Source organism: Quercus lobata, chromosome 5 (genome assembly GCF_001633185.2).
Source record: "Quercus lobata isolate SW786 chromosome 5, ValleyOak3.0 Primary Assembly, whole genome shotgun sequence".
Classification (NCBI taxonomy): Eukaryota; Viridiplantae; Streptophyta; class Magnoliopsida; order Fagales; family Fagaceae; genus Quercus; species Quercus lobata.
The window spans coordinates 40530423-40665150 of NC_044908.1; the positions used below are offsets into that span (position 1 = coordinate 40530423).

Below are 134728 nucleotides of genomic sequence, written 5' to 3' on the forward strand. Positions count from 1 at the left end.
TTCAACATCATTAGTAAGGATTGGGTGATTAGCCATCGCTTTACTCCAAAGATAAAAGGTGATATGGTCCAAACTCGATTGATGGCATTAGTCAATCTAGAAATTGGAAATTCCCCCATCGTTGTGGAAAGGCAACTACAAATGCTTTCAGCTACCATTGAATGACTTACCCAGTAGAATGAAGTCCTAATGCAATAGAATAAAGCACTGGAAGTACGAATCAAATAACTGCAAAAGCAACGACTTGACGCCAACAACCACCAAGAGTGCAACAAGCATCACCAGTCTAGGAATGATTGTCGTGAAGAAGACGAGGCTAAGAGCAACGCACCTAGTAGGCGGACTAGAAGAGGAAAGGCACCACCTTACAAACCAGAAGCTGGCAACATGCAATGGGAGGCTGAGATGAAAGCAATAAAGGATAGGACGAATCTTATGATGAATGCCATGAAAGGATGGATAGCGACGCTTGGCGACCTAGTACACTACACTGACTCTCCCTTCACATCACAAGTCACATCTTGCCTTCTACTGCCTAAGTTCCAAATGCCGTCCTTAGAGACTTATGATGGGACAAAAGACCCACTTAACCATCTTGAATCTTTCAAGACTCTCATGCACCTCCAAGGTGTCATTGACAAGATAATGTGTCGAGCCTTTCCTACCACCATGAAAGGGCTAGCGTGAGTTTGGCTCAACAAGATCAAACAAAAATCTTTTTCAACCTTCAAGGAGTTAAGGAATAGCTTCGTCACCCACTTCATTGGGGGGCAAAGGCACAAACGCTCAACACATGTGCCAATGCAAATTAAGCAACAAGAAGGTGAAAGCCTGAGATCATACGTGGCCTAATTCAACAAGAAATCCCAATTGATAAACGAAGCGAACGACATGGTCCTTATGACAACTTTCTCCAGTGGGCTTAAAGAAGTAGAATTCCTTTTCTCTGTGCTGAAGAATGAGCCAAAGACCATGGCTAATATGCTTTTTAAAGCTACCAAGTACATGAATGTGGAAGACACACTGATTGCTCACAAGGACGAAAAGGGTAAGAGGAAGAGAGAAAGCACAGAAGACATCCAACCTGACACTAGAGAGAAGACCTCTCGATACGATGGGAAGAGAGACGACAGGAAAGCGAGGCCTCCATCTAGGTGAATCATTAACTTCACCCCACTGAATACTCCACTAGATCAAGTATTGATGCAGATCAAGGACAACTCCACACTTGATTGGGTAGAAAAACTAAAAGGGGACCCGAACAAGCGATCCAAGGAAAAATATTGCCACTTCCATTGTGACAATGGACACAATACCTCCGAATGCTACGAACTAAAAAGTCAAATTGAAGCCCTTATTGGAAAAGGGAAGTTGCAACAATTTGTGAAAGTGGACCTAGGATACAACCTTACAAGGATTAGAGCAACTCAGCAAAGCGGAAGGGCAGGCCAGAGCACCCTTTGGAGGGATAAGAATGATCATAAAAGGCACTACAAGATTGATGGAAGTGAGACTTAGAGCACCCCTTGAGGATCGAAGATGTATGGTAGAACCAATGGAGGAATTGGAAGATGTCTCTTTGGACGACAACCACCCGACAAGAGACACTCGATGGGTAGAAGCTACCTCAACCTTGGAGCTCCAAACACTTTACTCCCAGTAGTTCACTCCCTGCAACCATGTTTGCATTTACTCTGCTTGCATCTTCTTTTCATACATTGCTTATAAGTGTCATGCTTTGATGCAACTTATAGTTTGATGTTATTTTCTTATTTAAGACTTAACTTATTCTCCTATGAACTTACCATTTGAATAAAAACATTTTCTCCACTTGTAATGCATTAAGTAGAAGGAACCAAACAACCATAGTCGCCTACAGGTGGACAGTCTAAACAAAAGTCGCCTACGGGTGGACGTACGACCAAAGTCACCTACAAATGGATGGTCTAAACCAAAGTCACCTACGGATGGACATATGACCAAAGTTACCCACAGGTGGATGGTTTAAACCAAAGTTGCCTATAGGTGGACAGTCTAAATACAAAGTCACCTACGAGTGGACAGACGACCAAAGTTGCCTACAGGTGGACGGTCCAAACACCATTGTTATTCTCTTGTAGATCTCAGACTCATTCACATCGGATTTTGCCTGGACGAACCTATCGACTAACGAATGTGGCTTCATCACCTTTCATATTCCAAAAGAGGAGAAAAATCACCCTTGTCCAAAAGAGGAGAAAGCCAGCTTCTTTCGTCAAGCCAGCATCGTCCATGTGATGAACGACTATAGCATACATTAAATGAGTTCCCCATAACTGACATGAGTAACGATTAACGCGCCAGACAGGAAAAAGCGTAACCAACGAACCAACAGGCAGAAGACCAGTGAAGTCTATAACACCTCTGTATTTAATATTGATGAATGTTAATTTATTAAGATCGTCCATCTCTCGACAGACAAATCAAATGATATTCAATGCAAGACGTAACGTACAGACATCAATGACAGACGAAGCCATAAAAGACATTCAATGCCCAAGATATAGCTAAGGAGTAATGTGCGGGCACCAACGAACAAATAGCCGTTGGTAGAAAATAATAGCCAGCCATTATTACCAATGGCTCCATATCCCATAAATGCAGATATTCATTCAGACAATGGAGACAAGGGCTATAGAACCCACATAAACCAAAGCACCAAAAGGTATATAATTTTCATCCCAAAAACTATTCCCAAGTTGAATTCTTTTGCAATATACTTCAATTGAGTCCCATTCTAACTTAATCATCGAAGAGTGTTTGGCAAACACCACACCTGTATATCTATATTTCTTTATTTCATGTCTCATTGCAGGTTCGTCTTTGGACGAAACCAACGCCTTCGTCCATCTGTATTGATAAGAAGAGAAGAACAATACCAGAAGCTATATAGCCAGAGAAGAACAGCACTAACAGGTTCGTCTTTGGAAGAAGCCAACGCCTTCGTCCATCTGTATCAACGAGGAGTTCATACTGACAATTTTTCACATCATCAATCACTATTGATGAAAATAATTCTATATCATGAACTATATCAAACATAACCAATAAACTCACAATCACATATTTAAGAATCAACTTTTCTCCTTTTAGACTTATTTAGCATGACCTTAGGCAAATACCCCCACACTTTGAGGTGTTCTCTTTTTAGATTTGGGTAACATCTTAGCCAACCACCCCCACAATTCGTGGTATACCAAGTTAGGCTTATGTCATTCTCAACTTCAATTTTTATATTTCATAAAAATTTCCAAAACCTCATCAACAAAGATTACATAAAATATAGAATGACCATCAATAAAGCTTACATAAAATCTCTTAGCACATCTAGTCATTGGGTATTTTATATCATCCAAATTACTATGTACCAATCTAAGGAGTTTGTTTCCTCTTGTCATGGATTTGCAAGGTCTTTTTATTTCAAATTCACAAAAACCTATCCACCATCTCAAAACAACACATATAGCTCACAAAAAAAAGTAGATATATTTCTTCAATATCACTCTTGCATTTGGTAGATAAAAGGAATATTTATTCCCACTAAATCTTATCCACAAGCCCAAAATACTAGTTGGATCTTTTTATTTATTTATTTATTTTTATATAAAGTAATTTTTAATTATTTTCCATAATTTCTCATTTCAAATATTTGTGTCAAGAGATGTAAAAATAATAGCATTTGTACATAGAGCCAAGAGCCTCTAGCTACTAGAAACCACTCTTAGGAACGTCCATAAATTTACAAGAATAAGACACTCAATATTTTTGTAAAACTTAACATTATTATACCACAGTTGTATAATACAAATATTTAATCATTCACAATTTCTTTTCCATACAACTATAATAATTACTTGAAAATTTTGACAAGGAAGATAATATTTAATTAAATTATGATATCATTGTATCTTCATCATACAATAGGAGTGTCAAGTTCATATGGCACCATTTTCCCACTTAACAATAGGAACGCCTTCACCATAAGTCTACACCATCTTTTTTCTCTTTTCAGAATTGTACCAAAAAATAAATTTTTGTCTCATTTCTCATAAAAATTATTGCTAACATTTTTTTTTCATGAATTCCAAAAAACATTTCTTAAAACACATACGTTTTTCTTCAATCTCGTGTTCCTCATAAATCAATAGACATAAAACAATTTCACAAAATATAATAAATGTATAGTATCACATAATTTATCACACAAATTGCAAATGCAATGAGTTAGTATCCACATTTCAAGACAACATTGCATAATATTATTTACGTATCAATGAATCAAAATCATGTTTGGATGGACATCATTATTTTTTCTTTTCAAATTCTTAGTCCACCAAGTTATTTAGATTAAATATATAGCAAAAGAAACTCCACAAAAGATATAAGTAATTATATCTACAAATATAACTACTAAGATTTTTTCTTTACAAACACAATATCATACCACAATATAAAATTTCATAATCAGTAACTTGTTTATCCATTTTAAAACACGAAGCTCAACCTTAAAGATTGTTGGAAATATTTTAGTAAATAAACAAGTTTGGTTACAAAATTAATATCCCAAATAATTAGCAAGAATATGAAATAAAAAATGAGTTTAGAACGATCTCATAGTGCTATAGAATCACGCAACAAAAGCGTTATCCTTAAACGTTGATTTGTGTCACTCGGAGTAAAACTCAGTGCGACTGGTTCTCTTTACTAAACAACCCTCCAGGATTAGACTATAGTGTCAACCTTCATAATGGACACACTTCCACTCATGAAGATTCAAGAACAATTCTCTATTGTTTTTCTTTAGAACAAATATAAATTGTAGAAAAATATGTGGGAGAGAAATATAATAGAATTTTGTATAAGGAATATATAGAGTATTAGAAAAGACTTATAGGGAAGGGTGTGATGATAGGTATTATATAGACTATTCATGACAATAATAACCTATAGTTATCGGCAACTAATAACTCATAAAAGCCTAACGGTTATATTAACCATTATTGCCCAACGGCTATTTTTCTCATAATTGCCAATCACTATTTTACTCATAAATTCCCAAAGGCTAGAAAATAAATAATAATAATAAAAGTGTTTGGAACACACACCCACTCCAACAAATAATGCCTCCTTGCAAACGGGGTTCTAATTTTCTACTCGTGTAATATTTGTCAAGATCTTTCAGTTAGATTCAAATAGAGCCAAGATTGACATTTGATATTGTACTACAAATCACTGACCTGCATTATCTGCTTAGCAAAATTTCCACAACCCCAAGAGAAATAAGACACCTCAATTATTGAACTCTTTTGTGTGGAGACAACTCAATTATTGAACTTATTTGGTTTGTGTACAATTTTTTCAAACTTTAGTTTCAATATTACTATTAAAATTTAGGTCAAAATGCAAAACTTACTTTTTAAGTTTCATAATTTTTCATTTCAGTCCTATAAGTTTGAGTTTTATCATTTCAGTTTTTTAAGTTTCATTCCTTTCTAATTAGGTCTCCCGTTAATATAGTTTCCAATTAGCTCAAATGGTAAAATCTCTATAGTTGAATAAGAGATCTACTTAGCAAAATTTCCGCAACCCTAAGAGAAATAAGACACCTCAATTATTGAACTTTTTTGTGCGGAGAGAACTCAATTATTGAACTTATTTGGTTTTATGTACAATTTTTTCAAACTTTAGTTTTGATATTACTATTAAAATTTAGGTCAAAATGCAAAACTCACCTTTTAAGTTTCACAATTTTTCATTTCAATCCTATAAATTTGAGTTTTGTCATTTCAGTTCTCTAAGTTTCATTCCTTTCTAATTAAGTCCCCTGTTAATATGGGTTCCAATTAGCTCAAATAATAAAATTTCTGATAGTTGAATAAAAGATCTGGAATTCAATTCTTGTCTATACCAAAAATCGATTGGTGTCTTGGCTTGATAATAAAGGGTTATCATCAAGAACAGATGTCATAAGTTGAAACTTTTTTTTTTTTTAAAGTCTTAATGTGCTCTTAGTTTCTGTCATTAACTAATCAAAACGGGGTCGTTTTGGACCTTAATTAATATTTATTTTTTATTTATTTCTTAAATTTATAAATAACTGTAATTATTATTTTCTTTATTTTTTATTTTTCAAATCCAATTAGAGGAACCCGTCGTCCAACCCACACCTGAATAACAATTCAAACCCATCTTTGAAACTCTCCAACGTCACATACCCATCAAGCATTGCATTCTAAGTAACTGTATTCCTCTCTAACATGATATCAAACAAATTTCTAGCATCACCTATCCTTTCCCCTTTGCAATACCCATCAACCATAGAGCTCCAAGAAACCACATCTCTTTCCATCATAGTATGTGTTTGGGAACTGAGTCAGCGTTTCTGCGTTTCACATTTTCCCCTTTTTTTTTCTTTTTTTTTTCCCCTGCATGTGAACAGTAACCTCACATGGGTTCACTGTGCAGGGGACAAAAATTATTGTTCATGCACTATTTATTACTGTTCACAGTACTGTTCACGTACTAAAAAATATTAAAAATGGGTCCTACGGTACTATTCACACATTTAAAAATTATTTTGCTATAGTATTTTCAGTTTTCAGTTTCAGTTTCAGCAACAATAAGTTCAATCCAAATGGACCCATACCCTTAAAAACTCGATCCACCATGATGCGAAGCTTGACTAGCGAGTTGAGTCCAACTTGACTAGTGCTGGGTCCATGCCTGTTGGCCTTCAACGTAGAGATCCGAAGCTAAATGCTTTGATGTGAATTTTGGGCACGGTGGGTTACGGTTTTATTTTTTATTTCTTTAAATAGACCACCTCGCAACGATGAAGGTTTGGTAAGGAATGGGTTATTTTTTATTTGAGTACCCATTCGTAGAAATTGAAGGAAAACTTTGTAATTTTTATTTGGTTTTATGTGTTTGTCGTTATTAGATTTTTGTGAGGTTCATTGCTTCAATATTGCAATCAGATGTTGTTATTCAGGTGTGGATCTGATTGGATTTCCTTTTTTTTTTTTTTTTTTAATTAACGTTTTTTCTAAAATTAAGAAATAAATAAAAAATAAAAAGTAAAATTTTTTTTTTGATGGAATAAAAAGTAAATATTAACTAAGGTCCAAAACTTCGCAAATTTGGTAAGTTAATGGCAAAAACTAACAGCACATTAGGAGAAGGGAATGGAAATGAATGAAAAGAATCATTTTAGAATATTTTTCATTTCCCTTGTTTAGGAGTTTTAATAGAGGGAATGGAAAGTCTATTCCATTATTTGGGAGTTTAAGTAGAAGGGAATGAAATGGGTAGGAGAGAATACTCATTCCTCTCTATTTCCTTAAAACTTCAAATTTTCATTCCCCCCGAAATTGGGAGGAATGGGAGGGAATGAAATTAGATTTAATGATTTTTTTATAAAACTCCCAAAATACGCCTGTATATTTAATTCTTTATTTTAAAATAGGGGTCTAATAGTAATATTGTCATAAAATGATTTCATTTCATTCCCTCCATGTTGCTCCTGAACAAGATTACTTACATTCAATTCATTTTCATTCCTTTCCATTCGTTTATTTTAAAACATCTAATCAAGGTTACTTAATTCCATTCCATTAAATTCCTTTCACTTACTTAAATATATTCAATTCCTTTCTATTCTCTTATGATTATTCCATTCCATTCCCTTCCCTTATGAACTCCCAAGCGGAGCCTAAGACAGGAGTTTTCGTTAAGTATCTTTCACTAAGGTGAACTGGTTTTTAAGGTACACGTGATTGAGTAGAGTGTAGTAGGTCCTTGACAAGTTGACGATAGCTTGCACATGCCTTCTTTCATATGTCGAACAACTGATTTAATTTATTTTCATTTTTATTTTTAAAAGAAGAATGACCGATTTAAGCTATTTGAGTTAGACGTGTCAATTAAGTTGCATGTAGTGTCTTTGTCATGGCTTTCATAGTTTCATCTCCAACTCCCTTGTCAGAATTTATCAACTGCATCCCAAACAGCTTCAACAATAGAACATAAAAATGCTCTCATCTGTACCTTCTAAAATGCATAATTGCTACCATCAAAATATGGTGGAGCATTTAAAGATTGAGATCAGTCCATCTCAATATGGGGTCAAGGATCACACAAAGTTAATAAACCAATATAAGTGTACTCGGTCTGATTCCAATTGAATTAGGCTCTATTTGGGAGGAGAGAATGGAATGGAATGAAAAGAATATTTTTAGGATATTCTTCCCTCCCTCTTGCTTAGGAGTTTTAACGAAGGGAATGGAAAGTTCATTCCCTTGTTTGCGAGTTTAGGTGAGAGGGAATGGAATGGTTAAAAGGGAATACTCATTCCCTCCTAAGCCCTAAAAATCTCAAATTTTTGTTCCCCCCAAATTAGGAGGAATAGGAGGGAATGGATTTAGGTTTAATGAAAATTTTATTGAAATTCCTAAATTACCTCTTGAATCTTAGCCCTCTGTATTCTCAACCAAACCAGCCATACCAATATTTTTGCTCTCTCTTTGCTGCTCCTTTCTCATGCTGCTGCTAATCACAACCAGCCATACCAATATTTTTGCTATCTCTTTGCCGCTCCTTTTTGACGCTGTTGTTAATCCCAATTGTGGGTTTTTCAATTGTTTTGATTTCATTGATTTATTTACTATTAAAAAGTTTTTCAATTGTTTTGCTTTCATTGTTTCAATTTTTTTTTCCCCTTTCATTCCCCTGTATTCGGTATGCTGGAATAGGGTACATATTCTGTAAGTTATGTGAAACAACCATGTGATATGACTAGATTGTTATCATCTTTGTGAAAGCTTCAAACTAATCTCTAAGCAAATGAGTGGGTGAAACTATATGTCCCTTACAAAAGATTTGGGGGGGGGGGGGTGCTTCAAAGTACCCACAATATGAAGCTTTGTTGTATTTCATTCTGGCTTTTGAATATAAAGATTTTCGCATGTTAATCTGTTAATTAGTCGAGCATGGCTTCTAGTTGTAGTGGGTGGCTTGCCGAACACCTGTTTGAACAGGTTTAAATTGCTTATTTGCTTATTGGCCTAAGAATTTAATCATACCAATTGTTTCTAAGCCCCTTTTTTGGTATTTTCATTGTTGGTCCCCAATGTGACCTTCAGGTATTTAAAGCCTAATAAAAAAAATAAAAGCAAAATCCAAAGTCTTGTCATCCCCTTTTTATCTTTTTATTTTGGTCTCTTGAGAAAGAAAGACATGTCTTGAACCAAAGGATTTAAGAGGCAGAATCCAAAGTGTTGAAATGGCTTGAATTTTAATGTCGGTGGATTGACATTACAAGCAAGCATCAAATGCTATCTTGCATGAATTGTGAAAGAAAATGGCAAGGAACAACACCGACTTGAACTATATTCATGCATAGCCGAAATGTATGACTCCATAGGCAATAAATGGAAGCATGCCTATGTTAGAAAGTATGGCTTGATCAACAAAGTCAAAGATATGCAATTCAACATGTAAGCTTGTGTGAAGAAACACAACACTCATGCATTAAATGTTGCATGGATTGCTTGGCCATTATTGTTGACTTCCTTAACAATAGAAGTCTCTCATATGCTGAAATTTCTGATATTTCGGCTGAACATCTAGCTAAAAATAGATGTGAGGAAGAGATAGTTCCTGCATGAGACAAAGAGATAGAAAAGAACTTCTTTTGTGTGTGCACAGAGTTAGGAAGTTAAAGTGTCTTGCAATTTGTCTAAATACAGTAGGGTGTTCTCTATTTTTTTGCGCCATTATGTGTGCTTTAATTCCTACCATTGTCTTTTGTGTTAATAAATGCTAATGTTTATAGTTTAACAGTTTCATTTTTAAATTAGTTGTAACACATACATAATTAGTTAGACTAGTAACGTAAATATTTTTTTAGAACATGTGCCCATAATTTTTTAAGTCGGACTGATAACATAACTATTTTTTTACATAGATGGATTTGAATGATGAGGTACTTAAGACCATAATTTTTTTGGACTTTATGCAAAAGCTAGCCTTGGTTCATGCTACATGCCATTATTTGTGTTACATTGTCCATTAAAGGCAACGACTAAAAAGAAGACGTGTTACCCACATTCCTACACAATCAACCATAGAAAGACAAAAAGTTCGTGATGAAATAATGTCTCGACTTAGGAATAGTGAAAAATGCTATGATGTAATACGCATGGGTCCACAAGCTTTTCAAGGTTTGTATGACATTTTGCGGAGAGATGGTGATCTTCAAGACATACAACGTGCCACGGTTGAAGAGTAAGTTGGCAGAATTCTTCACATGCTAGCACATAATCAAATGCATCATACAATGTCCTTCTTCTTTTTGTCGTTCCCGTGAGACCATTAGTCGGCATTTTCATAACGTGTTAAGATCAATAATTATGTTAGAGGATCAATTCCTTCGACAACCTGATGGAACCCAAGTGCCACTTGAAATACTACAAAGTAGTAGGTTCAACCCATATTTTAAGGTAAATATATCATGCATATAATTTATATTTGATAGTAGTTTAGTACAAATATATTTTAAGGTAAATGTTTTTGAGAGATAATGTTAATCTCAGGATTATATTGGGGAACTTGATGGAACACATGTTCGTGTCAAAGTGTCTAATGAAGATGCACCAAGATATCGGGGTAGGAAGGTTTACACAACACAAAATGTGTTGGTAGCACGCTCATTTGATTTAAAATTCACATATGTATTACCAAGTTGGGAATGAACTATTTCAGATTCAAGAATAATAAAAAATGCTTTAACTAGAAACGATAACTTGAAAATCCCACAAGGTAAATTTAATTCAAATACGTATTAGGGTTCTTTATAATTAAAAAATTTGTAGTATATAATTAATGGTTGTTATTGTTTATTAGGTAAATATTATCTTATTGATGTGGGATACATGAATAAAAGTCATCTGATTGCACCTTATAGGGGAGTGCGTTATCATTTAAAAGAGTACTCTATTCGTCCCCCTGAAAATGTTAAAGAATTGTTTAATTTGCGACATGCGTTATTGCGCAATGCTATTGAAAGAGCATTTGGTGTACTTAAAAAGAGATTTCCTATCATAGCAAGTACTACAGAGCCTAATTATTGTGTTGACACACAAAATGAAATCATTTTAGCATATTGCATACTTCATAATTATTTAATGGGTGTCAATCCTGATGAAAGTCTTATTGCTGAAGTTGATGAAGAGGTTTTGCATTCTCATCATGAACGTGTGGCCCCTACTTCAAGAGAAGATGATGAGGATGCTAGGCAAGGAGATATTATAAGAGATTCTATAGCATTAGCCATGTGGCAAACTATGTCCAAATGTGATAGCTTTTGGATTTATTGTTGTCATGTCATTTAAGACTATGCTATGTTTCAATTACTTAAACCTAAATGTTATGCAAATTTCTCTTTTCATTTTGATATTGCTCTCTATCTTTTGATAATTAATATTAATATTTACACAAAATTTTATATGTGTTTTTTGTCCTATTAATTATAGCATGGGTAAGATACCAAAGAAGAATGGTGGAGATCCAAGCAAAGAAGTACAATGGAGTAGTGTTATGGATGATGCTTTAGTGAATGCCTTTTTACATCAGGTGATTATAGGTGGTAGAGTTAATGGAACTTTTACCTCTAAGGCATATGATGACATAGTGAAAGAGTTGGTTGAAAAATTTCACATGGAGATTAACAAGGATAAGGTGAAAAATTGACAAAAGACACTGAAGAAGAATTTTCATGAATGCTATGACATATTTAAAGATGGATTGAGTGGTTTTGGATGGAATGATTCTTTAAATATGTGGACAGTTGAACCAGAAGTTTGGAAGCCACTCATAGCGGTAAATTACCATTTTTTGTGAGTTTAATTTTGTATTACATAATTGTATCTATTGTTCAACCATTTGTCTTAATTTGTAACAGTCTAAACATGTAGCCAAGAAGTGGATGACAACATCTATACCCAACTACTCTAAGATGGCACAATTTTGAGCTAAAGATAGAGCAAAAGGTGACCATGTTGAAACTGCAAAGGATAAACGTGCTAGGCATGCTGCATCAACCACTATTGATGAGATTGATAATTTGATATCTCAAAATGAAGTTTCTTTGGAGAACTTTGAAGTGGAGGATGATCAGAGGTCACCAGAAATTAATATTGCACGTTCTCAAATGTCATCACAAGATGCAATGTCTTCTAAAAGCAAGAAAAGACAACTGGCAGAAGATGATGAACTCGGGAATGTAATTTCCCAGTCATATGATAATGTATCAAACACAATTGATAGGGTGACTGAGGTTATGGCAAAATGCTTTTCAAAGTCATACGGAGCAGAAGTTCACTCAGCTTTAGGCATATTGGATTTAGATCCAATATCAAAGACTAAGGCCTACATATTTTTGATGGAAAATCCAACATATAAGGAGATATTCTTTGGTTGCCCAGATCATGAGCGCAAATTTGTCTTATTGACACGAATGTTTAGGCCTAAAAATTAAAAAAGTGTGGGATTTTTTGGCCAACCTTAGTTTTGGAATGGATTATGCTATTTTGTTTTGTTTTGGCAAAACTCATTACCGGAGGTTTTTTTTTTATTTTTTTTAAAAGATATTTGTTTGCATTTTTAGACAATATTTATTTTGTTGAGAATAAATATGTGATGCGTGAATTGCTTTACAACATAGAAATATACATAACTTATTTTTTAGCTACAATAAAATTTTCTTTTTTCCTTAAACTAGAATTATTTTAGTTTTATATCAGGAAATTGATATGTTAATAGTACTATCACCTCTAGTATTAGCGTGATACAATCTATTCACCTTGAAAAACTATATTATAATTCAATAATCTAACACAGACCCAATTGTGGCTAACTAGTTTCACATCATTCACTAAATACTAAACATTCCAAAGTAATTATAAGTTCTCATTGATTATTTTTTATGTTTTTTAAAATGAGGGGTATAATAGTAATGTTATTATAAAATGATTTCATTCCATTCCTTCCAATGTCACTTCCAAACGGTGTTACTTGCTTTCCATTCCATTCCATTCCTTTATTTTATAATATCCAAACACAATTTTTAAATTCCATTCCCTTTTACTTTCCATTCCATTCAATTTCATTCCATTCCTTTAATGATCATTCCATTCCTTTATAAACTCCCAAGCGGAGCCTAGAAAATTGAAATGACAAAACTCATGCTTATAAAATTGAAATAAAAAATGGTGAAACTTAAAGGGTAAGTTTTGCATTTTGACCTAAAATTTATTTAACTTAATTCATGTTTTTTTTTTTTTTTAAAAAAAAGGCAGAAACAAACATCAATCATTCATTAAAAAAAAAAAAAAAGGAGAATCCAAATACAAAGCCTCTAAGCTTATTTCATTTATGTACAACTTTTTTAAGCTTTTTTTATTATTAGTTATTTTGTAGTACAACTGGATTTTTTTACTTGTTTATTTTTAAAGTCATACAAATTAATTAATGAAAATAAACTATCCCAAATGAGGAGTTTATTTTCACACATTGGAATTCTAGTTCTCCTAATCATTATTATTCTCCGAATTAAACTTCATATATCTCAATCTTATTATTTTCCTAAGCTTTTTTTTTTTTTTAATTATGTTTACACTTGTTAAGTTTCCAATATGTTGGGTTAAGATAGCTTGACCCCAATTAATTAATTCAATTACCCAATTTAATTAATTAAGTTAAATTACATGCAAATCGTGAAGGCACTAATAAATCATCAATTAAACTAAATGCAGTAAAAATTAAATTGACATGGTGATTTATTGACAAATGAGGAAAACCTTTCGTAAGGCAAAAACCCTACCGGGTGATTTTAAGGTCACCACTCTCAAGAATCCACTAATCAATAATCAAGCGATTACAAGTATAAGAAATCTTACTACTACCTTGGCTTATCCCGAAATACCAACCTACAATTGAACTCTTACTTTAATACCAAATAAGACTTGATCTAGTAGTAGCCTTTTTTCTCTTGATGCACAAATCTCCAATATGTGACTAACCATTTTGCACGGATCCCAGCACGTAACAAACTCCAGCAACTTGAATAGATGTTGTTGGCTGCAAAGTTCTTCACTTCATCAATAATGAAGATCAAGAAACACTTGATTACAAAATCCTATGACATACAAACGCACTCACAAAGAAAATAAACTTATTGGTCTCTGTATCCGTGTGTGACGGCTTTTAAAAATAAGTCTTATATATGTTTAGGGTTGTGAGAAAAGAAACTCTAAACAAATACATCAACATGGGCGAAATCATATCTAGAAATTTTGAATTCGTAAAGCTCGATAGATTGAGTTGATGTCAAGCTTGCCCAGTAAATCTCCTTAGATGCCATCTGTCGAGCTTCAGTAAAGATGCTTTTCTTCGCTTGTTTCTTGGATCAATCTTCATGTCTTTAATACAACCATTTGTGTATCAAACCCAACTTAAATCTACCCAATTTACAAGTAAAGTGCATTTTGACAAAGGATTAACCAATTACATATAAAATATGACCTTAACACAATATAATTATGTAACTTACAAAATAGGTGAAACTGCACTGTTGGTTCCTGAAGGTTACCTACTAAGCAGATTTGGTCTCTCAAATTTCAAGTAAGCGTTATTAGTTTCTGAAGTTTAAAAACTGAGCGCTATTAGTCTCTCCAGTAACTTCTGTTAGTTTCATTGTCTATGTGTCTAATAAAACAATGATGTAGCATTTTTTTAATGACATGACAAATGCTACATTAGTTATTAAAAATCAAAATTGCCACACCATATTTATTTATATTAATTCATTTTAGTTTTAAAAACTACATAACAAATATAATTAAAAAGAAAAAGATTAAAACCTAAACAACAAATTCTCAAAAATCTCCATTCTCATCGCCCATAAGACTAAACACCGCCAACATTAATCTTGAATCTCATCGGTTCCCTTATACTTTTTCAAATTGTTTAGACGATATAGGCACCTAAAGGCATAAGGATGACAATGGGAAGAAACCAAGAAAATCAAGGATAGACATTGACAATTATTCAAGATTATAAAGTGCACCATCCATTTTGCTTTCTCATTAAGAAGTACTACTCACCTTCCTTTTGAGTAGACATAATATGCAAATAAAAACCAATGACGCCCCAAAATCGATTTTGATTCTAAGATCATAAATTATTGTTGTTTTGGTGACTACTATTCTTGACTATTGGGAAGTAGCTAAAGGAGATAATGAAGCACAATCCCTAATCTGGGTGCAGTTCAAGATTTGGTTCTGCGATTAGGAGGAAATATGGAAATGAACGGTGAGATTGGGAAATTTCAAAGATAGTTTTTTTATTTTATTTTAATCTGAGATCTTTTTTTTTCCTTTTTAGTTTTTAAATTACTAAAATGAATTAATATAAATAAATTTGATTTCACAATCTAGTTTTTAAAAACTAATGTGTCATCTCTAGTATTTGCCAACACATTAAAAAAATGTCACATTATTGTTCCTTTGGACACGTAGGCAATGAAACTAACATAAGTTAACCAAAAAACCAATAACGCCTATTTTTTAAACTTAAGGGACCAAAAACGTTCATTAGGTAAACTTAAGGGACCAACAATACAGTTTCGCCTATAAGATAAGTGCAAATCAAGCAAAAATCGGTTGAAGTGTCCTTGAAGTTCCACAAAGAGAGAAAATGTTTATCACAATTATAATAAGTTAGAATTAACCATATGTAGCTGGAATCTCCACTGTATATTGAGTGAAAAGTCTATCACGTGATTCAAAAATCTATAACAATTACTAAATCAATCAGTCCACAAAATTGAAAAGCACTCATTAGGTAAATTTCAAGAGCCAACAATACAGTTTTGCCTACAAAATAAGTGCAAATCAAGCAAAAGTCGGTTGAAGTGTCCTTGAATTGGTCTATAGAGAGAGAAAACGTTTATCAATTTAGTTTTTAAAAACTAATGTGTCATCTCTAGTATTTGCCAACACATTAAAAAAATGTCACATTATTGTTCCTTTGGACACGTAGGCAATGAAACTAACAGAAGTTAACCAAAAGACCAATAACGCCTATTTTTTAAACTTTAGGGACCAATAGAATTCATTTGAAACTTAAGGAACCAAAAACGTTCATTAGATAAACTTAAGGGACCAACAATACGGTTTCGCCTATAAGATAAGTGCAAATCAAGCAAAAATCAGTTGAAGTGTCCTTGAAGTGGTCCACAAAGAGAGAAAACGTTTATCACAATTATAATAAGTTAGAATTAACCATATGTAGCTGGAATCTCCACTGTAAATTGAGTGAAAAGTCTATCACATGATTCAAAAATCTATAACAATTACTAAATCAATCAGTCCACAAAATTGAAAGGCACTCATTAGGTAAATTTCAAGAGCCAACAACACAGTTTTGCCTACAAAATAAGTGCAAATCAAGCAAAAGTCGGTTGAAGTGGCCCATAGAGAGAGAAAACGTTTATCACAATTATAATAAGTTAGAATTAACCATATGCAGCTGGAATCTCCACTATATATCGAGCGAAAAGTCTATCACATGATTCAAAAGTCTATAAACGATTACTAAATCAATCAGTGCCACACAATTGAAACCTTATCTTTCTATAAAATCATAGCGGTCTAGAAATTCATCAGCATTGGGAAAATCACCTTTTTCTTTTAGCATCACTGTATTAATTAAGAGAGGGTGATATACATATAGTTATAGCAATGGCGATGACTAAGAAAATCTTTGGTGCATTCTCTATGGAAGAGTTTAATGCAAATCCCTTTTCTAGAGCTCTTCACCTAAGTCGGTATGTTCAGCAAACAAAGTTTCCAACTACTCGTAAGAAAATACTGCAACTGAGGAAGGGCGTGAGAGCACCTGCCGTGGCTCTCAATGTAAACGAGCCAGTGAAAGCTGCTGCTGAGAAACTTGTGGCACTGAACGTCACAGCTTTAGTGACTTTGAGGAACGATGAGATGGGAAAAGCTGAGCAAATAATACCTCTATTGTTTGATGCTTTCAAACCTACCAAGAGGTTTACTGTTCTTCAGCTTGTTAGCACTAAAATTGATCCAAGTAAGAATTCTTTCAGCTTAGCTCTATTTTGTTGGGTCTTCATTGGTAAGGTTATAACGAGAGAATGTTTAAGATAAATACTAAAATTACTATAAAAATATAAACTTGACATGATAATAAAAATGATGGATGCCACTTGACAAACATAATAAATAAATTTGTAAATTACTTTTTTTTTTTTTCAATAATTCAAATAATTGTTACAATATGTGAGGATTAGAGATTCAAAAGTTCAAACATTTGTTCTCCTTATAAAAGAGATTAAATAAGGCCTATGAAGTATGAATTACAAGAATCTTAATACTTTTAATGATTGACAACGTATATTTTCTCAAATTTATGTAGTATGAGAGAAGCTGAACATCAAGAGTTTGATTGATAAATAAAACTGTAACATGGGGCAAGGTTGAGTATTTTTCTTTTTACCCTGTTTTACAATAAATTTTACACAACATAATAATTTGCTTTTCACATAAATAATAAAATCTATATATAATATATATATATATATATATATATATATATCACCTAATGATTAATCGGTATCCTGTACTCACTGTTATTAAACCCATTATCGGAAGACCATAGTATGTACAAAGGTGGGGCTTTGTGCCCTTTTATGACTAAAGTCCGTCTCTTCGTAAAACAAATTAATTAGCATCAAGTCCTAAGAGCATTTCTATCCGGAAATTTTATTCTATTATATTTTATCATCTTAAAAAGTTATTTTAACAATTATACCATACCATTTTACAATACATTCAACATCCCAATTTTTATTTTACAATACAGCATATTAAAATAATATTTCTACACAATAAAATAATATATTTCAAAATATAAATAAAAGCCAGAAATGAAACAAAGAGAGAGAGACAGAGATTGAGACGTGAGATAGAGAGTGGGAGGAGAAAGGAATGAATAAAAGAAATATTATTTCCTTTTACAATTGTATTACGGTACCCTCACAAATTTGTGATGGCACTGCAGTAACGCAATTTTAAATATTTTAGGATGCCAGACTAATACAAGGCCAAATGCTAGGGCCTTTTAGTACTTTAATGTTAAAATTTGCTTACATATGCCATTTGCAATATCAATTGTGAATGTCCTAACAAATGGTATCAAAGCAAAGTTGCAGGTTCAAATCCCCTAAATGTTGGCTTTATTGGGAATCAACGATCAACCTATGAGGTGTTGACCTTATGGGGGTGTCAGCACCCTATATTAACTGTCACGTGCAAGTGTGGCATCGGTGCTTGACACCTGTCGACGCAGCCCACTGCAAAGCCCCTCATGCCCGCCCATAGTTAGGGGTGTGCATGGGTCGGGTTGGGTCGGGTTGAGGGGAGTTTTTGACCCAACCCACCATGGTGGGTCAAAAAAAACCCAACCCAACCCAACCCATCACATAAGTCCAACCCAACCCAACCCAACTCACATGGGTCGGGTTGGGTCGGGTTGAACCCATGGGTTTGAAATTTTTTTTTATTATTATTAAATTGAGTAGAAAAAAAAATATTAAAATATTAAAAAAACCTAAAGATTAGTATCAATGTAACTCCTTAAAGGCAAACAACATTAATGAGTAAACAACAATAGTAATTTATTAGGATTTGTGTGAACTAATTGGCTTTTATATAGGATAGGAAGAACTGGCTATTTAAAAAAATTTATTAATTATATAATATATTTTATATATATATATATATATATATATATATATTAAATTAGTATTAGTAGGAGAAACTAAGGAAATGCTGCTCTACAACTGTTTTTTTTTTTTAATTATTAAATATATAATATATATTTAAATATATATATATATATAAGTGTCCTACAATTGATTTAAAAAAAATTATTAAATATAAAAATATATTTTAAATATATATTAAATATGGGTGGGTCGGGTTGGGTTTGGCGGGTTTGTAATTTTATGACCCAAACCCAACCCAACCCGTCATAAAAAATTTTTTTGTAACCCAACCCAACCCACCAAGCCTTAAAAACCGACCCAACCCGGTGGGTCGGGTTTGGCGGATCGATGGGTTTTCTGCACACCCCTACCCATAGCACATACAAATGCAGGGTTTTATGCCCTTTAATGACTAAAGTGTCATCTTCCTAATAGCAATTGGTTTTCAAGAGCCGTGGTTAGCATCATTGTCCTAACATATGAGAATAAGAAGATTTACATTAATAATAAAAAAATAAAAAATAAAAAATAAAAATTCTTCTTGGAGCAAAAAACTACAAAATGAACTCCAAATAAAAATTCTTTTATCACTTTGAAATTTTACAAGTATGAAAAATATACAAAGATAATGTAATCTAATGGTGAATTTGTCAAAATTCACATTTAATTAAAAAATATTAAATGGTATAACATTACTTAGAATTACACTAGGTGTAACTTGAACTCAACCCTATATATATATATATATATATATATAAACTTTTTATGAGGAAAAAAAAAGTAATTGATTTTTTGATAACTTTTTATATTTTCCATAAAAATAGTACCTACATTTTCTTAAAATAGTCCATTAATAAATTTTCTAAGGGAACCCATTATTCAGACCCTTCTAATATATATATATGTGTGTGTGTGTGTATGTATGTATGTATAAATTTCAAAAGAAATTAAAACTTCTTCTATTTATGCACACCATTAGAATCTTACCACAATATAGTTTTTTTTTTTTTTAAATGGTAAAATGGATATTTTTATATATAAAGACAATCATAATATATATCTATTAATAAGTAATAGGATGAAATTTCATTTTTAGAAAAGAAAATAGAGGATATCATATTTATTAAATTGTTTTTGCATATTAGGAGGTTACTGACTAGTAATAAAAAAATAAAAAATTAAAAAATAAAAAATAAAAAGCCTTGTGGGGTCCAATAATTTAAGGACCAAGCCCAATTGCTCCTGGAAAATCCGAAGGCCCAATCCGAGGAGAGCTGTGGCCCAAGCTCTACAGTACAGAGCACAAAACAATTTTGGAAGGCAGCCGAGGACAGTTTGGTCCTCGGCAGATCCTGAATCCCACCGAAATGAAGGGATAAAACTGGTACAGGGACGAATTTGTAAGGAGATCCAAAATATCTTGGGAAAGTTATCCTTACTACCCTTCCGGATAAGACCCAACACGTGACAGAGCCGTACTCTACAGCCTTATCAACCATACCCAACAATTCTGGGATTAGACTGATGGGACAAATATCAGTCTTGTAAAGATTGACCCTACACGTGGACGAAGGACAATGAACACAGACGAGTATAAAAGAAGAAAGTAAATAAATCTAGAGAAAGATCCCATCCCACCACAGAAAAAGAAAGATGACAGGGGGGAGAACATCTCAACAACACCGGACTTCACTGAAGAAGTCCGTCGTTGGATAACCGGGATAAGACCTCAATGGTCCTCGGATCAACTCCGAGGAGTCCCATCCCATAGGGTGCGACGTCTTAGGGCTTAAATGTTCAGGCCCAACTCCTTTTTCTACCTGAATTCCTATAAAGCCAGGATCAGCATCGCCCCGTGACCAGCGGCTAGCTTTTCAAGCCCACTCTCTACAAATTATATTGTGAGGGATCTTCCGTGCGCGAGCCCAACATCCTTATTGGGCCGCCAGAGAATTGTGTCCTTACAAGCCTAATCACATATAACCTTCTCCTAAACCGAACAAAGTTTCTCTCCAAACTTGGAAATAAACTTTTCAAACATTTCATGTATCTTTATATTAAGTGTAAATTTTGAAAATCTAACTTTTTAGATTGAAGGTTATTATATCATTTATGCTTGCAAAATTTCAAGAAGATTAAAAATTAATTGTTATGTCATCAAACAAATGTTAAAATTTTAAGTTTTTATAATCTAATTTTGTGTATAAAATAATTAAAATTAATAATTTTTTTATAAAATTTGGCTACTGGTCTTATGAAAAATTAATAATTTGTACATAAAATTTGGCTACTAGTCTCCCTTTTTTTTTATATAAATGAAATTAGAAAAAAGATTGTATTTAAGTAAATGACTAATGCATTCTTTTTTTCTTTTTTTTTTCTATTATCTATATATATTCTATATAAAACCGAAGTTTTTGACATTTTGTTGACCAATTAAAATTTTGACACATAAGCTTTTCAAGCCTCACAAATTTACACCTCATTATAATTTTTTTTAATTATTAAAATTTGACCATGTCCTATAAGGACTCAATATCCTTGCCAACTTAGAATTCCATTGTGTGTACACCACGACAATGGTTAATATTTAATACAAAGAAATTTTTTACATTTGCTTTGGCCGCTGCATCTAGAATTAGACACACACTAAAATTGGCGTGGCTGTTCCTAACATACTCAAAAGCTCTAGCAGGATCATCCAGTACAAGATAAAATAAATGGGCTGCCCAATAGACCTAACACATATATACACTAACAAAAGTAATGTCACCAAGCGAGGCATGCACTATGATTTATCATGAACATATAACTAAAATTACTCTTATACCCTCCAAAAGACTTTTCTTTTTCTTTTTTTCTAATTTTATTTCAGGTTCTGTTCCCAAATCATATATAGCCACTATGATATCATTATTTACTCCATTCTTATATGAAGGTCATCATAAATAGAAATGAACTTAATTATGAGCAAGCCTAGAGATATAAGCATGCATGCCAGACATATCATACATATTTCACACCGCACGGCGGGTTGTGAAATTTTGGTGAATGAAGAAAAGGCAAGCAATTGTTTTTCTTACTATTCTCATTATTATATGAAGGGACAATGGAGCCAAAGATGAGCAAGGAAGCTACATTAGACTGGTCCAAGAAGAAGCCAACAATTGGTGCTGAGAGGAACACTTACAAAGTTGAATTTATAGTGGATTCAGATTTTGGAGTCCCAGGAGCCATTACAGTGAGTAACAAATATCGAAGGGAGTTCTTCTTGGAAAGCATCACTATTGAGGGGGTTGTTCAATTTGTATGCAACTCTTGGATACAGGCTGAGATGGTCAATGCAAAGAAAAGAATATTCTTCTCAAATAAGGTAATCTATTCCACTAGTTTACTGGATAACAGCAACATATTTTCTATATATTTTATATATAATATGACTTATGTTTGAGATGTTATTTTCAATTCTATTACGTATTATTAAAAAGGAAAAAAAACATTTAATTTTTTAATTAGCATTATAATATAATAATTTAAGTGATATATTAAGAATGTTATTTGAGTGAATTCAAGATAACTTTACTACTTGAATCGTTCTTGAAGTTAATTAAAATTAATTAAGTTACTCCAAGTATAAGCCAGCTAGTTTAAACCTGTTTCCATTGGATCGGGTTAGATTGTTAGGGCTTTTATACTGTTTTGAAAATAGAATTGTTCTGTATGATTTTACTGGATTAACCATGAAGAACAAAACTTTTACCATAATATAAGAATCGAGTGAACTGTGTTTGAAAGGGTCGGTTCTTCAGAAATGATTGTGGATCAGGGTGTGGTTCATTATTTGTCTTGCATGCTATTCAATATGTTATACATATGCTTCTAGATATTCTTAATGTTTAAATTAAATTAGAAAGGATTTTTTTTTTTTTTGGAAATGATTAAATATATTTAGAAATTAACGTGGTACATATCAATAAAATAAAATAAAAATTATTATAACTAATATATTCATAGATTATCATCATGTCTTTTTTATTATAATTAGCCATCTCTTAAAAGAAAATATTTTTTTTTTCTGGAGAAAGAATTATAATTAAAATCATAAATACAATCATTATGGTTTTATGTACTTAAAATAATTGAATGTATAATTTTCAGGATTAATTGTTTGTTTGATTACGTAATCATGTTTTATAGTTGAAAGATTTTTATTTTTTGAGGGGGAGTTGAAAGATTAATTATAATTTTAATGTTGTTTTTTTGGTTCTAACGCTATATTATTTTCTAATTAACATTTTTAAATAAGTAGTGTAAAATATTCTTGAAAGTTATTTAATTTCCCTAGATTTATTTTTAATTTAAGCTTGCTTATATTTTAAATAGTTTTTTTCCATTTATTTGGATTTTATTTAATTATTAAATTAATTATGATATCAATATGATTTAACCTCCAATAAAAGCACAATCTAACCTTAAAATCCATGGTTAGCTTCACCTTTAAACATTAAGGCAAATTGCCTAAGGTCCACAAATCGGGGGTGGTGTGGGGAGGGGAGGACAGACCCTAATTTTGATCTTATAATATAATTTTATAACAATTTAAAATAAGGTATATCCAATATAAATTAAAAAAAAATTATTCGAAAAAATAGGAATATGTAACTTAAAATAGAAGAAACTAATATTCCTTTTTTTTTGTTTTTTCTCTCTATTAAAGTATCCCTAAACAACTAGTCACTATCAAATCCACCCTGTTTCACTTTTGCCCATAGATTTATTTTCAATAGTAACATTCATGGAAAATAATATATATTATCATTTATATACAATTGATGAGAAAAAATGTTTGTATTAATTTGATTTTGAAGTAAATTTGTCCTTGCTTTAAACATGGTGTATTTTGTTAATTCTCTTGTTAAGTGAAACTGTAATATGCCTTTGATAGATTATGCATAATTGAAGAACTAAATTATATATATATATATATATATATATATATATTGTAGATTATTTTTCCCATGTTTGTATCACTTACAGAAATATACTTACAAACTTGTTAAAGTTGCTTCTAAAAATAGAATTTACTTAAAATTTAAACTACCCAAGATCGACTATGTCATACACAAGAAAGAGTAAGGAATTTTCCATGTTATCAAATTTGAAAATGATTTGTTATCAAAAAACTTGAATAAAAAAACTTCATTATTAGTTTTTTTTAAATTATATTTTTAAATAAAAAATTAAATATATAGTCTTTAAGTTATAATTGATTATATAAAAATAACCATATAACTTACTTAAAGTTATCATTTAGGCCCTTAAATTACATCGAAATGGTTCACTTTTTAAAAACCATTTTACATATCAAAATGATGAGACTACAAGAAATTATTGAAGATTAAAATGCTAAAAAAGCAAAGACAATATGAAAATGCAATGTGCCTCTTGTGATTGAGGTGCCAAGGGTGACATACTTAGCTGGATTCAATTTCAAGAAACTAGTATTTCCCTCAAATTTTCTAAAAGTATGGTGCATGCATGATCTCAAATATAACCTTTCATGTAATTAATAAATTTATAAAAATCAACCACTTGTATGACTCAAACCTTGGCATGTGATTTGAACTTAGCAGGCATATCTACCCTGTGAAACCCCAATAGGACTCAAGGAGCTAAGAGATGAAGAATTAAGGGAACTCAGAGGTGATGGAAAAGGACATAGGATACCATCTGATAGAATATACGACTATGATGTGTACAATGACTTAGGAGACCCAGAAAATGGAATTGAATACGCGAGGCCAACACTTGGAGGTGAAGGGAACCCTCATCCAAGACGTTGTCGAACTGGGCGCCCTCCTTCTAGTATAGGTGAGTCTATTTTTACAAGGCTTTATTGTTTACTACCTATTATTTTTGAATATTATAAACTTCTTGGAAAACCTATCATCGGTATAATTTGAAATAGTGGATGCCTAGAAATGAAGCCAAAGAAATAGGGTTCTTCGAATACACATGCGAGAGAAAGAAAGGAAGAAACAAACACTTGAAATTCTTAAAAACAGGAAGGGTGGAAGGAGGGCCAAGCTTGAGGGAGCCAAAGTGCTAACCTCGTATCGAATATTATTTTATTTTCTCTTCATGGGAAAAAAGATTTGGAAGAGGGCCAAGCTTGAGGGAGTCAAAGTGCTAAACTCATATCAAATATTATTTTATTGGAAAAACTAGAAAATATCACTGAGTTATAATGCTCTTTGCATAATTTTTGAAATATCAAATAATGTGTTCATGTTTTTTATAATTGGAATAGATATGGACGTGGAGTCACGGTCGCATTCCTTCATGCCAATATATGTGCCAAGAGATGAAGCACTAGAGAAGGGCAAAAGTGATGCTTTCAATCTAGGGAAGTTAAAGGGAATACTCCGTAATATAATCCCTTCCTTAACTGTTACAGATTCTAATGTTTTTAAAGGTTTTTCTGACCTTGATAGCCTCTACAATGAGAGAACTCTTCTCGGAATGAAGTCTCCAGATGGGATTCATATGAAGTATTCATTACCTAAGATGATACACAAGGTGCAGGAGTCTGTAGAAGAAATCTTCAAGTTTGACCCTCCAAAGATAATCTCTAGTAAGCATCATTTTAACTATATTCTTTCTGGCATAACATAGTAATATGAGGTCAATAAGACTTTTCTAATGAGAGAGATTTTACGCATAAAATTTGTGGGACAACAATTTTTTTGGGAAATGGTCCTTCTAGAAAACGGTACTCTAAGCCTCCTATTGACGGGACAAATTATTTTTTACATTTTTTCCCCGACAAATTATCCAATTAGTATGAAATTATTTGCTACTAGTTACTAGATAACTTTTACATTGACATATATAGTCACCAAATACCTTCCTTCTCCTAAGAAGCACGAACAGTCGGACATAACATAACATCATTGTGACAATTCTTGAAAAACTAAAGCATAACATCATTGAAACATGGAAACTAATTATACTTATTTTCAAATATATCAAATAAATTTGGGTAAAATTTAAGTTCATTTATCACCAAAATATATATATATATATATATATATTGAAATTAAAGGTAATTAAAAAGTAATAATAAATAATAAAGGAGTACAATGGTACCCTCAGTACAAACAGACATTTGAATACACTATAATCAACATCCAAAAAGTCGTTAAATGATATATATATATATATATATGTATGTATAATAAACTGATCTAATAAAACTTTATAACTAAATATATATAATTAGAATTTAATTAGATTTAAACTCTTCGGTTTTTATACCCAATAATTTACTTGCCATAAAAACTAAAAACTTAGATGGACACATGGCGAAAAATTGTACACCTATTAAATTCAATTTAGGATCTAATTTGATTTGGATTCTTCAATTTTTACACTCAACTAGTATGTAACATGTGTTTACGCATGAGAATGATGAATTGTAGTGGTGCTCTTAATATTAGTTTAGGTTATTAAACATATAAGACATGGTTAGATTAGAACATTTGAAGGTACTAAAATAGTTTTTTTTTGCAATTTTCATGATATTAGTTACGTCAAGTTTCTCATTATATTGCTATTACGTATATAATTTTGAAAATCACTATTGAATGCTACATATACAATATCAATTTATAATTATTTTCTGTGAAATTCTACTAAATACAACACAAAATAAAATAATAAATTGATCAAATAGTATCCCTTAAATTAAGTGCCCGTTTGTTTCCACATTTTGAGCCCAAAAAGGGCTTTTTGAAAAAAGCCAGTCCTAAAATTGCGTTTGGTTAAGCCCAAAACGCAACTTTTTAATAAAAGTTGCGTTTTGGGCATAGGCCAAAAACGCGTACTAAACGCGGAAATTTTATGGACCTCTAAGGGTCCATAAATAAAAACGTGCACTGCGCATTTTGATGGGTTACCTTTGTTGAAGATAAAATTACGGAAATACCCATGAATTTATTCAGTTCTCTCAACGCCTAACCTCACGCCCCTCATCTCATCTCTCTGCTACAGAACAAACACTACAAACACAACAATCTTTCTCTCAAACATCTCTAAACTAAGCATAATCAGATTACCAGAATACAAACTCAAAAACACAGTTTTAAAATTAATCAAATCATAACAATAAAAGCAAAAAAAAAAAAAAAAAAAGACAAAGGACAGAAGCCAGCTAACCCATCTGGACGGGTTGGGGACGAAGATGAGCAACAGCACGAAGATGAGAGCTCCTGAAATGTTCTTGAATGAGGGAGAAAAGGAAAATTTTCTTATCTCAGAGAGAGTTTTGGAATCAAGTAAAAAAAAAAAAAAAAAAAAGGGAGCTGGAGAAAGAAAGAGCTCCTAGAACGTTCTGATGAATGAGGGAGAATGAGGGAGAAAAGGAGAGTAAAAGAGGGGTAGAGATAGTGGACAGTGTGTGGAGGAGAAAAAAAAGAAAAAAAATAAAACGTATGGTTGAAAGTGAAATGAAAAAAGGAAAAATAATATAAAAAAATAAAAAATCCTAATTGAGAAATGCTACTGCAATATTTTCACAATAAATTTTAAGTAACAGATTGTTATTAGTTAATATTGGTTAGTAAAAAAATAATTTCAATTGTGGGTTCAAATTAGAACTAGTAACAACTTTCCACATAAATTTTATTTTGAAAATATTGCGAAAAATGTTGTGAACGTAACACTTCTTATAATAAATTTTACACAGTAATTTGTTATTGGTTCTCATTTGAACCTACTAATGACATTATTATTTTTCTTATCTACCATTAACAACTTGTCATATAGACTTTATTGTGAAATTTTTGTAAAAATGTTGTGTCCATAACTTGCATTAAGAGAGATAATTAAAATAAAAAATTCACTTATATATATATATATATATATATATCTTGTCTTTTTTGGTAATTTATAACTCAAACCTCCACTTTTATAAGTGCTACCCAAACACTCAGCTTTTTCAAAAAACACTTTTTTACAGTTTTTACCAAACACTTAGCTTTTTAAAAATGTACTTTTTTCATTATGCACTTTTTGAAAACTCTACTTTTTCATTATGCACTTTTACAAAAAGCTGAACCAAACTCACCCTAAATGGGAATAGGTGCATAAAATTGTTCAGCTCAATTACAGTTTGTTATGTTCAATATTTTTGCATACAAAATATTTGAATAGAACAGTATAAAAAGTATGCTCATTAGTTTAGAGAAACAATAACAGCAAAAATCTGAAAAATTTAATTTGTATGGAAAGCTAAAAAAAGCAAGATCCAATTTTGATTCTAATTGAATTTTCACTAAACTTTGGTTTAAAAAAGCAAAATATATGTGTGTGTGTGTGTGTGTGTGTGTGTGTGTGTGTGTGTGTGTGTTACCTTGTTAGTAATGAACCATTCACAATCATGGTATATTACATAAATTATTTATAAATCTGAATTGTTTTTAGTCATACCAAAAAAAAAAAACTCACTCATAAATATAAATTCATCAAAGCTTTCTCTTCCTCTAATTTTATATATAGAGTTAGATATATGATTAGGTTTTTTATGGTTTATTTATACTAGTTTGCAATCTCATGCATATACATGAATACACTAAAAGATATACAATAAGATGCATGATATAATTCCTATATATATATATATATATATATATATTATTGATAGTCATTTTTATATTTTGTTAACTCTTTAAAAAGTTTTGTAAGGATATTATTAGGTATAAAATGTAAATTGTCCATATTTTTTTTTTAAATTATTGTGAAGCACCTTCTTCTTTTTTTCTTTTTTTTTACTATTCATTTATTACAGACTCTCTGGTTTTTGTACTTAATAACTCACTTGATCGAATATTTATGATATAGTCCCACATTTTATTCTAAAATAAAGAAATAAAATTATTTAAGAATAAATAATTTTGGACACATTATGCGAAATTAGAACTCTAATTTGGAATTTTAATTTGAGTTTCTCTCAGGTTCACCTATTATTATATATAAAGATTGGACTCCTTGTTTTCTACAATAAATTAACTCATTTGGCACAAAAATTAAAAAAATTAGATTAAATGGGACACGTGGTGTAAAATTAAACTCTAATTGAAATTTAATTTTACACTGAATTAACTCACTTTGCATAAAAATTTAAAAACTTAGATTATATGAGACACGTGATGTAAAATTAGACTCTAATTGAATTACAATTTGAAATCTAATTGGATTTTCTCACAGTTTTTTCTATTAATATGTACTAGCATGCCATGCAAACGCATGGATGTATTTAAAATTAAGAAAAAAATTTGTTATAAAAATATAAATAATTAGTCAAATTAATTTTTTTAATTAAACGTAATTAGTCACATATTAAAATTCCTACCTAAATTTAATACTACTTATGATAATTTTTTATTATTTTTAATAAGATAGAATGTGTGGTAATTTTTATTAAGTATATGTGGATTTTTTTTTTAATTTTATAGTTCATTAATATTAGATTCATAGTATTTTGCACTCATTAACTCACTTGGCACAAAGACTAAAAAACTTAGTGGATAATTATAGTGTGGTCCCTACAAAATTTAGACACATGATGCAAAATTGGATTCTAATTTCAAATTTTAATTGAACTTTCTCTGAGTTTTACCTATTAATATATATAGATATAAATATAAACTAGTTTGTAACTCCATGCATATGCATGGATAAACTTCGAAGATCTCCATTAAAATGCATAGTATAATTCTTACATATATAATTTAAATATTATTAATATTCATTCTTTTATATATATATATATATATATATATATATATATATATATATATTATTAGGTAGAAAATGTAATTTTTTTTTTTTATGTTCATTATTTTTATACTCTTTGGTTTTTGTATGCAATAACTCACTTGAATGAATATTTATGATGTGATCCCACATATGACTCCAAAGTTAAAAAATAAAACTCTCTCTAAAAATAAATAATTTAGGACACATGACACAAAATTGGACTTCAATTGTAGAATCTAGTTGGATTTTCTCTAAGTTTTGCCTATATATATATATATATATATATATAATTTCAATCTATGTTGTGCACTTTATGATGATTACTTTTTATTATCAAATCAAAGCATTAATTGATTTTTTATGTATGAGGTAAGGTTTGAACCTTAGATCTCTTGCTTGATGACAAAAGATGTTATTAATTGAGCTAATTATAACCCACAAACATAATTTACTAATGACTAATAAGCTGTTTCAGAGTGAGGAAATGATAAAAACTTCTTCTTTTTTGGAAGCTTTTAGGTTGAGTTTGACATTTCATAGCTTCCGGTAGTTTACTTGTTAAAGACGAGATAAAAAGATGGAAGTTAGCTCGTTTTAAAAAAAAAATGTTACATATTTGGTAAACACTAAAAAGTGAGACCAAAAAAAAAAAAAAAAAATAGGAACTAAAAGATTCTAGCCAAACGGATACTTAGTTTGCCAATTTACAATCTACCGAGCCATGCATTCATCAATGTCTTCTCCTTCAAAAAATTTAAGACGACAACAACAACAAAAGAAAAACAAAAAAAAATAAAAATAAAAAAATAAAACAAAAAAACACAACTATCAATGTTGTAGGTAGTGGATCCATTTGAAAGTAACAAATAATCAATCACGTATGTGATTGGCTGTTTTTTTTTCCCTTCTAGATTGTATCTCACACGTCATGCTATGTCCCATTAAAAAAAATTTTTTTTTTTTTTGGTTGGATACTCCATGAACACATGCACACAGCAACTCTTTCAATTCAGCAATATATATATATATATATATATATTCCATAAATCAGAATCCTTGCAAACCTTAACATAAATTGAAGTAAACCTTGATTTCTTGCTGCAACAAAATCACAAAGCATTGATGGGATAAAAGTCGTGGGAGGCGGTCATGTGAATGGATTAATTTTGCTACATGCTATGGATATATATGTACATCTTTCCCTATTCTCCACAACCCTTGCTATAATTGATGTTTCTAATCTATTCAAAACTATTAGCACAGTTCAATATGCATTTCAACTGATATTTTATCTAAGAACCTACCTCTTGTTTCAGGAGATACATCATGCTGGTTACGAGATGATCAATTTAGCCGTCAAGCACTTGCAGGCATAAACCCTTTAAGCATAGAAAGGATTAAGGTAATTACAACTACAACATAATATCTCTTTTTTTTAAAAGGAAAAAAGTACAGGTTTTTGTCATTGAAAATATTAACTTTCTCCGGAATAAATACAAATGATAAACCATAAATACAACCAAACAAGTGAATTCCTATAAATAAATAAAACTATCAAGTGAATGATTATTATTATTATTATTATTATTAAAAATCATGTTTCTTTGAATAGGAGTTTCCACCTGTAAGCAAATTGGATCTCTCTATCTACGGCCCACAAGAATCAGCACTCAAAGAAGAACATATTAAAGGCCACCTAGATGGGATGTCTGTGCAACAAGTAATGAAGCTACTGAATCAAATATAATTTACTTTAAACCTGCAGAACCCTTCTAAAGAAGAGCCCTTTAAACACACCCCAAGTTAGTAAAGAGAAGTTTATATATTTTCATATCTAATTATAATTTCCTTTTCATATATTTCTCAGGCAATAGAAGAGAATAAGTTGTTCATACTAGACTATCATGACATATACCTCCCATTTCTCAACCAAATAAATAGTCTTGAAGACCGAAAAGCCTATGCAACTCGAACAATCTTCTTGTTGACCCCAATGGAAACATTGAAGCCCATTGCTATTGAGCTCAGTCTTCCACCAGTGGATCCAAATTCCCCTTCAAATCAAGTTCTCACCCCACCTATTGATGCTACCACAAACTGGCTTTGGCAGCTTGGTAAAGCCCATGTTTGCTCCAACGACTCTGGCGTTCACCAACTTGTTCATCATTGGTATGCTAAAACTGTCCCCCTATTTTGTACGTATGAGACAAAATCAAATTTAGTCTTAGTCCAAGATTTATCCTAAAACCCTAAATTGACTAGAGTTGGCTCCAATAAGCCTTTAACTTTAGACAACCATATATTGGGCTTCGATTATATTAAGATGTAAAAACATTGATTGAACAGGTTGCGCACCCATGCATGCATGGAACCGTTTATAATAGCTGCTCACCGGCAATTGAGTGCAATGCACCCCATATACAAATTCTTGGATCCTCACATGCGATACACATTGAAGATAAATGCATTGGCCCGTGAAACTCTCATCAATGCTGGAGGGATCATTGAGACTGAATTCACACCCGGCAAATACTGCATGCAGATGTGTTGTGCTGCCTACAGGGATTGGTGGCGGTTTGACCTAGAGGGCCTTCCCGCAGATCTCATTAGAAGGTTTGGGAAAAAAAATGCTTTCAACTCCTTTAACTATATAATTTAATCTTCTCACCAAAGAGGATGGCCAAAAGAATTTGACTATAGTTACATTTCAATGTAGAGGAGTAGCAATACCAGACCCAACTCAAGCTCATGGGATAAGACTACTAATTGAAGACTATCCTTATGCAACCGATGGACTCCTCATATGGTCTGCCATTCAGAAATTGGTTCAGAGTTATGTGAACTACTACTACCAAGACGCAAGTGCAGTCTGTTCTGATACAGAACTCCAAGCTTGGTATGATGAGTCCATCAATGTAGGCCATGCTGATCTGAGACATGCTAGTTGGTGGCCCAAACTCTCTTCTCCTGATGATCTTATCTCCATACTCACCACCATAATCTGGCTTGCATCAGCTCAACATGCCGCATTGAACTTCGGACAGTACCCTTATGGTGGTCATGTGCCAACCCGGCCACCACTTATGCGACAACTAATACCAAAGGAAAATGATCCTGGGTACATGAATTTTATCAAGGATCCACAGGGATACTTTTTATCATCACTGCCAAGTTGGAGTCAAATAACAAAATATATGGCTGTGATTGATATAATTTCCTCACACTCGCCTGACGAAGAATACCTTGGAGTGAGAAAAGATTTGTCAACCTGGTCGGGAGACCCTAAGATCCTCGAGGCATTCTACAGTTTTTCAATGGAGATAAAAAGCATTGAAAAGGAGATTGAGAAGAGAAACTCGGATATAAGCCTTAGGAACAGATGTGGGGTAGGGATTTCACCATATGAGCTACTCATTCCAAGCTCAGGACCTGGGGTTACCTGTAGAGGAGTGCCCAATAGTATAACAGTGTGAGAAATAAACTAATGGATGAACAATTCTCCAGAGTATTTCAACTATCTAATAATAATTATTCACCAATGTAGCTACTAAAGCTATACATCCATAAAAACATTGCTGGTAATACAAGGCCTAAATAGCATCTTCTCAACTCAAAAATGATACTGATTCTTCTCAACTCAAAAATGATACTGATTCTCCATTTGTTTTGAAATAAAATATTTTCCCAATTTACGGTGTTTGTTTTGGAGTAAAATATTTAGTCAAAAATAAAATATTTTCAGTTAACTAAAACAACCAAGATTATTTTGTATAAAACATTTTACACTAAAAATATTGGTAAAATATTTTACATTTTGTGTATTCTTTAAGTCCCAATACTTTGCCTCTCCACATACTCTACCCCTCTTTCTCACTCTCTCAATATTCTCTCCAAAACTCAGCCCACCATGGTCCTTCTCTCACACCCATCACTTGTTCCACTTTAGGCACCACCCATCACCAACTCCTTCCTTTGCCAGTGCCATCCATTACCGACTCCACTATCACCAGCTCCACTATCACCAGCTCCATCTGAGTTTTTCTTTTTTCTTTTTTGTTATCATCCATCATCGTCAACTCCACCATTTCTTGGCCACCTCAACTATCATCAACTCATCCACAAGTTCTTAGTTCTAATTTTTTTTTCCCTTTACTGCTGAGTGGGTTTACCGATCTGTGGGGTTTTGGATAGTTTATGGGTCAAGGGTGGCTGCTTTTGTGGGTTGTGGTGGATGGTTATTGGGATGGATTGTGGGTTGTGGTGGCTAGGTTGTGGTTATGGTGGGTAGCTGAAATGGCTCATGGGTTGTTGTTGTAATGGTTGTATTGTCGTTGCGGTGGGTAGCTAAAATGGTTTGTGAGTTGTTGTGGTGGATGCGTTGTGGGTTGTGGTAGTGGCTGGGTTGTGGCTTGTAGTGTGTAGCTGATATGGTTTAGGGGTTGTTATGGTGGTGATTGTGTTGTGGTGGTGGCTGTGTTGTGGATTGTGGTGGTTAGTTGGCTAGCTTTTTTATTCTTTTGCTCTCCAATATATCTATGGATTTGAGTGGTCAGTGGAGTGGTGGTGGTTGGGTTTGTGCCAATATGGTTGTGGTTTGGGTGGTCATAAATTGGTGGTGGATTGGTTTTTGCTTATTTGGTAGTAGTTGCTTGGATTTGATGGGCTGTGAGATTAGGAAAAAATTTTCATTTTACCATGAAACAAACACTTGAAAATGATTTCTTGCCATTTTCATGTAAACATCCAAATATTGTAAAATGAAAATATTTTCAATAAAATATTTTACATGTAAAATATTTTATTTTGAAACAGAAGAAGCGTGAATCACTCATATTTGATAAAATAAACTTTAAAGCACACAATAATATAATCTAATTTATCAAAGGCACTACTACAACTTCATTTAATAAAATAATTACCTAATAGTATCAACTTGCCAAAATAAATATTAATTCAATACATAAATTAATAAATAATACTAGCCAAATCAAAATTAATTTATAGAGAATCAAATATCATGGTTTATGATAAAATGTAACCAAAAAATTTTGTATTTCCTAAAAGAATGAGTTTTAATTTTCCTTGAATAATGTTGATATTCTACTATATGGGAGACTAACTTATAAAAACTGAAATTTTAAGTCATTATAGAAAAGTGATGATGATTTAATACACTTTTTCTTTTCTTTTTCTTTTTTGTGTAACTGTCTAGGATTTCAATTGAGTTATTAGATTTCTATTATTTCAAAATTTTGGGGGCTTCACTTTTTTTTAATAAAAAAATAATTATTAATTCAAATTTTTGGAACTTTCTTTTATTGGGGGCCATTGGCAATGGCTTAAGTGGCCTTGTCCAATGGTCGGTCTTAATTTATGTGGCAAATATTATAGGGTCAACAAAAACTTATATGTTTTCAATTTTATATACGATTGATTTTGTAATTGCATGCTCTAAAAACATTGTGGAAATAAATTTATGGTAAAACTTAAAAGCAATATTTTATGTGTGATTGTTTAGAGATTGGAGATGGCCGTTGGTGTTTGCCTACTGGTAAAAGATTAACACCAATAGCCTTATCCAAGCTGAAGCTAAAGCATTGAGATGGTTTGTATGTTTGGCTGTCAACCGTAGAATGTAAGATGTGAAGATAGAAGGGAATTTTCAAGTAGAAAAAGTTTAACTACAAAATTTGTTGTAGTCTTAGGTTACAACCTTACTCAATAAAATAAAAAATTACTATATATTTTGAAATTTAACCGTTGAATTTCATTATGCTCTCAATATATATGTCAAGTTTTGCGTCAATCGAATATTATTTACTATATAATCTATAAACTTATATTTTATCCATAATTTTAAACTACAAAAACTTGCAATTTAACTATTTTATTGATGATATAGCTATTGATCTTTAATTTTCTTGAAACTTTGCAAGCATGAAGGATATAAGAAGAAGATGTAATCTAATAGTGGATTTGTCAAAATTCACTTTCAATAAAAAGATATTAAGTAAAATTATAGTTTTAAATTACAACCACTTTTGTAGCTAAATTTTGTTCTTCCCAGATATGTATAAAGATAATTAAGGAAACTCGCCTTGACCACCATGCATGGAAAATCCAAGGCCTATCGGCTGATATAAAAAATTTGGCATGCCTTATCGACTGAATTACCTTCAATTTGACCTATAGAGAAGCCAATCTCGCAGCTCACTCTCTTGCGTCCACGTAGAACGACTTTGTAGTTTGTATGCAATTTTGATTCTTTTGTTGATGTAATCTGTAAAAATGCTATGGGTTTAGACTTTAACCCAGTTGTAAACTTGTAATCCCCTTTTTTTTTTCAATAATACATTTTCATTAAAAAAAAAATAATTGGAAGGGTCATATTTTTATATATTGGCATATTTGAGATCAAAACGCACTTTATATATAATTGAGTCTTAGTTTTTAGTGTGTTCAAGAAGATTTTGGTTAAATAAACAAGTGGTATTATTAAAGACACAAGACTGCTCAAGAAACTGTTCAAGAAAAGTTGAATCTACAGGTCTTGATACCTATCAACTTATCAAGAATAAATAATGTAAGGACACGATTCGTAACGAACCGTAACAGTGTTGGGTTCATACGTGAAAAGGCCCAAACAATATCATTTGTAGAGCGTGGGTTTGAAAGGCTAGGCCTTGGTCACCAGGTGGTGGGTTTTTCGTGGTGTTCACGCGTGGTTAAGTTTTCTTCACCCCGGGAATCTTTCTCCTGGAGGTGGGCTGGGAGGCTCTGGTTTTTGGCCATTTTTCCCAGCCCCTTTCTAGATTACTCCTTTTTCCTTTTATACTCGCCCGCGTTCACTGTCTTTCGCCCACGTATAGGGTCAAACTTTCCAAGATTGATACTTGTCCCATCAGCCCATACCCAAAGTCGTTGGGGGTGGTTGTAAAAGCTGAAGCATACGGCTCTGTCAGGTGCAGAGTATTGAATGACAGTAAGGGCAGCTTTCCCTGGATATTTTAGATTTTCTTTCATGTTTGGTTCCATACCGTCTTTGCCCTTCTCTCTGGTGGGACTTTGGGTCCGCCGAGGATTGAACTGTCCTCGGCTGTAACCCGAGGCCACTTTGTGCTCTATATTATCAAACTTGGGCCATAGCCCTCCTCGGCTTGCGCCTTTGGACTCCCTACGGGTAAATGGGTCTGGCCCATAAATTATTTGGGCCCCACAATAGCCCCTCAAAACCCTGCTATCCAACTTCTTAGTTGGAAAGGGGGGTTTTGGTAATACCGAGTTTTTATTATGGCTCATTCAATTCGGCCTTTCACTAATGCTGGCGGTTCTCCATCTGCCCAAGAAACGCACCGGTCTATGAGACAGTCTTTTAATTTTACTCCTGATGCGTTCTTGCCGTTTGGTTATCCAAAACGCGCTTTTAATGACCTTTATTTACGAGACTACTTTAATTCGACGGTTTGTTTTGATGAGGTGGAGAAGTGGAACTGGCATATTTGTGTTTGCAGATTCCTTTGGAGATCTGAACCTATTAAATGCCTCCCGCTCCACCCTCCGTATAAGAGGGAAGGTAGGAGGTTTTTGTTTTTTGTAAAGAGTCCCTTCTCATCCTTCTGAGATTTGAAATACTTGGCCTCCCCTAGAGTTTATTTTACCCACTAGTTTATACACTAAATCGTGATACGTTTTACCATAACAACGAGTAATGAAGGAGCCATACCCCTCCCGTAAACGCCACGTACCAATAAAGCTCATAATGGCTCGGTCAGGGCAGGGATGGCGAAGATTCAAAATCAACCTCACCTTTCTTTCAGCCAAAATCTGAAGCAGGGACTCGTCACGTCAAACTTCCGGCGTGACTAAGTCGAGGACACCCATTATTAGTACCAACCGCTCTCTTATGAGCATACCTAACATGGCACCAGTGTGCTAGGAGTCAGGACTGAGGCAGGGACCAAGTGCCCCTACTTCTTCCTCTCTTCGTTCACTGGTGTCTCATTTTGCCTCTCTTTCTTCTTCTTTCCACCACCAGATCCACCCTAGTGCTTTTCCTTCTCCCTCTTTTGCTCCTTTTTCTTTCTTTTCATCTCTTCTCTCTTCTTCTCCTCCTTCTTTTCATTCATCTCCTCCATCTTCTTCATTCATCTCCTCCATCTTCTTCTGAAGAAGGTCCTTCTCTCGATATGGGCGCTACTGAGGCAGAGTTTAGAAGGACTTCGGAGACGAGTTTAAAAAGAGACCTGACCGTTTATTTAATGTATTTTTTTTTTTTATTGTTTTGGCAATCTATCTTTTGTATAGGCTTGTTTAATCCTCTCTTTGTACGTTGTAATACATCTTTGTATTAATGAATATTGTTATCACTTTATTTCACATACTCTATCTCTATATTTCCGGAATGATAAAGCAATGAATAGACATACAATCTTGTGAATGAAAAGATTTTTTTTTAAACTGTGGCCGACGTCTAGGAATAAAGTCCCAGTTAATAGAAAGATCTTGCTCTGCGCTTATAAAAACAATCCGGCTTAATAATATTGAATCAAACAAAAGATACTTAGGGCTGAAACTCCCATTAGGCAGGAAAAGAAAGGACATTATGATGGGTCTACTGAGTCGGTCTGGCACCATACCGCCGACCTAAGAGTACAATACTTGGGGCCATAATCCCTTATCCAAGAGAAAGGCGCTATTATGTATTGATAAGTGCTGCTCGGCATAGTAATATAGCATTTGAATCAATGACACTTAGGGCCAAAATGCTTGCTAAGAAAAAGATATCACCATAACCTTAATAGAGTTGTTTGGCACAACAATGCCGACCTGTAAAAAAAACGATACTTACCCCAAAATTGGCCAAGATGATAGCTCAATGCACGATGCAGTGTAGGAAGTAATCATCCGAGGACATATCACCCGCAAAATGAACAGCCCCCCTAGGCTACTAAATAGTGACGCGTTTCAACATTTTCTTAACACTCCTATTGGCATTAACCTTTTACAGTTTTTGAGCCGAGGACTGAGCAACTTAGAATTGTTATTAAGTAGCCAACCTTACAAAAACTCAATCTTCTTCTCATCCAAGAAATTGGTTGCCCAAGTAGTTGGTTTCCCCATAGGCTTGAGTCCGAGGACCATGCAATGCCTTGGTTCTGTCCAAAACCTAGTTTTCCTCATCCAAGTAGTTGGTTTCCCCATAGGCTTGAGTCTGAGGACTATGCAAAGCCTTGGTTCTGTCCAAAACCTTGTTTTCCTCATCCAAGTAGTTGGTTTCCCCATAGGCTTGAGTCCGAGGACTATGCAATGCCTTGGTTCTGTCCAAAACCTAGTTTTCCTCATCCAGGTAGTTGGTTTCCCCATAGGCTTGAGTCCGAGGACTATGCAATGCCTTGGTTCTGTCCAAAACCTAGTTTTCCTCATCCAAGTAGTTGGTTTCCCCATAGGCTTGAGTCCGAGGACTATGCAATGCCTTGGTTCTGTCCAAAACCTAGTTTTCCTCATCCAGGTAGTTGGTTTCCCCATAGGCTTGAGTCCGAGGACCATGCAATGCCTTGGTTCTGTCCAAAACCTAGTTTTCTCATCCAGGTAGTTGGTTTCCCCATAGGCTTGAGTCCGAGGACCATGCAATGCCTTGGTTCTGTCCAAAACCTAGTTTTCCTCATCCAAGTAGTTGGTTTCCCCATAGGCTTGAGTCCGAGGACCATGCAATGCCTTGGTTCTGTCCAAAACCTAGTTTTCTCATCCAAGTAGTTGGTTTCCCCATAGGCTTGAGTTCGAGGACCATGCAATGCCTTGGTTCTGTCCAAAACCTAGTTTTCATCATCCAGGTAGTTGGTTTCTCCATAGGCTTGAGTCCGAGGACCATGCAATGCCTTGGTTCTGTCCAAAACCTAGTTTTCATCATCCAAGTAATTGGTTTCTCCATAGGCTTGAATCCGAGGACCATGCAATGCCTTGGTTCTGTCCAAAACCTAGTTTTCATCATCCAGGTAGTTGGTTTCCCATAGGCTTGAGTCCGAGGACCATGCAATGCCTTGGTTCTGTCCAAAACCTAGTTTTCATCATCCAGGTAGTTGGTTTCTCCATAGGCTTGAGTCCGAGGACCATGCAATGCCTTGGTTCTGTCCAAAACCTAGTTTTCCTCATCCAAGTAGTTGGTTTCCCTATAGGCTTGAGTCCGAGGACCATGCAATGTCTTGGTTCTGTCCAAAACCTAGTTTTCCTCATCCAGGTAGTTGGTTTCCCCATAGGCTTGAGTCTGAGGACTATGCAATGCCTTGGTTCTGTCCAAAACCTAGTTTTCCTCATCTAGGTAGTTGGTTTCCCCATAGGCTTGAGTCCGAGGACCATGCAATGTCTTGGTTCTGTCCAAAACCTAGTTTTCCTCATCCAAGTAGTTGGTTTCTCCATAGGCTTGAGTCCGAGGACCATGCATTGCCTTGGTTCTGTCCAAAACCTAGTTTTCTCATCCAGGTAGTTGGTTTCCCCATAGGCTTGAGTCCGAGGACCATGCAATGCCTTGGTTCTGTCCAAAACCTAGTTTTCATCATCCAGGTAGTTGGTTTCTCCATAGGCTTGAGTCCGAGGACCATGCAATGCCTTGGTTCTGTCCAAAACCTAGTTTTCATCATCCAGGTAGTTGGTTTCTCCATAGGCTTGAGTCCGAGGACCATGCAATGCCTTAGGTTCTGTCCAAAACCTAGTTTTCATCATCCAGGTAGTTGGTTTCTCCATAGGCTTGAGTCCGAGGACCATGCAATGCCTTGGTTCTGTCCAAAACCTAGTTTTCATCATCCAGGTAGTTGGTTTCTCCATAGGCTTGAGTCCGAGGACCATGCAATGCCTTAGTTCTGTCCAAAACCTAGTTTTCCTCATCCAAGTAGTTGGTTTCCCCATAGGCTTGAGTCCGAGGACCATGCAATGCCTTGGTTCTGTCCAAAACCTAGTTTTCATCATCCAGGTAGTTGGTTTCTCCATAGGTTTGAGTCCGAGGACCATGCAATGCCTTGGTTCTGTCCAAAACCTAGTTTTCATCATCCAGGTAGTTGGTTTCTCCATAGGCTTGAGTCTGAGGACCATGCAATGCCTTGGTTTTATCCAAAACCTAGTTTTCCTCATCCAAGTAGTTGGTTTCCCCATAGGCTTGAGTCCGTGGACCATGCAATGCCTTGGTTCTGTCCAAAACCTAGTTTCCTTTGGCGCTGGACCTTGGCTTTAGGGGAGTTAGCTCCTCGGCCAAGCCCCTAGAATTATCCGGGCGATTAACGCTACCAAGCGTAGCCCCTAGTCAAGAAGCATAGCCCCTAGCGGAATTTTACTCTAAAACTCTATAACCAGTTGTCAAAAATGACAAGAGAACTCTCTCGACCCCCCGCCTATGCCAACACACAAGCCTTTCCCACAGACGGCGCCAATTGTAAGGACACGATTCGTAACGAACCGTAACAGTGTTGGGTTCGCACGTGAAAAGGCCCAAACAATATCATTTATAAAGCGTGGGTTTGAAAGGCTAGGCCTTGATCACCAGGTGGTGGGTTTTTCGTGGTGTTCACGCGTGGTTAAGTTTTCTTCACCCCAGGAATCTTTCTCCTGGAGGTGGGCTGGGAGGCTCTGGTTTTTGGCCATTTTTCCCAGCCCCTTTCTAGATTACTCCTTTTTCCTTTTATACTCGCCCGCGTTCACTGTCCTTCGCCCACGTATAGGGTCAAACTTTTCAAGATTGATACTTGTCCCATCAGCCCATACCCAAAGTCGTTGGAGGTGGTTGTAAAAGCTGAAGCATACGGCTCTGTCAGGTGCAGAGTATTGAATGGCAGTAAGGGCAGCTTTCCCTGGATATTTTAGATTTTCTTTCAAGTTTGGTTCCATACCGTCTTTGCCCTTCTCTCTGGTGGGACTTTGGGTCCGTCGAGGATTGAACTGTCCTCGGCTGTAACCCGAGGCCACTTTGTGCTCTATATTATCAAACTTGGGTCATAGCCCTCCTCGGCTTGGGCCTTTGGACTCCCTACGGGTAAATGGGCCTGGCCCATAAATTATTTGGGCCCCACAAATAAATTTCAATAACTAGCTCGACACCTTTTAAAATTTTTTTTTTTTTTTTTTAAATCACCTTTAACGAAGTGTGTTTATCTTGCTCCAACGCTAGTGGAATTTTCTGCGGGGATGAAGACGTAAATTTAGAAGAATGACAATAGGTGTGTCTCTACTCTCTAATCTATATGGTGCTTTTGCACTATAAAAAGTGCATTGAGATCCTTAAAATTATTTTAATAAAAATTGTTAAACATTTGGTACTTTTGCTAAATAGATTTTAAGGGTTTTTTTAAAAAAAAACTAAAATTAACTTTAAGGTTAAAGTAGTTAAAGTTTAAAATTTTCAAAAGCTCTTCAGATCGAAATTGTTTGATTTGTGAATCCAAAACTTTTTAAATACCATTCACTATAATTTGCTATTCAAAATGCTAAAGAGTTTTCTAGATAAACCTCCATAATGAAAAATCTTTACTACTAATTATAAAAGCTTTTTGATGAACTTTTTTTTTTTTGATGAACTACTAATTATGAAAGGTTATTAGTGAGACACTGAGATCCATACATTATAATGAGGATGATACATATGCTGGCCAACACGATCAAGATACCTTCTCCTGGAACAAATCTTGAAATGTCTTATAATTTGTGGCTCAAATGCTATTCTTATTCCTCATGCGCCCTGTCAATCTTTGAAATTGAGGAAGAAAAAAATCAATAGAATTTTTAGATTTACTATTAAATATTTGTTTATTTACTTATTTAGATGAAAATGTCATTATAATCTGATAAAATGAAGCTTCAAAAAATTTGAATAAACAACAACAATGTGCTACAGTGAAAAGAAAAGAAAAAATTAATTTCGATTATTTACAATTTTTTCAAAATTTATCTTAGATTCTTTACTATTATAGCTTATTCAATTAAAACATATATACATACATATATATATATATATATAGTTTTTCTCAGTTTATTTTTTAAGTGATATAAATTAATGAAAAATAAGTTATCCCATACGAGTAATTTTAGTGAGGGTGGGGAATTATTTCACACATTGCAATTTGGAAGTCGAATTCTTGTAACCATTAAAGTTCTCCAAAATTTAATCTCATACATCTCAACTTTTTTATTTCCTACTTCTTTTTACTATATGGGTAATTTTTTTCATACATATATATATATATATATATATTCTTTTTTTCCCTTTTTTTTAATTTCCGATAAAATTATCTAACTTACAAACTAAGTGGATATCAGGTAAAATGGTTGAAGGGGTGTTTGAGGAACCATAAAGGATTGAAAGCTTCTAGAGAGAGAGAGAGTATTAATGTGTGTGTGTTTATATGGGTTAATGATACAAATTTGTGTTTGTTGGTATATAATTATCTTTATTTCATGTGCTTTGATTTCTTTCACATTTAACAATATCACACTATTTCACAAAAGTGTGAAATAATAATTTTTATTAAAAATGGTTGAAGTCCTGTAGCTGAGGAGGTGTTTGGGGAACCATAAAGAATTGAGAGCTTCTGGAGAGAAAGTGTGTGTATGTGTTAATGATTCAAATTTGTGGTAGTTGGAATATGATTCTTTTTATTTCAAGGGCATTGATTCTTTCACAGTCAAAATTATATTGTATTTATAATAATAATAATTTTTTAACCTTATAATAAAAAGCTATTATTATGGAAAAAACATCATAAGTCAAAATTCTATTGTATTTATAATAATAATAATAATAATAATAATAATAATAATAGTGAAAAACATTACTATTTGCATGGTCCTTTATGTCAATGTTGCTGGACTGTTGGGAAGGCAAACTGTGCCCATGTTCTAGCAAATTGGGCCTTTTCGTGTAATGTAACTGGTGGTGTGTTTTCTTGCATTCCACCCTGCCTTTTGTGTAATGAAAAGGGAATGTTGTTGTTTAATGTTATTTTGTTACTAATAAAACTTGTTTTGAATTAAAATAGAATAAAATAAATCAATTGGCAGCTTCACCCCTTGGGTGGGTGGAGGTGGTATTACATTTAACGGATTAATGTTACTTATATTTGTAACATTCCTCTTATATAGAATAGAGGTGGGTCATATCCACCCCATGAGAATAGATATTACATACAATAAATCTCTTAGATAGTGCATGCATAAGTAATTTTAATATCTTTGCCTACAAAATAAAAAAGAAAAAGAAATATGTTACTCCAATTTAGTCAACATCTTTGGTTGTCATGACAATGGATTGTGTATGATAGTGTGATTACTCCTAACTAGTACAAGAAGAAATAATTAATATTTGCACTAAAAATTAGTATGTAGGTCTCTCAATTTTTCAATACTAGGATCTGAAATATAATATTTAACTTATGTCCTTGTTACGCATAGATTTCACATTAATGACAATGATTGTGGTGGTTTCATTAACAAAGTGGGAACAAGGTCAAGTGGTATTTTACATTGGGTTAAGGTGTTTTGACTCTTATACTGTTTTCTAAACCGAACCAGACCACTTGATTCAATCGGGTTAATCATGCTTCAATTCAAGGGCTTGTTTTTTAATCATAAAGAATCATATATTTTAGTAAAATTTAAGAACTAGGTGAACCGTGGTTGAACTAGCCAATTCTTCAAAGTTGATAGTGGTTCAACTACGGTGTCGACTAATTTTTTGTTATTATTATTATATTATAAAGAATCCAATGTTTTATTTGAACTAAATATTATGAACCGTACGTGGTTGAACTAATCAATTCTTTAGAACCGATGCTTCATGATGCTCTAACATAGACAACTATTATATTTGAATTAAACTTAAAAGGATCGAAATATATTTGCAAAATAATATGGTACATACCAATAAAATAAATAATCTTTCATTATAACTGATATATTCATTTTCCTGTCAAAAAAAAAAAAAATTGATATATTCACAGTTTTTCATTATTTATTTTATTGTAATTAGTCATCTCTAAATAGAGAATATATAATTTTAAAAAAATTAATTACAACTATATACATTCATTGTGGCTATACATACTTCAAATTACAATATTGAATGTAAAATTTTCAAAATTATTTGTATGTTTTATATTTACTTTTCAAATTAATTGTGGCTATACATACTTCACATAATGCTTTCTTATTTTCTATCTTTCTTCTATAACTTGTAAAAATATGCTTGAATATTTTAATTTCCCTATTTTTTTTAATAAATAATGTTGGACAAATTTATTTTGTTTATTTGTATTTTGTTAATTATTAAATTAATTATAATGTCATCATGGTTTGACTTCCAGTTGAACTCCGATACAACTTTAAAACCTTGAACCTCTTCTTTTTTTGGTTCTTTAGATGGTTTGGCTTGTATAATCTTTCTACTTATCAAATAGTGAGACTACAATCAAGCATTGAAGTGTGAAATGCTAACTTTAAGGAAAATCAATACAAAAATAAAATGTGCCTTTTTATGATTGAGGAGCCAAAGATGTCCATTCAGTTTGTTTGGGGTTTGGCAAGTGCCCCAAAAATAAATAAATAATAAAAAAAGCCAGTTTGATTCTTTTTTTATTTTAATGAGTCCCATACCCAAAAGAAAAAATAAGAAGACAAGAAAACTTTTTCCTCTCCATGTTAATGGGAAAAATATACCTTGCATCGGGTATATGTTTCCTCTCTCTCACAATTGGTGGGACCCTCCAGTTGTGAGAGAGGAGAACATATACCCAATGCAGGGTATACCTTCTCTTGTTAATGTAACTCTCAATAAATAAGTAAATAGTATAGTGTATCCAAATGCACAAATAGTTCTTAGATGGAATCACTTTCTTCAAACTAGATTCCCCTCAAACTTTTTATAAGTATGGTGCGTTTTCTCCACACACCGAAACCAAAAAAAAAAAAATCATATAACTAATAAATGTACAAAATTAAACAACTTGTATGACTAAACCCCTAACACGTGATTTGAACCTAGCAAACATATATACCCTGTGAAACCCCAGCAGGACTCAAGGAGCTAAGAGATGAGGAATTAAGGGAACTCAGAGGTGATAGAAAAGGACTCAGAATGCCATCCGATAAAATATATTACCATGATGTGTACAACGACTTAGGAGACCCAGTTAAGGGATTCGAATACATGAGGCCAACACTTGAAGCTGAAAAGAACCCTCATCCAAGACGCTGTTGCACTAGGTGCCCTCATACTAGTACAGGTGAGTGTGATTTTTATAGGTCTTTATTGTTTACTTCTTATGCTTGTTGAATATTGTAAACTTCTTGGAAAACCTTCATCGGTTAAATTTGAAATAGTGGACATTTAAAAATGCAACCTAGGAAATAGGGTTCCTAGAATACACATGCAATAGAAATAGAGGACGAAATAAACTTCTGAAATTCTTGAAAACAAGAAGTGTAGGAGGATAGTCAAGCTTATGGAGTCCGAAGTGCACAACTCAGTGAAAATTATTTTTATATATATTCTAATATGGGAAGAAACATGCAATGTAATTAAGTTAATTTTTCTTCATTGGCAATTTGGCATAGATATAAATGTAGAGTCACGACCACATTCTTTCAAGCCAATATACGTGCCGAGAGATGAAGCATTGGAGAAGGGCAAGAGAGATGCTTTCAATTTAGGGAATTTGAAGGGAATACTTCGGAATATAATTCCTTCCTAAATATTACAGATACTGGCTATTGTAAAGGTTTTTCTGACCTTAACAACCTCTACAATGAGAGGACTCTTGTTGGAATGAAGTCTCAAGATAGAAGGAGTCAAATGAAGCGTTCATTGCCAATGATGATTGTTGAGGTCCAAAATGTGACAAGAAGCCAGGCCCGTGGACATAAAGAAAGCCCAGCCCATGGGAAAGAGAAGGGAAGGCTTGGGGGCCTAAAAGGAAAGGAAGCTTGGCCCAACAAAACAAAGAGGACATGATGGCCCATGAAGGCCCAGTAAGATAAGGAAGAATAAAAGATCCAGGAAGCCTAGGAAGGGAGTGAATTTGGGCCTAAACCGTACATGGGTCCTCCAATCCTAGAGAGTGGATCCTTAAGAGGGGCTAGAGGATACTGAATAAGATGTGGACAGCTCAAGAAATGGTCTAAGAATAAGGCATGCGTATTTTAAAAAGGCATAAGAAATGAAGGACGTCCTATCCAGGTCAAGTCCCTGGGATCCAAAAGATAGTGACAAGGACAGATGATGGCTTCAAGATCAATACATGATGAGAAGGAGCAAGGGACCTCGAGTAAGGCAGAGGATATGAAATAAGAGGAAGATGATTAGAAACCTTTTCAAGCACACCATTTGTAAGAAGGAAACTGTCCATTTTCAGAAAATGGCCAAATTGTGAAAAGTCAAATCAATGTCTTGGAGCCTTTGAAGTGTCCCTTTTAAGGCCTTGGAAGAAGAATAAGAAACATTGACCTCAAGGGGAGTCTGGGTTTACCCAAAAAAGGAGCTCCCGCAAGTGGAAAGTCAGTAGATGAACTTTCAGCCGTCAATTCCTAGGAATGTGAAATACGAGGAAACAAGAAAAAGACTAACCACCAATGTTTTAGACAAAGTACTGGCTCAAGTACCCAGAAGAATCAAGGGATAAAATATTGATTTAAAGAGCCTTCAAAGAGCACTATAAAAGGGGTGAGCCTAAGGTGAAGAGGGGCAGAGATATTCAGGCAAGTAATCAAGAGAAAAAAACACAAGAAAAAGGATCTTAAATCCCTAGTTGAGTTCATTAAGAATAAAGACATTAACCAAAGATCCTGGGATAAGATATCTAAGGAGCCACTTGAATTCAAATCAACTTAAACCTCACGTCTTGAAACCCAAAAGTTGATTACTCAAGTCTGTGATCTTTTTGAGCTTTATTGAGCCTTGTGAAACATCCTCAGAGAACAAGATCTAATGTACTCTAATTACTTGACTTAATCAAATGCAACATAATCCTCTTTGAGATATTTATAATCACCTTTGTTTACTTTACATTGTGTATTTGTTCCTTGTTATTTGCTCAACCTATATATGTGTGTGTCTGTGTGTGTTGTAAAGTTCATTTGTCTTATGCACAAATTGGTTCGTATAACGGCCTAAGAGGGTCACGGTGAGCCAAGCCTAATCCAACCAATATTCATTAACCCCTTTTTGGCGACCCATGATCCCCTATCAGTGCTAAGCCTAGGAACCGTCAAATGAAGGACCTACAATGATAAGCAAGATGCAAGAGTCCATAGAAGAATTCTTCAAGTTTGACCCCCCCACAGATCATCTCTAGTAAGTATCATTTTAAGAATATTCTTTCTAGCATTTTAATAACATAAAATAAATAAACATATTAGGTCAATTATTTTCCCCCAACCCCCTTTAATGAGATAGGTTTTACAGGTGAAAATTTGATATTTTATGTAGGATTAGGGAGAGGGGTGGGACAAGTCAAACCCCAAACATCTTCATTTAAAACATTAAAAAATACCATTTGATCGTTATCGACTGAGGTTTCACATTTAAAATTGTGGGAGGCGGAAATGTTTTAGGAAAAGGTCTACTTCTAGAACATGGTACTTAAAGCCTCTTATTGACAGGGTCAATTATTTGTTATTAGCAACTTTGTATATTTTACTATCCCTAAGAAGCACAAGCACAAACACAAAATGAGACACGATCGTTCTTGAAAAACTATGATAATACACAGAAATTAAATATTATTTTTAGGTATAGTTTGCCACTCCACAGTTGTGAGTGTCAAAAGTTAAAGGTGTGTTTGGTAAACTGTAATAAGTACTATAATGTAATAGTTATTCCTATAATTTAACTATTTAATAGTTTAGTTATGTTTTTATTAAAGGAAATAGTCATTCCTTATGAATAACTATTCTTTAAAATGAGGAATAATTATTCATCTCTAAACTGTTGTAATAATTATTCCTTAGTAAGTGTATTAATTTCTAAAATTAATACATTTTCAAATAAACAAACTTTCCGTATGTAAATAACAATTATGAAAATAAAAAATCATAAATAAATAAATAAATAACTAATCTCTCTTTCAAATTTAAAAAATATTATTTTTTAAGCTATATAATTATATAAGTAAGATATCTCCTAAAATATATTTCAAGTTTGATTTAAAATGTTTTCATTCCATTGTCTTCAAAGTTTTATTATTGTGTTGTCACCAAACTAATGAATAGTAGTAAGTATTACATTACAACATCTTATATTTCTTTTAATACATATTCTTATTCTTATGTAATTACCGTTACAAACGTGCCCTAAGTAAATTGGCTTTTTCCCTGAGACCGTATCTTAAAAAGTGTCCACTCCTGTAGTTTTCCGAATTAAAAGATAACAGTTTTTTCCTAATTAAAAAGATAACAGTTTTTTCCTAACACTGCATAAACACGCATGCAACCATGCCTAAGTTGTAGGACACAGAACCTCGGCCTTTTTCTTGGTCGTGCCCAAGCCTTCCCCCACCCTTTTTAATTCAGCAATATATATGTATCTGTGCTTATGTATACTCCATAAATGACTTACCTTTCTATGCACAGTCCGTGTGGGTTAGCAACTCTGGTTTTTCAAGAAATTATTTGCTTTTATATATATCACAAAGCACTCATGGGTTATGGACAAATACTCTTTCCCCAAACTGGGAAAGAAGAATTCTTTATAGTTCTCCTTTTGTACTGTCATAATTGATGGCTCAACCTCCATCAAAACTATTAACACAGTTTTTTATGCATTTTCGTATAAAGCCATCAGCCCATCCAGCACCTATAGCTGTATGCATTCAACTAATATTTTATCTAAGACCATACCTCTTGTTTCAGGAGATACATCTTGTTTGTTACAAGATGATCAATTTAGCCATCAAGCACTTGCAGGCATAAACCCTTTAGGCATTGAAAGGCTTAAGGTAAGCACAGGTTTTTGTCACTGAAAATACTTGCTTTCTCCTGAATAAAAACAAAAGTTAAACGATGATCACAAACTAACAAGTGAGTGCTTTCTTTTTTTAATCCTGTCTCTTTGAAAAGGATTTTCCAACTGTAAGCAAATTGGATCCCTCCATCTACGGCCCACAAGAATCAGCACTCAGAGAAGAACATATTAAAGGCCATCTAAATGTGATGTCTGTGCAACAGGTAATGAAGCGCTGAACCAAATAAACAGTTTACTTTTTGTTAAAATAAGTAGAGAAAGAGAGAGAGAATTTTTTTTTAATAGATTAAGATTTATTTTCATATCTAATTAACTTTCTTTCTTATATATTTTTCAGGCAATAGAAGAGAATAAGTTGTTCATACTAGACTATCATGACATGTACCTCCCATTTCTCAACCAAATTAACAGCCTTGATGACCAGAAAGCCTATGGAACTCGAACAATTTTCTTCTTGACATCAATGGGAACTTTGAAGCCCATTGCTATCAAACTCAGTCTTCCACCAGTAGATCCAAATTCCACTTCAAAGCAGGTTCTCACCCCACCTGTTGATGCTATGACAAACTGGCTTTGGCAGCTTGGTAAAGCCCATGTTTGCTCCAATGACTCCGGTGTTCATCTTCTTGTTCATCATTGGTATGCTAAATCCATCCCCCTATTATGTTATATGAGACAAAATCAAATTTAGCCTTAGCCCAAGATTTATACTAAAATCCTAGAACGGACCAAAGCTGGCTCCATTACGGCAATACTTTAGACAATCATATGATAGGCTTTGAATATATCAAGTACAATGTTATGAAATGATCAACTTACCCTTCTAACCAAGGAAGAGTCTAAATGATTGAACAGGCTGTGCACCCATGCCTGCATGGAACCATTTATAATAGCTGCTCACCGGCATCTGAGTGCAATGCACCCCATATACAAATTTCTGGATCCTCGCATGCGATACACATTGAAGATAAATGCACTGGCCCATGAAAGTCTCAACAATGCTGGAGGAATCATAGAGACTGAATTCACACCCAGAAAAAACTGCATGCAGATTAGTTGTGCTGCCTATACAGATTGGTGACGGTTTGACCTAGAGGGCCTTCCCGCAGGTCTCATTAGGAGGTTCAGGACAAAATGCTTATTTTAATTCCCGTAATCTATATAATTTTCTCACAAAAGTGGATGGCCACAAGACTTAACCCTACTTACGTTTCAATGTAGAGGAGTAGTGATACCAGACCCAACTCAAGCCCATGGGATAAGACTACTGATTGAAGACTATCCTTATGCAATCGATGGACTCCTCATATGGTCTGCCATTCAGACATTGGTTCAAAGCTATGTGAACTACTACTACCAAGACCCAAGTGCAGTCTGTTCAGATACAGAACTCCAGGCTTGGTACAATGAGTCCATCAATGTAGGCCATGCTGATCTGCGACATGCTAGCTGGTGGCCCAAACTCACTACTCCTGAAAATCTTACCTCCATACTTACCACCATAATCTGGCTTGCATCAACTCAGCATGCGGCATTGAACTTTGGGCAGTATCCCTACGATGGTTACGTCCCAGCCCAGCCACCACTTATGTGACAACTGATGCCAAAGGAGCATGATCCTGAGTACACAAATTATGTCAAGGATCCACAGGGATACTTTTTATCATCATTGCCAAGTTGGAGTCAAATAACAAAATATATAGCTGTGATTGACATAATTTCATCACACTCACCTGATGAAGAATACCTTGGAATGAGAAAAGATTTGTCAACCTGGTCAGGAGACCCTGAGATCCTCAAGGCATTCTACAGATTTTCAATGGAGATAAGAAGAATTGACAAGGAGATTGAGAAGAAAAACTCTGATATAAGCCTTAGGAACAGATGTGGGGCAAGAAATTCACCATATGAGCTGCTCATACCAAGCTCAGGACCTGGGGTTACCTGCAGAGGGGTGCCCAATAGCATAACAGGGTAAGAAATGGACTTATGAATGAAAAATTCTCCAGATTATTTTATCTATCTGATTATGATTATTCACTAGTGTAGTTACTAAAGCTATAGAGACAATATAAAATAGTTATTAATTCCAGGACTCAAATAACATCTTCTCAATTTAAAAATGAAAGTGAGCTACTCATTGACATTTTTTTTTTTTTGATAAGTAAGAGAATTATATTAAAACCTCAAAAAAACAAAAGGACAAACAGAGAGTACAGAGGAGGAAACAAAAAAAGAAGAAGAAAAGTAGAACACAATAAAACAAGCGAAGCCAACAAAGAACTAATTACAAAGAAGAGAACTAAGGAACATAGGGATAGAATCACTAGAGGTGAGTCCCCAAGCCCTAGACCAATCAAAAAGAGAGCCACTAAAGTAAGCAAGCAGTTGGTCATCAGTTTTGTCCCTGTCGTCAAAAGTACGCCAGTTTCGCTCCCTCCAAATGCACCACATTAGGCACAACGGAGCTAGATTCCAAACTCTAGAAGAGTGCTTTCCGAGCCAGTTCCACCAGCCGAAAAGCGTATCTGCAATCGATCTTGGCAAGACCCAAGAAATCCCAAAAGATCTAAACACCAGGCTCCACAACTGAAAAGCTTTTCCACAATGAAGAAGCAAGTGATTCGCCGTCTCCCCATTACTACGGCACAAAATGCACCGATCAAGGAAAGCTTTGGTGAATTATATTGAGCCAGAGCCTATCAAAACCCAACAAACCTTAGCAAACTGAAGTCTAAATTAACACACACAGCACCTATCTTGTGTATGCAACACTTTGGTCCACACAAGTCATCAAGAATCATAAATTTTACACCTGTTTTTATTAGCAGCCAACTACTTATTTATTTATAGATAAAGGCAACATGTAATAAACATATCAGGTTAACTTATGTCTGCAAAATCAACATCATGATCCAAATTAACAAATAGATGGGGATACATTTATTGAAAAGAAATAGTAACACTCCATTTTCTTCTATATCGGTGGTGGTGGTGGTGGTGCGGTGACAATGGTGGCAGTAGTGGTAGTCGTGGCAGTAGCACAAAGGACTGGAAATGGTGATGGCACAAGGGAATGGTGGAAATGCTTTCCACTTCTTAAAAAACAGAAAACATTTTCTGATGGAGCATAAGATCATGATGTTTGTCAAGATAAACTCTGATTTGTCTTGGGCAAAGGAGGCCACATCATTGATGAAAAAAGATATGGAAATATAAATTATAAATCAGGCTCTCTTGAACAAATACAGGTGCAGCACACTAATGAATTTGGCAAGAATTTGGAGCACAAGCATATAATAGAACTTTGCAACCACTGCACACAATCTTAGATACAGAATTTATTACAATACTTACACATTTGTATTTGGAAAATGTACACAGTTGCTCCACCTAATGAGATTGATATATGTTCCACAAGATAACCATATTGTCTCGACAAGTGGGTCATGATTACAAATAAATCTGCAGAAAAACATATTATAAAATGCATATATAAGTATCTCAAAGCAAGTGGATAACATTCAAGAAAGCAAGAGAATCATATGGGTAGATCTGTAAGGATCATAAAATTTGAATATGGTCTGATCACATCTTGGAGTTTTGTAATGATATTCAATTCAGATAAAGGACAAAAAAAGAAGTGGTAAAAATTACCTCAAAATAATGGCTCGTGTGTCCCTGCCACATGTTGCTTCAGCTGTACATATTCCATTGTGATTGATGCATAATTGGATGACAACGGGGTTTGTACCCATCAAGATAGAAACTCATCTTGACCATTTCCTCAAAGCTTATAGTGACAAAAATCAAGCTATTCCATATTCAAACCCAAATGAAGGCCTTATTACACAGCCATCCATCAATTACATCTCTATTGTACATGCCAAATATAACTTGTCTCCCCCACCTTCTCCCCCTACAAAGTGCTTTGACTCTCACTCCTTAGTCCTTACCCCTATATCTAAATCCTTGTAAGTAAGAATAAAGCAAAAGCTGAGATAAAGCTAGCCCCATTTCCACTAAACCTTCCATGAACCAAATGTACCCCAAAAATCAAAGCTCACCCAATTTCCTCCACAACCAAAAATGTCGTAACCCAGTACATAAAACTTCCCATATACGCAACAACAACCACCAAACCTCCACTATGGATCCTCGACAGACTAACCAAGTAACCATGGTCAGCCATTTAGTTCACAATCTAAGCCAACATTTCACTTAGTCTCTACACTAATCTAAAACACCCCCAAATTACCATACTCCCAAATTCTCACAAATCCAAGCACCATCAACCCCCATAAAGCAAAACAGCAAGTCTCTCATTATAAACTCAAAAAACGCAAAGATTTTACAATATCCACAACAACAAATATAAAATTGCCAACAGCCTTGTAGCACAACTAACCCCCTCTTGGTATTTCCAACAGAAACGTCACGCTTTTCTAACTATCAAATTATTAAAAAAAAACAAAAAAAATCCACATACATGTAATTAAAAAATTCGACAAAATATAATTAATTATACAGGAAATGATATGATATAGCATTGTGGTAAACAATGTAATGAGAAGAATGAGGGGGCTAATCGTACTTCTCACGCCAAGAGTAAACGAGAAAAAAGACCCAAGAAGCAGCCAATAAGATATCGCCAACTGTCTGCCTGAGCCAATCCCAGGCGAGATCCTCGACCCTTCTCTCGAAGTAAATCCGCCACATGGCCGAGAAAACATGCAGCACCGTGCACCCCTTGGCGAAGAAAGCCTGAAACTCCCTGTCCTTGACGAAGGAAACCATGAAGAGCAAGAACCCGATTGCGAACAACAGGAGACCCGAGAAGGAGTCGGAGGTCCGAATCAGGAGCTGGTCGTGCGGCGTGGAGCCCAGGAGCTTGGTGGCGGCCTCGACCCCGTGGCCGATGGTGTAGATTTCCTTCATGTAGAACATCATAAGAGCCCCACACGTGGCCGCGATCGCCGAGTGGAGCAGGCAGATCACCATGAATGCCGACGATGCCATTCTGATGCTCAGATTGTTTTTCAGAGACAGATTTGTAATGTTGGCATGGGTGATTGTATGTATTGGGAGCCTGCAAAACCCTAAAAGCTAGATTATCAAGAAGAAGGTTGAAGAATTTTATTTTTTATTTTTTTTTATTTTTAAAGATTCTTAGAGAGAGAATGAGAGAGTTTTGGAGTGTACGGTCAGATTCAGGAGGATAAGTATCTAGTGGGGCCCAGTGGAGACATGCATTGGGAGGGATATTGTTGTCATGTGGGAAGGACACGTGGCGGCTAGTTAATAGAGCCGACAGATACCATACGAATACGATTGGGTTTTTTTTTTTTGGATGTGAGGGGTCGATTTCAAATTTTCAATTACCCGATTCTAAAAATAAAAAAATAAAAAAAAAAATTCAATTACTGCTCTTAAGTTATAAGATTTTCTTGGTCTGATTCTGAACTGAATGGGGGGAGTTAGCGAAAATGGCCCACTATCACAGTTTTTCGAATTTCAGTATATTACTGTTTTAAAAATATGTAAAAATTTATTATTTTTTTTTAAATTCGAGTTTGTGAAATTAGGGTTTGTTGTAAAACTTGAGTTCCATAAACTCAAGTACCATGGAAAACTTGATTTCATCACACTTGAATATCCGAAAAGTGGTAGATTCCTATATATTTTCAAAACAATGGTAAATTACAACATAGTTTACAAAAATGTGTTATTTGACTATTTTCACCGGAAAAGTTTGGTTAAGTTGGTATGTAATGTTTTTTCTCAAAGAAAAAAAAAAGGTTGGTATGTAACGTTACATTATTAATTAATGAGATTTGAGAGCTCATCAAGTTTACCATTGTAAAATATAAAGGGACTTTCAGTTTTCACATTATATTTATATTTACATAGTACGCTACACAAAGGGCTAATAAATTAATAAGATGAGTTTGGAAGCGCGTGCATGGTACAACGGGAAGAAAAGCTCCTCTCTCATAAGACTCAAGGGCGGGAGGGAAACTTTGATCAAACTTGTTACTCAAAGCAATTCTAACGTATGTTGTTTTCTGACTTGCTTTGAGTTTCTACGTGGTCTATAAACTATGATAAGAATCACATGGGCAATTTTTGGTGGATTAGTGAATTAAGGAACGAAAAATTTATTGGATCAGCAAGAAAGAAATAGTCCATTATCATTTGACAAAAATTAATTTGCGTTTTGTAGAAAAAAAATTAATAGAGAAATAAAATAAGACTTTTTTATTTTCTGAAAATACTGTAATATATATAGTAAGACCCATAATAAGCAAATTCTACTTGGAATTTTAAGCAAAAATCATAGAGTGAGACTCGTAATAAGCTAATGATACTTGACATTTTGAACAAAAACAACAAAGTGAGACTCACTCCACAATAAGCTAATTATACTTGGTTCTTTTAACAAAAACTTTAGAGTGGAATCCACAAACAGTAGCTATGACTAATAGTACAATTAATTAGCTAACAGAAGAATGAAACAAGCTTCTTTGAGAAGATGGGACCTGCTAATAGTAGTTGATAAATTAAGTAAAAAAGGCAGCTTGTAAATGGTTTCCATATGCACATTAAGAGTGTAGACTGTAGACGGAAGAGGAGTTTTGAGATCTTAAGACTTTCAATAAAGCCCTATCAACCAAATAAGGATGCCATCTTATCACAATTCACAAGAGACCTGATTAATTAATGTACAGCATTGTAGAAGCTACATATTTTCCAAATTAGTTCTTTTTTATAGGCTACGTTCCTGGCTCACTCCTCTTATACTTGGCAAAGTATCCTTCATGTGCGTCATTTTAAAAGGAGGAGGTCTAGCTCTAGTAGGATTGTTGGATCCCAGATTTGGCTCCTCATAAGAGCATTCATCTCTCAATTACATATATATGTTGGGTCCAAATGCCATACTGGGGTGAACTTATTGATCATACTCTGCAATAATGGAACAAGTTGTTCATAGAGAAATTAAGTCTTCCTGTCATTTGAAGCTAGCCAGCATCGCATCATTTGCAATATTCCTCTAATAAGCTGATGATGCATTGATGTGGATAGGGACTGTTAATGGTCAAATTACAATGAGAAGCACTTATAAGCTCCTAAAAAATGAATTGAACCTATCTCCCCAAGGTTCCTCCTCTTCAAGATTTAATGTTTTTTATGGAAAGCATGCCAAGGAATTTTGCCCATGATAACAAAATTATTCAAAAAAGAAATCATATCCTCTTTCTCTTGTGTCTTTTGTTATGATAAGGCTAAAGAATCACTCACGTATTAGGCCTTTTTGCTCAAGAAGTCAAGAAAGTTCATGTGATCTCATGTATGCAATGGTCAAATTACAATGAGAAGCACTTATAAGCTCCTAAAAAATGAATTGAACCTATCTCCCCAAGGTTCCTCCTCGTCAATGCAAGTTGTTCCTGCATTTTGGAATGTTGGTTTGGTCAATTGTAGTTTCAAACAAGATTTGATGCTTTTTATGGAAAGCATGCCAAGGAATTTTGCCCACGATAACAAAATTATTCAAAAAAGAAATCATATCCTCTTTCTTTTGTGTCTTTTGTTATGATAAGGCTGAAGAATCACTCATATATTAGGCCTTTTTGCGCAAGAAGTCAAAAAAGCTCATATGGTCCCACGTATGTAGAGGTCACGTAAATTACACTCGATATGCTTTTCTATCTAAGTTAATAGTTCAATTAACTATATGGTGTAAAGTGAAATACAGTTTATAATTTAGAGTAGTAATTGTGCATTTTAAATGTTCAAGGTGTATATATTTTCATGTATTATTTATTTGTAGGTAGTGCATTATTAATTATTTATGTAAAAAAAAATTATAATTATTTCTATAAAATTTGTATAAGAAACAATTGATTTGGAATCTAACCTCTTGCTCAAATTGAGTTACTTTGGCAATAAATGAAATGAAGTAAAACAAAATATAAAAGAAAATTTAATTATCCACAATTAAAAAAAAAAAAAATTGAAAGCTTAAATTAGTGAAAATAATTAAATTTTTTTTTTTAATTCACTCAAGTAATTCATTCATTCATAGCATGTAATATAACTGTAAATGATTCCCTAAATATTATACATAGATATAATATAATATTAGAAAAAATGTTTTAAAATGCGCCGCTTATTACGTGGAACATCAAATAGTATTTTAAATAATGCGATTTTAATTTATAAAAATAGGAATTCAGAACTTTAACTCCAATCAAGTCAATAGAACTAAAAGGTATCTTTAGACAAGGTTTTGGGGGGAAATATAGAGAATTGTAAGAGATCGGGCAAGTTATTCTTTTTGTATTTATCAAGTGTAAAAAAGAAGACTTTCCCACTATAATTGTGGTTGTTTGCAGTCATTGTTGAAGCTAGTTTAGCGGCTTTAGCCTAGTTTTAGACGACAAGGCAGATTTGCCATATTTTTCTATAGAAGATTGAGAGTGGTTGGGAAAAATCATAATCAACTTTTTTTCTTTTTCGGTCTGATAAAGACTTTGCAAAGGGTCATTTCAAACCTATAAACTTTAAGAGTAATATTTCTGGAGCTTTATCATCTGTTTTTTTCTAGATCATATCTTTATCCAGATCTTTATCCAAATCTAAATTACACTAAAGATGTGAGAATTGCAAAATTATACCCTCAAAATAATTAATTAATCATAGACTATTGTTTTCACCGAGTCCTTAATAATAGATCTCAAGTGGTAGTTGAATAGCATATGGAACTGCACTTCTCAGCGGAAAAAAAAAAAAAAGCATATGGAGCTGCACTAGGATACATTTATTTTATTGCCAATGCGTGTTCACTTCTGCCCCCACGCATTCTTAACTGGAAAATACATTGGACAATGAAAATCAACTCTTCCTTGTGGAAAACAGATTTCCCCGACAAAGAATTGCTGAAACTGTTTGTTTTTGTTTTTGTTTTTTTTTTGGATGGGGTAAGAATTGCTGCAACTTATCACGTGGGTTGATAAGTTGGTTGGTCCCACACTCCCACCCACTAATTGCCATATGATATTGGCATAAAACTGTTATATAGTAACAGTGCAGGTAGGTTGGCTTTCTTTGCAGGGTACGCGTTTAAATGCATGATGCATCATTTATGATTTATCTCACAACGCAGTCAAGTCTTATGACGCGTCTCTTTTGTAACATCATCATGTGTACCAGCTCACATAATTTGGAATCAACGCGTGAGACTGAGAGATAATAATTTAATACTGAATACATGAAATATATATATTAATCGCGTTGAATTGATGACTACCTAACATGATGGTCTATGCCTATGCAGCTTCAGCTCTATGAAAGTAGAGAGACAGATTTTCAAATCAAAGCATACTTTCGGTGCCACAAAAGAAGTTACAATAATTTAAGCTGCACATGCATTAAGCACGAGAGAAGTGAAGTGAAGTGATGATGCTTTAGAAACAGAAAGCTTGTAGCACAGTTAGTTATTGGATTGGTACGTGCAAGTCTTATTAGCTTTTAAAGGAGATAAAAACCATGTTATGGTTTAACTAAGTAAAGCAAAATATATCAGACTGCTCTTAGCGCCCAAGTTTTCATTAAAGCCCAAGCTTTCATTGCCATCAACCCAAAAATTATAAATATATATATAACCCAAAAATTATATATAGAAGAACAGAAGCAAGAATTTGGAAGTAGACAATATTCAGTAACTTTCATCAACTTTATTACCTCCCAGAAAAGACATGAATATAACTTTCACATCCCTTTCAACCAAAAAAAAAAAAAAAAAAAGAATATAACTTTCACATAATTGAGGTCCAATACAATGTTACTATGATAATGGAACAACAAAATGGGTCACTACGTTTAAGGATTTTTCGTGGCAACCCATACTATAGTTATTGAAAATAATCAATAATTATAATATATATATATATACAACAAAAAATGATTAAAATTTGACGATTCCAAATGCAGGAAAGAATGAGAAAGACTCCTCTTTGGAAGCAGAAGCACAACTATAATCTTCCATGAATCTTCCACCCCCCGCGCTGAATGATTTTTCAAGGGGGGAAGGAGAAAGAATAATGTAACTTAGCTTGAACAAAATTTCATCTGGAATTGATGTCCCTATTACCAGCTGCAACTTTGCGGTGACGCCTAGAACTGGACCTCCTGTCTCTTGCACGCCTGGGTCCAGCCTTTCTAATTGGAGTACTTGCAACTATTTCTGGTGAAGCTTCAACTGTCGATTTAATTGGTAGTTCATCAAGCAGAGCTGGTGGTAGCGGTGGCAGTGGCGGTGGTGGTGGCGGTGGCAGTGGCGGTGGCGGTGGTGGCAGTGGTGGTGGATAAACAACAGGAACTGAAGAAGTAAGCCGCTCCAATACTTCTCTATGGTATTTCTGTAGACAGCAAAAAAATAAAAATAAAAAAAATAAACAAAGGGAACTTAGAGAGAGAGAGAGGACCAATTTATATAACCAAAGAAATACAACTGCAAGTGTTGGCTTTAGAGAATTAGTATAATTTGAAATAACATTGAACCAGCCTCATGAGTTCTAGAGAACCTTTATAAAATTTTGACAAAGTTGGGGAAAAAAATACCTCATAAGAAATATTTTATTTTCACGAATTAAATGTGATGGAACTAGCAATATCATCCACACAATTGGCATGAAGAAAGAATATAAAAGAACTAAACTGGGAGTTGGGACATGTTAGGATCAAATTGGGAAGCATAAACGGGAAAACAAGGGAAAAGAAAGTGGAAATTTCATTTTCTCAAATAATATAGGAAAATGGAATATAGAAAATAATTTGCAAAATTAACAGGGTAGAGTCGACAGAAAGCATCAAAGAAGTTCATGGAAATAGAACTTGAAATTTGAAGGAAAAGGCTAGGGAAAGATTTAGGAAATACATGAATAATAAGCCAAAATTTATCCGGAGGTTTCAACCCTGTAAAAAATAAATAATAAAAAAATCAGGATTGTGTTTCTCAGCTATTTGGTCCTCTGGTGGAGTTGTAAGGCTTCATTATGTCTACAAATAGCATTTAGAGATACAACTTGCACAACTTCCTTGGAAATAATTGAGCTGTTGAAGATAAACTATTGCGAATTGATGGTATGACAACCATTGCAACTTACCATCATTGTGATTATGGCTCCCATGTCCAATAATGGCTCAAACAATAGAGATCGCTTCACACTTAAATAATTTATAAGATATAAATTTAACAACTTCAATTTCCAGTAGGAAAATGTACCATATAAACCCATAAATGCATAAAAAGAATTACCTGAACTACAAAATTGCGTCTTTCACAGTCCAAGAACATATTGATACTCCAATTCACCTTTGCCATAATTTTGTCCCTTACAATGGAGAAACTAATTTGGTCCCTGGAAGTAAAACGGTCCACTTCATTGAACCAAAGACAAGTAAAGAGGTTGCTAAGAGGAACATGCTCCCTTACTATCACACATCCTTCAGGAACATCTGCAAACACAACCATAAAACAGAAGACTTCACAAAAAAATCAATACGAATCAACTGAAAAAAAAGAGAGAGAGGAACTTGCACCTACCACTTGTGATGGGAAGTTTAGCCTCCGAATATGGGGTCAAACCTTCATTTTTATAAAAGTTAATCTGAAAGTCAATAGAGGCGTTATCATATTTCTTAGCAGCTTTATTTGCCTCAGCCTCCGTAAAAACATCAAAGCGTTTATAATGTCTAGAGATCGCGAAAGTTGCATTTTTCCTCCACAAGAACCTGAAAATTAGGTTTTAAAAACAAATTATGGCAGTCCTAGAAGATAGATAGATATATATATATATATATATATATATACATTGTTAACAGGCACAGTTCCTATTTTTAGCTGAGATCATAACCGCAAATTACTGTGGCATTGGTCAGATCTGTTCACTCAAAGAAAGTAAAACATTCAAGGCCATCTCAAACAGAGAGCAGGTTTCAACATATAAACGAGCCAAAAAGTTACTAAATTATCAGCCCTCTCAAGATAGATGCATGACATAACTAGAGGAGGAAGTAGGGAAAGCAGCCGTTGAGAGTTAATAACTCAATATTCAATGACTTTTCTACAAAGCTAGTTGGTCCCACTAGTCGAACATGATGCTAGTTCAAGTTATAAGAAAAAAGATGCCTAAAAAGGAGATCCCTAACTTGAGCAAAACAGACTCCACACCAGGGCTAATATAATAACAAGATTTTACCACAGAAGTTGAGAGTATAAAGCAGACGAGTCCTGCTATTGGTTTTTCTACTGCCCTTTTATATGAAGTCCTAGTCAAGATACTTCAAAATGATATCATAAGTTTTTAGTTTTGACTCATAGGTCTCTTTGAGGATGTTGAACTCAGCAAAAGTATAAACTCCACATTTTCATCCTTATTCTTGAGAGAAAAGGCAACTGAAGTTATTCCTGAAGCATAAACCATATTCATCCAGATGAGACCAGATTTGTATTGGCATCAGAATAAACAAAGCCACAACATAGGCCTTATGCAATGTAGATGAGCAGAAGGCACCTGAATAAAGTATTTTATGCTTTTTGTTGAAACATATAGGCTATGAACAGAACAACTATCTATTGCAATGTGGACAAGTCTAAAAGAAACTTCTTCAAGACTTCAACGTTAGTAGACCCATGTGGTGATTCAAGTAATTGGTCAAGAATTTGTTACATGATGAAGCTTACCACCATTGTGCTCTAGCTCCAATGTCACTTCCCCCTCCCATGGCGTAAGGGGATTGTTGGTTCAAGACCCACAGTGTACATGTAACTTAACAGTTCAAAAAAAAACACATTTATATTGAACTTCCCAACATAACTTAGTCTTTCTATGGCTGCACCTAAAAGACCCCAAAAAATGATCTAGTTTCCAAAATGTGCAAATATCGTCCCTTATTTCTACTATTTGTAGCCTAAGAACAGATTGTATGAATAGGTATGAGAGAAGAACTCACAGGAAAGAGACTTTGTAATATAGGGGACACATATAAGACATTACAAGTAGACCCAAAAAAATTAAAAAAGGAATGCAGCATTTGCTTTGGGCCCTTATAATCTTAAGCTTTGAAAAGCGCATCACGAAACTATTTGGAAATTTGCCGTGTCTGTGGACAGTGATTTTAAATAATAGAATCGATTTATTCAGTAATGAGATAAAGCCTAATGAACTACCAAGCAAGGTTCTGATTCAACGACAGACAATGACTTATAAAATATAGAGCAAAAAGAGAAGCTAACTAAAATACAAAAATATAAAGGTTTAGGGAAAATCAGAAAGCAGATGTACCTTTCGAGGATTTGATAAGGATCCACAACAAGTTCAAGTTTTCCATCAATCCAAAGAGAAAAGCGGGCATTTGGAAACATCCTATGCACTAGAAGCTTTGGGATCTGCCATGGGTGTAGTTGGGGTCAGAGCTATTAGGCATATCAAAGTACTACCCTCGTGTAGATTGACATTTAACAAAACATTTTAGGCATGAAGTCCCATGAGTTATAATTGATATTTCAAAAAGAATGCACAGCAGTGCTTAATTCATTTCATGTCATGATATCTAAACAACAATCATTTATGATTCACAAAAATTATTTTTGCTAGGTATTTAGTTTTCAAGTAAATGACTACTTTGTACAAAAAAATTAATATGCCCTGTTTTATGTATAAGCATGGAGCTATCTATCAAGTGCTTCAATCCATCAGAAAATATCTTTTTCATTATTTTATTTAGTTTTTGTTTAATTTGGAGGGGATTGGGGGAGGGTCTTGACTTGAGCATTTTTGTGAATTCCACATTAAACTTTTTAATACCCTATATCATGGAATTATTTAACTGCATTATTTTTTTTTTCAGGGGGGAGGGGGGACAGTTGAGTCTTGAGAGTTTCACTAAATGTCAAATACCACCTTTTAGGATCCTATCATGAAAAAGTAAACTGCATTTTGGCCATGTTCTTTTGATTGTTACCTTACATGTAGACCCATTGGGTCTTGAACTCATAACCAAGCCCTCCACCTCATATATGGTGCAATTTGAGAACTCAATGGCAATTGCATTTTGACTGTATTCATCTTCCTTCTCATTCATTTTAAAGAACATTGACCAAGCTAATAACGATAATAATACAGATACATACGCATACACAGAAATAGTTGATGCGGCCAAATACAGGAAACTAAACAACCTCTAAGCCAAACTGTGATCCCCAGTAGAAAAGAACTTTACCAAAGTTTCAGATTTCTTACCTTCCCAGTCCGTCTTCCATCCTCGTAAGGAAGGTTATGAACAACAACAACTCTCCATACCCCAACTTTCTTGCTGGGGCCCAGAGTGCCAGTTTTCTTCATGTATGCTTCTGTTTCTTCATCTATAAACATATAGAAGCAAACAGTCTCCTTGGAATAGTCACTTATGTTCCTTGGTTGGTTTATAACATCAAAATTTCCTGAAGAATATTAGTTTTATTAGGTAAGCACACCACCAGCTTTGATACTAAGCAGATGAAACCAAATTACAGAACATTACCAAATATGGCTGATGCAACAACCACACCACGACACTGCTCCATCTCAAGGAGATCAGCATCATCCATGTCATATCCTGTGTTGCGGCCGGGTTTAATTCCCCTGACAAATCTGATTAACGAAAAAAAAAAAAAAAATGTCCCATGAAAAGGCATGAGTGAATTATGTAGAAAAATTCCAAAGATATGCTGTTACTGTACTTGCAAATACATTCAAAGAAAATTTGACCCCACACCCCTCCCAAAAAAGAAGAAGAAAGAACATACCCACAGTGCACGCTCATTGACTCTCTTATATCAAAAGAATCATTCCTCTGCTTCAAAGTAGGATATCCACCAAAGTCTGAACCTCCGAATTCTCCATCTTTAGATAAATTTTCCTCATAAATATATGTTAAGTTTTTAAGAACTGGAGAATATGAGGGAACCTTTGGCATTAAGGCGATGGCTTCTTCAACTGGAAGGTAACATACTGGACAAGCTGAAACATAAACAACCAAGAAACTCAGTGAAATCAATAACATCACCATGATCATTGTGTATATCTTATACATCCTTGCCACCCTGGAACTAAATTTATGTGAATATGATGAGTAGTAATTTCAAAACTTTTCACCCAAAAATAAATAGAGAAGATATCCAAAGTTACAAAAATTTTAGAACTTACGCCGCGGTCCAGTTCTTTTTTTATCTGCTGGTGGGGGAGGCAGAGTGAAAGTATTACACGGATGCCCTGGAGGAAGGGTGTAGCCTAGAAAAGCAGCAGGAGGAGGAGGAGGCAAGGCCAAACTATGAACCATTTCCCCGAGGCTCGGTGAAGAAGTTAAATTGTTACTTTCCTCAGGGTAAGTTAAAGGGAAGCTCTCATTTACGCTAATGTTTCCAACATGGTTCTCGCCTTCTTGTGTATCTTCACCTAAAAACAGGCCAAAATGCATACATCATTTCCTCAGTCCTCACACAAATTAAATCAAAGTGACAAATATCCAGCTAATGAAACCCAAAAAGAAGGATATCACGCAGTAAAAATCTGCCGTAAATATGGCACTTGGGTAAATGCATCAATTAAGTTCGGTTGAATACAAGAATAAGATACAATGAGCTCGTGTCTATTGAATTAACATCCCCAAGTTTAAAAATGAACTAAGTATTAGAACTTCAACTATCAAACTTAGTAATAATCTATAAAAGAATGACCAAAATTGTATGACTTTCTCAAACAGAACCCAATACTAATATTAACAAAAATCAACATTACTAAGTTCAATTAATATAAGCACCTCAAAAAATGAGATAGCAATTGGCAAGTCACTAATCAATCAGCTCATTATTGAATTTGAATTTAAAGGTCAACTTAATGAATACTTAAACCAAGTCTTTACTCCTAATAGAAAGACTGACATAGTACAACTGAATTCTCTTTATTAATTGATCAATTAAATCAACTACATAAAATAAAATAAAAAATAAAAAAAAAGAGATAGAGAGGAAAAGAGGCAAACCTTTTCCTACATACAAAACCCAGACGAAAACCGCAGCGGAGATGACACATAGAAGCAACATTCCAACCTTTTTGCGGCCAGCAAACTTGCAGATCCAATGGAACAACCTCTCCTTCTCCTTGAGCATTTTGGAAGGCTTCCTTGCTGTTTGAATTGGCAACAACACTCCGGTGTAGTTATTGTAGTTATTGTTGCTATTGCTATTGCCGTTGCTATTGTAATTATTATTGTTGTTGATGTTGATGTTGTTCTGTTGTAGCTGTTTATCCAAAGACCCATAACTCCCCGAACGAATCCCCAATCCACTCATTGTTCCTCACTACCTTCATTAACCCCTCTCATCTCTTTCCCATTCAAACCCCAGATACCAAAAATTCAATCTTTCAATTGCCCCACTACCAAACACGGCCTAAAATTGCAGACCCAGTTCACCAAATTAGCTCCAGACTCAAAGGGCACCTCTGGATTTCTCAAACAAAGCTCAATGCAGTAACAATTGTTACTCTCACTTCTTACCGACAATAAAGTTTGCTTTTTTGAAAAATAAACAGGTTGGTCTAGCAAGCAAAGCAAAGCAAAGCAGAATCAGATCAATTTTTTTTTTTGGGTTCTGAGAAAAAGAAGTGGCATTTCAGTACCAATGTGTGATGGGATTTCAGTGGAGGGGGCAAAAAGAACAGTGTTTGATTTGGAGTGAGGATTAATCTAGGGTTTGTTATTGGTGTGTAGGGTTTTTGCAGGAATCTAGTTTTGTTACAATCGAGATTTTGGGTTTGAGAATAAATCTGGGATCACTGAAGAAAGACCTGTTGTACTATTTTTGTTTTAATTTTTTTTTCCTAATTTTGAGGTGTTCACCAAAGTGGAAACTCGTGGAATATTTATATGCTCGGAATTCAAAATAAATAATAATAATAATAATAAAAGAATTAAAATAAAAGAGTAGAAAATTAAAACATGGGAAAAATTCTGATCGGCTATCTTGCGCATGTGCGTGATGTTTAACAATGGGAGTCTGACACATCACCTAAGGGTGCTCCTAACTTTCGTGCTACCCAATCTTGGTGCATGACATTTGGCATTTGATCTGATCTGATCTGATGAGGGATGCGTGCGTGTGTCTTTTTTGTGAAATTCCTTTCTTCTTTTTTTTTTTTTTTTAATAATAATCTAGTAGTATTATTATATTATATTATATTATTCGAATGTTTTAATTTAATTTATAATAATTCTCCTTAATATCATACAATTATTGCACAACTGGTTTTGAGATTGAGAGAGAGCTATTGCACAACTACCAATAATGGATTAACAAGAAAACTGTGGTTTTGTTTTGTTTTCAATTTCTAACATGGATTTTTGTTGTTTTTTTTTTTTTTTTGGAGAGACTTTTGTGACATTATAGATTTAAGCTGTATGTATCATCAAGGATAATACAAAAATTGACAGTGAATCTGACGTTACAGTATCCTAATCACACCTGGAATTGCAAGCACGCATCATATTCACATGTATTGAATAGTACATGAGTGAGCTGTCTTTTAATCCCCCAAAAAAAAATAAAAAATAGTACCGTAGTAATTAATAATATAAATTTATTGCATTAAATATTTGGCATATATGGCTTCTAAAAGGAAAATTAAGCACTTTAGTGCTAAACAAAAATAGCCATTGATGAAACAACCATGCCAGTGCAGCATTTGAGGGGAGAAAGCGATGGGGGGTTTTAAGTGGTTAGGCTATCTCGGATTAAACTCTTGTCAAAGTGTTTAAATGAGTAATTTTGAGATGAAATTGTATTCAAACCACCACTCTACCACCACCACCACCACCATCCGTCAACATTGTTGTATATATTGCTAATTCGTTCTCATCATCCTTGCACAAAGTCATTATCACCCCTCAGTGTTATTATTATTATTGAACTATTAGACTACTATAATTTCTTGATTTTTACATATATCCATTCAAAAATAAAAATTTAAACTGATAAGACTAAAATTTCACCAATTTAAACCTTATTCGTTTAAAAATACTAAAAAATTTCAAATTATTAACCAACCACAAGGCTAAATGTTGCTACTATAGTATTAATTTTGTCTGTTTAAATACATATGGTAAGTTGGATTGAGTGGCTGGGAGTGCTATATAACTCAATACTTATAATGGAGAGAAGATTTTTACTTTGAATTTCTCTATTAAAAATACCAAGAGATGTCAATTAAGTTACAGGACTCTTGGCGCTCATGTTAATATCAAGAACCAACTTACATGTTAAAACTTAATGTAGCGTTTTGTATGGGGGAATCCACATTACTCCTAGCATCCAAATTCTTAGGAATGTGATTTAGGAATGTAATTTCTTGCAATCTAGATGCCTCATTGGGAATCTCTTAAGATTCCTAAGAATGTGAGATAATAATATTTGGTTTATTCTTAGGAATCTTAAATGAATTATTTATTTTTCCCATTTTATCCTTAGATTTGAATGTGAACTATTAAATCCTTTTTTAAAAAAAATCTTCCATTAAATAAATAATGAAAAACAAAAAATAAATTATTAATTATGACAAATTCATTAAAACTATAATCTAAAATTTTAAAATGACAAGTACAATACAAAAATAACTATTTAAATTCTCAAATGCTTTATTCTTAATGATAATTTTTAAAAGAGCTTAATTCATAACAAAACAACCTGACAACGTTTAGGTCTATAAGACAAGAGAAAAGATATTGATGATTTGTTTTATATTTTATCTTAATTGCTTAAATGATAAGGAAAAAAGGGTTAAAATTGTCAATTTATAAAAAAAATACGATTTCCTTTAAGTTTGGGAATCTGGATACCCACATATTTTAAAAGGAATTTACATTCCTACTAAGAGGAGTTCAAAGGAGGAATCCAGATTCTCTTGGCATCTGATTTCCTAGTGTGATTTGCAACCAAACATGGAAATTTTTAAACATTCCTAGAAATCCTAAAATATTACCCCATACCAAACGCCACATAAAAGTATTATGGAGTTTTAACTATAAAATCCAATTCAAAATGGAACATATAGTTTTTCTTTTTTTTTTAACAATTGATAGGAAGATACAGTTTTTTTTTTTTTTTTTTTAACAATTGATAAGAAGATACAATATCATTTTTTTTTCTAGATAGTTAGAAATATTTATTGTTGTGGACCCTGCAACTCAAACTCATCACTCTTAACTCCCACACACTTCAGACGTGGGGAGATACCATTCCGCCTAAAACTACAGTGGAAGATATAAGATACAAATATTTGTTACATTTAAAAGTGTCACAATTAATTCGAGTATGATCATTTGAAACCATGTGCATTTTCTAAGTCGCTTCCCATCTTTGTATACAAATGGGGTGAAACCATCATTTGATGCAAGGTCTACGATAGAAAATGGTACCAGGACCTTCCTCCATCTTGTTTGATTATGAAATGTTTAAATGCGATCGAATACGTGTATCAAGTTTCCAAGTTGCTTGCTATAAATCTATGACAGCATGAATAAATTGATTAATTGATGCAGCGCTTGATCTAATCAAGAAACGTTATTGCCAATATTCGAAACATTTGTTGAATTTCCCTTTTTGTTATTTTCCTTTTCCATGTCAAGTATTAAATTGAAAATGACCACAATTGGATGCAATGGCAAGGACAATGCCTTCCATCATGCCAATCTTTTCTAAGCTTTATTTTAGTTTTTTTCATATTGAAAATGACGAGCACAATGTCGAATAGCTCAATAGGTCTACATATTCCCTTAAATGTCAGTGTCCAATAATAAACTTCACCACCATGATCTCCTCTCCTTTGATGCTGCAAGGCTTTGCTGAAAGTTAAGAGATACATTTCACAAATTTATTATAGTTTCTTTCTGGATAGTAATTTACTATTGGTAAATGGACCGCTGTTCAATGCTGGGACGGTGCAATGGTGCAAGGGTGAAGTGGGGAACCATGGACCGACCTAGACCTAGCAAACAATCAGGTTAATTGGGTTCAAATCAAAATGAGTCATCCAAAACAGATTGCAAAACCTATGGCCTTACCCGTTACATTTCAAGGATAGGGTAAATTTGATATGACCCATATTCTTTTTTCACATGCCAAAAAACATAGAAGTAAAAAAGTAACTTGATAATTTTGTCTTTTGTCTTCCTTTCAAACAAATAAGGAACAAATAAATAAATAAATAAAACTCAAAATAAATATAAATAATAAATAAATTCTTAAGTTTATATAGTGCAGGGTTCACTAAAATGAAGTCTTTAAAGAAATAATTTGTGAGTGTCTGTTAGAAGAGAAGAACTTAAAGGGGGGGGGGGGGGTGCGAAGTTAATAAAGAAAATAGGGATCAACCCATGTGACCCACAAGGTTACCAAACTCATTGTTTTAGCATGTTGGGTAATGACAGACATGGCAAAACCAGTTAGAATTTCCTAATCTGGCCCGACTTGACCTGAAAAATACCTGACCCAACCCCGATTTTTTTGACCTGCATCAAAAACAGGTTGACCTGTGACCGAAACCATTTTTTAAAACTTTTTTTTTGGTAAAAAAAAAAATAAAATTAAGACAATATTGGTTTAATTGTTTGTTGTGAGCTATAAGGAAACAATTGAGACCTTTACATAACTGCATGCAAATGAATTGAAAGGTAAATGGTTGAGATATTCTATAATGTGTAAAAAAAATTAGATATCAAATAACAAAGTATATGCCAAGATAATCGAGTTATAGTAGAATTAAAAACATATATTTAAAATTATAGACATGTGTGAAAAATATTCACAAGTGTGAAAAAACTGAAGCTAAAGTATCAATGAAATGAAATTAGCATAAATTATGAATGCTTAGACCTATTTTTTAACAATTCATGTCTAAAATAAATGGTTTTTTAAAATAAATTATGATATTTCCTAGATTGTGTATTGCTTAACAATGACATGATATTCATAAAAGAGACCGTGTATAAATAAGTAAACAATCAAACTTCAATGTATATTCTCAAATTAAAAGAGAGTGCCGACCACAATTGATAATAGATTATAAAATTAGTTTTCAAGATTATAAATTTTTTATGTGCTTTTATTATTTGTCAAATTAGTTATCTAATAAGGCATCTATAATTTTGTTTTATGTTTTGGGATGTTGATATCATGTAGAAATGAAACTTATGTATTTGTTTTACTTATCCTTTGTACAATTTTGTTTTGGTTAGTAATGTTCAGATTTATATAATTTTAAAATTATTGAACAAGTATTAATTTGTTTTTGCTGAAATCATTCTTGATATGAGTGAGGAAGTCAAAGTAATGCATTTTGTATTAAGTAATTTACTGTGTGACTTTCCAAATGACAAATACATGTTTTTTTTTTTTTTTTTAATTTCATGTGAAAAATATGGGTCAACCTAACTCAAATCGACCCGACCTGACCCGACCCAACCAACCTGCCCACTTGCCATGTCTAGGTAATGGTAGGCACAATTTTATCACAAGTCAAAAAATCCCAGCAATATCCATATTTTTCATTCAAGTTCAAGTAGGTTATCGAGGGGATCTAATATGCCAGGTCTACATTGACCTTTGTTGTACATCCAATACTCTAGTTAATAAATCTAGTAATACAAACAGTGTTCATATTTTCTAATGGCTAACGCAGTCTATAATTACTACATAATAAAAGTGATGTGAATTTTAAATCCATGTAAATTGGTTGTGACAAATTACTTAATGCAAAATGCTACTGTTGTAAATACTACTGTTGTAGTAATAGGCTGTGACAAATTTTGGTGCTCATAAGGTTGCTCCACCTTGATATCCTGGAAACGAAAAAGTAACATAATATAAAGGTTGCGTTTGGTATTAGTTTAAAAAGTCAGCTTATTTTACTATTTAACTTATTTTTACTAATATTTATGAGTCTCACTGTACTTTTTAGTACTATTCATGGGTTCCACTGTACTATTTTAACTAACTTTTACATTTATTTACAATACTTTTTCATCAGAAAATTTTCAGTTTCAGCTAAATAAGTTGTTCCCAAACGGACACAAAATTGATTTTTTTGAATAAATTTATTTGCATAGCTTCTATGGTGCCTCGGCAATCAGCATGACCTAATGTCATTTAATTTTATATGGTAACACATTTTGTGCACCTTGTATTTGAAGGCTGAAACACAGTCAAATCATATTATTAAATACCATCATGCTAGATTTTAACCAAAAGTGGAGTCATTTTTTCTGACTTGGCCGCCACTAAAGAATGAAAGACGGTGTGTTGAATGCATTATCAAGACACGCAATAATGAAGATGCACATTCTCATCTTGACTTATTTAAAACAATTGGCTAATGGCTAGGAAATGAGGGGTTCATAAAGATTCTTGATTTTCTTCTATCAAAGTAAAAAATAAAAAGTTTAGCAAAAATAAATAAATAAATAAATAACCCTATTGGTTTGCAAAAATTGTGAAAGCCATGCTAGCATATGAATTATACTTACAGTCTATAGAGATCCCCTCATCTTTTTAGATTGGTTCCTACTTGCCTACTACAACTTCACCTTTCTGGGTGACCAATATGAATTGGAAATTTCCATTTTCTGTTGAAGGGTTTATGTACTTATGTGCTGGGTCTTGTTCTCACTTCTCGCAATTGCTAGAGGACATCAATTTTTATCCCCCAACCCCCCAAAAAAAAGAGGAGTTTGTCAACCCATTTGTTATCTATATTCAATGTTATAATTTAAATCCCACTTCACTTTTTGGTTACACAATGCGTAGGGTTAGGTATATTATTTTCATGATTTTTCAGATCAAATCAAAAAGGAGTAAGTGGGTGTATCTTTTTGAAGGTTTTTGTCCAAACTCAAAACAAACCCATAGGTTATGACTGTATAACTAGTCGATATCCGTACACAATACGCGAATATTTTATTATTTTTGTTTGAAATAATTTTTGACTTTTTTTTATTGATAGTCATCTTTATGGTATAATATTTTGGTAATTATGTTCAATTATATATATCATTAAGAGTATCATTAAGAGGGAGGAAAAAAACCAAAAATTATTAGGAATATGCATAATTAATCAAGAATATGAATATGAATATAAATATATATATATATGGCCTAAGAGATTAAATTTTGTAAGAATGTGGTATAAAACTTATATTTTACTCTTCCAATCTCAACATGTCACATCATCTTATCACATATTTATGAATAAACACAACTACACCTAATCAATTCTAATACCTATATATAAATCCAACCAAATTGGAAGTTTATTGAAATGTTATTAGGTGTGATAGAATGTATTGAATTTTAAGTAAAACATTGATATGTCAATCTCTTATCGGATTGTGTAAAACATGTGTTTTACATCTCATCCTTATCAAATTCAAACTCATTGCCTAAATGAATTCACAATTATTAGGTATACTTCCTTCTTTTCTTTTTTTTTTTTTTTTTTTTTTTTTTTTTTTTTTTTTTTTTTTTTTTTTTTTTTTTTTTTTCAGGTTTAGCACTCGTGGTGGTTCATGTTAAAATAGGAAGTATTGTAATACCCCAAATTTTGTTTTTATGATTATCACTGTACCTTGTCAATTTTAATATAGAGTTGAGGTACTATATGTGTGTGCACAATAAGATGGGAGTAGACAATTTTGTGGTGCTACAAATAGATGAGAAAATTAAAGTTTTAGTGCATACAATTTAGTGAGGCAATTAAAATAAATAAATAAAAAGAAGAGAGGAAGATGTTTTATGGGCCTCTTGGAGACTAAAGAGATAAGTTTAAGTGGGTTTTAATCTACAGCCCACTACCCCAATAAGCCCACATCTCATATGCGTCAAATATAAGGTAAATGAAGAGATAAATTAGTGTTTTTCATAGAAAGGGTTTCATCGCTTAGGAGGCTAGGAGGTGTATTTTTCCCTTGGAGTTTAGAGCACATACAATTGAAGAAGCAATCAGATTGTTCAAGGTATGATTTCTCACCGTTAGAAACAAGAATTAAAGAGTTAGAATTTTTTATCATGAAAAACTTTAGTGATGTGTAGACTGTGAGATTGGTAATATCTTAGATTACGATTTTTTACGCTGTTTCAATTATTCTTGAATCTTAGAATGCCACTGTTCGGAGTCTAAAAGAACAGCCGAAATTAATTAAAGCATGAATAAGGCTGCATCATTTTGTAGGACTATAAGGGCTTTAAGGTCTATAGAAACTATTGGGCTATTGATCTATGCCGTAGGGTTAATTATGAATTGCTGGAGAAATTGCAACCGACCCCACACATGTAATCTCATCTTGTCAAAGTCCAAGTCCTCTTATGGATGATTAATGGCCTTGGTAGTCTTTGCCTAGACTTTGACTAGTCCAAACAAAATGAACCATTCAGTTTCAACACTACTACAATTGTATTGAAGGATATTGACAGACTTGATTTTTATCCGAATTGTTATTGCGTCCCAAAATATTGTTATATTAAATCCATTAGGGTCAATAAGTGGCGGAGCTAGAATTTGAGTTGAGGGGGGGCAAAACTTGTATAAGATATATGCATTTTATGCACATATATCTTATGTATTTAAAAAGAAAAAAAATAGAAACAACAAATATGTTAAGTAGCTAAGGTGATTTTGTTCCATTAATGATTAGGAAAACAAGTATAAAATATATATACATATATTTCATTTTTCACAACTTCATCAGCAACCAAAACTAGTCAATTAAAAAAAAAAAAGAAAAAACCAACAACTGTTCTCACCTTCAAAACTGAAAATAAAAATGATAATATCAAAAAAAAAAAAAAAAATTTGGGTGGGCTAGGGGGGGCAGTGGCCCCCCCTCGACCCCCCCTGGCTCCGCCTCTGGGGTCAATGATATTAAGTCCATGAACAAAGTCATATTAGATTCGGCCCACAATTTTCGTTGGAGTTACATATTAAATCCTTTAAGTATTGGCTATTGCCTCTTAGTTTTGATAAATTTGAGGAAACACACTTTTGGGTAGAGATGCTTTGCATTAGTGCTATCATTTAGTTCAGCAAAGTATTTTACTAGTGAGTCAGTTTGTATAGTTTAATAAGATTTATATTTTATGGAGGATATTAAGTAATTTCCATAATTGATTCTAGGTCCTATCTAAGAGTATTTTGAGACAATTGGAGGGTGTTTCAGCTGGACTTTCAGAGAGATTCAAGTGCTGTAAGTAATTATGCATAATATGCACAAGTTTTGTCCATTAGGTTCTTAGAAGTTTCCAAAAGTTTTGTATTTCAAACTTATATTTTCTAAAGTTTGTCAAAAGTATTTTTGTATCTTTGAAAGAGAAATTTCAACTATTAATAATGTTTTAAAGAGATACTTTGAATTTTAAATAAGTTTTGAATGTCCAAATCTCATTTAAAAGATGATTTCTAAACTAAACTATTTTTTCGTAAATAATTGAGTTTCAATGTAAGCTTTCTAAAAAGGGTCTTGTCCTTTAAATTTGTTAAAACCAAGTAATTTTAAAGTCATATTCCTATTCTCAAATGGTATTTAAAATGTTTCTTTTAGCAAATTTAATTTTCATATTTATTCAAGAATTGCAATATATTTACATAAACTCCTCAGTCGCTATTCGTTTCCCAAGAGAGTCAAGCATCCTTTGATTTATATTCTATTCAATATTGTGATCTTTGATATGCCTCTGTATTTGAAAGGAAATTGTTAATATCAAGTAAATTATTTTATTTTGTATAAACTTTACTTTGTGATATGTGACTTAAAATAAGTGTTTTTAGAATTGATCAGATATATCAAATATGTGTGTAAATCCGCTCACAGGATTGTATGTGAGAATATGTGTTGATCCCTCACCAACAGGGGTTAGATGTTGGTATCTGCTCACAGGATTGTATGTGAGAATATGTAATGTGTATATGTGACACTATGCTCTGATCAATTATCTGTATGTGTTTTCAAATAACTTTAAGATTTGATTATATATATGTGTTTAGTGGTTCTTTATATGTTTGGAAAACTATATCGAATATTTTGAGTGAAATTGTGAAATCAAACTCGTGCTTTGCTTGACTCTATTCTGTTGTATACTGTGTATAATTGCTTACTGGATGTGTGGCTCACCCCATCAATTACAAATTTCAGATTAAAGTTTAGTTGGGGGATCAGAACTTTTGGATTGCTTCGTAAGGTGCAAGGTAGAGCGTGGAAGTTTTAGGCAACGTTTGTATTACTCGAAGCCTTAAAGGATTTTAGTTACCCTTATTTTGTAATTCATGTTTTTGTTATGGTGGAGATTAATTTTCCATTTGTGGAGTTTGGATTTTTGTAAGAGGTTTTATTTAAGAGTATTGTTTCTTTGGAGTTTTAATTTATTTTGGATTAATTATGTTTATGGAGTTAGATAAGTTTAGCAGGTTAGTCATGCATCTAAATTCATGTTCCATGGATTTGGGTCGTGACAAGTATACTTGCTGAAATCCTAATCATCATTCTATTGAAGTTGGATGAGTCCCCTGTATATTTGTGTAAGAAAGTAACATTTGTTGCTTTTCTAATGGTCTCGGTTTAATTTATTAATTTCTTGAAATTATAGAGTTAATTTTTTTTTTTAAAATATCATAATTGTATTGGTCTAAGAATTGATTTCATTTTAATTAATTAATGAAAATAGAAAATAAATAGATATTTTCTAATCAATTTTTAAAAAACCTCGTGAGGGTGTTGTGCATGGATTGGTCGTACCCTAGAATTTAATCAACTTGGTAAAGTTTTAGGCAATGAATCAATTTTTCTCCTTAGATTCTTCATGCTATTTAGGAAATGTAGTATGTTTGTGTTATATATATCCATGTTATATGTATAAACTTGAGTATGTTATATGTATAAACATGTCCATGCTTGAAAAAGTTTGGATGAGTGTGCAAACTTACACTCTTGTCTTAGCAAATTTGAGTCTTGACAAAAACATACAACCCTAAACTCTTTTCCGATGGGCATGACAAATTTGAGCTTGGGTTTGATGAGAATCAACAAGCACCATTAAAGGGTCCGTTGCATGTTCCAGTTGGGCCTATTACTAGCAAGATCCAAGAAGATCAAAGACGCACTTAATGGGTTGATTTAAGAGATTTGGGTTGGTTTTAAAATGAGGCATTCCAAGCTTGGCTCGAAGGAAGACGAAAGCGTAATAAATTTAATCCAAGTTATTGATAGGTCTAATCTTGCTTAATTGGGCGTAATTTCCGTAGCAATGCTGTGGATTAATGGCTGATTGACTTTCTAGTTCCATACCAATTAATTAGCTGATTGACTTGCCTTCCTCAGGCGTGATTTCCTTGCCCATTTCAATCTATTTTTGACATGGAGGAGCTGATTAACTTTCCATTTCCATACCAATTAATTGGTTGATTGACTTGCCTTCCATAGGCATGATTTCCTTGCCTATTTCAGTCTATTTTTGGCATGGAGGAACTGCTAATTTCAAACCAAATTAACCTTAGTTTTAGGCTTCTATTATTTACTCATTTTTTATGAAAATCAAGACAAATGTGAGGTTTGCTTCTTCTATTGGTTCTTTCAAAGAACATGTGAACTTATCAAGGATTCTTCCTTGTGACATTCAAATTTTATACCTTTGGTTTGTGATTCAATTATAATCATTGGGTTGAGGTTTGTTACTTTATACCTTTGGTTCGCGTTTCATTTATAGACGTTGGGTCAGGGTTTTCTATCAAAAAATTGAATTTTAGCTTTCTTAGACAAGTATTCCAATATTGTTTGTTAGGTCTCAAAGAGTGTCGATTGAGGTTCGCATCAGGGTTTCAATTAAAGATGTTTCATATTCACTTCTTACAAGAAGAATGTTTCAGTAGAGTTCATCTTTGAGGGGTGGAAATCTCCTCCGCCAATATTATATATATATATATATATATATATATATCCATGTTATATGTTTAAACTTGAGTATGTTATATATATAAACATGTCCATGCTTGAAAAAGTTTGGATGAGTGTGCAAACTTACACTCTTGTCTAAGCAAATTTGAGTCTTGACAAAAACATATAGCCCTAAACTCTTTTTCGATTGTTATGACAAATTTGAGCCTGAGTTTCAATTAAAGATGTTTCATATTCACTTTTTACAAGAAGAATGTATTAGTAGATTTCATCTTTAAGGCGTGGGAATCTCCTCCGTTGATTCTACCATATAAATCTCTAAGGCATCACCACCCTTTGTAAGAGATTGTTTTATAAGTGCTAATATGGCCCTGATAACAATTCAGCAATTTATCTCATTTGGTGAATTTATCATTCCTTAAGATTCTATATAAATTTCCTATTTTGTTTTATCACTTCTCCCCCCCACCACCATTTTCAATTGTTAATAACATGTTTTCTTTTTCTTTTTTCCCCTTTTTAATATTGGTAGGTTTCGATCTACTGGCACATAACGTTTGATACTGGATCTATAACTGTTGCAATTGCTTGTATCCAAAATTTTCTTCTTTATTTATTTATATTTTTGCTAAATAATGACTTTATTGAAACAAAAATAGGAAGACAAAAAGGATTACAACAAGGGAGAGGACCTGTTACCATCTTTATCTAATGCCTGAGCCACTAAGCTAGGAAGACCAAAGAGGGGAATCGACCCTGTCCAATTGAAAAAAGTTGCCCATTGGGCCAAAAGATGGGCAGGGAATTACCCTCCCTATAGACAAAAGAAAAAGAACAAGAATCAAAAGTGTTAATAAGCTCCTTTATATCAGCAAGAATCGCTATTATGCTCCAATGTGGTTGTTGGGCTGAGTTTATTAGAGGCTTAATTACATTCCAAGAATCCCCTTCCACTATAACTCTCTTGTATTCTTCTTGGACTGCTCTTCTAATTGCACATAAGCTGCCTTTGCTTCTCCTAGAATAGGACTACCTGGATCAATTTATAATGCCCATGCCATTAGTAAGACTCCTTTATCATCTTTGCACACCACTACTATAGATGTTTTCTCATCTCTAATGGCTGGATCAAAGTTCAACGTCACCCAACTTTCTAGTGGGGCTTGCCATTTGATTTCCCTCATGTGACATTTTGGTTGGGCACACCAAGCTTGCTTATGCTCCTTAAAGGATCTAAGTATTTGTCTTAATAGCTTAGTTGGGTTGCTTTTTAGACCCTCTACTCTTGCTTTATTCCTTGTCATCCAAATTTGGTCACAAAGAATTAAAGCAAATAGTTAAAATTGGTTGACTGCATCCACCTTTAAACCCAAAGAGGATTTCAGGTTCAGGACTATTTTAATCCAATCTTGAATAGAAATGTTGCCCATACTACAAAGGTTTAAGGCCATGGAGCAAGAAGCCAAATTTGGGACACCCAATCACATTGAATAAAGAGATGCTCCAAAGATTTAAGAGAATTTTGGCACAAGAAGCAATAAAGAGATTGGATAGGAAATTTGTTATTTATAGCTATACAGGTTGGCAAGATACCCCAGGCAAGTTTCCATAATAGATTCTTCAGTCTTGCATGAACTTTGAGTTTCCAAATTGCTTCCCAATCTTTACTAGTTAGTTATTGGTGGTGGTAAGATGATGATGCTCTTAAAGCATTATAAGCAGATTTTACTGAGTACTCACCTGATGGAGATAAGCACTTGGATGAGTCCCCCGTATCTTTACGTAAGCATGTAACATTTGTTTTTTGTTTTTTTTTTTTTTTTTTCTCTATCAGTTTACATTTTTGAAATTATATATTTAATTTTTTACTTTTTAAAATATCATAATTGTATTGGCGTAAGATTTGAATTAAATTTTATTAATAATTGAGAATTATAAAATTTTTTATTCAAATTTTAATAAACCTCGTGAGAGCGTTGTGCATGGATTGGTCATTAGGGATGGCCATTCCCATTGGATAATGGATATCCAACTCTACCCGATCTAAATATTCCAGGTAATTCTCGATTCTTAATGGGTAGAAGATAATCAGGTAGGGTTTAGATATTAACCATTTACCCATTATTACCAATTTAACTAATTACTTTTAACTCAAACCCAACTTAACCCAATTATTATGGGTAACTCCTAACCCACCCAATTACCCAATAATAAAAATTACCAAATTGCCCCTAAAACTTCAAGATGACCAAAGTACTCCTAAAATCCTTTAAAACTGCTGAAAAACCCCCTGTGGGCACAAAGGAGAGTACGCTTTGGCGGAGTTGACCGTGGCGGAAAAAAGTGGAATCGCCACCTAGATTAGGTCTAGGAAATATTGGGTCTTTTGAGCCAATCACTTACATACATAAGTTCACATACCAGATTATGCTGCCTCCAGTATAGTCGGGATCGCTAGACAACCCCTCACAGACCCTCCTTCGAAGTCGGCCCTTGATCTCTATTTCCAACTCCCTAACTTGCTTTCGTAGGTTTTCTATCACTTGGTCTCGTTTACTACGGTACGAATGCTGGAGAACGTAAGAGACAGATTTTTTTCCCTGCAAGGACCCCTCATCCAAATCAAGCCTTGTCTCATGCCCATCTTGCATGCGGTCCTATTCCCTTTTCCGTTTCCTCTCTAACCTCTTTTGGCCCTAAAATGAAACCCTTGAATGATTGCCTCCAGGGCCTACCGATCCCTCTTTTGCCCCTCCATCCTAGGCGGTGGTAAACTAGTTCCAGATCTTCAGTTGAGTAGGAGATTCCCATAGACAGCGCCAATTGTGATGGCCCTAATTAAAGTACTGTGTGGCCTTTGAGGTTGGGCTACCAATTTATTTGTTTAGAGTGGGTAAAGAGTTTCCTACTATGGGAAGACCTTTTGAGGCCAACCTAACAGCCTAAGTGAAGGAACTTGAGGCCCTATCCTTATTCTACTACCCTGTGTATCCTTTCCGAGAAGGCTTGGGCTTAGAACTGAGCTTCTCCTTTACAGTAATTTCTCCCCTTTTTCTCTCATGTATCTTTCTCCCCCAAAATTTTCAACCCCCCTTTCTTACTCATTCAACTCCTATTTATAGACTTCCCTTAGTGGGGTTGTCATGATGATAGGAGGGGCTTTTTATGCTGGTGGGGTTCTTCTAGGATATATTCCTAACCAGACGGGGCCTACTTCTCATGACAGATGTGACTACCTCAAAACTTGCACCCGTCGCCAAATGGTGCTCGGTAGACGATTTCCCCCAAGGCACTACCTAGTCGTTCTATGCATGCCCCGACCTGGTATTGATCCCCGAACTAATATGGACCTTGATTCGCTGTTGATCCTAGAACTAATACAGGCCTTGGTCCAACATTGGGCCTATAACTCTTAGGTATACAAGGGCCAAAGGGTTGGGCCCATGCCCGATGCCTGTACGGATATACTTCTATCGTCTTTTGTCCAAAAAAAAAAAGAGAAAATTCTAAATATTTAGTTTTTGTCTAATTTTTAATTTTATTACCAATTATAAAAGGAAAATTAATATAAAATTTGTAAAGTCAGGCTCTGCACGACAAGCCGCCAATTACAGGCTATCATATATTAGTATTGGCAAAATTTGGAACAAGTTTGGAGAGAAACCTTTATATATTTTTATTGGGTGTGAATTTTGAAAATTTAACAGTTGATTTGCATATTTCTTATGTCAAGTATTTTTTTTTTATTATCTTAACATGCATATAAAATTTCGTTGAAATACTATGCAATCAATAAACTTGTTTTTTTACCCAATATTAGATTACAAAATTTTGAAATTTAAATATTTGGTTAATGACATAATATATATATTTTAAACTGATGGATAACATAATTTTTTTTTTTTGAAACTGATTAATAACATAATAATTAATCTTTAATCTTTTTTAATTTTTACAAGCATGAAAGATACCTGCAATACAAAATTAGATTTTTTCAAAATTCACTCTCTGACATAAAAATATAAGACTTAAAAGAGTCCTGGAAGAAGCCTTTTTCCCAAAAGTTGTGACTTCCGCGTGCTGCTAGAATTACGGGATATTTGCTGACTAACATTGTGAAGGGTTAGAATATAGTAAGTTAATATGGGTTTGAAAGATTAATGGAAACTAGCATCTCGAGTTTCTAAAACTCAAGTTCCATATCAATCTTGAGCCTCAAAGACTCGCTTTCTACTTGTTGAGTTTGCTGAGTTGGACATAGTTATGCCACATAGATCTCGAGTTTCTTGCAGTCGAGATTAAAAAAATGAATCTCGAGTTTTTTACACTCGATTTCAAACAGTATATACCCAGAAAAAGAAGGAAGAACCTGATCGAAGAAAGAAAAAACCCAGGAAAAAAAAAAAAAAAAAAGAACCCAAAGAAAGAAAGAACATTTTAGGCAAAATCATTTTTAACAGATGATGAGGTTCTAATGCAAATTCCAAGCAAGGAACCCAGAGAAAAAACATCATCAAAGAACCCAGAGAAGAAAAAACATCATCAAACAATGAATTCATCAATAAACCCTAGAGAAGAAAAACATCATCAAACAACAAAAATTCATCAAACCAAAGGCCCAAAGAAGAAAAACCTTCGCCTGGAGCTTCGCCATTGCTGCCTCCGTCGCTCCTGGGTTAGGGAGATTTGGGTTCGTCAATTTTGGTACTTGAAGAACAACAGACCTGAAGAAGAACAGGAAGAATGATCTGACGATGAAGAACAGAGGAATGATTTGACGACGAACAGAGACGGAGTCACTTTGCATCGCTTGCAACAGCAACATCGGTGATCGGACTGAGGAGCGGCTCAGATCGTGGTTGATGCTCACGTGCTTTCAGACATCGGTGATTTTGTCAGCAATGTTCTTGGGTCTCCGCTTGGGTCTCGATGATGTTCTAATGGAAGAGTTGGTGGGTGTCACTGCTTGTATTCTTGGAGACAGAGGTTGCCTCCGTTTGTGTTTGAGGGTTTGAGATACACTGAAAGAAGAAGACGAAGGCTGATCTGAAAAAAAATTGGTGGAACTCGAGTTTCTAAAACTCGAGTTCTACGTGGAATTTTTTTTTCCACATCGGATGCCACCGGTTAGGTCTCCACTTGGGTCTCGAGTTTTAAAAACTCGAGTTCTAATTGATCAAAAATTCAACTTCTAATTGATCTCGAGTTTTTAAAATTTGAGATGCTAGTTTTCCTGTTTGTTTTGTAACTTGACAACTAATGATATTAGTAGAAAATTAACGCTAAATGGAAAAAAAATTCCTAGAATTACTCCTTCAAAAGCTAAACCCTCCGAGTCCAACAATCTAAAACCCTACTACTACTCTGTCAGAACTGACCTCAATGAGTCATCCATGGCGAACAGACGGTGTCTCCACGCTTTGACCCGCCACGCCTCTGCCCTCTTCTCCACAAACCCATCTCTCCCTTCCCTCCCTCTCCCTCTCCCACTTCCTCTCTCCAAAACCCAACCCCTAAAACCCTTCCTCGTCGCCCACATTTTCACCACTCTCTAACCCACCCAGTACTGGTCCAACACTCGTCATTTCTCATCGAATAGAGAAGACGACGACGACGAGGATGACCCGGTTTCAAGCCGTACGACCGGTTTTTGCTGTCGTTCAGGTTCTTCTTCTTCTTCTTCGTCTTTTGGTGTCGTTTTTCGTTGGATGTTTATGGGGGTATTGATTTTTTGTTATCTTTTTGTGCTTAGATTGGATCGCACCAGTTCAAGTTGAGCAATGGGGATTCGATTTTCATTGAGAGATTGAAATTCTGCGAGGTGAATGTCATGGTGGGTTGCTATTGAATTTGCGTGATTACCTATAATACTATGTGTTCATTTGTACTTTGTAATTTTTTTTTTTTGGTGGTAATTTATTGCTGCATTGTTAATTGATAGTCACAGTCACAGATATCTTTTCCATAACATATAAATTCTAGGATGCACGGACACTATTTAGGGTGCCGTACCCATGTCATATTGTATCTTACCTGCCGTTTCCTGTTATAATTTGTCAAAAATTACTCGTGTCGTTGTGTTGTATCCGAATCCGTGTCCGTGTCCGTGTCCTTGCATCCTAGTTTAAATTATGCAGGGAAAGAAAAGTAATGGGTTTTGCCTAGTATCTCATGTTGATGGAAATTCAGAGTTAATGGTTATATTACTATTTTAAGGGAGAAGTTATGTACTTAGCATGCTTTATAGTTCCGGACAATACTTACAAACAGTTTCTGTACTACCTTTAGTTCCCCAATTCAATTCAACTATGTTGCTGCATTGCCAATGAGTCACATACTTACACCAGAGTGGCCTTCAGGGCTCATTCATAGATCTATATGAAGAATTATTCATATGCTTCTCTCTTTCTGAGTTTAAGGTTTAGACTAGTAGATACATGTATTTTTGATAAGTAAAAAGATAACCAGTTGTTTAAGGTTTAGACTAGTAGATATATATGATGATAAGCTTTGTTGAGTATTATTTTTGGGTAAAAAAGGCAATTAGTTAGTGTTTCTGATGCGCTTGAGATAGATAGCGTATACAGCCCTTTCCTTTGCTGAAATCGTTGTTAGTACTTTGGGTACTGATGTGAGCAAATATGCTTGCACTTGCCGTGAATTCACTTCTCTATGCAGCTTCTGCATTCAGATGCTTGTACATTTCTTTTTCTTATTTTTTTTCACACTACCTAAAAAAAAAAAAAAGAGTCACATAGTTGAATTTAATTGTCCATGAAGGAAGATAATACTTTTTATGCTTATTGGTCAATGCAGCCACACAGTTAAATTTAATTTGGGTACCTAAGTTGCAACATCTAAGAAATTGTACCTAAGTTTTGCCATTATTGCTACAAATCATCAAGCATGCAACCTGATTTGCTGCTAATATAGGATGTCATATGGTGTGGTGTACTCACATGAACAGTTCTGATTTGTGCTCTTGACCTTCCCTTTACAACATTAGAATGTTGCTTGGAAATTTTCTTTTCAACAGGGTTTGATGAAAAATAATTGTTGTTCCCTAGGATTATGGCTCTTTGGTGGGATTTAAAGAAGTATGGATGGGAGTTTAGTCTTGCTTTTGTTCAAAAATTGGAGGGAGGGGGTGGAATCATTTTGGTTCTTGGCCATTGAGTATTTCAATGTGTTAAGATAGATCGTTAATCACTTCTCAATGATGAGATTATTGTTATTGGTTTCTTTTATCAGTTGACTCAAAAAGCAGATCTTATTGCTAAAAAAGGGAGCACTTTGGTCTGATCTTCATGCCTCATAGGTTCCTCTGTTTTTTATTTTATCATAATAAAGAAGGAAGTTGAAAACAAAAATGATATCCAAAGAAAGGGAACTGGATTTATTTTTTAGTCTTGGTTTACCTTTAAAGATGAAGAGATAGATGAGAAAGTTTTATAAAACAAGTGGAAGATCATTCATGCTTGGTAATATTGGATGTTGAGCAGCTAAGGATCAATGTGTTCATTAAATGAGTGGCTGAAATGTAGTTTAAGATGTAAAAATAGAAGTGTGTCTTAAACTTAATTTGTAGGTAAACCAGTTTCAAAAAAGCTCTTGTAAAAAATCTTAGATGGTATTGATTACTGGTTTCACATGTTGACTAGCCTCTTTCACATATTGCTGAATACTCTTTCTGTTATGACCTTGTTAGAAACCTTCAGATCACAATATTCTCTAGTGGCCCACAACCAAAGCAAATAAGCTTCCTTCTTTCTCATGGTGCTCACATTTTTTTAAATAAAAGGCCCTGGTTGCACCCGTTTTAATGCTTTTCAATAAATTTTCTTATAGAAGAAAGATAAATTTGGAAGCCTATCCAATGCGACAATTTGCATTTTACGCTGTCTTTGGACCTTTCAAGTCAATAAATTAAATTTTTTGTTAAGTGGTGCCAAATTGGGTGTATATCATTCACCTGATGAAGCAAGCCAAAATAGACATAGCAAATTACTTATAAAAAAAAAAGGCATAGCAATTCAGCTCAAAGAAACTTCCATTTATTTTCCTTGTACCTATAAAAAAAGTTACATTTATTTTCCTTGTTCATTTCTGCTTGGGCTAATTTTCCTTGTTATGTAATGAGATATTATAAATCTTCTTGATAAGTGATGTGATGATGATGTTAGGTCACAAGAAGTGAGGATGATTCTGATCAAATTATTCAAGCTCGACACTATTACACTCAAGCAGTGGTTGATGGTTGAATTCTTTATAATCTTTATGATGATGCTCACGTTAAGGTAAGTTTTAATCTGAAGTGCTATGCTACTTATTGTATATTTTATTTTGATAGTCTAATTTGTATTTTTGTTTGTTGTATTTAGGCTGCTAAAGGAAAGCCTAGTTATATCTGCAAGATTATGGAGATATTTGAGGCTGTGGATGGAAGTTCCTATTTTACATCTCAATGGTATTATAGAGCCGAGGATACGGTAAGTATTATCTTAACACCATCTCTTAATTGATTTTGGTCCTCAATATTTAGCTTGCTAATTAAAATTTTTTTCCACAGGTCATACAAAAGTGTCATAATCTTATCGAGAGTAAGCATGTATTCGATTCAAAAATCCGGGATGATAATTCATTGGATTGTTTGGTTGAAAAATTAACAATTGCTAGGATTCTTTTGAATGATTGATTTCAAGTTCTTATATATGTTTTTCGATTTTTATATAATGTGATAGTGATTATTGTTTGTTTTTCAGGTTGATCTAGCAAAGAGAAAGTCAATTCCCAATTGTGATTATTATTGTGACATGCTCTATTTATTGCCATATTTTACATTTGTGAAGTTACCAGCAAGTTGGAATTTTGTGTTATTCACATCAAATTGTATTTGTGTTTTTAAATTTGAAAGACTTTATTTTCATTTCTCTTATTTTTTCCTTCTTATAAACTTGTAGAAGAGAGACATAGTAGCTATGAGGCATCATCGACAATTTCTTGTGAGTGTGATATGAATGGGGTTGAACTTGAAGAAGTTTCTCAAGTTCAAGATCACCCTAACCCAGAGGTGACATTGCTAGACCTCTACTCCAGTTGTGGTGCTATGTCAACTGGGTTATGTCTTGGAATTGATTTGTTTGGTTTACATTTCGTTACAGTAAGTTCTATTCTTTAAGTCACAAAATATACTAACCTGAATTAGATGTCAACTTATCATCATCATTATGTCTTGGAACTAATTTATTTCCTTTGTATGTTGTTGTAGAGATGGGCAATTAACTTGAATCAGTATGCTTGTGAAAGTCTCAAGTTAAACCATCCAAAGATAGAGGTAGATTGTTCGAGTCTGTTTTCTTCTATTAATGTATAGGCAATTTCATGCTTAAGTGCAAAGCTCTAATATTAGTTTATCCTTGGCAAATCAGGTTAGGAATGAATCCGCAGAGGATTTTTTGTTGTTGCTAGAGAAGTGGGAAAAATTATGCTATTATTTTTCCCTAATTAAAAGTAATGACGTTCCACAAGAATATGCGGATTTGTTTGGAACAGAAAATGTGGCTGATGATGGTACTGGTGATGATAATGATAGTGATGAGGCTGATGGGGAAGATGAGGAGGTGTTTGAAGTTGAGAAGATATTAGGAATATGTTATGGTGACCACAAAGAGATAAAAAACACGCGAATTATATCTTAAGGTATTTGAATTTCAAATCAAAGTTTAAAGTAATTTGTGGAAATGAAGTGCAATTTTGTCAGCATAGGTGCACAATGACATACTTGTGTTCCCAACTTTAAATTTTGGTTTGAAATTCAAATATCTTAAGATATAATTCCTGTGTTTTTTATTTCTTTAGGGTCACCATAACATATTCCTAATACCTTCTCAACTTCAAACACCTCCTCATCTTCCCCATCAGCCTCATCACTATCATTATCATCACCACTACCGTCATCAACTGAAGAGGAAATTGAGACTGGTAGTCATGCTTTTGTAAATATTTGCTCAGCAAATGAAATAAAAGCAAGTTTGTCTTTCTTTCATGCAATTTCTCGGCTACCAAATAGAGATCGATTTTCTTCCATAATACAATGGTATATTGGTATTCTTAGTCTTTCAAGCTTGTTCTATTTCTTTGTGCGATGGGATTGTGATTATATATCGGTAAGGTTTTTGCCACTATTTTTGTTATATTTCTTTTATGTTCAATTAAAAAAAAAAAAAAAAAATTCGCACATAATTCTTAGACTAATAATTATTTGCTAGTACAAATTTTAGATGATTGTGTGATTTATGAACTGGGTAGTGTTATTTATTTGTAAGATTTCATTATCAAAACCTAGACCCATGACTATGTTGAATATAGCCACGCAATATTGGTCCTATCATTGAAATTCTTTCACTATTAAAACATCATGAGAGATCGACTTCACTAACCTCTTTATGAAATTATCACATTTGGGTAGTTGGATTGTTCATCAGTTTCTAAGTTTAAGGACCAACATGATTATGTGCATCTTCATAGCTACTTTTACTCTAGTCTAGTGTTTGAGCTTTTGTAACAACTAGCAAGTTTGCACTATTTGTAACATGGTTTGTTAAGCTAAGGAGCCTAGTTAGTTATAAAAGAACCAATCAAATGGTAGGAGCCTATAGCATTGCAGCGAGCCAATGGTGTGCATCCTTATGTAACCATACATAGGCAAGCACTTGCATATTGTAATCAGTTTTTTATATTCAATAAGAAAATACAACCAAGAGGTATTTCCAAGAGTGCGTCTCTTGAAGAGTTGATACAACCCGAACCCTACTCTAAGCAACTTAGCCTTGTCCACCATTCCAATTCCTAAACTCATTCCCCCCATCATTTTGGTATTATACCTCTACGTATTCAAGGGCCCTAAGCTAGTCTTTTAAAACTTGAATTTCAAGAACCCTCCAAGACTCTTGATCTGCTGCCCATATTAAAGCCTGAAACTTGTGTGGCATCAAGAGAAAACACTGTTCTTGAGAGGTTTTATGATCTTCGCACCAGCAGACAGAATTAAAAAGGAAAAAGCACAAGAAAGTTTTTGCAAACCTTGAACCAGAGGTAAAAGTGCCAGCCAATCAAGACCAAAATCATGTGGTTGAGCCTCAGACTACATTGGAGGAAGCTGTAGAATTGCTGAGGAGGTTAATAGAAGAAGTTAGGAAGAATCAACTTGCCAATTGCTAGAGTAATGGTGAAGAATTTAAAGATGCTGATGCTGACAGCAGCAACAACTTTGAGAATCTATTTGGCAATTTCAGAGGAGGACAGCAAGCACTGATTCATGTGCCTAGACAAGGGCCAGTTCTTGTGTATCCACCTCCAAGATTGAGTTGCCAGAAAGGGAGCTTGAATCCTAGAGAATTTGTTGACTGGTTGAATCATCTTGAAAGGATCTTTTAATACTATGATGTTCAAGAGTAAGAAGAGGGAAGAAGAAAGTATGACATTGGACAAAGATGAAGGAGAACATGAGAAACCAATTTCTTCCTGTCAACTACATGTAAACTTTGTACAAGAGCTTGCACAATTTGAGGCAACATGGCACTGTAGATGAATACAGAGTCCTTTCATCAATCAGTAGCTTGAGTGGACCTCAATGAAATGAGGAACAAATGGTGGCTATGGCTAGGTACTTGAGCGGTCTAAAACCTGCCTTCCAAGACATCCTGTCCTTCCATTCAATATGGACAGTTTCTGAAGCTTACAACAGGTACTTAATGATTGAGAAACAGATAGCAAGAAGAGCTTACATGCAGTCTCAATCCTTTGGAAAAGCAAGAAGCACTACAGTCAACAACCTTGGAATGCCCACGACAACATAGCCCTTCAACGATGACAAAGCAGGCAGTGCAGGCATGGCCCTAGTCATCAACATAGCCAAAGCACTATTGAAGCATAAATTTAACTTCGCATTCAAGTGAAGCAGGGCATAAGGCCACTGATGACAAAAAAACAAGAGCAACCATTTTGAAACAAGGGAGAAGCTTTGATGATGGATGGAATGGAAGATCAAGAAAGTGATGACTATCACATGTGCAATGTTTGCAATGAAGAAATTGTTGTAGGAGACTCAGAGGAGGATGAAGTGCTTGCATTAGTCATGAAAAAGACCTTGCTTGCACCTAAGAAAGAAGATGAAGAAGAATGGCTAATGAGAAACATTTTCTACACCACTTGCAACATAGGTGGAAGAGTGTGCAGCCTAGTCATTGATGGAGGAAGCTGTGAGAATGTTATTTCTTGAGAAAGGGTTGGGCCTAGAAATTGAAGAACACCCACATTCCTACAAGCTAACATGGTTGAAGAAAGGAAATGGAGTTAGAGTGACCAAAAGATGCATGTTTGCCTTGTCCATTAGAAGAAAGTTTCAAGACAAGGTTCTTTGTGATGTAGTGAAGATGGTTGCTTGGCACCTATTTCTGGGCAAGCCTTGGAAATATGATAGGCAAACAATACATGATGGGAGGAGGAACACCTACAGCTTATACAAAAAGGAACAAAATATTGCGGACAATGAAAGAAAAGGTGATAGCTAAACCTTTTAGCTCTCAAAGGTTTTCTTTATTTGCTTTTAATAATTTTGTTAAAGAGTGCCTAGATACTTGTATTGTGTATATGCTACTATCAACCCTTGAAAGCTCACCCTAAGGCCATAGATGTGACCAAGGAAATGAACCCTGCTGGAACCTATGCCTAGATGCAGGACAAAAGGTTGGACCTTGCCCAATAACGCACAAGTCTAGGACAATGCTTACCAAGTGCAGCTGCCATCACACTTGCATATTTCAATAACCTTCAATGTGCATTGTTTGCTGCCCTACCATGAGTCAAAAGAAGAAGAATCCACTTGAGGATGAGTGCTTTTCTAAGAGAAGTTGTCTTGATGCAGTGCATCTTAGTAGCTACTTGTACTGAAGTGTTTGAGTTTTGTAACAATTAGCAAGATTGCACTATTTCTAATGATGTTGGTTAAGATAGTATGAGTATCCTAGGAGCCTAAGTAGTTGTTAGGGGCCTATTTAGTTATAAAAGAACCAATTAAATGATAGGAGCCTATCGCATTGCATGCATCCTGATATAACTATATCTAGTCAAGAACTTGCATATTGTAATCAGTTTTTAATAATCAATAAGAAAATACAATTGAGAGGTATCTCTAAGAGTGTGTCTCTTGAAGAGTTGAAACACTTGTAGCCTACTCTAAGCAACTTAATTTTGTCCACCATTCCAACTCCTAAACTCATTCCCTCCATCACATGTTAAAAACCAAAGGGTGAGAAAAACAAAGGATGGGTTGTTCCTTGGTGTGTAAAGTTAAGGATTTATGGACATTTATATTGTGCATATTAAAATGTAAAATAAAATCAACATCTTGATTGAAATTTAATTCACAATGGTGACCCCATCTAATCATATCAATGTCTAAATTAATAGATTAATGGAAAGTTATCACTTTAAAGGGCCTAAACTGGCACATTTACATTGTGTACCCTAAAATATAAAATTTTTTGCAATCAATATCCTAATTTGAGACTAATTTGTCTATTAATGTGTTAATTTACGTAATGGGATGGTTTTGTAAATTAATCTTAGTTTAGGGTGTTAAGTGCATAATTTTATAGTTTAAAGTACATATTGTAAATTTCCCCATATTTTAGGCTGGATAATTGCAATTAACTCATTTTACTTTATTTTTTTTACCTCTTCTTCCCAAAGTGTGATTGCTTGGTGTTTATTTATCTTGTTCTTTGTTCCATCTTTTGTTTCACCACCCAACAACTATCAAGATTCATTCTCTTCTAACCTAAAACCCTTAAACATAGATTCTTATTCAAAAATTATTCAAGAACTCATCAAAAAATCTATAGTGCTGAATTCTTAAATATCCCACATCAAATTTGGTATGAGAGCCCAAATCAGCACTAAGCAACTAGAAGCAGTCAGCCTTAAAGAGGAGGATGACAAATCAGTCAAGTCAAGTCATTATTTATACACTTTCAGATAGAATTGATGCTTTGGAAGCCAAATTTGAAGAGTAACAGGCCGATATCCTTCGCTAAAATTGAAAATTTAGCCAACAAGCTTGGTCTCTCAAGTAGTGGTGCCAAGGGTAAGGGTAGATTTTTAGAGGAGAAATCTGAACGGCAAAGAGAAGCTCCTAACTCGCCTCCTCATGTTAAATCTGAAGGTATGTGTAGCAAAATAATTATGAGAGACATGATTATCGTGATGAAGATGGAGATATAATGAAAAAGTTCATGTAGAAGTACTAGATTTTGATGGAAGAATTGATCCCAAAGTATTTTTAGATTGGCTTGCTTCTTTGGAAAGATATTTTGACTAGCATGTCATTTCTAATGAAAAAAGGGTCAGATTTGCTGTTATGAAACTTATTGGACAAACTCAAATCTATTAATGGAGATAGTAAAGAAGAGTTCAAGGAAAAACAAGATTAAATGCACAAAGATTCAGGAATTGTGGTTGCAAAGCTTTCTTAGAACCATTCATAGGTTATTTTAGATTTGAACTTTTCCAATAAGTTTCATAACAGCAAATCTGACCCTCCTTTTATCGAACCTGTCATACTAGTCAAAAGATCTTTCTAAAGAAGTAGGCAAATCTAAAAGCACTTGTGGATCAATTCTTCCATCAAAATCTAGTACTTCTACACGAACTTTCTTTGTTATATCTTGTGCCTTGTCACAATACTCTCATGATTATTTTGCTCCATCAACCTTATGCCAAGTCATAAAGTGTAAAGCGAGGCCCTTCAAAAGTACACATACCTCTAGCTTCAACATGAGGAGGTGAGATAGGATCTTCTCTTTGCTATTTAGATTTCTCCTCTAAAGATCTTTCCTTATCCTTGGCACCATTACTTGAAGGATCAAGCTTGTTGGCTGAATTTTCGCTTTTAGTGAAGGATATCAACAGCATGCAACACTTCAAATATGGCTTCCAAAGCATCGATTGTGTTTGTTAGCAATTGTATAAATAAAGACCTGCATTTACTGATTTGTCATTCTTCCTCTTTAAGGCTGACCGCTTCTAGTTTTATAATGTTGATTTGGGCCTTTATACCAAATTTGATGTAGGATATTTAAGAATTCAGTACTACAATTGATTTTTTAATGAGTTCTTGAATAATGATTGCTACTTAAGGCTTTAGGGTTAGAAAAGATTGAATCTTGATGGTTGTTTGGGGTTGAAGCAAGGGATAGAACAAAGAACAAGATATCAATCACACTTAGAAGAAGGCAATCACACCCTCAAAGCTTAAAGTAAGTTGCTGAATTTTATTAGAATCAAAATCACCATGAATATTATTGAATACAATAAAGCCTTTATATAGTTGCTATTTTACCACCTAGACCCTTAAAAACATGCTACATTTGGGGGTGGCTATCTAAAAATTTGTACCATATGTGAATAGTAAGGTTTTATATATATAACCCTACTATTCATGAGTTGTAAAAATAAAAACTAATATTTTAATGGAGTGAGAGAGGAAGAGAGGAAAAGAGGGAAGAGAGAGATGGGAGAGAAGAGAGAGAATTGATTTGTTTATATTATTTGTTAGTATAGTTTATATTATTTTAATGAGTTGTATATAAAAATAAAAACTCAGATGTTAGATGAGTTGTAAAATGGGATGGTAAAATAGATAAAGTAAGTTTTGAGGATGTATAATAGACACTTTTTTGCATCCCTAGATGCTATTGCTCACGTTATATTGTTTCCTAGAAGGAATTGGAATCTAAATAATTTATTCCTAGAATGACTAGGAATAATAATAACTAACAAAACATGACTTAATAAATCCTAAATCAAATAGGAAAAAAGGATTTCAAAACATAAAATAAGACTCCTAGACCTCTAGGACAGCCCATCACAGCCCATTCCAGAAAATATGAAAATGACCAAACTACCCCTGTTTAACTTTCTAACCCTAAGAACTAAATACTAAGACTCAATAATAACTAAAATAACCTATGAAAAGGTCCAAGAAGGCCCTACACCAAAATCGACCACAATTCTTGAATCTTTGTGTATTTAATCTTATTTTTCCTTGAACTCTTCTTTATTGTATGCATCACTCTGTATTTTGTTTGTGGTTTTGAATTTGCTTCAAAATTTGTTTGTTGATAATATTCAGATGAGAAGTCTGATCTGACCAGCTAAGTTTGCAACTCTCTAAATCTGTATGATATGTGGCTCGTAAATCTTTTTTCTTGACAGTTCTAGATGTTTATAGTGTATAATGTATGTTGGCTTGGCTAGATGAAATGTCTTTACTGTGAAGGACTAGAAGAATGGTACTAGAATCCTACCTCATGACCTGAATTAATGCAAAATAAATACAAAAAACTTAATCATTGCAGAGTTATTTTACCATTTCCTAAAATTACTATTCGTTTTCCTCATGTCATTACTTATGTTCAATTATTACTCTTAACAATTAGTGGAAGAATAATTTATTTTTTTTTAAAAAAAAACAATGAGTGGAAGAATATTGTTAGTAATTTTTACATCAATTCCTGCTAAAGTTCACATTGCCTTCTTTTTTTCCTTTTTTTTTTTTTTTTCAATTGTTCTCATTCCCATCTAGTTTAGAACCAATTATTCTGATCTCTGTTAGTCATTATATGATGTCAGTTGGCGCTTAATGGATTGATTCAAACTACGCTCTCTTTGATCTTAGGGCAGGGCCTGAATATCTGTGCCATTCCAATTCAGGCAAGGAGTTGTTTTTCTGCTAACTATGCAGGTATGAATTCTATATTCTTTCTTGGTTTTCTCTTTTAATACTTGTATTAAATGTGAGAGTAAAAGACTAATGTATTTGACTTGCAATTGTGGCCAGGATCTGTTAAGGAGTTCTTTGAATTAAATTGTTGAATTAGCTTCAAGTCGCCAAGAAAAGGTGGTGCTCTCCCTTCTCTTAGGTAGTAGAACCGTTGTTCCTTCAAGTAAGGTGCTGTGGTTCCTCAAGTAACACTTGTTATTTGTAGGCTTGTTGGTTTTTTTTCATGGGATTTGGGAAACACTGATCGAGTCCTTTTGGTTCTTGTCCCATACATCATGGAGAACCTTATGAAACACTGGGGCAACTTGTCACTGAATGATAGGGAAGGTAGCGATTGCTGACTGAGCAAAGACAGATGTGTAGCAAAATTTTCCATTGTTGTGAAGTTTCTTACAAAACGGGCTCTAAATATTGAATCGGTAGTCAGAACTTTTAATTCTATATGGAGATTAACAGCTTCAAGGTACGTAATGTTGGAGACCATATTATATAGTTTACTTTTGATGATAAGGAAGAAGTAGAAAAAATCTTTGAAGGTGAACCATGGAGTTTTGATAAACACATGGTGATGATACAAAGATACGATCATAGTATCCCCGTAAGAGAGTTGGTCTTTGATCAAGTATCTCTTTGGGTGCAAGTACATGACATTCCAATCCGTTATCTAAGTCGTGATGTGGTTGAAGACCTATGTGCAACAGTGGGGGTGGTGAATAGAAATTCAAGTGACACAGATATTGACAAGGGGTTTGTAATGAGAGTTTGAGTTTGGGTGGATATATCTCTCCTTCTTTGTTGAGGCAGAGTTTTCTTGTTGGATAAGGTTCAAAGGGGTGGGTTTCCTTCAAATATGAACGCCTTCCAAATATATGATATTGGTGTGCCCGATTGAACCACTTTGATAAGGATTATGATCTTTGGATAGAGAGCAATGGTACATTGACTCAAGCAGACCAGCAGTATGGTCCATGGATTCGAGCTACTTCGATGCTTAATAAGAAAAATACGATGATGGTGGTTCTTGGATATTACGAAAAAAAGAAAAAAAAAAGAAAAAAAAAAAAGGAACGAGTTGTTGGAAACACATATTGGGGGAAACCTTCACCACCCGAACAGGGTGTCTCACAAACTGAGTTTGAACCACTGAAACAAGGCGGAGATCACAGTGATAATCTCTCCGAAATGTTGCCTCTAATTGAATGCCCTTCACTCTGAAGGAAATGTTACAATGGGAGTAGCGCCAATTGCAATTATTGGCGATAATCCTAATGTAATCCCAATGAGCGAGGTTCTCAAAAATCAGGGGGAATATTTTAATGCGAGGATCATGGAAATTGATCAGGAGTTATTAAGGTTTGACCTATGCAAGGGAGGAAATCTCGGATTAGATACAACTAAGGAAAACGTATTCAATCCTGTAATGGCAACAATTGATGCGGTCACCCAACTCTCATCTAGTCAGATAGTTACGCAAGGCAAGTCTAAGGAGCATGCCTTTCACATGATAAAAAAAAAAAAAAAAAAAACCTAAAGCCACATGAGGTAACTAGTGAGACTGAGGCTTATGCGGCCCCCAAGTGGAAGAGATTGATATGAAAACAAAATCTTGAAGAACAGGAGGTTGACCCCCACCCCCCTAAAACGACCAGACCTTGAAACTGATGAACATGAGCAAATTATTAAGCGAAGGTAGGTTTACCATGACAACCAAGAAAATTCTAATGTATTGGCGGAGGTTGAATCAGCCCTGCCAGAAACAATGAGTCTCCTTTGTTGGAATTTTCGTGGGCTTAGGAACCCACAGACAGATCAGGAGCTTGGAGATTTGATCCAGGCACAAGATCCCTTAGTTGTGTTCATGACCGAAACATGGCTCGATAAAGCAAGGTTAGAAGAAATTAGGGTACAATATAAATTTGGTGGCTTGATTGAAGTTGTGAAAGAGAGCAGAGGAGGAGGTGTGGCAGTGTTTTGGAAAGCAGAGTATGATTTCTTAGTGGATACATATTCACTAAACCATATTGGTGCAATTGTAAACAAAGGAAAGGAAGGCGAATAGAGATTTGCAGGTTTTTATGGCGAGCCAAACACTAATAATCATCATGGATCATAGGTGAAGTTACGAAGACTGAATAATAAATATTCAATGCCATGGTTATGTGTAGGTGATTTCAATGAGATTTGTCATGAAAAATTGGGAGGTCGGCTAAGACCACTCAGATAAATGAAGGAATTTAGAGACGTGTTGGATGAATGTGGTTTTCGAGATTTGGGGTTTGCAAGTACACTTGGTGCAATGGTCATGAGGAGGGGTACAAGATTTGGGAACGGTTGGATAGAGTCGTTGCCATTACAGATTGGATTGAAAAATTTCTAGCAACAAAGTCCTACACTTGGAGTGGGGATCTTCAGATCATAAACCAATGGTTATTCTACCAAGGGGGATGCCAAAAACAAAACGGAAACCATGGTGGTTCGAGCAGATGTGGTTAGAGATGAGGGTTGCCGAGACATTGTAGAATTGGCTTGGAGGAAGCAAGCTACTGGCAGATCGATGGACCGAGTGGAAGAAAAAATAAAAAAATTGTCAAGCAAATCTAAGTTGGTGGAGCCGGGTTGCCTTTGGTAATATTACAAGGGCTTTGATTGAGAAGAAAAACCAGTTATGACGTGCGGAGGAAAGGGCAATGCAAAGAGGCTTAATGGATAGAATACACCATCTGAAGTGGGAGATAAATGGGCTTTTGATCAAGGAAGAGAAGATGTGGAAACAAAGATCTAGAACCCTATGGTTGCATAAGGGTGATCAAAACACAAGATTCTTTCATAGCCGTGCTTCCCATAGACATCGACGAAACCAGATTATGGAGTTGGAAAACTTAGATGGTGTGTTGTTCTTGGATGAGGAGGAGATCACAAATATTCTGGTCACTTACTACCATAGATTGTTTAATTCGACCACACCTCAAAACTTGGAGGAAGCATTAGCAGCGGTACCGGAGTTGATTTCAGATGAAATGAACTCTTTGCTCATACCAGAGTATGTAAGAGCTGAAGTTGATGAGGCACTGAAACATATGGAGTTGCTGAAAGCACCCGTGCCCGACGGTTTACCTCCCTTGTTTTTTCAGAAGTTTTGGTCGAGCTTTGGTGAGGAAATTTCTCAAGCAGTGCTGACTTGTTTGAATTCAAGTTGTATTCCCTCTTCTATTAATTGCATCTTCATCACTCTAATTCCTAAAGTTAAAAGCCCATCTAGAGTTTCTGAATTCCGACCCATAGCATTATGTAATACTATTTACAAGCTTGTTTCAAAAGTTATTACAAACAGGTTTAAAAAAGTTCTCTTTAACATCATCTCTGAATCTCAAAGTGCATTTCAATCTGACAAAGCTATCTTAGACAATATCTTAATAGCGTTCGAGATGCTTCATCACATGAAGACACAGAAATCAAAGAAAGCAGATTTCATGACACTTAAATTGGATATGAGCAAAGCATACGATAGAGTAAAGTGGCAATTTTTGATAGAAATCATGAAGAAGATGGGTTTTTGTGAAGCATGGATAAAATTCATTTTTAATTGTGTTAGCACAGTTTCGTATTCAATCTTGGTGAATGGTGAACTGAAAGGAGACATTGTCCTAACAAGAGAAATCCAATAGGGTGACCCTCTATCACCATACCTTTTCTTATTGTGCTCCGAGAGGCTGAATAGAATGTTACAAAAGGCAGCCCAAGAAAGCCATATCTGAGGTTATTCCTTGTGCAAAAATGGTCCTCAGGTTACTCACATCTTTTTTACAGATGGCTTGCTATTTTGCTGAGCAAGATTGGCTGAGTTGGAAGTAATTCAAGACATCTTGGCGGTGTATGAGCAAGCCTCGGGGCTGCAAATTAACTGAGACAAAACCACCATTTTCTTTAGCAAAGCTGTTGCCGAAGAAACAAATGAGGAAATCCTAAATTTCCTAGGTGTTCCGGAGATCAAAGAGTACGAAAAATACCTTGGATTACTAGCAGTTGTGGGAAGAAACAAAAGGGCTAGCCTTAACTACATCAAAGAAAGGGTGTGGAGCAAATTATAAGGATGGAAGGAAAAATTATTAACTCAAATAGGAAGAGAAGTTCTATTGAAAGTGATTGTGTAGGCCATCCCCACTTTCGCAATGAGCTGTTTCAAACTACCGGTGGGATTATGTCATGCCATTGAAATGCTTATTCAAAGGTTTTGATGGGGGGAGAGTGGTGATCGTAGAAAAATTCATTGGAAAAATTTGGAGACATTATGCAAACACAAATCTGAAGGAGGATTGGATTTCAAAGATTTGGTCAAATTCAATGAAGCGATGTTGGCCAAACAAGTGTGGAGGCTGCATATGGATAGGACCTCACTATTTTTCAGGGTGTTCAGTGCTAAATTCTTCCCATCAGGATCGGTGTTCGATGCAAAAAGTTCAAAAGGTTCTTTCGCATGGCAAAGTATTCTCAAGGCAAGGATTGTCATTGAGAAAGGGATGCTATGGAGAATCGGGGATGGCAAATAGGTTTGCTTGTTTCATGATAACTGGATTCTTGGTAAGTTCCCAACAAAAGTAGTACCTTGCAGGTTAGAAGCTCTCAACGATGCCACAGTCTCCACTATGATGGATTCGGATTCAAGGGAATGGAATGCAGATCCACTGAGTAATTCCATTGCTCTATTCTTAGTGCAGAAAATTCTATCCATTCCGACTTGTAGAACTAGCCAAGACGACATACTAGTTTGGCCGCAAAGCAAGTGTGGTTCATACACAATTAGAATAGGTTACCAACTCCTTTGCGAATTGGAAACCTCTGAAGGTGTGTCTAGTTCAAGCTTAGCAACACAAAAGGCTTTTTGGAGCTGCATATGGAAGTTAAAACTTCCAAATAAAATGAGAATTTTTTGCTGGCATGCTTGCTTTGAGGCCTTACCAACACTAAAAATCTACACCGTCGTAAAGTGCCCGACTCTCCATTATGCAGTGCTTGTGGAGAGCATGAGGTATCTACCCTCCATGCCTTATGGAACTGTGCAGTTGTCCAACCAATATAGGGATCTAGTTTTGATGCCTTGCGAAGTGATGTTCATGAGTTCTTTTCATTCTTGGATTTGGTAGGCGTGATTGGACAACATCAGGAAAATTTGGAGCTCTTCGTCGTGGTGGCATGGTTCATTTGGTATAGAAGAAATAAGAACAGACTCAAAGAGCCATGTATCCCTCTTGGTAAGATTTTTGAGGCAGCACAAACAAGACTCCTTGAGTTTCAAAAAAAAGTTGGTGTGAAATGGAAAGCACTAAGCCCAGGTAAAGCTGGAGTCAGAGTTGTGGTCAGGAATGAAAATGGAGAAGTGATGGCATCCCTAGCAGAAAAGATTACCAAACCAGCAAGTGTTGAAGTATTGGAGGCTCTGGCAGCAAAGAGAGTAGCAATATTCTCGATGGAATTGGGACTACACCGGGTCATCATTGAAAGAGATTCGGAAATTGTATTTAAGGCCTTATCAGGGGAGTGTTTGGATTGTTCTTGTATTGGTCATATCATTAAAGACTGTAAGTCTATTTTGGGGTTTTTTCAAACCTATTTCTTCTCTCATACCAGGCGGTAGGGCAATTCTATGGCCCATGCCTTAGCTAAAAGAGCAAGGACGTCCTCTCATCTCTTAGTTTGGATGGAGTCTGTTCCACCAAACATCTCTTATTTAGTTTTCGTTAATGTAACTCCTTAGTTCTTTCTTTAATGAAATTGCTGATGTTTTTCTCAAAAAAAAAAAAGCTTCAAATTTCAAGCCCACATGACCTGACGTGAGAGCCTTATTGTTTATGTATTGTCAAAACCCCCACCCGTTAAAATGTATATTAAGATGGTAATGTATTTATAGAGAGAGGTGTCTAAACTTAGATCCAAATTTCCTTTTTCTTTTCTTATGTCATAGGAGGGCACTTACTTGCACTCTAACAGATATCAATGAGATTTACACATCCTCAATGTCAAACGCAGGCATGTGGGGCTGCCATTTCTCCATTTGAACAAGAAGATATGTAAATATCATAGTTATCATAAGTGGTTGGGGTCCTAAACATCCATAAAATTTATTTTCACTAAGACACACCAGTTATAACACATTTTTTATTTATTAAAAACGCTATGGAACACAACTTTTGCCACAACTTATTGAAGTGGTTGGTTGAGTGGTAAAAAAAAAAGTGGGTTCATGTGAAAGCGATTGTCCACCTCTCACAATCAACTAGGTTAGCAAGATGTAGGAATTTTTTTTCCATTTAACTTTATTATTAGAAGGATTTTGTTATTTGACAAGTTATGAAAGTATATGAAAAACTAACATCTCGAGTTTTTAAAACTCGAGTTCAATAGCAAATCGAGTTTTAAAAACTCGAGTTCCAGAATTCTGACTAAGTGACATGGATAAAAATTCCACGTGGAACTCGAGTCTCTAAGCTTCGTGGGTCTCGCGACATTGTTCCGTCGTTGCCTGACCGCAATTCCATCATGGTTCTAGTTGGCTTCCACTAGCAACCCACAGACACCATTTTTAGCCACCAACCGTAGCTCTGACCACCATGCCTCCATCAGATTTTCTTTCTTGGTTACCAATATGCTCTTCTATGGTTCAACTCCTTGTCTTTGGTCTAACATGTCTTGATTCTCAGTGTGGGTAAGTGTGGGTAATCCTTGCCGGAACCCCTTTTTGTTGATTTGGTCTTTTTTTTTTTTCTTGGATCTTGATGTTAATTATGTTACTGAGGTATTCTTTTTTGGATTTTTTGAAGTGGCTATGGTGAATGGTTGTTGGACTTGCCGGAACCCCTTTCTTTCTTCTGGGTTTTCTTCTTTTTCTGGGTTTGTAGTTTTTTGTCTTGTGTATTTTGAAATCAAGTGTAAAAGACTTGAGATTTATGTGACAAAAATCTGTCCAAATCAGCAAGTAGGAAGCAAGTTTTTAAAACTTGAGTTTTATATGGATCTCGAGTTTTAGAAACTCGAGATGCTAATTTGCAAACATCTTTTTTACCCGTGCTAACTTACTATATTTTATCCTTTTACTGTGCTAGTATGCAAATATCCCCCTAGATGTAGTTTAAGTTGTGGCAAAAGTTGTGTTCGTAAAAGAACTTATCACTCTACAACTTACCACTTTAAATTATGAAAAAAATTTGTTAAATTAGTTGTTTCTACAGCTTTTGGTTGGACTAAAGCCATGATAATTGATAAGATAACAAATCCTTACTTTGCTGAGTGGACAAAAAATCGTTTCTCTTTCTTTCTTCTCCGAATGGATGAAAAAGTTGGCTGTATCTTGTTCATATGTTTGTTAACCAAAAGAACCTTATGGCCTATGGGTTTCTTCTCTGAACGGATGAAAGTTGCGGTTTGAGTGGGAAAAAGAAAGTTTCATGCACAAATACGTTTAGTAATGATAAAACAGCCTAATTATTGGACTTTATTTTGAATTTAATGAGTAAATTTCGCAATGAATGTCGGAGGAGAGAGCTCTATGAATGGTGTTAAGGGAGTACCTAAAGATAATTACTTTATTATTTTGGAAAATTATTAGGTACTCCCGGAGTACCATAAATGCGTACTTCTTCTTCTCACATGAATGATGGATTCCATTAAGAATCCATCATTCATGTGAGAGGAGGGAGTACGCATTTATGGTACTTTAGGAGTACACAATAATTTCCCATTTATCATTTCCTAAAATTATGATTTTTCTTTGGTCTCATGTCACGTGCCATTATTGTTCCTAGCAACTAGTGGAAGAATATTAGTAATTTTTACATCTTGTACATTTCCCCTAACTTTTCAAAAGTTCACATTACCTTTTTTAGCATTGTTCTCAGGCCTCTCGAGTTTCACGTGGTGAAAGTATCAATTATTTTGCTCTCTGTTAGTCATTATATGATGTCATGTTTGAATCTTAATGGATGCTGGTTCAAACTGTGCCGCTAGGTCTTTGATCTCAAAAGGTGCGGTCTGAATGTCATTCTATTCTTTCTGAGCTTTTTTTATTTGCATCTTGCACAGAGAAGAAAAATACTTGGTATTTCAATGTAAAAGATTAAGAGATTAATGAATTTGACTGCAATTGTGGACAAGATTTGTTAAGGAGTTATTTTAATCAAATTGTTGAAACACCATCAATTTCTAACCTACTTAAGCAAAAAGAATCAGACCGGGAAGTCTCGGTTGAATTTTCTTCATTATTATCTCTTTTAAATCTCCACATACAAAAATTTAGAGACATCAGAACTTTAGATTCAAATGTCTTTTTATTTATTTATTTAAAAAAAATTATTTATTTATTTATTTTTTAGGCGTTTACTTGCACTCAAAACAGATATCAATGAGATCTCATTCCTCAAAGTCAAACGCATGTGGGGTCGCCATTTTCCAAAAAAAGAAAAGAAAAAGTTTTCTCCATTTGAACATATAGATAATTTGTCATTATCATTGTTGTTGTGATTATCATTAAGTGGTTGGGATTTTAAGTTTAAACCTTAAATATTTTCATTAAAAACACTAAAGTGTTAACCAATTAAACTATAAAGGTTTTGAGGGGCTGAATATATCTTGGTCATCCACTGTTTGATAACCAAAAGAACTTGATTTCAAAATTTTAATTTTCCACCCAAGGTTTATTGTTGGCTGGCTCTGCCTGCTTAAACTAAGGGCAGGCATTTAATGGTTGCAGACAAGACAAGAGCGCCGAATGAAGGGGATATCAAGAAACAGAGTATAATTTGATCAACTGTACTGTATTTTGAGGAAAAATTATTAAGTATTCCTTATGAATTTAATTAGTCTCACCATGAATTTAATTAGTAAAAATCATCATTTATATGAAAGGAAAAAATACGCATTTATAATATACTCTAGAAGTACATAATAATTTCCTACTTTTATCAATGGCATGGTTGTCAAATGGCTGAATGCCCTCCTTTGCAGCTCCTTTTTATTACTATCTAAAAAGAATTTGCAAGTCGCTACCAACTCGCCCAAACAGCTACGATATTATTCTTGATAGCTTGGACAAATATCAAGGATAATTTGTCCATTTCTGTATTTGACTTGCTGCGCCTGCGATGCATCAAAAGTGATGTCACTCAATACATTGGTATTAGAAAAAATTCAATGAGAAATGTGACATACAAAAAGTCAAAAAAAAAAAAAAAATGTTGAAATTACTCGAAATGATTGTTCAAATCTCCACACATGAATCCTATCCAAAAAAATTAAAAAAAAAAAAAAAAAACTCCACTAATGAGTAATGACGTCTATCATATTCATTATTACGTCAAATTTTAAAGAAATCTTTTATTTTATTTTTTTATTTTTTATAATAACAGAATAGATGATAGTTTTAACATTTTAAAAATTATTCTTTTTTCACTTTTTATTTCCGATACTCCCAGTTGTAGCCGTCCCAAATTGTTGGTTCAGTTTGGTAAACCCAAAATTTTAAGGGAATATATCATATCATTTATTGTTTTATCACTCAATTAAAAGATAGAAGTTTTCAAAATTTCCCTTAAATAAAGTTCCCAATTTTTTATTTATTTATTTTTTATCATTTAAAGTGTTTGTGTTTGGTAGGGATATTATAGGAAACTTACTAAATTAGTGGTTTTTAATTTTAAAAATAGGACAATTTTGGGACATTCAAAAATGAAAATACAGGACCAACAATTTGGGATAGAGAGAGTAATAGTTATTACTTATAAGTATTAATGTTTTACTTTACTCTAGGTTGTGGTCAATTTAGTCTTTTTATATTCTTTTTTTTTCTTTTTGTGGAGAAATGGTCATGGTCCTAATTTGTTATAAGGTTCTTCTCATATTAAAAAAAGAGAGAGTATATATATAGGATCCGTTTGGATACAACTTATTTTTGCTGAAACTAAAAACTAAAAATACTGTAGCAAAATAATTTTTAAATGTGTGAATAGTGTCGTGGGACCCATTTTAATATATATATATATATTTTTTTTTTCTGATGAACAATGCACTGTCTCCTAAAAGCTGTTGTGTGTGAATAAAAAAAAGAAAAAAGAAAAAGGGAAAACGCAAACGTATAACGCAGCTCAACGTGGATCCAAACACTCATATAGACACATACTCACAAGGTATTTCATTATAAGAGCAAGTACTCAATTGTGGGATTAGAAGTTTGTATAGATGGGGTTTTGGTTGAGTTTAAGATATTTTTCAACCCAACTTGATTTCCTTGGGTTGAGAAACCTCTAACCTCTAACTCAACCCAACCCAATCCATAATAGCTCTAAAACTAATCCCACCTATAGGGGTCGGGTTCGAGCTAAGACCATTTTGTTGAGTCTAATAAAAAAATTGAGTTTTTATTTCATTATTTAAGCTCAATTTTCAATTAAAAGATTATAATTTACACCATTGAGCCTATTATTTTTATTTTACCAAACAGAAGTCTCAAAATACTGAAATATATCATAGTAAAAATTTTGAACAAAAACTGAAAACCCAAAATTAATATATATATCATGAGCTGGGTCAGGTTATTTGGTTTGTAATTTTGTCAACCTAAACCCAACCTTACCCAACCTTTAAAAAAAATGTACAACCCTACCATGCAATCCATGAAAAACCAAGCTAAGGCATTAGGTTTGGTTGGATTAGGGTTGGGTTCATTAGATTGGTTGGTTGAATACACACTCCTAGTCCTAGGCGCTTTGTACCGAATAGTTTATCTTAATTCCTACACTGTAAGCCTGTTGATAGGAACGAACTAGTCTTTCTTTTGGTGATGTTTTGTGGTTTGTACTGAATAGTTTTTCTTAATATAATTCCTTATTGATGTAATAAAATTCCCAATCTAACATTGAACAGAAGTGTAGTCACGTCAATACTTGGGGCAATGGCCTCTATAGTATTAAAATTGATTTCATGCGTCTAGTAAACCTTTATCTATTTAATATTATATAAGAAAAGTCAAGAAGGTCAAATTGATCAATATTTGCACTCTGTTTATTTTGGCATTAACGTTTTCTGGAAAATGATTCATTTTTCAAAGAGCATTTTCTAGAAAACTATCTCATTTTCCGGTGTTTGGTAACAACCTTGAAAATGGGCTTGAGAATGTTTTCTGGTGTTTGGTATCTACAGTTTTTATAACATTTCCTGTATAGTTTAAAATATGTATAATATTTGTATTGTGTAAACCCACATAATGTACTCGATATAAAAAAAAAAAATTAAAAAAAAAAAACCAAGAATGAATTTGGTTTTCAAACTAAAATTATGACAACAGATACAATCAAAATTAACTATCCAATTTTCATGATCTCAAATACTCATCTTGCTCATGTATATGAACAATAACGTACATAATATATAAACCATACTTCTCATAATTCAAAATAACCATTATAACCTTAAGTTTCATTTTAAATAGTTCAAAATGGCACATAGGCCAAATAGTTTTATTGGCAAACTAATCCAGTACAAATAGTTTGATAAATATACCAAAAATTGTTATAGAACCGTTGACCGATCTGTGAGGAGAAAAAAAAAAAAAAAACCTTATTAAAGAACGGTGTTAGAGAGGGGAGAAGAAATATGGAGAAAAGAAGAAGAAGAGAGATAGATAGAGAAAGAAATCAGTGGGAAGAGAAGAGACTAGAGGGGGTGATAGTGAGGGTGTGAGAAGAGAGAAAAAACAAAGGGGGGAGAAGAAGTGAGAGAGTTTATTGTGAGAAAGGTTGAATGAGTGAAAGAAGATATTTTTTCCTAAGTTAGAAGAAGATAATATTAATAGGAGCTATGCACTGTGTGAGAGAGATTGTTTTTCAATTTTTTTTTTTGAAAAACAACCTATAGAAAATAAGTCTTATTTTTTAAGAGTTTTCTGTTAACTAAAAATAGTTTTCCGTTGACTAATCTTTTTTTATACTACCAAACACTGGAAATATGGAAAACTATCTTTATAAAAGGTTTTCCAACAAAATAAACATAGTGTTGAATACGCTTGCTAAAATTTAAAATTATATCAACTGTAAAATGCATACACTAATGGACCTTAACTTGAATCGGTCTAGTAAATTCACTCATAACCAATGCAAAGCGAAATAGACTTAAAGCTGGTTCTTGATGCAATTCTATTATGATATGAAATTCGCTTTTTAGGTTTCTACTTTCTCATACTTGTTATAAATTTGTTATACATATCCTTAATCATCTGAATATATTTTAGAGAAACTCTTCTCCCCTTAAAATCCACCATATGAGCTTTCTAGTTACACGATCACTAACCTTTTTATTTATTTATTTATTTTTTTATCAATAAAAACAAGTTGTGATTTTTATGGGCCACTCTATTTTCTTCATTAGACTTCTAACTTAGAAAATTTCCATTAGGAGTACTACCCTAAAACTCAATTGTATGACATTATCTTCTTAATAAGAAAAAGTTGTTTCATTTTATGAGATTTTTATGCATGAACATTTGGATATTATAAACTGTAGTCCATGAGATATTATTTGTGATTTAGGTAAGGGAGTGAGATTCACATATAAAAGATCCAAATCACAAGTTCCTTGCAAACTCACAAACCCTAGTTTGTTTATAAATTGGAAGTGAAGACTTCTAATTGATATGTTGGTGTGTCTTATATATGTTTGGGATTGTTTGGTTTTAGAATCTATTGCATCAATCTGCTGCAATTGTTAAATTTTAGAATCTATTGCATCAAGGTAAGCTTTCTTAGAACCCTAATTTGAAAATTCAAATTGAGCATCTATTCTTGCATCATTGAAGTAGATCATAATTGTTCTTCCGCTGCATACGATATGTATGAGATTCATATTGATTTTCGATAATAACTTCAAGCAAGACAATCACGCAAAAGAACCACGCGTAAAGAATCAAGAACTAGAAACCTTTATTGAACTCAAGGAGCCTTGAAAAAAAAAAAAAAATCGCAAAACCTAAACGTATTTGAATAAGATATAAAAAATGAGAAGAAGACCTGGATCTTGGCTTTGACAATAAAGAAAAATTTTTGCAAAAAAAAAAAAATTAAATAATAATAATAGTAATCATGCTAAAAACAAAAATCTTAAAGATTATAACTAGGATTTTATCATTATCAAAATGCACAAAGCAAATGAGGCACATAAAAACACTGTGAAGACAGAAAATCATAATTTTTTAGTATAGTAAACAAGAAATATTTATATTGACCCCATATTGACATATTCTAAAGCTTCAAACAAGTAATTAATATTTATCACTTGTGAAGTTCTAGAATAAGTTAATTTGATTACAACTTTACAAACCCCATATACAAAATTCCATTTTAAAACCTAAATAGGATTAATCAAGTTTACAAAAAGAGAATGAAGGAAAGACAAAATACCAGCTCCAACTGCTTCTCCTTTTCATTTTTGCAGGCTGGCTTGGCTAATAAAGACAAAAAAAAAAAAAAAAAAAAAAAAAAAATAAGAAAAAGGAAAATCAAGGACGTAGCTAGAAAATCAAATAAAATGTCAACAAAAGAAATAAAAAAAACCAAAAAAAAAAAAAAAATATATATATATATATATATATATTGATGGGGAAGTGGAAAATTAGTCCCAACTCCAGTTAGTCCAAAGGGATCGTCCAGAGCCAATAGAGCAAGCAAGATCAAGAATCACTCCAGAAGAAGAAAAGATGTTCATGGACGATAATATTGCTCTTGAACAATGAAGTCTCCCATGGACGATAAACTCGTCCATGAAGGTCGTCCATGGATGATTATCAGACGTCCAGGGACGACCAAATCGTCATACACTGGACGGACGAATGCGCAACACTTAGGAAACTTTCGACTCTTTGTAGCGGTTACTAAACCCGTAGCTATCGCCATGAATCTCTCGAATGAGTTAACTTCCGTTAGCGTTTACAACTTTAGTAGCTGTTGAGGAAGTTATTTCCGGACTCATTGGCTTCCACAAATCTTGGGGAGGTTATTGGACAAATAACCGTCCCCAGGGTCTCTATATAAAGGACTGGTCTGAACCATATGAAGGTAAAAACATTCTGAGACTTGACTCCCAAAAAGTTGGAACTTCATTCCTGTGAGAGACTAACTTTGCCATTGGAGGGGGTTTGGCCGGTCTTCTTCGGTCCCCTTTTTGACAGCGTGTTTGCTTTTGTAGGCCTTCCACCGTTCAATAGCCCACCAAAGTTAGAGCATCCACCTTACTGATTCTAAATGGTATCATATATAACTCTCCTTTGAGTGTCTTTTTGATCTCTCAAGACCTTAGCGGAAGTTTTCTATTCCCTAATATCCAAGCCACTGCTTTAAAATGTACTGACCTCTTCATTTTCTAAAGAGATATGTAGTTGAGTTGAAAGAGAGAAAGGAGGAGAGAGAGAGAGGTCTCTAACTCTTTAGAGAGAGGAAGTGAGAGAAAATTATTGAGCTAGCCTATGATAGGGGTTTAGACATAAAGTGTGTGATCAAACCTCTAAACATATAATACTCTTTATCAAAGCTGCAACCATCGCTAGCATCGTCCCCCGGGGGGGGGGGGGGGTGGTTGCCACTAGGTCCACCATAACTAGCATCACCAGGTCCACTCAAAGGGTTTTGGATCACCAAGGCTTGCTGGTGGTGGAGGATGCCTAACTAACGTATATGGATATTAGCTCAATGAGTTCCTTATCTTCATGCATATATATGTTGATTAAACATCATATTTAATCTATTTCACTGCATCCATCGAATCTATCGAGTCCAAGCCCATAATAATCTTCACAGTCTCTTTTGCAACTTCAGCAAGGATCTAGTCACTCAAGCTATATATACCTTTACAAATGTCTTCATTCCCATGTCAACAAGACCTTGAACGGTGGCAAACTTGGACAAAGTACTGAAAATACATAATGGACTTCTAAATGAAAGAATAATTAACAAGGAAGGAAGCATACTGGAACCATAAATAAAATCATAGAAACTCAGAAAATTATATTAATAAGCAAAGAAACATACGAATAAGGTGCCAAGATATGGGCTTATCAATGGTAAAAGGAACTCCACCAACCCTCACTCACAATGGTGGTTCTTTGGGATATGCAATCTATTTATATTAATTGTAATATGAAATAGATGAAAATGGTCTTAAAATTTTTCTTTTAATGGTTTAAAAATTCATGTTCAACAAATATGGAATGGTTGATTGTAGATGGGTTGGTGGTAGAGGAGGTTAGTGATGGTGGTATGTTCTCTTTTTTACAAACCATGGGCTTTGATACCATTAAAGGTCCCAATGGTATGGATGGTAATCCCGTTAGGGTGGGGTATTACCAACACAAAAATAGAGAAAAATAATTTAACGTGCTAATTAAATGAGGAGTCCATGTATTTATAGAATAATCTAACTTTCTATTTTGTTGTTGTTGATATGAATACATCTTTATTGTTAATAAGTTTATATTGAGTACTATTATGTATTTAATAAAAAAAAATTTGCTATACATTTAAATATTATCATTGAAAAATTAAAAGAATTGGTTGTAAACATAAATCTATAAACATACACATAAACATAAAAGTTTGATTTATCTTTGAAAATTTTAAATTAGATGTACCAACATTGTATTTGAGAACCTAAGTAAATTAATTTTTGAATTTTAGTATATGTGCATTGTGGGGCCAGAGAATTTGTGACCCTGGCCCACTTTACCTTAGGGCCCAAGGCCCGAGCCGAGGAGGGATATAGCTGAGGACATACAATGAAAGTCCAAATAGCCTTGAGACATAGCCGAGGATGACTCTGTCCTCGGCATCCCCAAGGCACTCCTAAAAGAAAGGGCAAGAATGGTATATGAACAATTTTGGGAAAAACCGAACACATCTGCGTTGATAGAGAAAGGACCCCCGGACAATATGGCGACAAAGGTCAAAAGAAAGATTGCCATTACTGTAATTAAATACTTTGCGCCAGACAGAGCAATGCTTTTCAGTTTTTACAACCACCCCCAACCACTTTGGGTATGGGCTGATGGGACAAGTATCAGCCTTGAAAAGCTAAACCTACACGTGGACGTTGGAGGGAGAGTAAAGGTTAATATAAAAAGAGAAGTAAATCATCCAAAGAAAGAGGCTGGGAAAAAGGGCCAAGAACCAAAGCCTTTCAGGCCATGCCAAGGAGAAAGACTTTTCGAGCGAACATGGTTTATTTCTGTATGAGTACCATGACTAATCACTGTCCAATGACCAAGACCTAACCTTTCAAACCCACGCTCTACAAATTATATTGTTTGGGCCTTTAACGTACGAACCCAATATCATTTTGGAGTCGTTACAAATTGAGTCCTTACATGCATGATTGTAAAATGTTATTAGATATTTTTGTGAAATCATGTGATGTGAAATTTTCCTCATGCCACATATAAATATACTCATTATGTCCTTATTGATCTTTTTATTCCATTTTGACATGTTTAAAAAAAAAAATTTATAAAATTTTTTTATTCTTTTTTAGAATTGAAGTTTTTTTTTTTTTTTTGATAATATATGACTGATTTCCATAATTTTTGAAGTAGACACAATAGACAGGCCTATAACATAAAGTTGTCAAAACTAACAAGACTTTTAAATAGTTTTGATATGAAAATAGTTATGCATGTATTGTTGTACACGAATTTCATTTTTTCTTGTAAAATAATTTGATGCAAGGGTTTTCATGAAATTGGGCCTAGAGAAGTTTCTTGACAAGCCTTTTGTTTGTGGTTAGGTGATGCGAGACAAAACAAATTCTAGTTTCTTGCAATTATACCTAATTACCTATATTGCCATACATACATTTATTCTCATATATTCTCAAGGCATATGATGGCATTGTCAATGTTGGCTTCGTCATCAACCTTATAGATCAATTTTGAAGAGTAAAAATAAATTTATTTTTGGAAATCTCTCTCTCTCTCTCTCTCTCTCACACACACATGCATTAGAGATTTTAGAAATAAATGCAAATATTACAACTAATAAAGTTCAAGTTATACTACAAAGAATTTAAAATCTTTTGCAGATAACATCAAGCTATTAAATTATCAACTTGGATTTAATTATTTTTAATTCATTAATGAATTTAAGAAAAAAATTGAGCATAAACATGTACATGTACATAAACATAAATTATATTTAAAACATATGAAAGAAATAAATTAAGTTTATTCATTTAGTTTCAATATGCATGTTTTTGTATTAGGCTATATTCATATAAGAGAAAATATTGAGTCCTTTTAAGTCAGAAGTGTAGGGGTGTGTGAGGTTCAGTAAGCTCGGTTTTTTTTCAAATTTGTTACTGAACCAATAGGGATCGGTTTTGTAATAATTAAAACCAATGCATATAGATTAAGGTCAGTTTTCTGACCTATAGCGATGCGGTTTGATTGGCTCAGTTTAATCGGTTTGGTTTGAAACATTAACAATCTATTTTTGTTTTTGTTTTTTTTTTTTTTTTTTAATAAAAAAAATCTGTTCAACAAAAACATTTCCGTGCCAAGTTTTCTTCAACCAAGGCAATGCCAAAAACCATTGCACGTATATAAATGGGTAGGTAGACTTAACTTTTTTAACAAAAGAGAAGAAGGAAGAGACACCGATAAGGATCAATAAATGACATGCACAAATATTAGGTTTAAGAACAACTACGGACATTACATTCCAGTAAAATTTTGAAGAATACAACACTGAACTTGGTTGCAAAATCAGCCTTCATATTTAATTATAGTTGAACCCATGGAAAACGATGCCTGCAAAATCAGCCTTCATATTTAATTAAAGCTGTAACACATAACATATATCATATATGACATTTGTAATGAAATTCTCATATTATGCCAGATAAATATTGTGTAATCCAATCAGTACATAGACTTTATAGTTACATAAATTCTAGAATTTTCACACATTACACAATCATGACCAAATTTTCTTACTTACTAAACCCACACCATCCTTTTCTATTCAAATATTCAACTTGGGTCTTTTGCAAATCTTTCACAATATTCCTTAAACAAATCCAACAATGACAAAAACCCATTTCTCAAATTTGCAACTTTTTACATAAACATGTCACATTTCACATTATAATCAAAATATTAACCACTAACTGTAAATTTCCCATATATCAAAACACCTTTAACAAAATGAGAGCTCAGAGGTGGCTTACCATTGGTTTGCTGTGACTGGTGAGCGAGTGCTGTGTTGGTTGCTGTAGAGGCTAGCCGAGCCGAGCGGCGTCGGCAAGAGCTCACAGGCAAGGCGATGTGTCACAGTCAGGCGAGAGAGAGAGAGAGAGAGAGAGAGAGAGAGAGAGAGAGAGAGGGTTATGAGAGACAAAAGAATGAATTTATAGTAGGTAGAATCTGAAAACCTAGACAAAAACGGCATCGTTTTGTTTTTGTTTTTTAATAACACCTATACGAGTACGACGATGTTTTATTAAAAAAAAAAAAAAAAAACTTCAAATGAGATTCTGAGAAGAGAACCTGTACAAAGAGTCAATGAAGCCGTATCTAAACAGAATTATAGAACTGTGAAGTGGAGATGCAGGTACCGATTCGGTTTGGTGACTTCTCGGTTTCGGATTTCTAGCTTCGGTGACTACCCTGCATTGGCATCGAAACTCCCTTCGTGCTCCGATCGTCGACATCAGCTTCGTCGGTCGGTTGCAGTGGCGGTGCGGGACGATCAGCGCCGGTCGGTTGGATCGGTGCCGGTGACTTTCAGCTCACCCCTCAAAACCAAAATTTGAGTTGCAAGGACACAGTTTTTTAAACTTACATTTTGCCCCAAAAGTTTTTCAAAATCACATTAAATTCAAGACTTTTCTCAAATTTATTTTTTGATCTCAAAAATTCAACAATTCAATTTGACCCTAATGAAAATCTTTTCAAAGTAGCATAAAAGAGCCTAAATGTCACAAAAATTGCATTGTGAACTCTAAACTTTCAAAAGTTGCACAAAATGTCCCTTATAGCATAGAAATAATCATTTTTACCCCAAATTTCATAAAAATAATTGGAATGCCATCAAGATCAATAACATTGTCAAATACCATTTAAATTGCTTTCACATTTCATAAGAATCTAATTATTGGTTTTTCTTGTGTTTTGTTTCATGTGATTTGGCTCACCATAAGGATTGGACTATTCATGAGATCACATGTTGGAGTAGCTTTGACTTGACTTCCTCTTTAGCAAAGAACCAAGTTAGTTATAGTTAATTCAACAACGACAGTTTATCTTTTTGTCAAATAAAATAGAAATGAATGTAATATTTGAGCCGGTAAATGTAGGTAAAATTTCACTTTCTACCTATTTTCAAATATTTAAAGTTTGACAAAATTTAGTTACAAAATTGGTTGTAGCCTTAGACTACAACTTTACTCAATATTTTTTTATTGGAGGTTGAATTTTGACAAATCTACCATTAGATTACATTTTCTCCTTATATCTTCCATGCTTACAAAATTTCTAGAAAATTATAGATTAATAGCTATGTCATTAATAAATTTTTCTTTTAATTGCAAGTTTTTGTAGTTTAAAATTATGCATAAAATATAAATTTATAAATCATATAGTAAATAATATCCAATTGACACAAAATTTGACATGTGTATTAAGATTGTAAAGAACATACAATTCAATGGTTATATTTTTAAAATATGAAGTAATGTTTATTTTATTGAGTAAGGTTGTAACCTAAGGTTACAACAAATTTTGTAACTAAATTTTGTCCTTTAAAATTTGGATTCATAACATAAACCCACAGTTTAAAGTTGAGAAAAAAAAATGTAAAATATAAGACTATCAATTGAAATTCCATAAAAGGAAATTGAAATGCGTGATTATTATCTCTATATATTAAAAGGATTCTGAACCACCGCATACTCTTATTGCGATGGTCACTACACAAGTATACGTGTTTGTGGGATGTGGGGGGCAAGGGCAGAGGTTCAAGTCTTTAGGAAGGAGCTTCACAAACATATAAACTTAGATAATTCTAAAATAGAATTTCTATATTGTATTAAAAAAAAGGGATTCAGAAAGTTAATTATCTGTTAATTTTTTCTTGCTCATGTTCCTTGCCCTTAATAATAGGCCACACAAATGTAAAATTAAAAACATACTATTATCCATACTAGATCAGTTTAAACTCTATCAGAAGATAAATGACAAGCTAAGCTAGTCATTATCTGTTATTTGAAATTTAAATCAATCGTAATTTGTAAATTCAAATAAATTGTAATCTATACAGCTATATAGAAATGGAGAAAATAATACTCTTCCACACAATGTATAATCTGTACAGCTATTATAAACTGAAAACATGAGTTAAATCCAATGTTCTCAATTATAACTAGTAAGTCTCAAAAAAACAAAACAGTGGGTTAATCCCACATTGAAAAATGAGTGTGAGTTATAGAGATATAAAACCCATGCTGTGTATCCAAGAGTTAGACCATTTTGGATATACACCTCTGTCAGTTTCTTTAAGACCTTCTACCCTCTCCTTTCCTCATATGTGTGTGTGTTAAAAATATTTAGTATTCTAAAAAAAAAAAAAAAATTATATCTAGTAAGGGTTGCACGTGTTGCCCTTTTGAGTGAGAAAATTTAAGACAACATTTTTTTTTCTTTTTTCTAAAGTAGTATAAAACCATGTATTTAAATTTAGAATAGTTATTAATATATGGCTATCTATTTAGTATGATAATTTCTTAGGAGAAGGTATTTGGTATCAAATGATACCATGTCAGCGGTATTAAAATCCAATAAGTGTGAGACATGTCAGCAAAAAATAACTAACCCACTAACAATTAAAAAACATGTGTTAGTGGGTAGTTATTTTTGTACACGTCTTTCGTTTATTGGATTTTGATACGGATGACGTGGTATCATTTGATACAAAATACTTTTTTATTTCTTGAAACCTATTTACTAAAGATAGTATCTACTTACAAAAAAATTCTACTAAGAATGATAGCAAATTTCGTTATCTTTCAACAATAAACAATTAAATTTTAATAAAACATTGTCACAATATTTAAATTTTCACAATAAATGATGACATATGCTACAATTGAAACTTTTCATCAAATTAAATACCTACTACCATTTGCATGAATATTTTGTTATTCATACTTCTCTCTTTATCATTTTATTTTATGAGCTTAATTATGATGCTTAGCTTACTTAATTTTTGATGAACACATTTTTAAGAAAGAAAACAACTAAAAAAAGAACAAAATAACAAAAGACATATGTCATTGAAGTTTCTATTAGATAAAATTATAAATCTAGAAGATTTAAACCAATAATAAATTAGTGTTCTCTAGGTAACAAATAGAATACCATACATTACCATTTTTACTTTCTAAGTATGACTAACACATTCAAAATACACGAAGAAAATTTTTGGGACATTAAAATTTATTGAAGCATTTTAGATATTGCACAATGATATATTCAAGGAATCATAAGATTTTGTTAGGGTTTAACTAAGAGAGTAACAATAAGGACTATATACTTGTCTACAAAATATAAAGGAGGAAATTATTCAACTTTAAAGTTGGGATGATGAAACTACTCCAAACATAAAGGGGGAAAGTATTTTTTTTTTTTCTGTATTTCTTTTTTGTTGGTAAAACTACGTGTTTTTTACTTTAAAGAATGGGTGAAAAAAAGTCAGCCTAAGTAAACTGTCCGTAAAACTATGAATTTTGGCTCAACAAATTGGCTAAACCAAAAACTATGTGTGTTTTACTTAAAATAGTGCATAAAGAAAAAAAAAAAATACAAAAATTCAACCCAAAAAAATTGTATGTGAAACAGTGAATTTTGACTCAACAAAAATGAACTAATAATTTTTTTTTTTTTTCTAGAAACACAAAGAATAGCACAACATTTTCATAATAACTTTATAATTTTGTTATATTTTACTTTGACTTGTAAGGAATTGACACCTCAACAATTGTGAAAATATTGTGACAACAATAAGATGTCTTAACATTTTCACAAGAATTCACAACATTTTCATTACAAATCATAAGTAGTAAGTTGTTATGAGTTGTTATTGGTGGACAAAAAATAAAAAATAATTTCATTAGTAAGTTTAAATTAGAATAACAATTTACCACATAAGATTTATTATGAAAATGTTGTGGATGTAGCACTTTTTTTTTTCTTCCCACAATTCCTTTATTTTTAGTTGTGGTTGGTTCCAATATGATATTTTATTATTTTATTTTGACATATGAGAAATTAACATGTAACAATTATGAAAATATTGTGACAATTTGTTGTGTTACTATTTTATTATTATTATTATTATAATCAAGTTCAACGCAAGTACTATAGCTCAAGTATCGTAAAAAAAAAATAATAATAGAAGAAGGCTAGTGTAAGTGTGAGTTTGTGAGACATAAACCATTCAATGAGATACCATTAAGTAGGGGTGTCAATTCGAGTTAGCGTGTCGAGTTTGTGTCATGTCAAGGTAAGTGTATTCAACTAAATGGCTCAATCTGAACCCGACCCATTTAATAATCGTGTCACGATCTTTCAACCCTAACCTAACATGTTAATAAGGTAGGTTGACCTGACCCAACCCATTTGACATGCTTAATAAATTGGTTGTGTTGGGTTGACACGAATGTGACACAACTCATTTCAACTTGCTTAATATTAAATATAACATCTATTTATAAATATATATATATATATATATATATATTTTTTTTTTTACATTCCAAAAGTAGTGCATACACTTCAAGTTTTAAACCCATTTTAATTTCCAATTATATTCCTTGTAAGTTTTTGTAATTACTCACTTTTCTTTTTAAGTTTAAAATATAGGTTGGATATAAAAATTATTTGACAAATCTAAAATGAAATGAATATTATTTGTTATATAAGTTAAACGGGTTGTGTTAAATGTGTCATTTTAGGTTGATACGAATAAATTGACGTGTTAAACATGTTTATTGTGGGTCACACGAGTTGACCCGCTTACGACACATTTCTTATCGTATTACATTCGGAACAACTCGTTTATGACCTTAACCCACTAAGGCCCAACCCTAACCTGCAAAAACCCGTGTTGGATTCGTGTCGTGTTCGCGGGTTGGGTCGATCATTGACACCCCTACCTTTAAGAATGCAACAGTGGAGAAAGTGGGAATTGAATAAACCAAAGTATTGTAGCACTATACCGATTGACTTTTTTTTATATATACTAGTTTGGGTAGCACGTGCAAGGCATGTATTGCCCCTTGAGTAAAAAATTTAAGATAGAGTTTCTATTTGAAGAAGTATAAAACCATGCACTAAAAAATCCATGTCATGCATTACTAATATCATTCATATAAGAATTTTGATTACATACAAATTTAGCATAGCTATTCAACATATGAATATTTATTTTAATATGATAGTTTCTTAAAAGCTATTTGACTAAAAAATTCTAAGAATGATAACGAATATCATTTTCCAACAATAAGCAACTGTGTTTTGCTAAGACATTGCCATAGTATTTGAATTTTTGTAATGAATGATATTTAGGAGAAAATTGAAACTCTTCATCAAATATCTACAACTATCCACAATGGAGATCTTTATTCATACTTCCTTCTTTATTAACTTACATTTTTTGCATGTAACAACAGTGTTTAGCCTATTTAGTTTTTAATAAACACCCTTTTAAGCAAGAAATAAATTAAAAAAGAAAAGAAAAGAAAAGAAAAAGAACAAGATAACAAAAGCCATATGTGTCGTCGAATTATATAAAATTATAAATTTAGAAAATTAAAACCTACTAAATCAATGTTCTCTAGGTAACAAATAGAACACCTTATATAGTAGGGGTAGTTTAGGGTAGTTCAGACTATCATATAAAACTAAAAAATGTGAAGGAAAATTTTAGGATATTAAAATTTAGTGGGGGTAGTTTAGACATTGAACACTGAAAATCATAACATTCTGTTAAGGTTTAATTGAAAGAGTAACCATAAAGGGCATTTGCTTGTTTCCAAAATATAAAGAGAGAAATTGCTTGAATTTAAAATTTAGGAGGAAAATTGTGAACTAACCCAAACATAAAGGGGGAAGTGGTTTTTTTTTTTTGAGTAAAATTGTGTTGCTGCTTAATAAAATAAAACAAAAAGCCTACCTAAGAAAATTGTGAGTGAAACATGCTTACCAAAATTGTCTAAACCAAAAACGTTTAGGGACATAACAAAATGTCAATATTTTCAAAAATAACTTTAATTTTAGTTGTGGTCAATCTCGGTTTGATAGTGTATTATTTTATTTTTGACATATAAAAAGTAAAAATTTACACCTCAGTAGTTTTGAAAATATGTGACAACAACAAAATGTCACAACATTTTTACAATACATTTATTTACATTTGTGGTTGGTCCCAATTTAATAATTTATTATTTTATTTTGACCTATAAAAAACTTACACTTCAGCAGTTGTGAAAATATTGTGACAATAACAAAATGTCACATTTTCATAATACTTTTATTTTAAGTTGTGGTGCGTCTTGATATAATATTTTATTAATTAATTTTGATCTATAAGCTACTAATAGTCTGATACCTCAACAATTGTAAATATATTATGACAATAACAAAATCACCAACTACTCTTTTCCTTCATTGTCGAGAAATGCAAAGAAATAATAAAAACTGGATGCACAACAATAGTGCTTGTGCATATTTGCACAAGAACCATAGATAAAATGCATTTTGCACAATAAATGCATAAACTGATGTGTGTGACTTTTGGGATTGGTTGGGCAAAAATTGGCACTTATACCATTTTGTATTAACTGATGCAAATGCTTTGAAAAACTTACAATGTGAAAATATAATGACAATAACAAAATGTCACATTTTTACTATTCCCTTATTTTAAGTTGTGGTATGTCTGATATGGTAATTTTTTATTTTATTTTATTTATTTTGATTTATATGAAACTGACACCTTAGTAATTGTAAAAAATATTGTAACAACACCAAAATCTCATAATATTTTCACAAGTGCTTTATTTTTAGTTGTGGTTAGTCTTGGTTTGATAGTTTATTATATTTTATTTTGATCTGTAAGAAACTGACATCTCAACAATTGTAAAAATATTATGACAATTTATTGTGTAGGTATAATAACCCCAAAAACCAAAATAATCTATAATCACATATAAATACTTTAAAAAATAAAAATGGAAACAAGCTCAAAGCATACTGGCATGAATGGTGATTATTAGACCAAAAAGAAAAGGCTAAGTCACGTGAAATGGTGAGTTTTTGCTCACAAAATTTGGTCTCTCACTAAAACAACTTTTGCTTGTTCACAACAAAAGCAAAAACCCAAAAAAGGACAAGAATTATATAAACCAAATCCCTGTAGAAAAGCTATTGGCATTTTTTATATAGTTAGTAGACTAGTAAGGGTTGCATGTGCAAGGTATGTGCTGTCCCTTGAGTGAAAAAAATTTAAGATATATATATATATATATATTTTTTTTTTTTGAAGTAGTATCAAACCATGTATTTAAATTTAGAATAGTCATTTAACATATGACTATCTATTTAGTATTATAATTTCTTAGAAGAAGGTATTTGGTATCAAATGATACCATGTCAGTAGTATCAAATGATACCATGTTAGTGGTATCAAAATTCATTAAGTGAGAAATATGTCAGTAAAAATTAACTAACCCATTAACAATTGAAAAATGTGTTGGTGGGTAGTTATTTTTGCACACGTCTCTCGTTTATTGGATTTTGATATGGATGACGTGGTATTATTTGATATAAAATACTCTTTCATTTCGTAGAACCTATTTACTAAAGACAGTATATATCTACTCACAAAAAAAATTCTACTAAGAATGATAACAAATGTCGTCATCTTCCAACAATAAACAACTAAGGTTTGATAAAACATTGTCACAATATTTAAATTTTTGCAATAAATGATGACATATGCTACAATTGAAACTCTTCATCAAATTAAATACTTACAACTATTTGCATTGAATATTTTGTTATTCATACTTCCTTCTTTATCATTTTATTTTATGAGTCTAATTACGATACTTAGCTTACTTAATTTTTAATGAACACCTTTTTAAGAAAGAAAACAAATAAAAAAAAAGATCGAAATAACAAAAAAACATATGTCATTGAAGTTTCTATTAGATAAAATTATAATTTTAGAAGATTTAAACCACTAATAAATTAGTGTTCTCTATGTAACAAATAGAATACCATACGCCACCTAACATATAAAACTCAAAATACACGAAGAAAATTTTTGGGACATTAAAATTTTGTGAGGTATTTTAGATATTGCACAATGAAATATTCTAGGAATCATAAGATTTTGTTAAGGTTTAACTCGGAGAGCAACAATAGAGACTATATACTTGTCTACAAAATATAAAAAAGAAATTGTTCAACTTTAAAGTTGGGGGATGAAACTACCTCAAACATAAAGGGGGGAAAGTACTTTTTTCCATAATTAATTCTTTTTTGTTAGTAAAACTATGTATTTTTTTTAACCAATGTGTTAAAAAAAAAGTCAACCAAAAAAAAAAAAGAGTTCGTAAAACTATGAATTTTGGCTCAAAAATTGGCTAAACAAAGAAGAAAATTTAGGAACACAATAAATGTCATGATATTTTCTCAATACCTTTATTTTAGCTATGGTAGGCCCTAATATGATCTTTTATAATTTTATTTTAGAATAATACTACATCCGTAACATTTTCACAACAAATTCTAGGTAGTAAATTATTATTGGTTTTTAATTGGGACAACCGTTTTAAACTATGCATTAAAAGAAACAAAAAACAAAAAACCAATAGAAGAAAATTGTGCGTGAAATAGTGAATTTTTGCTTACAAATTTGACTAAACCAGAAAAGAAGTCTAGGAGCACAACAAAATGTTACAATATTTTCATAATACCTTTATTTTCAGCCGTGATAAGTTTCGGTTTGATATATTATTATTTATTTTATAGAAATGCTATCTCCATAATAACTTCAAATTTGATTAAACCAGAAAAGAAGTCTAGGAGTACAACAAAATGTCACAATATTTTTACAATACCTTTATTTTCAACTGTAGTAAGTTTATATATTATTATTTAGTTTATAGAAATGCTATCTCCATAATATTTTCATAAACAAATTCTAGATGACAAGTTGTTACTGATTTTAAAATAGACCCACGACTAATATTACTTTTTTATCCATCAATAGTAGCATACCTATGATTTGTTGTGAAATTAATATGAAAATATTGTAGACTTAGCTTTTATTTTTTTTAATTTTTAATTTTTTTATTTGATCTTTAAGAAACTAAGATATCAACAATTGTGAAAATATTGTGATAACAACAAGTGTTACAACATTTTCACAAAACACTTATTTTCAGTTGTGGTTAGTCACAATCTCATATTTTATTATTTAAGTTTGACTTATAAGAAATTGACATCTCAATAATTGTGAAAATATTGTAAAATTTGTTGTGTCAGTATAATAATATATATGCCAACTCATATAAATATATTTTTTTAAAAGAGTACAAACCGATGATTGAAAAAAAAAAAAAGCCAATGAAGTGATGAATAGTACATATTGAGCAAACTAAAAAAAAGGTAGCTTTTATACATTCACACAATAAGTGTTACAACATTTTCACAAAACATTTATTTTTAATAGTGGTTGGTCATAATCTCATATTTTATTTCGACTTATAAGAAATTGATATCTCAATAATTGTGAAAATATTGTAAAATTTGTTGTGTCAGTATAGTAATATATATGCCAGCTCCTATAAATATTTTAAAAGGAAAAAAAAAAAAAAACCGATGACTGAAAAAAAAAACACTATAGCTACTGTGTCAATTGAACAAACCAAAAAACACGGTAACTACCATAACTACGCGCATTCACGCTTTTTATATATCAGGGATGGAGCTAGGACTTGGAGTTAGGGGGATAGGTCTGTTGCTAGCTATGTGCAGTAGCTCCGACCTTTGACTCTTCTACTTTATCACTAAGAATTTTTGTTTAAAACTTTTTAAATGGCCAAGTTGTTTGTTTTTGAACATATATTGATTGAGCTTAATTTTTTTTAGCTTTATTATTGGTAATTTTCGTTGTTGGGCTAATTTTTTTGGGCTTGTATATTTTGTTTTAGATTTAACCTATTAATTTTTATGGCATTTAAAAGGTAGAAAATGCTAAAACTACAAAATTTGTACAAATTGCTAATGTGGTGAGTGGTCATTGATAAGTAAAAAATGATGCAAGTGTGTGAACCAGTAAAAATTTGCTACCTCAATAGTTTGTAAAAATGTTTTAAAAAAGTGTGTGATTATAACATTATTCTTAAAAGAATTGATGGCATTGTTAAGGAGGGGGCAAAATGTAATTTTATTAAATAGAATTGCTAAAATTAGTACCTATTAATAAATAGGTCCGTCCTTGTTATATATTAATGGACAAAACTTCGGTATAATTTTTTATGTGTTATTTTTTTGGTTCTCCTATTAAAATTCAACCACGTGACTCCTTAACTAAAAAAATATATTTTCATCTTATGAGAAAAAATTCACATAATAAAATTTTAAAGGAAAAACCAAAAAAACAACACTTAGGTCCTGTAACTAGATTTTGCCTTGTAAAACACAGTGTGCGAAAGAAACAACCCCATGTAAATATACGTACAAGCTCCAACAAACAGTTATGGGAAGGAGAAGCCAAAATTATTTCCTCATTATATCTACAACACCTCTTTTGTGGTTTGTATAGTACCACGTGTCTTTAATGTGCTTGGGAATTAAGATGAGTTTGCAAGATCTAAAGGTTATATTTTAATAAATGAAATTTTGTCGGGGATAGAGAGAGAGAGGGAACTATTCTGTAGCCGAATTCTTTGACTTGTCTAAACTCAACTCTAAATAAACCATTGTGTTTGTGTGAGAGTCAAAAACTATTTTACCAAAAAAAAAAAAAAAAAAGAGAGTCAAAAAACTAGTCCAACTATCTATGTGCAACTACCTATTTAATCCTTTTTTTTTTTTTTTTTTTTGATGTTTTAATCATTAATGTTTTGTTAAGATGATATTTCATCGAACCTTCTACGACTCTTCAACTCTAGCCACCACCACCACCACCAAGAATTGGGTCCGATTTTTTGGAAAATAACCAAGATGCCATTGAGCGATTTGTTGCGGAAACAAACTTTCGCTCATTCAATTCACCTTTGATTAATTTTGAATGAAAAATGTTGATCAACATGAAATTGTATTATTGAATTTTTTTTTCATAATGGAAATAATATTTTTTTTTTTTGGTGTACATAATCCCTTTCGGCTAAATAATTGTTGCAAATATTAAAATGCGATGATATTAATTTGATATTAGCCTATGGTCATGGCCAATATTGACAATTGCAAGTTGTTTGTTTTATTATTTATTTATTTTAAAGGAAAGGTACCGACCTAAATAGCAATAATAACATTCTGAATCTGATAACGGCGCTCCTAGATTAACAACTAATATTTGCTTTAGAAAGTAGGATAGGAATAGGATACAATTTAAGATTTCAAGTGGGTCTGCCCATCACAAGGAAAAACAGTACAGGGAACTAGTTGGAAATGCAACAAGCACGTGTAATTATCAGTTAATAGTCCATGTAGTAGATATGGTAAAATACATGCACAATTTAGAGAGTATCATGATCAGCTATTGGACTATGTGGGGCTAGCTTGTGTTCGATTTGGTTTGTAATCAAATCCAATTTGGAAGCATTACTATTTTAAATGGAATTTTTTTTTTTTTGAGGCTTAACCTATCAGCACAAACTATTTTGGAGTATTTATTTGTCGCTTTAGATTAGGGTTCATTTTTGTATTAAAAAAATGTATTGTATGACTGTTCTTGTATTTTCTTCATGACATAGTAAAAGCGCAGCAATTCTGTCGATGTAAGTAAATTGCCGAACCACATAAATATTATGTTAATTATGTGATTGTTTCTTTTTGTGCAATTTTTTTTTTCTCTATATTCGTTTCTCATAGGTTTAGGAATTTGGTTAAATTCCTAACAACTAGTATTAGAGCAAAGGTTTTAGTGGGAGTAATGCTAGAAGGAAGAAAGGCGTCAATAATTAAGAAGTTTGACCGCACGTTTTTGGGTTTTGGAAGATGCAAATCGAAGATTATCTCAATGGGAAGAAATTAAATTTTCCTTTTCTGGGGAAGAAATTTGTTACTATAAAAGACGAAGAATGAACTCTTCTTGATAGACAAGTGCTAGGAGTTATTTGATTAACTTTGTCAAAATTAGTTGCACATAATGCTGTGAAGGAGAATACCATAAAGGATCTTATGACAGATTTTTCTAGCATGTATGAAAAATTGTCAACTACAACAAGGTGCATCTGATAAAGTTGTTCAATCTGAAGCTAGTAGAAGGTACCTTTAGCGCAACATTTGAATGAGTTCAATATGATCACAAATTAATTATCCTTTGTGGATATTGAATTTAATGATGAGATCTACGAGTAGATCATTTTGGCTTCTTTGCTAAATAGTTAGGAGGCCATGAGAATGGTAGTGAGTAGTTCTATTGGAAAGAGAAAACTCAAATTTGATGATATCCGAGATTTGATTCTAAACAAGGAGGTTTGCAAGAGAGATAAAAGAAAAACCTTAGGTTCTGGATCCACATTAAACCTTGAGACAAGGGGTAGAGGAATCCAAAAATTCTAATTCGGGTAGAAGTAAATCCAGATTTGGGAAATTAGTGGAATGTTGGAACTGTTGCAAAAATCGCCACATTAGTAGGCATTGCAAAAATTTGAAAAAGAAGAATGAGAATGATTTAGCAAATGTTGTAACAGAGGAAGTACAGAATACCCTACTTCTTCAATGGATAGTCCAATTGATGATTGAGTTTTGGACCTAGAAGCCTTGTTTCATACCACTCCACCAAGAAATCATCCAAAACTATTTTGCAATTGATTTTGGTAGGGTGTATGTGGTTGATGGTGAAGCCTTGGATGTTGTAAGTATGAGAGACATACACATTTATATGTGTGATTATTAGAAACAGTCCAATTTATTCGTTCTTTTCTCGAAGATGGACAATTGATACTTTAGAAGATTTGTGGAATTGAGGATTTGATAGATATGATGACTAAGGGTGTTATAGTTGAGAAACTAAGGTGGTGTGAAACTTTAGTTGGTCTTCTAGATTGAGGATTGGATGATGAGTTGCTACAATGGAGATTATGTTTAGAGGCATGTGCTTGATGTTGATGATTGAACTAGTCTCCCAATGGGAGATTGTTAGGCTATGTGGAGTCTAGATTTTGTTCGATTCATTTTATGACCTGACCCGACTTGGAAGCATTAAGGTTTTAAATGCGAAATTTTATGACACTTAGTCTATGGAGGGGAGGCATAGACCGACAAGCCAGTCCTCAACCCCTGAGAAAAATTTTGGCTCGTTATTTTGGGGGTATTTATTTTTTGTTTCAGATTATGGTTCATTGTTATATTAAAAAAAATGCATTGTATGATTGCCTTTATATTTTCTCCTTGACATAGTAAAAATATAGTAACTCTATGAACGTAGGTAAATTTTCGAACCACGTAAATATTGTGTTGTATAATTGTTTCTCTTTTCATAATTTTTTTTCTCTATTATCATTTCTCACAGGTTTAGGAATAAGATTAAATTCCTAACATCAGTATCACAATATGTATAGCATCAGTAGTAATTTCAAGTGGTGCATGTTGTTCCTATGAACATAAAATGATTAGTAAAATAAATGTCATAATCTTCATATTTATAATATAAATAATAATATTTTACAGAAATTAGATTTCACATAAAATTGAGAGAAAATTAGGAGATATTATCTCATTTCAACATATCTTGTAACATGATAAATAAATTGTTACCATCAATTCAACGAGTTTAAAAGTGGTGGAGTTGAGGCACGAATTGGGTCACTCTCTTCAAACATTACGTATACAATTTTTTGATGTAGTAGTAGACCAACAATTTTGCACGCCATCCTTTTAAGGATACAACAAGCGGAACAACCTAGCTATATATCCCCACAGGTCTACACTACTCGAGAAGCTCTCAAATGGTAATTTCCTAATCCCAGAATATAGTATGTAGAAAACAATTACATATTGTCAGCCATCTTAAACGTCACTTCCTCCTCGTTTTGTTATCTCCAGTTCAAACACTTTGTCAGCCAACTTTAAAGTCACTTCCTTCTAAACCGTTTCGTCGTATATATTACTATTCAATTTATTTTTACTATTATTTATAAATTTAATTCTACTTTTTAGTATTATTTATAAATTTTATTGTACTATTTTAGTTACTTTTTATTTTTATTTACCATATTTTTAATAAAAAATTTTCAATTTCATCTAAATAAGCTATTCTCGAATAAACTCTTAAACTCTCTCTGCATATATTTTTAATATTGTTTATTTGGTTGTTTATGTGTTCATTATTTTCTATAGAAAAAAAAAAGGTTTAAGTTTGAAATTGAAATAATACCCAATCTAAATATCAATTTTAAATAATGAAATAAAATAATTTTAGTCTAACGAAGACACGGAGAAGTTTCAAGAACATGATAGTTAGTTCTGCCCACCAAAAAGGAATAATAAAAAAAATATCATCTTCGTAATAAATCAAGCATCGAGGGGCAATATCATAAACCGATGAAGGTCTAAAAGTTGACCAAGAGAGTTCAATAATTCCTTCTCATCTAACATAACCTTTTCTTTTCCCACTCCCACCACCTCATCTGTATTCCATTCATTTTTATATTCATCTTTTTGTACCCATACCGCAACCACATGACATTTCTCTGTAATTATGAAGAAACACAAACACCGCCACCAACCTCTCCAGTTATTTCTGCTTCCCATTTTCCTATTCTTCCAATCCATTTCAGCTGTTGATTTTGTGTTCAATGGCTTCAACTCCTCAGATATGTTACTATATGGCTCAGCCACCGTTGAATCTCGTATTCTAACACTCACTAACGAAACAAATTTCATGATTGGTCGTGCTCTTTACCCTCAAAAGATTCCCACAAAGAAGCCAAACTCTTCTTATGTCTATCCTTTCTCAACTTCTTTCATCTTTTCTATGGCTCCTTATAAGAACACTCTTCCTGGGCATGGCATGGTTTTCATTTTTGTACCCGTTACTGGCATCGAAGGAGCTACCTCATCTCAAAATCTCGGCCTGCTCAACTACACCAACGGGAATTCCAAAAGCCATGTCTTTGGTGTCGAATTCGATGTGTTTAAGAACCAAGAATTCGATGACATAAGTGCCAACCATGTTGGAATCGACATGAACTCCCTCAAATCAGTGGAAGCACACGATGCTGGGTACTGGCCCAACAGCCAAGGAAGCAACAACACCAACAGTGGTGCTCAAGATGAGAAGTCATTCAAGGAATTGAAGCTGAACAATGGTGAAAATTACCAAGTTTGGATTGATTACTCTGATTCTTTAATTAATGTTACTATGGCTCCTGTAGGCTTGGCAAGACCTCAGAGGCCTTTGTTGAGTGTTCCTCTTAATCTTTCTGAGGTTTTTGTGGATGAAATGTATGTTGGATTTACTAGTTCTACTGGACAATTAGTTCAAAGTCACAAACTTTTGGCTTGGAGTTTTAGTAATTCAAACTTTTCGTTAAGTGAAATGTTGATTACAACAGGTTTGCCATCGTTTGTTCTTCCAAAAAGTTCGATAGTTAGATCAAAGGGGTTTATTGCAGGAGTCACAGTGGGATGTTTCTTTGGTATTGGTCTTATTGCTCTGTTTACTCTGTTTTTGATTAAGAGGCAGCGAAGGAGAGCAAGGGAGAGAGAGGAAATGGAAGAATGGGAATTGGAGTATTGGCCACATAGAATTACGTATCAAGAAATTGAGGCGGCAACAAAGGGGTTCTCGGAAGAAAACGTGATTGGAATTGGAGGGAATGGGAAAGTCTATAAGGGTGTGTTAAAGGGAGGAGGAGCAGAGATTGCAGTGAAATGCATATCTCATGAAAATGATGGGATGAGAGAATTTTTGGCTGAAATTTCAAGCCTTGGAAGATTGAAGCATAGAAGTTTAGTAGGGTTGAGAGGTTGGTGCAAGAGAGAGAAGGGGAGCTTCATGTTGGTTTATGACTACATGGAGAATGGGAGTTTGGACAAGTGGGTGTTTGAATGTGATGAGAGTAAGATGTTGAGCTGTGAAGACAGGATAAGGATTTTGAAAGATGTGGCCTCAGCGGTCTTGTATTTACATGAGGGATGGGAAGCCAAAGTTCTACATAGGGACATTAAGGCTAGCAATGTGTTACTTGATAAGGATATGAATGGAAGGCTAGGGGATTTTGGACTAGCCCGGATGCACGACCATGGTCAAGTGCCTAACACGACGAGGGTGGTTGGAACTGTCGGATATTTGGCACCGGAAGTGATTAGGAGTGGACGTGCATCGGCTCAAACCGATGTGTTTGGATTTGGGGTCTTGATTTTAGAAGTCATGTGTGGGAGGGGGCCTATAGAGGAAGGGAGGCCACCTTTGGAAGAATGGGCATGGCAATTTATGGTAAAAGGACAATTACTTAATGCCCTTGATGAGAGACTGAGGGCTAGAGGTGGGTTTGATGAGGAGGAAGTGGAGAAGGTGCTTCACTTGGGCTTGTTGTGTGCCTATCCTGATCCAAGTGCAAGGCCGAGTATGAGACAAGTAGTGAAAGTATTGGAGGGGAAGATTGAGTTGGATGAGTCAGAAAGTGAGGACATGGATATATATTTGCTCCAAAAAATGAAATCCAGGGATATGCTCCAAAATTATGGCTCTTCATTACACCCAACATTTGAAGATATTCGGCAGACCCAATCTTCATTCATGTCTCTCTCTTGGTCCAACAGTATGATGGAGGGCAGGTGATATATTCTACTTTGTGAATAGAAAATGAGGGTCATTTGTTGGTTGGAAATGTTGGGGCACTTGAGGATTATTAGTGTGTTGTTGTTTATGCACCTTACTTCATTCGTTCATTCATGTTATTCAATTCAGCCTACATTTGTTATACTTACAGAATATGCGTTGAATTATGATTATAATGCACATCATGATGTCTTGTATTAATAATCGTCAAATTTCAGAAACAGTTATCGGCTAAAAAAGAGTGTGAAAATGTTGGCTCGGATTGAGCTCTTGTTAGAACTTCATTATCATAGGAATCATCCTGTCCTTGTCCAACTGCCAATTTGGTACCAAACTACCATAATTAATGCTGCTCATTTGAAATAAAATGCTTTTATTTATGAAAGGATTCTTATTATGTGGGAAGGACTTATAATTTCTTGCTCATATTGACTAGGCCAAAATACCCGGTCGGTCTCTAATGTTTACACGTTGAGCACTTTTAGTTCATGATGTTTAAAATGTGCAATGCTTTTATTTATGAAATGATTGTTATTATGTGGGAAGGACTTATAATTTCTTGCTCATATTGACTAGGCCAAAATACCCGGTCGGTCTCTAATGTTTACATGTTGAGCACTTTTAGTTCATGATGTTTAAAATGTGAAATTTTTTAGTATCTAAAGTTCCAAAAATAAGCTCTATTAGTCATTTTGTTTAGTTTAATTAGTTTATTTGTGTACTTGGCTAACAGAGTAATGAGGATGTGGTGGCTTATTTTTAATGAAATGATGTCTATTTATTATTATTATTATTTAAAATTGAAAAAAAAAAAAAAAAAAAACTACTCAATGTCCTTACCCAACCCAAACCATGATCATTAAAAACAGATGGGAGGTTTTTTGGGTTCCTCTGTATCCCAGTATTCCTGTGCTGCTATTCCTAGAAAGCCAGCTAAGGTAGATGTTTGGCCATTTTGTTGACAATAGGATGAAAAAAAAAATCTTACATATGAAGCAATCACCAATTTGACAGTATGGTCATGGGGATAAAGTTTTGGGGGGTCTTGTGAAATGACATCAGTTCAGAATTTCTCTATCATGTATGATAGTGTGACACATTTTTTTGCGACTCTATTTAGGTCACAGGATTGCACGTGTACTTGACACAATGAGGCAGTTCAATTTCCATTTGACAATTATTGCCTTTTGACTGTTGTTAGTCCTATCTATGGATCTTTTTTCTTTTGATAAGGAAAAAATGTATTTATATCTGCGGTCTCTTTAATTTGAAACACACACAATTTCCATTTGGCATTTTTGCATTCTTTTCCTCACCTCTAATAAGATCTCCAAATATAGAGCTAAGAGAATTCCAACCCTATCGAAAATTTGAAACCATAAACTATTTTTTCAGTAAAAAATTATAAGTATGCGAAATAATCATTGATAATCAAATTTTCCAACAATTTGTAAAAGAAACATTAATAAAGCCTAAATATATAAAATAGATTAGCAAAAAAAGCCTAAATATAAAATAAGAAGAGTGGATTTGAAATTAACAAAACATAATATATTGCGTTGTCCCTACTTTTCACACCGCCAACCTTGCACTACAAATGAAAATTTTGGATTCCAAGTGGTAGCATGACGCAGGGCCCATCGATAGTGTGCTGCTTGTTGGACAACACGACGGAAAATGTGAGAGCGATTGCTTACTTGCACCGTCCTTTCTTGCCGGAGGAGTTTTCTGAGTGCATAAAGTATAGGCAAAGAACACCTTTTGGTCCTTATATTTTGGATATATTTTAAATTCGATACTCATGTTTTAAGAGTATTCAATTTGGTTCTTGATATTTTGAATCTATATAATTTTGGTCCTTGTAGTCATATTCATGACAAAAAAAATCATACGTGACTAAAGGATTACACAATTGGCATGATGTGGCTAATAAAAAAAAATAATAATAATAATAAAAATGTTCAATATATAAACTTTATAGACCGATAATGTTTTTTTTTAGCATGTTAGCTATTGATTCCCCTTGTACCTTCAATCAGGTGCTTTTAGTGTTACTGAATGTCCTTTTGGCTATCATAACATAGTGCACCAATGGTCCAACCACTAATACTTTTTATTTAATTGTGTGTTTAAGATTAAGATTTATTTTCTTATATTTTATGTAATTTTTCAAGATCAATCAATAGGAAATTAGAAATGGCATTTTTTTTTTTAAATTTTTTCCTGAAGGATTGGTTTAATGATTATTAAAGCCTTATATTCTTTCACGTAATTACTTGGTGTGTATGAAATAGAGGACTACACACACCAAGGGCAATAATAAGGTGCTCAAAGACAAACACAACCACATTAGCCAAAAAAAAAAAAAAAAAAAAAAAAAAAAAAATTGAAAATTGTATAGTATCTGCATATACATAATTTGAACCGACTCTTGAAATTCTAACATCAAAATGCTTGGTGATTGACAAGTTTAAATTAATGATGCGAGAAAAATGGCACTTTTTTTTTTTTTTTTTATATTTATTTATAGAAAAATGGCACTTGGTTGTTATTTTTTTTTAATTTTTTTTTCTTATGGATTACATTGGAAAGGAAATCGCAAGATATGGTTTTATATGCAATTGTTTGACAAACTAATGTTTCTGTTAGAAACCATAAGATCCAAACCTTAGGGTATGTTTTTGTTTGGAAGTGAAATAGGGTGGATTGAAAAATTTGTAGAGAAAATAGGAAGGAAAACTTTTTTGGAGTGTGTTTAGTTAGTTGGGAAGGAAAGAAAATAAATGGTGGGGCCCAAGTGTTTTCTCCCTAGGCCTACCAAAAAGTTAACTGAAGAGAGAAAATGGGGCTGCTTAATGGACAAAAATACCCTTGTGCACTTGCACATGTGCTTTGTCCGTACATTGCTCTTCTTCACCTCTTTTTTTTTGCCTAGATGTTGCCTTTTTTTTCCCCTCTTTTGATTTAAGTGTGCGTTGCTCATATATATATATATATATATTTGGTTGTTTGTCATTTTTTTGGTTTTAATTGGGCATCATTTTTAACAAGGGTACATGAGTAAATTTATACAAACTCATTTTTTTTCATTCCTCCACTTTTTCACTCCTAACCAAACAAAAAGGAGGGAAATTAAAATTTTTTCTATTCTCCCACTTTTCTATCCTCCCACCATTTTCTATCCTCCCACTTTTCCACCCCTCCAACTAAACGGACCTTTAGGAAAAACATAATACAAAATATTATATGTAGAGAAACCATAAGATTCAAACCTAAGGAAGAACATAATACAGAATATTATATGTAGAGTATAGACAAAACAATGAATCGATCTCTCCTCTTTAGGCCGAAAAGAGAGAAGATACTTTTTTCACCTTGAAAAATTTTACAAACACTCACATGAGCAAATATCTCATGTAATTCTCACAACACATGGATCCTACATAGCTATAATGTTCACTTACCTTTAGAGAGATATTGCATGTACCATTGTAGACGTCGCATTTTGTACCCGTTAATAAATTTTGGTTTCCGGCCCCAATGATGAACTTGACATATGTCAACCAAGGGTAATTAAAGATTTCACAATAGTTTGGAAGTAATCAAAATTCAAAAGTGCTCAAATCACTTTGAAGTCGATTCTGAAAAATGACATTTTCTCACTCTTTTGATCATAACTTTTGATCCATATAGAATTTTTTAGTGCAGTTTATTTCATTAGAAATTACACATCTTGGGCTTCAATTTGAACAAATATTGCCTAATTTGGACTTATATTAAGTGAGTTATGACTGTTTGAAGTTGGACCAATTTGGTAGTCCGATTTTTTGGGTTTTAAAACTTCATTTTAAAGGCCCAAAATATAATGCTTTGATGCCCATGGACCCTTGAGAACGTTCAAAGATCATTAAGAATTCTGAAAATCCTAATTTTAACTTATAAGTACTCATTTTATGTCTTCAATCAAAACCCTAGCTAGAGAGAGTCCTTTTTTAGCCTCCATCTTCTTTAAATACCTAATTCTCTTTTCTAAAACACACACACAACACCTTTGCACGTTTTTTTACAAATTAAAATATTCTCTTTAGTTAGTTCTAAGGCAGAAACTATTTTTCCATTTTGATTTCTCAAAACCTTTTTCAAAACTAATCTTGTTCTTGAGTTATGATTATAATAACTATTGTATTCTTTAATTCTCTTGTTCTCTCAACTTAATCTTTGTGTTATAGGCATTGAGGGGCCAGTTAAATATCAATCAAGTGTGTTTCCATAAGTAAGGTGAGTTTCCCTTCATGGCTTTTCCTTCAGTTGGATCTTTTATAACTTGTTCTTGTTGTTCTTAATTGATTTATATGTTGTATATTCTATAGAAATATGATTTTTATCCGGTTTGGTTTTGATTTTTTTGTGTCTCACGATATTTTGATGAACATGTTTTGATGTGTAAAGTGTGTTCTTGTTTGTTGTTAGATCCAATGCATGTTTAGGAATAGATTTTGTTTTATTTATTTTGGATATTTTTGTTGTTAGTTTAAGTTGTTTATTTTTATATTAGAAGCATGTTAGGTTGTTAGTTCCTTAGTTTTCGTTTCTGCTTTGTTTCTGTATTACTAAGTTAGGGTTTCTAGGGGCATGTCTGTGTACACATAATTCTATATGCACATGTAGGCTTGAAGTATGTGTACGCATACAACTAGCCCACATATGCAAGCTTATGTATGCACATGCATACTTCAGCCTAGAAACCCTAATTCGAGTTTTTTTGCTTCTTTTTCTTTATTTCTTTGTGTCATATGCCTCTATTTTGGCCCATTTTTATATTTTTGAGTGTTTGTTCCTCTATTTAATTGTTTTTTTGAATTTAACATGCTAGATTAGGTTTTCTTTTCTTTTCTTGCTTTAATACCATGAACATGCATTCACATGTCCATTCATTGATGCATAGGTGTTGAGATGCAGTAAGATAAGTAAAGTATGTCATGCATCCATATGAACATGCATTGAATATATATTTAATGATGAGTTGAACATGCTTGGTTGGATGATGTGTTCTTGAT

General features: G+C 33.5%; 4 protein-coding genes and 1 pseudogene across 4 annotated transcripts; 3 read left to right on the top strand and 2 right to left on the bottom strand.

The window, feature by feature from the left end:
• The first annotated feature begins 16838 nt into the window (after positions 1-16838).
• On the top strand, positions 16839-33180 carry LOC115992985 (linoleate 13S-lipoxygenase 3-1, chloroplastic-like). Its single transcript, XM_031117246.1, has 9 exons — positions 16839-17193; positions 21994-22262; positions 24523-24760; positions 25200-25523; positions 31024-31109; positions 31320-31427; positions 31575-31876; positions 32054-32320; positions 32424-33180. Exons 1-9 carry the CDS (start codon positions 16839-16841, stop codon positions 33178-33180), a joined length of 2706 nt encoding a protein of 901 aa, XP_030973106.1.
• A 12294-nt stretch (positions 33181-45474) lies between these two features.
• LOC115990466 lies at positions 45475-51883 on the top strand (annotated as a pseudogene).
• A 2309-nt stretch (positions 51884-54192) lies between these two features.
• Positions 54193-54903, bottom strand: LOC115989314. Its single transcript, XM_031112988.1, has one exon. It carries the CDS (start codon positions 54714-54716, stop codon positions 54282-54284), a length of 435 nt encoding a protein of 144 aa, XP_030968848.1. The 5' UTR covers positions 54717-54903; the 3' UTR covers positions 54193-54281.
• Positions 54904-59412: 4509 nt separating this feature from the next.
• Positions 59413-66650, bottom strand: LOC115991475. Its single transcript, XM_031115202.1, has 9 exons — positions 65784-66650; positions 64949-65197; positions 64549-64762; positions 64284-64393; positions 64004-64203; positions 63047-63150; positions 61306-61493; positions 61018-61217; positions 59413-60118 (listed from the first exon to the last, which is right to left on the bottom strand). Exons 1-9 carry the CDS (start codon positions 66091-66093, stop codon positions 59825-59827), a joined length of 1869 nt encoding a protein of 622 aa, XP_030971062.1. The 5' UTR covers positions 66094-66650; the 3' UTR covers positions 59413-59824.
• Positions 66651-127462: 60812 nt separating this feature from the next.
• LOC115992281 (L-type lectin-domain containing receptor kinase VII.1-like) lies at positions 127463-130044 on the top strand. Its single transcript, XM_031116431.1, has one exon. The coding sequence runs from the start codon at positions 127587-127589 to the stop codon at positions 129669-129671; it is 2085 nt and encodes a 694-aa protein (XP_030972291.1). The 5' UTR covers positions 127463-127586; the 3' UTR covers positions 129672-130044.
• Positions 130045-134728: the final 4684 nt, after the last annotated feature.

What these genes read in the sequence shown, in the direction of transcription:
- LOC115992985 (XM_031117246.1), top strand. Translation starts at nt 16,839, where the DNA reads ATGGCGATGACTAAGAAAATCTTTGGTGCATTCTCTATGGAAGAGTTT. An exon ending in GAATATTCTTCTCAAATAAG is followed by an intron (nt 22,263 to 24,522) that starts GTAATCTATTCC and finishes TGAACTTAGCAG; the next exon opens with GCATATCTACCCTGTGAAAC. An exon ending in CCCGCAGATCTCATTAGAAG is followed by an intron (nt 32,321 to 32,423) that starts GTTTGGGAAAAA and finishes ATTTCAATGTAG; the next exon opens with AGGAGTAGCAATACCAGACC.
- LOC115992281 (XM_031116431.1), top strand. Translation starts at nt 127,587, where the DNA reads ATGAAGAAACACAAACACCGCCACCAACCTCTCCAGTTATTTCTGCTT.
- LOC115989314 (XM_031112988.1), bottom strand. Translation starts at nt 54,716, where the DNA reads ATGGCATCGTCGGCATTCATGGTGATCTGCCTGCTCCACTCGGCGATC.
- LOC115991475 (XM_031115202.1), bottom strand. Translation starts at nt 66,093, where the DNA reads ATGAGTGGATTGGGGATTCGTTCGGGGAGTTATGGGTCTTTGGATAAA. An exon ending in TCAATGAGCGTGCACTGTGG is followed by an intron (nt 64,394 to 64,548) that starts GTATGTTCTTTC and finishes TTCGTTAATCAG; the next exon opens with ATTTGTCAGGGGAATTAAAC. An exon ending in TGTTGCATCAGCCATATTTG is followed by an intron (nt 64,204 to 64,283) that starts GTAATGTTCTGT and finishes AATATTCTTCAG; the next exon opens with GAAATTTTGATGTTATAAAC.